The sequence below is a fragment of the Crocodylus siamensis genome, chromosome 15 (genome assembly GCF_052110815.1).
Source record: "Crocodylus siamensis isolate JL-2025a chromosome 15, ASM5211081v1, whole genome shotgun sequence".
NCBI classification, from domain to species: Eukaryota; Metazoa; Chordata; order Crocodylia; family Crocodylidae; genus Crocodylus; species Crocodylus siamensis.
Window position 1 is genome coordinate 19,849,241 of NC_143409.1, and position 118,913 is coordinate 19,968,153.

General features: G+C 41.8%; 2 protein-coding genes across 6 annotated transcripts; both read left to right on the forward strand.

Moving 5' to 3' along the window:
• The first annotated feature begins 4,216 nt into the window (after positions 1-4,216).
• On the forward strand, positions 4,217-50,041 carry SECISBP2L (SECIS binding protein 2 like). 3 transcript variants are annotated; one of them, XM_090029024.1, is made up of 19 exons: positions 4,218-4,782; positions 12,960-12,975; positions 16,722-16,900; positions 18,976-19,300; positions 21,433-21,574; positions 26,588-26,817; positions 26,905-26,929; positions 27,853-27,968; positions 30,765-30,896; positions 31,578-31,661; positions 33,197-33,364; positions 33,516-33,657; positions 35,199-35,368; positions 37,380-37,512; positions 39,493-39,655; positions 40,277-40,497; positions 41,945-42,099; positions 44,043-44,262; positions 45,485-50,041. In XM_090029024.1, the coding sequence occupies exons 3-19, from the start codon at positions 16,785-16,787 to the stop codon at positions 46,156-46,158; spliced, it is 3,216 nt and encodes a 1,071-aa protein (XP_089885150.1). In that variant the 5' UTR covers positions 4,218-4,782; positions 12,960-12,975; positions 16,722-16,784; the 3' UTR covers positions 46,159-50,041. The 3 variants fall into 3 exon arrangements, with proteins under 3 accessions (XP_089885149.1, XP_089885150.1, XP_089885148.1); XM_090029023.1 differs by lacking the exon at positions 12,960-12,975 and having other exon boundaries at positions 4,217-4,782; positions 21,436-21,574; XM_090029022.1 differs by lacking the exon at positions 12,960-12,975.
• A 1,965-nt stretch (positions 50,042-52,006) lies between these two features.
• On the forward strand, positions 52,007-117,628 carry SHC4 (SHC adaptor protein 4). Of its 3 annotated transcripts, none has more exons than XM_090029318.1 (13): positions 52,007-52,069; positions 66,222-67,289; positions 80,260-80,330; positions 92,682-92,745; positions 93,803-93,922; positions 95,383-95,436; positions 100,884-100,935; positions 103,567-103,693; positions 106,735-106,912; positions 109,975-110,035; positions 111,777-111,956; positions 113,902-114,155; positions 116,375-117,628. In XM_090029318.1, the coding sequence occupies exons 2-13, from the start codon at positions 66,702-66,704 to the stop codon at positions 116,528-116,530; spliced, it is 1,905 nt and encodes a 634-aa protein (XP_089885444.1). In that variant the 5' UTR covers positions 52,007-52,069; positions 66,222-66,701; the 3' UTR covers positions 116,531-117,628. The 3 variants fall into 3 exon arrangements, with proteins under 3 accessions (XP_089885444.1, XP_089885442.1, XP_089885443.1); XM_090029316.1 differs by lacking the exon at positions 52,007-52,069 and adding an exon at positions 65,861-66,000; XM_090029317.1 differs by lacking the exon at positions 52,007-52,069 and adding an exon at positions 65,861-66,000 and having other exon boundaries at positions 66,225-67,289.
• The last annotated feature ends 1,285 nt before the right edge of the window (positions 117,629-118,913 follow it).

A 118,913-nucleotide genomic window follows, 5' to 3' on the forward strand; every position in this document is an offset into this window, starting at 1 on the left:
GTTTTAAAAGGTGTGAAAAATAGGGTTAGTTTTACTGTTGGTCCTTACTATGCAGGTATCCAATGAAAAACAATATGATGGAGGTGATGGCCAAAGAAGCCACTTTTCAGATCTCATAGAGATGTCAGGTTTGGGGTGCAGTGGCTCAAGTTCTGGGGACAATTTCTTTGAGGAACTTGAGAGACCAGCCATCCTGTACTGTTCATTTGGAGAAAAAGCCTGGCCCCACTGATAATGGGAGTTTTGTCATTGACTTCTGTATATGATCTGACTCTAGGTTTGTTCCACCTTCCCCTGTAGCAGCCATAGTCTTGTTTGCTAGCAACCACGACGAACCAAAGTGACAACCTAGTAAGATAATGCAACTAGCCTATTAAGCTTGCCATGGTTACCTTCTTAACTGATCCTGAACTCCAGCAGATTAAAGACTGTGCTCATCAGTTATACAAATAAACCAGCACTGTTAGTGTTGCCATTACATTAACATCTGGATGTCCCAATCCAGGTCTCCTTGTACTAGTTTCAGTACGAGATATAATACAGGAACTATCCCAGACCCTATCAAGCTAATAATTTAATGAAAAGATGTAATAGGTGCTTGAAGCAAGCAAACAGGTAGAGGTAAAATGAAATGTGGCAACAGTAATGCAAGCGTACAGAATAATCCGTACTTGCCCTACAGCAACCTCTCTCTACTTACTTCTACCTGGCAGTTCTGTAGACATCAGTGTAAAAGTATGTTAGACCTTGATCATGCTGATTCCTATGCCCATGTAAAATTTTATTTGGGTCAGTGGTAATCTGCATAAAGTTCTACATCACATTTGCAAGATACGATCTTAATGTGTAATGTAATATCCATTTTCAAAATATCCATGCAGCATATATCAATGTTTAAAGGTAGTTGTGAATATGTTAAGGAATTTATGCTAGGCCTGGAAGCAGGGAATAGATACAAAATGGTTATATAGGAAAACAGGGACAATTAAACAGCTATAAAAGAAATAAAAAACAAAAGTAGCCTTATTACAACACTGACCCAACTATAGCTTTGTGAAGGCCTTTTTGTTTGTTTTTAATTTTAATCTTAACATCTATTTAAGATGGAACTTGCTCATTTTGTCTTCATTAAATCTACCTATCATTTCTCACAGGCACTTTTATCAGATTAAAGTTTTATCAGATTATCTGATTTCTTGTAAGTTGGTTTTACCTTGAAGCTTTTAGGAGCCTGTTTTAGCTTATGCTTTTTTTTTCCCTCACATGTAAGTGTTTGATGTATTATCGTTCAAAATTACTGTTCCCTTCAGCACTACTTAGTTGGGAGTTCTGACATGCTGGTAAAGCTCTATGCTGCAATTAACCAAATTATGCTTTTCTTTTTTCTAGTCTAAATGTTGTGTCTCAAGCATTTAATATTCATATTCAAGACACTGAAATTAAAATGAAGTTCTGTATTTCCCCCTCCTACGCACTCAGTACATTTATAAAATGTTAGTTCCAGTTCTTCAAAGAACTGTGTGTGTACCTCTTTATACTCTGAGTAGTCCCAGCTTGACTTGAATGGAACTGCTCACAATGCATAAAGTTAAGTATGTGCATGTGTCCTTGCAGAATCCAAGCCTTATGCTCAAAGATGGTCACTAGTGAACAGCTGTCTATTTAAAAATTCCCATTGATTGCAATAACAATGGGAATTTTAATATAGATAGATCAATGATATTGGAGCTGCTGTGACCCAGAACTTTGCTCTGGGGAGGCCTGGAGGACGAGGCAGCTCAGTGGTTCTCAATCTCTTTAGCGTCATTAAGCCCTCATCAAAGCACCACTCATTAGGTTTAAGGCACCCCCCTCAGAAAATGCCAGCTCTTAGCTTTTGCTCATTTTTGAATGCGGGACAATAATACAGCCTGTTTGAAGCAGAGGTTCCCCAAATGGGTTGGGGGATCATAGCAGGAGAGTCTGATGCTCTGTTGTGCCACTAACTGTCTTTTTTTCCTTAATGAAAGTTGTAGTAGGAAATCGCATTTGTATAGCTTTGTTGAATATCTTTGCCAAAACAGTTCACAGGAAGATTTTTTTTGAAATCCCAGATAACATGTTCAAAGGCAACCTTTGCTTGTGATAAAAGCACATAATTCCCACACTTCTTACGCATAAATTCTGGAGGGAATGGGTTGGGTCTCTCAATAAACCTATTGTCTTTACATTACCAGACAAAACTTTTTCCTTAGCACATTTTTTTCCTGAAGTCTGTTTTACAAGCACCGGTTAGAACAGTGATTTTTTTTCAACCAGGGTGCCTTGGGGTGCCACACACTGTTAGCACTGCTAGGTGTACAAATATGATTCACAAGATATGCCCAATTATTTAAAAAAAAAATCCATAGCGTAAAAAAAAAAATCTCACTTGTTGCGGTATTTCTGTGTTTTTTGCAAGAGAAAAATTGCTGTATTTTCCCATAGTCAAAACTGTGTGACTGTTAAGAGCTGGCATTTTCTGAGGGGTATCTTGAACTTGCTGAGGGGTGCCTTGGGCCTAACAAGGAATGCTTTGAGTCTAGAAAGGTTGAGAACCACTGAGGTAGGTACGGCAGAGAGAAAATACAATGCTTCTGATTGTGAGTCTGCTCCTCCTTCATAGTCTTAGCTTCTTTGTTAATCTTGGTTTTTATATGCAAGCTTTCTGTGTATTAACTACTTAAGAGTTTTAATGCTTAATTGTAGGAGTAGCACAATCCGTGGGTGCAGAAAAATGTATCTGCTGTTGCATAATATTTTATCTTAGTTTTACATTAAACTTTATTGTAGCAGAAAATCTCACAGTGTAGCTCTAGAGAAAGTCTGTGCATACCCAGCACCATCAATCATTCCTGTTTGTGCATATAGTGTGTAACTGAATAAGAGCATTGTTAATGTCCCAAATTACCTTAAATCCAACTCATTCCTATCCGCCAAATTCTATGTAGACAGACAGCATTTTAAAGATACTGGTAAATAATGAAAAGTAGATTTGTAAAGAAAGCTTTATCAAGCACAAAATGTAAATGCTTTCTGTTAAGTATATGAAGACAACAAGCAGCACCTAGATAGAAAATTCAAAGGACAAAAGAACTCTCACACTGATCAGCCACTATTTTTAATGGAACAGGAACATGTACCTCATTTTAGGACCCAACAAGCACATATAATGGCAGTGTGATCATATGCAGGTTGAGTCTTTGAAAAAAATTGAGGCTCCTTTTAGTAGAATGGAGTTTAGGAACCTGTATGTGAGAACTTGCCTTTGGTATGTGTTCTGATAAGGATTACAGAAACATCTCTGGCTTTGAACATAAAAAAGCAAGAAGAGATGGAACTAAAGTCACTTCTGTTTTCTGCTCTGTTCCCTAAGGCTTGCAGTCTTAGCTCCTTCTGCCACAGTTGTCCTCACATCTTAACACAAAGTTGATGCATTCCCAGAGTTCCCTCCCCAACTTTGCATGTATCCAAGTGAAGAATTGATGTTTCAAAAGACAAAAAACAGTTTTCCTTGGATAAGACAGAGTTCACCATGATACTTCTTCAAGCCTTGATCTTTTGGTTGACGATTTGCTTTCTGTAGTGGACCTGTACATCCAACCTAATGAACTGCTGCCATGTAACTGCTTTCCAACCTCTTCCAGCTAGTGGTTGGGAGGTGAAAACCCTCTACCTGCCTGGCAGTTTTATGCCTTATGCCACAAGGCCTTTGAACTGAAACTATTAAATTATTTTAAATTAAATTACAATGTAAAGTGTGGAAGTCCTTGCCACTTGGTAGGGTGAATGCTGACAATTTAGCCAGATTCAGAATAGGAATTGGATGTGCATGGAGGTAAGGGGCATCCTAGCCATGGAGCATAGGTGTGAGGGCACAGCCCCTGAATCACAGCAACCTAGACCTTAGAGGAACAGTGGGGGAAAAAACCCTGGGCAGACCCAGTCCCTGCTCCATTTCATCTTTCCACCACTATGACTCTGCTTGAGTCTTCCAGGAGGTGTCTGGAACAGCAGCGCGCCCGTGGCACAAGCTTGTCTACATGCTTGAGTATAGCAGGTACGGATTACCATGTGACGACTTTTACGTCAGGAAGGCAAACGCACATGATTATTACATTTTGAAAATGAAAACCCACTGGACTATTGTTTAAATCGGATTCAACATTTAATATTTATTTTAATAAATGCCCTATTATTTCTCTCCCGGCCGGGTGACTCTCAGCATCTCCTGGAGAGAGATCTCCAAGGCCTGGAGCGCCCATTGCAACCCTGGGGGTCGGCAACCCTGACTGTGACACGGGAGATGGGGCCAGGCGGAGTTGTGGCGCGACTCAGTCCACTGCAGCTCCTCTCTGTGCGGAGGCGCCTGGAAGACAAGCGGCTCCAGCCCCGCAAGGAGCAACTCGCCCTGCAGCCAGGAACGCGGCGCCCCGCGGCCCCCGCCTGCCCGCCCTGCCATTGGCTGAGCCGCCACTCGGCGAACGCGCTGCGCGAGGTTTGAGCCCGCCCGGCTTCCGTCCCAGATGATCCCGGCCCGGCCCAGCCCCGCCCCGGCCCGGTCCGGCTCGGCCTCTACCTCCGCCCTTCGCCTCCGTCAGTGGCGTCGCCGGTGCTCGGTTCCGCGTTGGCTGTGGTGGGGCCGGTGCCGCTCGGGAGCGGCCGGACGGGCCATGACGCGGGCGGCTCTAAGGCTCCGCCGCCCCTACTAGAGCGGCTGCCTTCGCCGCCGGCGCCGCGGGAGTCATGGACAAAGCCGACAAGGTGCGGGCCGGGGCCGGGCCCTAGGGTGCGGGTCACCCTGGGGGAGAGGGGGGCAGCACGGCCCCGAGCCGGGCCGGGCGGCCCGCGCTTGTTTGTCCCTCATCGAGTTGTCTGGAGCCACCGCGGCGCTTCGTCCTGCGGGGCCCGGCCCCGTCCGGGGGGGCTGGGAAAACGTGGGGGGGATATACCCGTCAGCGCGAGCGGCTTTTCAGAACTTCTTCGGCCCCTTCCCCGTCCCCATTTATTAATCGCGGTTGTCTTGATGGTTGCCCTGTCATGAATTAGTATGATGCTAGGGAGCCTTTTGAACTGGTGCCGTTTACCTGCTGAATGAAGGTGAGAGAAGGGCCCTGCTCTGCCGATGGCTGGTCCCAGAGAGACCCTGGGGGCAAAAGCTGTCCCCTCCCCAGCCAGTAAACTTATTATGAGGAGGCAGTGGTGTGTGGGAAGGGGAGCCTTGAAGGTCCCGGCTGGTGGGAGATTAAGTGCAGTCCAGTGATGGCTTCCAGGGTTTTGAAGTCAGTTATGCTCTCAGTTGCCTTGATTTGCAAGCCTCGGTAGTCGACCAGCCCTTCAGCAGCAGCTGGAACTGCTACCTTTGTACTCAGGGTTTTTTTCCAGATCAGTCAGTAAACAATATGCATCTTTTACTCCAGGCTTACTGCTGTGATGTGTGATAGGCTCTTTCATCCTTTCTCTTTACTGGACTCTTCAGAAATTGCTAAGTCTTTTGCCTGTCAAATTCAAATTGGCCTGTTCTGCCCAATTGGTAGCTGCTTATCTTTTTTATTAAACTTTTTGGGGGGTTCCTTTTTAAATAGGATACTCTTGTGAAGTGAGGTGTTGGTCCATTGTAGTTAGAGCTCTTAATTGGAAAGGATTTACATGCACATGTTCAAGCGTTCCTTTGTTTTGCTTGATTGTAGATATAGGTCACAAGAGGCCTGGAAATCTTTGTGATTATTCACCCAGTGAAGATCTTGTTGATCATTTTGACTTATTTAGGTTTAAATTTTCATCCCAGAAGTTGAATTAAGCTCTTTCTGGTTGGGAAGGTGCCTAAGCAAGTGTATTCCTTGCCCATGACTGGGGGTCCTAAGTTGTTTGGTAATTACCAAAATAAAAAGTGGTATATTTCTGATATTTTGTAAATGTTTTTCTGCCTAAGCCTTCCAAATGTCCAGCAGCAGCCTACATGAGTGTACTTCGACCAAAGAACTCTGTTTAATAATAAGTAAAAAGAATTTTGCTTTATCAATATAAACTGATCTATGATGTTGCTAAATTAGTTTAGGTATATTGGTGTTCATTTGTGTTACTTTCTGCTTTGAGGTTCGTGACAACTTGTAAATGAGTACTTAAGCCTAGAGACATGGGATAATAGTAGTTAGGTATATAGCCATAGGGAAGGAGAAGAGTTTTGTTACCAATGAGGGAGAAAAGCAGCTGACATCCCCTCATAGGGATAATAGAAAATGAGCCTATTTGAATAGCAAATGTTGTATTGCACATCACGGGCATAGCATTTGTAGGTAGAGGGTAAGGAATTGGGCACATCTGAAGAAATCGATGTGAACAAAAACTGGTATCAAAGAAAGCTAAGAATAATTACATACCTTGTATTAACATATTCTGTCCATGTTAAGAAAACAAACTGAAGTGACAGAAGATGATATCTGTGGATTTCCCTTAGTCTCTTTCTAGCTAAAATGTTTATATGGTTCTTGCCACTTAAAGGGTTTTGATTGCTAAAATAGAGAACATCTATTATTTTTGAGGGGTCTGTTGTGATTTCTTTAAAGGATGTTAAAAATTGTTTCGTTCTGTCCATAGCAGAAATTGTGTTCATTCAGACTAGTTAGTGGGAATTAGATGACATTTATTAGCAGCTGCAGATTAGGATAGACAAGTTTTTCTACTCGTGCAAGTGGTGATAAGTCATTTGACAGTTTAATTTGACAACACTGTTCCCTTATAAAAAAGTAAAGATTATGGTACGTGCATGTGTGTGTGCTTGCTTAGGCCAGTGATTAAGGTCTTTGATTTCAATAGCAGCTGGGAAATAAAGTAGACTTGCAAAATATTAATCAATAACATCCTCTGTTAGTATTCCTTAAACTCTCTATTATTCTGTTTGAATTAACTGCAAGAAAAATTGAGGCCAGCAGATTATGATATTGTGGAATTAGATGTGTTCATGTCTAAGCCTTGTAATGGTTAATAGATTTATTGTTGGCCATTAGGGAAAATCCCACTTGTGCCTTTTTTGAAAAGATCTCAAAGCACTTTTAGAAATGTTAACTACTCACAGAGGTATTGTGAGTCTTAAGTTGGGAGGTTTTTTTTTTTTTCTTTTGATGTTAAAGCACACAAATTTAGTGACTACTTCAATATCACCCACCAAGCCAGTGACAAAACTTGAAAAAGAGCTCTGTATTCTGACTTCCCATTCCTTCCTCTGCCTGCTGTGTTACATTGTCTTGCCTAGGATCTGGATTTGACTCTTACACAATCACATTTTTCTCTCTGTTTTTTTTGGATTTCCTCCATTGTTGGCAAGACCTACAAAATGAAGGGAAAATGACCTGGATAGCCTTGGCATAAAATAAACTTGAAGAAAGAGAAACATTTTCTTCCATTTTTCAGTTATAGTCATCTTAAGTGTTGAAACTTTCAAGAAGAAAACTAACACCAGAAATGTGAATTTTAAATTGTTTCCCTTTTGAAATATTTTTGCTGCATAATAGCATGACCGAATTCTGATTCTGTGAGTCTTTAGATGAAAGGAAACAGAACACACTTGCTGAATGACCTGGTATAGTCATGCTTAATAATTTTTAAATTTCCCATTTGAAGAGTTATTGCTGTATCTGGCCAAAGCAGCACTGCAGTAATGTATTTTTACAGCACTGCATGTGTATTTGATGGTTGTCATCATGCACTATGAAAATGTTCATCACAAATGAGATGTAGAGGATCATGTCACCAAAAAAAGAACCAGTCGGTCTTTCAAAGCATACCAGTTGCAAAAGTGAAATGGGTTAAACATTTTCACCTGCTCTGAGATACTGACTGCTTAACAAACTAAACAGATCCACGTTCTGTTTCCTTAGATGTTGTAGAATTTGAAATGATACGCATACATGTGATTATAGATTTCAAATATTTTAATTCTATAAATGTACATTCCTTGGATTTAGTACCTTATTGGAAGAAGGTGTAATGATTGAAGATTAATGTGAGGAGAAATCACTTAATGTAAATTGCTTAAATGTAGCCCAGAATATCTGAGTCTGATGGGACTACACTGAAAATCCTAGTTCCAGGTCTGTTGGAGTAGAACTGTATTCTTTATAGTGTTAAAATGGCTGATACTGGTGCTATCCAGTTAGGCTGCATATTTACCATTCCTTGCCTATCTGTCATATGGAAGTCAACTAATTATAGTAACAATGATTCCCATGTTTGCAGTGTTGCTCTTAAAATAGGTTAAATATGACCTGTCTGCATAGTGCAGTTACTACTGGGCATCTGAAACACATTCAGGAGCAAAATTTTAAAAGTTGCTTAAAAATAATTTGAGAGGCCAAAATCTTTTTGGGGTGAAATCTTTAATTGTACCAACTGTATAGTTGGAATAAAGTTAAGACAAACTTTTGAATGTAGACATTGTTAATGAGGTCTGAGGAGGGACCTCGAGTTTCTTCAGACCTAATGAAGAATGTCTTGAAAGCTTATCTCACCTCATCCCAATCATGCATTTTGTCAATAAAAGATTTTTGCCCCGCCAAATCCTTGCCTTGCATAATTTGTCAACCATAATGGCTACAGTATCACTCGCTCTCTACCATAACATTATAAATTTTAGAAGCTGTCGTTATCTAACTGTGTTTTGTAACCAGACTTCTTGTTTCCAGACTTACACATAGCAAAACAGCCAACTTTATTTTCTTTCTCTGAAATGTAACATATGCATCTCTTTTCTCACATTTAGAGATGTTTTTACACCATGTACAGTGTTAGTTTTGCTCTCTTAGAAGACAACAGAGATACCATTTTAACAGCAATACTGGAAGCTGCTAACTTACAATGAACAAAAACTTTTCTAAGATTAAGTGTACAGTGCTGTAACTATAGGACAGAGTTTACCAGTCTGTTCCTGCTAGTGTCATCTTCTGTCTTTGCAGCTGTTGATGACTACAGTAGCTTTTATATAGAAGACAAAGGGTCGATTCAGTATATATGCTGTCTTGGAAGAGTTGTAATTGTTTTACTGAAATATATAATGTGCTGCTGCAAAATATTTTCTCAGTTAAAACTGAGAACTTTGTTGCAAAAATGTCTCTCTAAAATTAAAAACTACAATGTTAAAAACTCTTTTTATAAGAAATGTTTCAACGAACCAGCAATTCATTTATCAATATAGTGCTGCAGTAAAACTTCTCTTATTTCTAAATTAGTTCATTTCAAAACCAACAAACAGTTTCAATAAAACTTGCTTTTGTGCAGAAGGATGTGAAAACATGAAAAAGTTAAATTTAAAAATGAGATGAGGCTTAAAGCCATGTTATACATGCACTGTTTTCTGTATCTTGCTTTATGAGAAGAAGCTATTTCTTTTAATTAGCTATTTAAGGTCTTATTGCATTTGTTGATGTTGGTGTCAAAACAGTCACTAGCTTCAGGTAAATGACAGCACCTAGAACCCTGGTGGGGGTTGGAACCCCATGGTGATAGGTTTGGCTTGTACTACTCTTTGTACAAAGAGTTGGAATGTCTTCTGCTTTCAGAAATGTAGTATTTAGTATGGATTTCTCATGGATAACAGCTATACACAACTGGACTAAAATGAGTATTTTCCTAAATTAATTATAGATGCACAAATGTTGCACAATTCTTCATAGGTGCAGGTAGTTGGTGAGAGAGACTAGATAGATACACGCATGCACTTGTACCAAAAGATAACATTGGTATTAGGACACATTGAGTTGTGTAAGGGAACTCTGACCTAAGATTAGGTTCTTAAGAACCAAATGTGACAGGCTCATAAAACGTGCAAGAAAAAGAAATGTAATTTCTTAATACACCTCCCCATCCCAAGCCAGGTCCCTTGGCATTTCAGGGCATGCTGTTTTCTTTAATATAGCCCTGTATCCTTTATGTAGTATATGTTGACAAGGGAATCTGAGTGGATCAAATACATATTAGCTAATTAACTATTGACACAATATAGCAATAACTTCTCTATTATTCAATTAACATTCTCTTTCTAGAAGTAAAATGCCATACAATGTAATGTCCATCCAGAGTTTATTTTTTAAAAAAATTATTTTTTTTTTTTTTTGGAGGCAAAATGTTGTTTGAGATGTGAAGCTAAATTTAATAGTGAAGTTCTAAAGAGTGCTTCATTGTAGTCAACTTATAATCCAATCCATCCTAGCTTTTTTTTGCCTGTTTGTTTTCTTTTTGAAGAAAGAATGGAAGCAGAAACAGAAAAATAGGAGGACCACTTTAAACCTCTTTGCTAATGACATGCTATATCCCAAATGTCTTGGATGAAATTTAAAGCCACCCTTTTCTTCACAGTTGTAACAACAAGTTGGATAAAACTTGATCTTGGAAACCTTCCTCCTAAGAAATGTCACCAAGTGTTCTTGAAATTTTAATGTAGTATAGAAAACCAGAATACCTGTACAGATATCTTAACAGAGTGAGGCATCTTTTCAGTTGTTCATGGAAATGAGAAATGTTACTTTAGTCAGTGGTCTCTCTTATCTTTAATTAAGTTATATTTGCTATAGTGGTATAGTTTTTATTTTAATTTTTTTTAATATAAAGCACAATGGGAAGTGACACTGGTGGAGGAAAAATAATAGAGAAACCATCTTAATGACAGACTGCTCAGGGACTTGGTATTAAAGAATGATCTTTATATTTCTATATTTCCCAAAACACTGTTGGGGAAGAAATGCACAGATTGGTAAGACATGCTGTACATTGGAGTAAAGGCCAAAGTGCTTGGCATTCTTAAGGTTTATCTACATTACAGCAGCTGCTTTGACATGCACGATTTAACTTTAACTTAGCTAGATCAGGCATTGATAGCTGTGTGGCTACACTAGGACAGAGTTCAGCAAGGGCTGGCTACCTGAGTTGTTCGTCCGACTTCTCAGGCAGGTTCTGCAGCCCTCAGAATTCCATGCTGTTGTGCATTCACTGCTGGTAGTGCCTGAACTAGCTCCTTGAAGTTGGCTGGACTCTGTCTGCCTGAGCTGCCGTCGTAGCAGTGACTACAGCATCAACTTATTCTAAAACAATTATTTCAGGTGCATCGCAGTGCAGAGATTCACTGAAGAACTGGCTGCTGCCTAGTTTTTCTGTTCAATACTTGAAAAATGTTCTAGGCATTATTTTGCATTGTGGAAGTTCGCTAGTTTTTAAGATTCCTAGTTTGGACGAAACAAACAAAAAACTTAGTTCTGCTTCTTTTTTTGCATTATTAACCCTTAGGTTGATTTTAGAAGAGTACCTGGTTGGTTAAACCAGGAAAGTGATAGCAAGTCAGGAGGGCAACCAGGGAACAGTGCTGACTTGAGATTGTTCCTCATCTGGATGACAAATGACTGAAAATTCCCATTTACATTTCTTGCCAGCTTTCAAGGACTTCTTGTCTGAGCCCAAAGCCATGTGGTATATTATTGAGAAAAGGTGACATTTCAGATTGGGACAGTAACTTAGAATTCTCTGGCCATGCATATGGGCCACATACTGGTTTCTCAGTGGCTTACTCTGACATTGTAACTGGCTAGCTATGTGAGAACTGAAATCCCTCCAAGCATGTAAACTGCTTTTTGTGGGAAACCCAGTAGTTGGGGCAAATTTGATGCTAAATTAGTTAATTTCAAAACCAACAGACAGTTTGAATAAAGCTTGGTTTTCATTACAGCTAAAAATGAAGATTCCTTCAGTACGGAAGGATCTTTGGGTCTGTCCGTGTTTATGATTCCTGTTAGTGTTGTATCCAAGTAATTAAAAAAACTAATCAATTTACTCTCATGATATTTGTGCAGCCTCATATTTTGCAGCTGATAAACTGAACTTTTAAGAGTTTAAATAACTTGCCCATGGTCACATAACAAATTTCCGGTCAAGCAGGGTGTTGCCTGCCATCTAGGCGAGCGGTCACCAACCAGTGGATCTTGATCTCGGAGCCTCTTGCGGTAGATCCGAGGTTTGTGTGGGGGCTGAGTGCTCGCATGCATGCACATGTGCACCCCAGCCCAGCAGGTCGGTCTGTGGGGGAGGGAAGGGATAGGGGTTAGATCGAGGCCTCTGCTGTGAAGGACAGTGCCGCAGAGGCAGGAGCAGGGGTAAGTTGAGTGTGGCCCTGGCTGGGTGGGACTTACCTGCTCAAGAGGTGCACCTCCAAATAATTTTTTCTCCCTTTGCCTCAATCTGTGTCCCATTTCCGCCCCCCCCACTTACCTGCTGGACAGGGGTGTGGGGTGGCGGTGGCACATGGTAGATCTTGGGTTGCTCTTAAGTGCCAAAAGTGATCTCCTACTTAAAGGTTGGTGACCACTGATCTAGGGTTACACCCTAACCATTCTCAGGTTTCCTCTGAGCTGTAGCAGAGCTACTGTGGCTTTCAAGGGTGCTGTGGGGTGCTGCACAATGTTAGCAAACATCATTCACAAGATAAGCCCAGAATAATAGGAACCCATGGTGTTAAAAGCATCCTGCTTTGTTGTGGTTTTGGGGTTCTGTGCAGCAGAAAAACTGCTCTATTATTTTTCTGCACTCAAAAAATGAGTAGGCATTTTCTGAAGGGAGCTTTGAATCTAAAAAGGCTGAGAACCAATTCTCTAGATGGAACATGATTGGCCGTAGTTGCATAGCGTGGAAGTGCTTGCTCATCTGTAATGCAGACCCTGCTGGACCACATGGAGTGACTTTTGGGTAGTAAAGTTCATAACGTAAGCACTTCTGAGAATGGCCGCCTTTATTTAATCATTAGGAATCCACTACGACGTTGAGTCATGTCTTCAATGTGTTGAAACATTGGTTTTCTAGTTCAATTTAATATTCTTACTATTGTCCAAGTACTCATGCACTTTTATGCTCCTCTTATGTTTTCTGCTAAAACTTATCCTGTGCTATTTTTCTTAACTCCACAGGCAGTTGATATACTTGGTAAGCTAGCTTGCCTGAGCAGAGCCAACCGTGTGGGTTTCATTTGTTTGTGTGTGCTTTGTTTTTTCCAGTGATGCATTGGTGCTTTCTTGGTGCAAGATTAAAGAAACTGGAGATAGAGACGTTTCTCAAACAATGCACTGAATGAAAGATGTTATGCTGTGTTTTGCATCCATTATTTAACTTGTTTTTAACACACTTCTGAGTTTAGTTGATTTTTTTGTGAATTGCCTGTCTGGTGCACTGCAGATTTGAAACGGTAAATATACTTGATTCTTAGTGGGAGAGTTGTGGAGACTTGGCACTCAGCTGCCCCACTGCAAATGGCCACTTTGACCTAGCGGTTGTTGCACTTCAGAAACTTCCCCCACGTCATGAAAGTAATCTTGAGTAAGCCAGCCAGATAAACATGGGCTTAATATGTAGTTGTTTTCAGAGGATAATCTTTCGAAGAAAGAAGGGGTTGAACTTTTATGGGACAAAGTTAAACTAATTAGACAGAGCCAGTTAGAAATGTGGTTACACTGGACTTGGTGGTAAACCAGGAGAAAGGAATTCTTGATTCTTGGAGCTGACAGAGAAAGAACTGAAAAAAACCCCAAACCCCCCTATTAAATACCCATAGGCATGTTTAAATTCTCTTCCTCATGTATGTCATCAGGAATAGCTGTAGCAGACTGTGTGGTTTCCCTATTAACTGGACTACTGTGACCATAGATAAGAGTAAGTTGCATAGCACTTGTATTTGCTTCGTTTAGAAATGTCCACATTGCTTTGAGTTTCAAACTCTATAATAACAGTAATAAGAGGGTCTGCCTCCAAATTACTAGCAGTTTTTAAATTTTGATTATAAAAACTAGCAGCTTGCGGTTGGCAATGGAATTAATGTTATGGCTATAGTGTATTTTAATGATTAAGATAATACCTACAGCAGCTCTAAAGCTCAGCCTAAAATCTACCACCTTCTCTCTTCAGTCACTGCTAAGAACATACATGAATGCAAAATTATTAAGGTTCCTGTGCAAATGCAATTTGCTCTGAGTGTCTCTGCCATTGTTCCTCACCCAACAATCCACGGGTCTTGGTCACGTAGGGTGCAGGCAGTAGTGAACTTTTCAAGCAGTCAGGCCCCTGACAGTGCTCTTTTTTTAAATGGCCAGTTGTGCAAAAAAAATTAAACAGGTTAAATCAGGTATTGCATTAAGGCACTCAAAAGCAGAGCACCTTAAGGAACTTGTGTTCCCTCTGGGGTTAACTTACTTTTGTGAGGGGGGCAGGGTTAGGATGGGGCTACCAGCCCAACACCCAGCCCCCATACTGTCGGGCTTGTGGGGGGAGGGAGGGAGGGAGAGGGGGAGAAGGAGCTCCTGGCTGCTGAATGGGCAGAACTGAAGGGAGGGGGCAGGGAGGGGGGGCCCTCCCTCACCTTGTAGGGCCCCCTATCCTGAACTACCCTGGCTGGGGTAGGGGCCCATGAAATGAAGGGGCTCTGTTCACCTCACCACACCACACCACACCCCACCCCACCCCACCCCTTTTGGCCATTCAGCTGCTGGGAGCTCTGTGCTGCCTGCTGAATGGCCAGAGCTGGGGTGGGGGAAGGGAGGAATGGAGCCGCCTCATCTGTTGAGCCCAACCCAGCTACCCTGGCTGGGGTATTGTGGGGAGTGGTTGGCCCTGCAAAGGGAGGGCCTCAATTTCTTACCTTCCAGCATCTCCGGCTGCTGAATGGCCAGAGCTGGGGGATGGGGGTAGAACAAAGCCCCCTTGCCTCGCAGTTCCCCCTCCCAGGTATCCCAAATGCCCTAGCTGGGGGGGGCCCTGTTCCCTGCCCCCTCCTGCTGAGCTCTGGACATTCAGCGGCCAGGAGCCCCCTCCCCCTCGCTGACAGCTCCAGAGCTGGAGGGAGGCGGGGGGGGGGGGGGGGGCGGGGGCAGGGCTGAGAAGAGAGCAGATCAGCAGCCTTCTGGGAAGCTGCTGGAGAACCTCTGCCTGCTGGCCAGGGCTAGTGCAGGCTGGCTACAGCCCCTGCTCACCCCCCAGTAGGTGAACATCCCTTGGGTTGAGGAGGAAGGGGGAGCATCTAACTTTTGGTGGTTTATGTAAAGTGTCCTGAGTTGTAATAGGGGCCTGATGTCTGTTTGTGCCCATACTGGTGGTTGTGCAGCAACCTCTTTGCTGTGTATGCTAGATTGATTCACTTCCTTGCAGAAGAGGGTCTTGATCTTGTAATAGGTTAAGGTTTAACAGCTCTTCAGCCAGTGGGCGTACTGGACAGATATTTAAGTCCTTAAAAATAAGTCCTATTCATTGTATAAAAAAAGGCTTTTTCCCTCCACTTTGGAGCTATAATTATTCAAGTCCCTTTTGGAATTGTTTTGTTTCCCTTCTCTCCCACTCCTCCCCCCACAAACACTGCTCGCATGTATTTGCCTCTTGAACACTGCTGTAAGGAGGTGGGGTGTAATCTCAGGCAGTAATATTTAAACTGCACCTGAATAAACTTGTTAGTTAATGTCAGTCAGGACGTGCTGGTCAGAGGCATGAGCAGGCAGAGCTAGCTTGGTATTTCAGCAGTCTCATAACAGTTGTTGATTCTGGTGAGTTGTGCTACAGCTAAGGCTGTAACATGTGTCCTGCACTTTACACCTGCATGCTGAGGGGCCTATTAAAAAGAACACTGCCTGTTGTGCACGATGCACTGCATCTTGGCATTATTATCCATTAACAATGGTTTGTTTCTTCAAAATAACATAGTATGACATTTTCACACATCATCTTTCATCTAATCTTTGTGGCGGAGCTTGATAATTTTTTAATGCATTAGAATGTGTGGGTAGAGAATAATTTTTCTTATAATGCCCCATTTACATTAACAACAGAACTATTGGCCTGGATCTGTTTTAAAGGCTTTTCGTTAAAGATTGTCTCATTGTGAAGTCTGCTATGTTAGACCATTTGTTTTTATATCATCTGTGTATTGGTTTCAGTCTAAGTGCAATTATAGAAGCTCCACCTATATCCATCTAGCCTGCCTCCTCTGCAGTATCTCCTCTGCAAGCATCTTCAGTGCTCTCTTAATTAGTATTTATGTGGAGATTTGAAAATGCAAAGGATGATGATAAATGACAAATGTTGTTTCATGACAGCACCTATGCTTGCTACATCCTTCCAGTCAACATCACAACTGCCTTCCAGATTCTTCAGAGCATTACAAAACTCTTTTTGTACCCTTAAGCTTATTGTCCTTGTGACTGATTGAACCCCCAGACTCCAAATTCCTCAATAGAAATCCCCTGCTAAATGAAGATGAAATCATGTATTTATAATCCTAAAATGGAAAAGGGGGTGAGGGGAACTTCTGGTTCATGGCATCCAACTTGAAGATGCTATAGTCCCAAATAAACAGCAGAGGAACAGGAGTGGAGGCAGCTCACCTTTTTCCAGCTGTCCTTTCTTCCCTTTCTGCATATGCACACACGTTACCAGTTGAGGGGTCTCCTCAAAGTTTGAGGAGTCATAATGAGACGAATGTTACTTTTAAAGCCTACACAGGTTTTAGAAGTACAACTAGTAAATGTCTGAGATACCTTACCTATTTAAAGGTCTTCATCTCAGATGACCTGAATTAAGGGGAACTCTTAATACTCTGTAAGAGCACTGGAAACATGTTAATTTATTTAAGCCTTGATAATGTCTAAAATGTTCTATGCTATGTCCTAATGCTTTTTTTTTTCTTTCTTAAGAATGTCAAACTGTCAGCTGAAGTAGAACCATTTATTCCTCAGAAGAAAGGTCCTGATACTGTAATGATCCCAATGGCGCTTCCTAATGACAGTGGAGGTATTAGTGGAATGGAACCAACTCCTATTCCCAGCTATCTGATTACTTGCTACCCATTTGTACAGGAAAATCAGTCCAACAGGTAATTTGTGGAAGTCACTCTGGCTTTTAAATATAACTTATAAGTTTTCAAACTTTTGACACAATTTCAAACAATCGAAGAAGGGACTGTAAACTTTTTACCTTAACATCCATCTATTGGTGACTTTTGGAACTTTCTTATTATAGTTGATCTTTTCTTTAATAGATGAGGAAATGAAGTCAACAGCTGAATATTTCCTCCCCATTTTTTTCCTTTAATCCACATCATTCTTAGCCTCCTTGTTCTGTTTGTCTTCTGCCCTGTTCAAAGGGCTGCCTACAGATCCTTCTTGAAACTATTTGCTCTACTCTTAAACTTGCCAGAGCAGTTAAGTGATCTGACTTTTGAATTGAATCTTGCCGCCTTTAAAGCAAGGTACTAATTTGGATCCTGATGTGGTAGACTGGTGTGCAGCTAATGGTCAGAGGCCAGCCCATAATCTTTATTTGTCCACAGTAGTATGCACATGGGATTAGGGCTACAAACTTTATTCTAGTCCCAGTTCTGCCATCTGTTGCATATGTAGCCTTAAAGTTAATTATTTTCTCTGTACCAGTGTTCCTGTCTGTAAGATGGCTTGTGCTTCTCAGGGAAAAGGCTTAATTAACAGTTGCACGGCACCGTGACGTTCTTCAGAAATGTATACGCAGTAGCATTTCAAATAAAACATTTCCTGTATGTAGAACTAGCTATTGCACATTTGCAAAATTGCCAGGAATCTTTTTCCCTTAGGTTTTCTTTTGCTGTAATGTGGACATAGGCTATAAACACATCATCCTTGCAGCAGGATCAGCTGTGCCAGGATGTGCCCATTTCATTTGGGTGATAGTGGGATCAGCTTATTTGGAGTAACAGATGTCACCCACTATCCTACACGGGTTGGTTCTGTCCTGCTCCTGGGGCTTTAGGGATCTGGGGCTTTAGGGACCCAGTCCTTCAGGGCAACTGCAAATGGGGGAATTGACTTCAGGTGTACCTCTGCAAATGGAGGAATCCTGAGGTTCCTAGGGAATCCCCTGCTAGGGGATTCCTGGGGTATACCTCTGCAAGCAGGGAACCCAGGATCCTGCATGCCCCAGGAATACCTTTGCAGGGGAGTTTCTGAGGTACATAAGATTGGGCTCTTGAAACCCCAGAAATGCCTGTCCATAGTGGATGGGGAGTATGGAAAGCTCTGGACTTCCTCTGTTCTCTTGCTATAGAGCAACAGATGTCGCTTGCTAAAAAAAATAACACAAATTCTTATTACCTGTTGTTACAGCCACAATTCCGGGCCTTTGTGGCATGACAAGAGACATGGGTGTCTCTCTGTTTGCTTGGGCTTTGTGCTGCCATAAAAGTTGTTTTTATGGCAGCACAAAGGTGATGTCCATTTTCAGTCCTAATCTTGCACTCTGAGGTCAGTGACACACCTATTTCTCTCAGATTCTGGGCAGGAATGGAGTTGAACACATACTTCCTGGGGGATGTTTTGGTGGTATGCTACAGAAGAAAATGGGGGATGGGCCACAGTACTTCCTCTCAGTGCTTCAAGGACTAGAGAATTGGGTAGAGTGGTATGTCACTGCAGTAACATATGCTTCTGAAAATCTGTGTTAAAGGACCTAGGAGCTTTGGAGCAGTGAAAGCTAGTGGGTTTCCCCCACTTATTTACCAGACAAGACTTTGTCTGCGTAAACCAGTAACTGGAATACTGCTACTCCATTTGTCTAGAAGTTTACCAGGTGTATTTCTGAGTATCTATTCATTTACTTTTTCTAGTGTGCTGAAAATATTGAAATCATGGAATTAAAAAGCATGTTGCATTATGCTTCAGTTTAGTTTCAGCTGATATAGATAGGGGATGCGATTGTAAATATATATGTTGCTACACTTGCATTCCCAATCTCATGGTGCTCTGGGAAGTTCTAACAATTGAGTTAATGCTATTCAAAACTTGTTGTATGGACTCCTAGCTTTTCTTTTTTTCATTAATTTTTCTTCAGTAATTTTTTTTCTTCTGAATTATTTGTAAACTTGCTCCAGTTGTATGTGTAACTATTTATGAACTTATTCTTTTTCTTTTGTTTTTACAGGCAATTTCCATTATATAATAATGACATCAGATGGCAACAGCCTAACCCAAATCCTGCCGGACCATACCTCGCCTATCCTATTATATCTGCTCAGCCACCTGTTTCTACAGAGTATACATACTACCAGTTGATGCCAGCACCATGTGCTCAAGTTATGGGCTTCTATCACCCTTTTCCTACACCCTTTTCTACACCATTTCAAACAGCAAGTGCTGTAAATACAGTTACTACAGAATGCGCTGATCGTCCAAGCCAGTCGGGTCAGATCTTTCCATTATCCAACCAGCGAAGCAGAAGCAGTAACAGGGGACCAATTATGCAAAAAGTAAGTGTGTTGGCACTGATTTTTCCCCCCCCTTAACAATGGAAATAAAATCATACAGAAATAACTTTGCACAAAAGCAGAAGACTTCTGTCCTGTGTATATGTATATAATACCACTTTTTTTTCTATCCTTGATTTCTCTACAAAGATAGAGACAACAGTATAATTGCTTACAGCAGGGGTTGGCAACCCCTGGCACACATGCCAAGCATGGCACGCGAGGCAATTTTACTTGGTATACCACAGCCAGCCCCAGCTCTGGGTAACTGCTGCCAGCTGGGAGCCCAGGCTGCTCCCAGCAAGGCTTGCAGTGTCCCAGCAGCCTTCTGGGAGCACTACCCGGGCTCCTGGCTGGCAGCAGCCGGGAGGCTCCAAACAGCTGTGCTGGGCTCTGGGCTCTAGCATTAGCTCCGTACCGGTGCGTGCACCCATGCATTGGAGCGGGCAGTGGGGAAGGGGCCTGAGGCAGCGCAGCCCCAGTCTCTCCCCGACTCCCAGCACAGAGGTGATAGCAGGGCTCCGGAGCCCAGCACAGCTGTTTGTAGCCAGCCTGGGCTCTGGGCAGCTGCAGCAAGCAGCAGACAGGCTGCAAACAGCTGTGCCGGGCTCTAAAGCTCTGGCCTCAGCTCCATGCTGGCGGTGACTGCATGGGTACCTCAGGGCAGGCTGCGCTGCCCCGCTGTCCACTCTAAGGTGCACACGGAGTTGCCACCAGCATGGAGCTGATGCCAGAGCTGTGGAGCCTGGGACAGCTGTTTGAAGCCTGTCTGCTGCTTGCTGCAGCTGTCCAGAGCCCAGGCTGGCTACAAACAGTTGTGCTGGGCTCCAGAGCCCTGCTCTCACCTCTGTGCCAGGAGCGGGAATGAGACCGGGGCTGTGCTGCCTCGGTGCCCTCCCCCACGGCCTGCTCTGCACTGGTACGGAGCTGATGCCGGAGCCCAGCACAGCTGTTTGGAGTCTCCCGGCAGCAGCTGGCCCCAGCTCTGGGGAGCTGCTGCCAGCCAGAAGCCTGGGCTGTGCTCCCAGCAGGCAGCTGGGATGCTGCATGCCTTGCTGGGAGCAGCCCGGACTCCTGGCTGGCAGCAGCTCCCCAGAGCCAGGGTAGCTGCTGGCAGCCACAGAGCCTGGGCTGGGGGTCAGGGGCTTTGGCTGGGAGGCAAGGGGCAGCAGGGCTAGCAGGCAGGAGATTTGGCTGGGGGGCACAGGGCAGCATGGCTGAGGGCAGGGGCTCTGGGTGGGGGCCAAGGAGCACAAGCAGGGCATCTTGCCATGTACCCCCGGCCCTCATTTTGTTTTTCTGGCATGCCAGCACTCCAGCACCTTCCAAGGTAGGCATGGTGGTGTTTTTCGGCACCCCGGCCAAAAAATGTTGCCTACCCCGGCCTACTGTAACAAACAATTAGTGTTTCAAAACATTGCACAAAGTCCTGCCATTGCAGTATAATAACACAGATATGTCACCACCTCTTGATCCTTCTTGGTTGTGGAGAGCTGGGACAAGTTGTTGACTACCATTTATCGTTTCTTTCTTTGTCCCTTTTTATATTGTGTAAGTAATTTGATATGCAACATGTGCTATGCTCCTTAATACTCTCAGAAATGCTGTTGCCTTTATTCGGAAGGAGTGTCTATTAAGATATACTTAATAATTGTTCTAAAATTTGTCAATATTTTGCTGTTAGCAAATTACTGAACAAAGTGCATTTTACCTAGAATAAAAATATTATATAAACATTTACCACAATATTGATCTTTCCCCTTCTCTATTTTACGTAATGGTTGAAATTAGTAATGGTTGCTTAGGTAATGAAGTCTTCAAAAAAGATGTCAGCTTAGACTTTTAAGGTATTTGCTCCTTAAAACACTATGCATGTCAAAAGATGTTAAACTATTAGGTACTAGAATGTATTTTTCTCAATTCAGTGGTAGAATGTGATCTAAAATAGCTGTGAACTTTTATGGGTAATATATCCCATAAATTAATCATTTGTTTTAAATTATTTTGTGTGATTTATGTATTCAAAGTTCAATTAGAACTTTTAAAAATGGCTTTTTGTTTGTTCAGTTACAACTTTATTGTATCTAATGTGGGGCAGTTATAGCTTACATGTATATTTTGCTAATCCTTTAAAGCAGCAGCAGCAGCCGTTACAGCTACATATAAAAAACAAAAGGCCTCCAGTGAAAAGCGTAGCTACACAAAAAGAGACCAGTGCATCCGGCCCTGAAAATAGATCAAAAATCGTATTGTTGGTGGATGCAGCGCAGCAAACAGGTATAGTTGTGTCTTCATATATGTACTAACTGGTCAAAACTGCCTATTGCTGTCTTCCGATCCAGTTGCTATCTCAGTTTAGACCTACAATATATTTACTAACAGATGCCTACAAGTATCAAAAAAGTGGTGCAGGAAGCATTACAGGTGGCATTTGTCAGCATGTCAATTTAGTCAGTGTTACAGAATATCAAAGCTGCTGGAGTTACTGGCTTTTGGATGAGATGTAGAACTGCTTCCAGTTGCTAAGGCTAAACTGCCTTTGTGGGGAGGGGGGAATTATAGTAAATTTATAGTCTCAAAGTTAATCCAGAAGTATAACTGGGGGGGGGAAGCAGGGCACCATCCCCAGGCAGCAACTCCAGGTTGGGTACCAGAATGGTGCAAGCACACACTTGCACCCTCAGGAGTCTGTCATGGCAGGCATAGCCCCATGCCTGTAGTACAGGGGGAGGGGAAGAGAGGCAGAGGGAATAGGGGAGTTGAGCAAACGGAATGGTCCTGTCTGCACCCCCTTCCCCTCCAGCACACCCCCTTCTGCGCCGTCTTTGCCGTGGGAGGTGCACACCTGCTGTCACATTTTACTCCAAAGTGACTGATGTCAGTGGAAGTTGTTGTGATATCTCTAGTACAACTGTGATTATCTGAGGACCTCAGAGATCACAAGGGGCACCCAAAATCTTTAGAAGATAAGAGGATGGCTTTTCAGGGTTTGAAGTGTGTATTTGTGGTATCTCAGTTTGAAGACTGCCTGTTGGCTTCTCTTGGACTCTGCTCAGTTGGCTGTATGTTGGGAAGCCAGCCAAATAGTCTTATGGGCTGAAGCCTGTAGATGTTAACATTTTTTTTTAGTTCAAAAGACTCTTGGGATCTGTGATTATGAACATATTTTTCACTGTTTAGAATAGCTCCCTGAAGTTTGAAATAGCAGTTTGCTTTCTTATGAATACAAACACTCCTTTGTTCATTCAGTTTCCACGCTGTTGTTTTAAGGCTTCTAATGAGTTCTAGGCTGCAAACATGCCTTTCTCTTCCTTTTTGTTTGTTTTGTGTTTGAACCTTTAAGGTAAGAATCATGGTTTTAGATATGTTTTGGTGTGAAAATGGTTAACCATAAAATGTGTTTTGCAAATATGTGGGAGGTAGTCTGGGTGTAGCTCAGCCTGTGTCTTTGAGGGTTGAAAGTGCTCCTCCTCAGAGGATTCTGTAATCAACGGGAGCTCGAATAGTAGCAGGACTAGTAACTGACTCCCAAACATATAGTTTCACAAAATGGTTGTGAAATTCTTAAGATGTAAATGTTCTATGGCACATAGCAGGTCGGTGGGGTAGACTTGATTTATTATCCTGGAATTTACTAAGCCTTGTACTTGATTATTTTAAAATAAAAATAAAAATCTGATTTGCAGATTTAAGATAGTGTGCCATAAAGAAATGGCTCTACATAAATTATTGCATGATATTAAGCTTAATCTTGGATTTGTAAAACATGTTTTAAACTTGAGTCTATTCTGCTTAATATTTCATGGGCTCTTAATGTTCTATAGTTTTTGTGTAAAAAGCTTTTAAAAAATGGCCTACCTTTTTAAACAGCCCTTTCTCACTGTTTGGCTCCCTGTGGGACATCATGAAATAGATCTGTTTTGTTTGGTTTCTAATGGTAATGGCTGCAACAAACCCCTCATTGGAACACTAATGCAGTTACACTGGAGCCCCCCCACTAAATGAGGGTTTAAAACAAGGGTAGAAGCAGAGACGGAACATTTCACTTGTGATTTCTTTGTTCTGCTGAGCTATTATATAGCAGTCTTTCATAGACATCAGGGCTGGAAGGGACCTTGGGAGATTGAGTCCAGCCCCCTGCCCAAAGGGCAGGAAGTCAGCTGGGGTCATAGGATCCCAGCAAGGTAAGCATCCAATTTGCTCTTGAAGGTGTTCAATGTAGGTGCTTGAACCACCTCCGCTGGCAGACTGTTCCAGACCTTGGGGGCTCGGACAGTAAAGAAATTCTTCCTTATGTCCAGCCTGAAACGGTCTTGCAGGAGTTTGTGACCGTTCAACCTCGTCATCCCTTGGGGTGCTCTGGTGAACAAACGTTCCCCCAGATCCTGGTGGTCACCCCGATAAACTTATAGGTGGCCATCAGATCACCCCTGAGCCTACGCTTTTCCACGCTAAAGAGTCCCATGTCTCTCAGCCTGTCATCGTAAGATCTGTTTTCCTGACCTCTGATCATGTGCGTGGCTCTCCTCTGGACTCTCTCAAGCTTCTCCACATCCTTTTTGAATTGTGGAGCCCAAAACTGGACGCAGTACTCCAGCTGCGGCCTCACCAAGGCCGAGTACAAGGGGAGAATGACGTCCCGGGATTTGCTCGAGAAGCATCTATGGATGCAAGCCAGCGTTTTGGTCGCTTTACTAGCCACAGCATCGCACTGCAGGCTCATGTTCATCTTGTGGTCAGTGATGACCCCCAAGTCTCTTTCTTCTGTAGTGCTATCCAATGTAGCACTGCCAAGCCTATAAGGAAGCTGCAGGTTTTTCCTCCCAAGGTGGAGAACCTTCCATTTTTCGGTGTTAAACACCATCAGGTTCTCATCTGCCCATTTGCTGAGCCTGTCCAGGTCAGCCTGGATCACCCGCCTATCTTCTGGCGTGGATGCTTTGCCCCAAAGTTTGGTGTCATTGGCGAACTTGGCCAGTCCACTCCTGACTCCAATGTCCACATCATTAATAAAGATGTTGAACAGGATGGGTCCAAGGACAGAGGCTTGAGGGACCCCACTGGTCACAGGGCACCATGATGAGTGACTGCCATCAATTACAAGCCTCTGGGTCCGACCACGGAGCCAATTTCCCAGCCAGCGGATCGTGGTGGAGCCAAGGCCACAACTGGCCAGTTTGGCCAAGAGGTGATCATGGGATACCAGATCAAAGCTTTTTTGAAGTCAAGTTATATGACATCAATCTCTTCTCCCTTGTCCAGGTGATAGGTCACCTGGTCATAGAAGGAAATGAGATTGGTCAAACAAGACCTACCCGCAACAAACCCATGCTGGCTATCCCTTAGGATGTTAGCCTGGGCCAGTCCCTTAAGGATGGCCTCCTTCATAAACTTTTCTAAGATCTTCCCCAGGATAGAAGTCAGGCTAATGGGTCTGTAGTTAGCCGGATCCACTCTCCTCCCTTTCTTGAAGATCGGCACCACATTGGCCTTCTTCCAGTCTTCGGGCACTACACCAGAGCACCAGGAGTTCTCAAACATCCGTGCCAGGGGCTGGGCTATGACGCTCGCCAGCTCCTTGAGTACCCTGGGGTGCAGATTGTCAGGGCCGGCTGACTTGAAGGTATCCAGCTTCTCAAGGTGTTCCTTCACGAGGTCAGCATTTATGGAGGGTAGGGGATCCCCCTCACCCGGATCTCCCTGTCCCATAGCAGGCATGGGCATCCCATGAGAGACTGATGAAAGACTGATGCAAAGTACCTATTTAATAGGTTGGCTTTTTCCTGGGCGTCAGTTGTCAGTTGCCCCATCTGGTTTAGCAGGGGTCCAACATTGCCCTTGCTTTTCCTCCAGCTCCCCACATATCTGAAAAAGGACTTTTTGTTGTCCTTGATGCCTGAAGCTAGTTGGAGTTCAGTTGCAACCTTGGCTTTCCTGGTTTGCTCCCTGCGGGACTGGACCAGTGCAGAATAATCCTCCTTGGAGGTGAATCCATCCTCCATCCTTTGTAGGCTTTCCTTTTTAGCCATAGGAGGTCTGCTAGGTCCTTGGAGAGCCAGGAGGGCTGCTGTGCCTTCTTGCTGCCTTTCCTCTGTGTTGGAACAGATTTAGCTTGTGCACTGAGGATCGCTTCCTTGAGAAGCAACCACTCTTCTTGAACTCCCATCTCCCTGGGGTCGTGGTCCCTAAGGGCCTGACCAACAAGCCTCTTGAGCTTGTCAAAGTCGGCTTTTCTGAAGTCAAGGACTTCTGTGTTGCTGACTGACTTGCCAGCTATCGCAGATGGTGAAGGTGATCAGCTCGTGGTCGCTGTCACCCAGCTTCCCATCGATCACTAGGTCGCCGATTAGGTCGTCCCCCATAGCCAGTACCAGGTCGAGCAGCGCTTTGCCTCTCGTTGGCCCATAGACTTCTCGAGTCAGGTAGAGGTCATCCACACACGAGAGAAAGCTTTGCAACCTCTTGGATTTAGCTGAGTGATCTTCCCACGAGGTGTCCAGGTAATTGAAGTCACCCATGACAACCAAGGTCCTGGAGCAAGCGGCCTCAGTCAGTTCCCGGGCGAACTCCTGGTCAAGCTCAGGACTTTGAGTGGGAGGTCTGTAGTAGACTCCCATCGTTGTGTCCCTTGTGCTGTATTCCCCACGAATTTTTACCCAGAGGGTCTCTAGCTGTCCATGCTGGTCACCAACATCAGCTTGCAGGGACATGTAGCTTTCCTTCACATAGACAGCTACACCCCTGCCCCTTTTGTCAACACGATCCCTCCTGTACAGGGTATAGCCCTCTACACCTGTGGTCCAGTCAGTGTATACATTTCTGAATGTTTCTGAGAATCTAATCTGAGGATCTCCGTTAGGATTTTATCCTTTTTTATTTTATTAATCCATGATCTGAAATGTTTTGCCGTGCTTGTTTGTTTCCCTTTGCCCTCTAAAGCAACAAGAATCCTGCTCCTTAATGTTAACCAAAAATGCAGCTCCACAGCAATTTTGACTTATCCAGGTGTTGTTGAATTTCCTCATTTAGAAGGTTCTTGTTATGCAATAGGCTGCATTTTGTTCAGTGCTAACCAACTCCTGCTTCAAGTAGATCTAGTAATGATCTGAAAATTAGATTTCCCCTCATTCTGTAAGATCGGTGTCTTTTGGGAGTTGGTTTTGGTTTTTTGCCTAGCTTGTAAAGTCTATCATTTACTAAGATTTCAGTAGCACTTGTTTCACTGTGAATGTTAATTTATTTTTATATTTTTTTAACAATGGCTACTCATATCTGTACTTTGTCTTACAGATTTTCCTTCAGATATAGCTAACAAGTCACTTTCTGAGAGTGCCACTACAATGCTATGGAAGTCCAAATGCAGGCGAAGACGAGCATCCCATCCTGCTGCAGAATCATCTAGTGAGCAAGGGGCTAGTGAAGCAGATATTGACAGTGATAGTGGTTACTGCAGTCCTAAACACAGCAACAATCAGGCTGTAGCCATGACTTCAAGAAATGCAGATTCTGGTGCAGTTAATGTAGGTGAACATCAATGAAGCGAGTAGGTCACTTTAGGATGGTGCAAAATAAACTTATGTTCTAAAACGTACATTTTTCCTTTTCAGGTTGTAGAACCATCAATAAATGCAGGTATGGTTTTGGTTTTTATTTGCAAAGAAAGTCTACAATATGTGTCATATTTTCAATGTCACATTGTCTTTCTACATTTTGCTAGTGCGTTTTCTTGGTCTTCGTGGCTTGTTTTTTCTGAGCTCTGTCAAATTCCTTTGGAAGAGATGTCTTTACTGGTAATTTCGATGCCTCATGATAACACTGGATAACAATAATGTATTCATATTACTGTCATGCTTTATCCTTCACAATTTTTTTTTTTTTGTTTTGTACCCCACCTATTGTATCGCATCTCTGCCAGATAACCTACTTGGCGCAACAATTGTCTTTCGTTGTATAACACAGAACAGTACAGCTTTTATCTTGATCAAGGGTTTTGAGTAGTATTGTACCCAAAAAGTAATCACTATGTAGCAGCTGCACTAAACTCAACTCTTAAAACAGTTGACAGAAAAGGTGAAGAGTGTGGCCATCACTTATAGGACTGAACTTTAGCCAAGTACAAAACCAGTCTAAGGTCACTATTACCTGGTGTGCCTACCAGCAGGGTGCAAATTAAACGAGAGCTTGGGGGAGATCTCTGATCAGATTGCTCTTTCACCTAGGTGGACTTGTTAATCAATGAACTGGTATAATTTATTTTTGCAGGCTTCCCCCCACCCCAAGAGCCAAAGTATAATTTGAACCCTGTCTACCAGAATAACGAAATTTGACATCTGGCAGTTGAAGGCCTATTGGCAGTATTCTGTTCTTAAAAACAGTTTTACCAAATTTGAGAGTTATAGGCATGGAAGTGAATTTTTCAGTTACAGGAATTGCATCAATGTTTTTTTAAAAATATTTTTCTTTTCTGTGGTATCTGGTAGTACTTGATCAGCATAGTAAGTTCTGCAATAATCACATGCTTTTTATATCTGTCTTTTTTTGTATCTTTCTTTCAGCTGGTCTAAGTTGGACTAATGTAAATTGCCAGGCAATTCAAAAAAAACCTTGGATAGAAAAAACTCAGACGTTTTCTAGAAGTGGAAGGCAAGCTGAACAGAGAGATTGTTTGCAGGTACCTATTTTTAATTAATTTTTTTTTAGTTTTTTTGTAAATTGTACCTCAGATCATTAAGAATTAACATACATTAAATAGTGACTGAAAATGGAATAAAAGGGAGCAAAACTGCATGGCTGTTTAAACACTGTTTATTGACATAATCTAGGTATTGACATAATCTCTGCCAAACATAAGTAAAGTCTATAATCTGCAATTAAGGAACGTATATTTGTAAAGTAGTTTGTGAAATTAAGATACCTCTATAGAATAATTAGCATAACAATTTATATGTACTATATGGAGTGTTTAATGAATGCCTTAAACAATCTGAGTGAAATAAAGCTCATGTTAACGTTTGTTTGATGGTTAAAGAAATCACAAATATTTTGGTACATGAAGTCCCCGTTCCTGTTGACTGACCTAAAGTTGCTGAGCTCTGTTATATTTGTGGGAGTTTTGCCCTGTTAGTATTCCTGTAAAATCTTCTTTATGGAGGTGGACTATTAGATAGTTGCGTGCTGAAAACTATGTAAGGTATTATCCTAGGAGAAAATTGTTAGAGCATTTTAATTACTTCAGTATCTTGGTGCATGTTAGGATTGCTTGAGGGGGGTGCCCTTTCAAACCATAGATTTCATGATTTCATGAATGATGGCAACTTATTTGAAAAATTGTTAGTGAGTAGCTCTTTATGGGTTAGCACTAGCCTTTCATCGGGGCTCAGTAGTACAAATCTTGATATAAGATGCAAATTCTAAAATAGCTACTGGTTTACCTTAAGACCCTTGGATATTAGAAACCAGGTGAGGGGGAAGGGTGTTGTGTGTGTGTGTGTGTGTACACATGTGCAAGATGGTATGTCAGTGGGTGTCCTTCCCCCCCCCCATCTTATGTTTTTTTCTCCTCCTGTATATGAACATTGGAATTGGAGAAACTGATTTCCCCCTAAGTCTTCTAGGAATGCAGTAATTGTGGATTATCCTTATATACTCTGGTTACTTTGCGTCAATGCTGTTTGAAAACTAATCACTCCAAGCCACCCCACTTCAAGCCTGGATCTAGGTAGTGAGGGTGCTATGGGGTCATCCCATTCTGCTGCTTTCCGGTATGCTGAGATGGACCTTGGGCACAGCATTTGAGTGCGAGAGCAACTTTGCTGCCTCAGTCTGAGGTTTGGAGCTGTGAAGGCTTTTAAGAGACAGAAGGAGCTCATAGAGGGGGCTTATTTTTTTTGAGAACAGTTTTGAGAGTGAGGCAGAGCCAGTGTTGACACTATATTCCTGGTCAGTGCCTCTGGGTGTGCCAGGTGAAGAGAAGGGGCACCACCCTTTTTTTTTTATGAAATGTCAGTTTGACTGACTTTAAGATTACAGGGAAAGTGCCAAATGAAACAGACCTGGCACAGAGCTATAAAACATACCTGATTTCAGTCCAGCTCTTTGAACCTTAAGGAGAAGTTGTCTTTGAAACACTGCAACAAAAGGGCAGCAGTTAAGAGCATAGATTTAACTTGCTTCTTTCTTAAGTGGAACCTTACCAGCAAAAACTCATTCAGAAAGCTGTAGGATATTTGGATCTCTAGCCACTTGGAACATGCCTCCTTCTCTGTCAGTGCTTCTCATGCTTGACTCTGCTGTGATGCTCATAAGTGGGCAGTCTTTTGCTTCTCTTAACTGCATTGGTTACACAAGGTAAAGTGTGCAAGCAGTTGAACTGACGGAGCTGCCAGCATGAGAATTTAAATTCTGCTCAAGGAGTGGTGGGAATCTTTACTTGTGCAATCAGGCCAAGAGATTAAAAGCTTTTTGTGCATTATTGGTGAAGGACTGAACAGAATATGAATGAGGATAGGCCAGAAAACAAAGGAAAGAGAAGAGAAAAGGATAGTGATGTTTTAGTTCCTTGGTTTTATTCCTTGCTGGGATAAAATGGATACCTTTTCAGGCTTTTTTTTTTTCTTTCAAAGACAGCTTAGCTCTTTTGGGGAGTGAGAGAGAACAAGCAATAGCGTAGCAGGTAGGTCACTCTCCTTCTGTGTGGGAGGCCTGGGTTTCAGTCTGGTCTAGTTGCTCTGGTTCTCTACTAGGCTACAATCTCTCGCTCTGGTTCTCTACTAGGCTACAATCTCTCTCTCTCTCTCGTCCAGCAAATATTGATTTAAATAAAGTACAAAAAGCTTAAGTAGGAGAGATGGAAACCTACTTTATCAAAATGGAGACTTGAACATGGATCTCCCACAGCTCAGGAGAGTGGGATGTTGTTTAAACATGGTACTTTGTATTAATATTACTGATTGTATGAGCAATGTTGTACATTATTATTGGTGGGTGAATAATATTGGAGAGAAGCTTTTCATTGAGGAAACATAGAGTTTTTTTGTAACCACCTCCTGGCTCTTGCCTTATTGCAGGAACGGGCAAAGTCCAGGCAGTGGTCTGGATTGGGCCCACGACAGACTCCATTTCCCAGCAGCTCCTACCTGTGTCACTCCTGTTCATTCCCATGAAGATCCCAGGAACAGTGGGGCTGTGGCAGCATGGGCTCAGTGTTTCTATGGAGGCTGGCCTGAGCGATGCTGTCAAGGCACGCGGCTGGGTGGGGAATCTTGGCCGCATCTGCCATTTTCTGCTAAGCGCATGGTTTAGTTTGCTCTTTGTGTGGGGTAAAAACAGCTAGACAGTTAATTCAGGGCATCTACTATATGGCAAGTCTCTGTCCCCTTTTAATTTAGCTGCATTTTGTTTGCTTGTCTATAAACTTACTAAATTAAATACATTTTAATAATATTAATTCTAACTTTCTTGCTTTTAGACTGGTTTCAGATGCAGGGGTCATAGCACGTCTTCAGAAAGACGGCAGAAGTTGCAAAAAAGGCATGAGAAGCCCTTAACAACCAACCAGTTGAGTAGAACTGAACCAAGCCCTGAATCATTATATTTTGAGGTATTTTTCTATATTTATATTGCTTTTACACTCGCAAGCAGATGCAGATAAGGTCTAATAATGTTGAATGGGTGATACTTCTGGCTGCAAGTTAACTTCAGAGTTCCATAATAACAGATAAAAAAAAACAGATTTCATAATATGCATTGTACATCTAGCTTATATGCATACTGATGGGGGATTTCTTGGGGGAGGGTTGTCTTTTAAACAACTTATATTCAATTTAGTCAAAGCGTACTTCATTTTTATTTAGTTGTTAGAATGGTAAATCATCTCAATGTCTTTCTCTAGAATTGCCATTTATTTAACATATTGTACTACTTAGTGCTTGTATTTTGAAAGCTGTTAGTATTCAGACTTTCTGCTTGAATGGGCATCTTCCTGATTGCTGCCGCAGCATAATCTAGAATCATCTGTCAAAATATTTCTGAAGCTGATCAGTTACAAGAAGACTATAAACTTGTAATTATTTCTCTTGTCAGTTTTTTTTTTTTTTTGTTTGGTTGGTTTTTTTTAGGATTTGAGTATTTGCTTTGTTACAAAGTGATATATAGTTCAGTTAGTTGAAACAGATTTGATTGGGGTTTTTTTTCCCATTCAAGTTTAATACTCTTGATTGGACATGTAAAGGTGACCTTCATTTTGAAAACTTTCATTTTAATATGCATAATCTTCATTTAGGATGAAGATGAATTTCCAGAATTAAACAGTGACAATGGAAGTGGTAAAGGTGGTGGCATTCAGCAAAAAATTACACCAAAAGTAGTGAGTAAAAGTTCTTGTGATGTTTCTGAAATAAATTTCTTTTTCTTAAAACAAGTTTGTTTAGGGTCTCGATTTGGAAATAGTGTATGAAAGTCTCTAAGCCGTCTGAAGAGGGGAAAAGGTAAAATTGTTGAAAAATGCGGAACATATAAATTCCCATAAATTTCTGTGGAAATGCCTTTCTAATATGTCTTTTATTAGCGCTTCCCTCTAACTAAAATAGCACTTGAAAAACAGCATTAAAAAGCCAAAACCTTTGATTTTTTATTTTCCAAAGCTGTTTAACAACAGTGGTGCTATATGATGTATATGGGAACACATTTTTAAAAATCACTTAAGGAAAAAACATTGAAAGGCGCTGTAAGGAAAAAGTTCATGATAATATTAGGGGAACAGTTGAAGGAAAAATGCTTCTAAGAATGAAGCTAATTAGTTTACATATTCTAGTGTGTTGTAAATTAAAATATATTTTAATATAGTTAATTAGAGGAAAAGCTAAGAGGTTTTGCAGCATCACTTATGTTCAGTGATGCATTTTATTTGAATGTTAGTTTATCGGATTAAAAAATAACCGGTCTTAAAAGTGGTTAAAGTTACACTGCCTGATTTGGGTTTTTTTCATATTTTTTTTAATTGTTTTTAAAATGACTACTGTTTGTGGAGGACCCAAACAAATGTTCAGTAAGTTTGGCTACTAATGAGTCATCACAGAGCACTGGACTCAAGAAACTGTATTAACTGTTTAATCTGTATTAGGCATTTTTTGTCCTTGATGTACAAACCAAAGCAAGGCATTCAGTTTAAGCTTCATTGGAGGAGGGGCTAGAGACTGAATATTTCATAAGAAAATTCAGCATAAAATAAAGAATTAAGAAATTGAATTTTCCCTTAGTAATGGATCTCAACAGTTTTGTTAAATCATGGCACAAAAAATACAATCTTAGACTGACATCTACAGAGCTTGCTTGATTTGTGCTTCTCATGTTTGAAAATTGTTCAGTGTGCAGTTGTTTGGTGCAAAATTTTGTATTTAAAATATATTGTGTGTTTTTTAAATGTCATTGCCAGAAAGTCAAATCCTGTTTGAGTCAATTGGACAAATATCTCATGTTGAAATAAGCCTGTAATAATTATTAGGATGTAAATGCAGTTAATATCTATTTTATTTACTTAGATTTTGTAGCCTTTAGTTTCCTCAAAAAGGGCTCAGGCACAAAATAGCCTATAAAAAAACAAAATAAAATATTCCAATAAGATAACACAAGAAGACAAACTCCTTCCAAAATACCCAAAAATGGGTATCTTTCAGAATAAAGGTAAAGTGCTATGCAGAATTAAACTTCTTTTTAATCCTTTAAACTTTCTGACTTTCTATATAGTAGCTGAATTTTAATTCTTCCCATAGGGAATATGGTACTGGAGAATGCCTAATAGTCACCTTAAGTCAATCCTTTATTATCCTATCACATAAGTAATTATTTTTCATGCTGTAACAGCCGTTAATAACGTGTGTGTGCTTTTTTTTACAACCTTAGCTGGATGACTTGCCTGAAAATTCTCCAATCAACATAGTCCAGACTCCCATTCCTATTACGACTTCTGTACCCAAACGTGCAAAAAGTCAGAAGAAGAAAGCCTTGGCAGCAGCACTTGCCACAGCTCAAGAATACTCTGAAATAAGCATGGAGCAAAAGAAACTTCAGGTCTCAAATTGTTTCATATTGTTGTGGATGGTGATGGGGTGTGATAATTCTTTAACACATTGGAGTTAGTGTTATCTTTTTTAAAACGGTTGCTCTTTTTAGCTCATTTGGTACACAGACACAGAAACGGTATACGGTGTTCATGTTACAGGAGGCTTTATCAAAAGCAGCTGGAAAGAAGAGTAAAACTCCTGTGCAGTTAGACTTGGGGGACATGTTAGCAGCTCTCGAGAAACAGCAGCAAGCAATGAAAGCCCGTCAGATCACTAACACTAGACCTCTCTCATACACCGGTATGTCTGACTAAATCTAGTTTTGCCTAGCACCTGTTTTGAGTGTCAGAATATGATCATTCTGAATTTGGTGAAGTTTCTCATATGATGGTTGCATTTCTGTAAGGTTATGGATATTTTAAACAAGGCTCACAATATTTTAAAACTTAATCAGTTTGCAATGTATTAACTATAAACTACTTCAAAAATTGCACTTTCTTAATCCCTGCACTTTTAGGTACTGCTGTGCCACTTGGGATACAATAATGAATTTCCATCTTATAAACTGACAAATGTTTACTAAAATGGCAGTTTTATCCACTACTTTCAATAATGCTAACCCTGGGGTTCTCAGCCTCCAGCCTGCAGGCCCAATGTGGGCTGCAGGGCTTCCCACAGACAAGGAAGCTCGGTGGCAGAGTAGTAGTGGCAGTAAATACAGCCACCCTTCCCCGCTGCCAAATTCCCAAACCCTGAGCCCTGTGCAGCATGTTAGAGCCAGGTCATGCCCCCTTCCCACAACCCTTTGGCTGGATGAAGCCATACCCTGCCCCTCCCGCAGGCTGGATAGGGCTGGGCCCTGCCCGCTCTCCTGCTGGGGTTGGGTTGTGGCTGGCTCAAGCTCCCTTCCACCCATGGGGCTAGGTTGGGGCTGAGCCATGGCCCCACTTTCCTGTGGGGCTTGGCCACAACCCTTCCCTCATCACTGGCCCTTGGCGGGGCCAGGTTGGAGTCAGGATGCCCCCCCTTACACAGACACACACACAGACAGACACACACACACCCTCTGCCACAACTGCCCTGTGCTGAATTGGGACCTCCAGCCTGTGGACAGCCTGGGAACTGCCCATCCGGGCTATGGACCAAAAAGGTTGAGCCACCACTCTGCTATCCTGTTCCTGAGAAGTGAACCAAATGCAACCTGATAATAGACATGGTAACTTGCTTGCTACTTTGCAGTGCTCACATTTTCAGGGTGTCTTCTAGTCATAAATTCTGATTTAGCAAGGCTGTATCCAGCAGTTCTGCAAAGCTCTTAGATATATTCTGATGTCATCTTCATTTATAAAACATGTGTTTTGTCCTGGTACCACATGGAAACATCTAATTTCTTCTTTAGAAAAATGTGAAGTTAAGAAGGAGGAAAGATTTATTCTGTTATGCCAACTAATACATGTATTTGCTGATTCAGTATCCATGTCTAGATACAGGATATTTTATGTAGTGGGAATCTTACTATTCTACATAATTGGATTACAGTAGACACTTGAAGGAGTTGCCCTCCTAATCCTCGGGGGGGGTGGTTTAATGCTCTACATGTATGTTTATTTTCCTGGAGTCAGTTATTGACTCTTTTTCCTAAAACGCGAAGCTCAATTGAATTAAAACTTAAATCATCTGGAATCAGAAGCACTTGGTGATGTGATTTTCCTGTCATTGTGCACTGCTTTTTCCAAGGAAGGAAAATGTTTTTTGAGAAGTCATTAGTGGAAATACTGAAATGTCAGTTTCCTTTCAGCAGTGTCTTTCACTGAGAATAATATGTAATTGCTTATATTTAGTTGGCAGTGCTGTTCCTTTTCATACCAAAGAATCAGCCAACAGAAAATCATTAACTAAGGGACAGCCATCTATGGGTTGCCTTAATCCTTTGGACTCAACTGCTCCAAAAGTAAAAAGAGGAAAAGAGCGAGAGATAGCAAAACTGAAACGTCCTACAGCACTTAAAAAGGTAAATGGCACAACCTCTTGAAAACTGTCGTGTTTCAGGATTTGAGAAATAAAATGACTTGGCATAATTATTTCAGTAATTTTTAGCTGTTGTCTGGTGGCATAGAGTATAGGACTGAGATGCTTGCATTCCCGAATTTAGTCCTGAGACCTGTGTCATTGTCTTGCTCTGTCATTTTACTTGTACATTTTAAAGCAGTTGCAAGGAAGTATTTAAATAACTAGATTGAACAGAGGTTCATTTGTGTAGAATAAGTAGCTACACTGTTGTGACTGATTGGTAGAAATCAATCTACATTGGTGCTTTCTAGTATGTAAAGCACTGAGGCAAAAGTCAACAACCTATGGTCCACGGGCCAGGTTCCGCCCCCAGAGGTCTAGTCTGGTAGGAGAGCTCACCAACATGGAGCTGTGGTGGTGCTACGCACCCCCTTTGCAGCGTTTCCCTCTACCATGTCTGCACTCCCCTAGCTACAGGTGTTGCAGATCTGCAGCAATTATGAATACAAGCAACTGGTCATTTGGGGAGCTTCTGGCCTGCTGCCAGGGCCAGGTTGCAAGCTCTGGCCCATGCCAGCAAAAGGCTGCTGACACCTGCATGAGGGTGTTTTTGCTGCTTTGATAACTAACTGTTTTTTCAAAAGGTTACATTAATACATTTTACCTAAATGCAAATGAACATTGTGTCTTCTCACGTTTAAGACTGACACAAGTATGGTGCAGCATGCCATGCGCCAGTGCAGTACACATCAGGTTTCAGTGACAAAGCTTTGACCTGATCTTGAAATGGCCAGGTAGAATTTTTGCAAGACCATGTTAGTTTTGTTGTGAAGCCCAGGATGAGATTGAGATGCTTTTTGATAGAAATAAGCTTTCTGTGATGATCATATCCTGAATTTATATGGTCAGATCTTCTGTCCTGGCAGCGTGGGACTCGAAGGCTGCAGAACAGGGATTAGCAAACTTTGATCTGCAGGCCAAATCCAGCCCATAAGGACATTTGAACCTGTCAGGGAATCAGCAGCATGTTCCAGCCATGGCAGCAGAGGCATCCCCAGGCTCAGCATCTGCTGATGGGTGGGCATGCAGAGGTTTGAAGCCCACAGTGGCATCACAAACAGCAGCCTCTAGTGGCAGAAGGTTGTCAATCCCTGGTTTAGAGAGCAAAGACTTGATTAAGCTCCAGTTGTGATCCCCTAATCTTTGGCAAATTTGGGGTCATCTAAAGATGTTTCATCATGCACCGCAAGGAATGGCTTTCTCGTGATCTTCCGGATTTAATGGCTGCAGTATGCTTCTGATATTCCCTGGGAACAGCCCTTCCACTAGCAATGGGGGCCAAAAGCAAGTGATGTATAGCAGGTTACTCTTTACTCTGACCTTGCTATGCATGGATTCTCCTATGCCAGGTGATGGGTTGGAAAGTTCACATGAGCATTTCTCACTGTGAAAGCAGCAAAGAAGGGACAGGAACAGGGCTGAGAATCTGTTCCATGCATTTGATTTTCTTTTTTTTTTTTCATTGCAACACTTGTTTGGCTATTTTGGTCTGTCTTGGTACTACAAAGGTCAACATCATTTCAGCACTTAATATTGTCCTTTTTCACAGGAAGGAATAGAAGATTATATTGTTGGGTTTTTTTATTATGTTCGTGCACCAGGTATATTACCAAGAGTGGGAGTGAGAAGTAGTGAGAAAAGTGAATGTTCTTTCCATACGGAAGTTGGAAAGTATTTAAAACAAAAGCTGTGAAACCTCCTCCCAGCAGCAGTGCTTATAACATAAACATGTGTTCATACATGGTGGAAACTTTTTAAAATAAATTTTCCTTGTATCGTCCATCAGTTAAGGACTTCTTAAATGGGTAGTTTAAGTTGTGCTAAGACATTTTGACGTAGTAACACTGAAAGTAAACCCAGCATTTTTGTGTAATGGAAGTATCTTGCTCCACTGTAGAAATCTATAACCTGCAGGTTTCTAATTGATTGAAAGTTTGTATCTTTGTTTCTAGATCATTTTAAAAGAGAGAGAAGAAAAGAAAGGTCGTTCAACTGTGGATCACAGTCTTCTAGGATCTGATGAACAGAAAGAGGTTCAAATAAGTTTAACTTCTGACCAGTCTCAGGAGATAGCCTCACAAGAAGGTAAGAACTCTTACATTTTTATAACCCTTTTATATTACATTTCACTGATGTTAGCTTGTTATACAGGCACCCCCCACTTAACACTATTTCACTTAGCACTATTCGGCTATAACACCTCATTTTAAATTGATACCTGATTTCACTTAGCACTCAGCGAGTTTCATTAACGCTCACAGTCACTATCTTGGGTCATTAAAAACAATTGCAGGTGCCATCTTAGGTCGTCAAATACTTATGATTTCACTTAATGCTCATTGTTTCGGGAACCAATTAGGAGCACTAAGTGGGGCTGCCTGTACACTGACTGTCTATTTCCCTTCTGAGGTGCTAGAAATTTGTCCAGAAGGCTTATATTCTAGGTCATCCAATATGTAAGATTCTTCCCAGTCTCATTGAGTCTAGTTTAAATGACTAGAATACTAAGTCTCACACTTCATTTGAGTTGCTTCTTTCTCCTGGGCCACCCTATTAAAAAGCTTTTTTTTTTTTTTTTTCTGACATCTGGTAAAAACTTCAACTTAGTCATTGCCACTTCTAACTTGAATTTCTGTGGGGCCTTCTCATAAGCTGTTCTGTAATATTTGGAGTTGGTAAATGGTTCAAACCTTGCTTCCAACTTCAATAATCTACTATTCACTTAGCACTCATTTCTCAAAGTATTTCACTTGTGAGTACATGTGTTTAATATGCACTCAAATCCAAGACTAGGTCCCTCTTCAATGTAGTGGGAATTTTTAAAAAGCCTGATCTAGGTCAACAAAATGTAGCCTAAGTCTAAAAAATGTATCAGTGCACCTCTAATATTGGATATCGGATTGGTACTGATTTTCATAAAGAAAAGTGTCTGTACAGGTTTCCCTCACTAACCATGGTTTTGAGTATCCACACTTCAGAGAAGGTGGGGAGTACAGTCTGAAAATACCCCCCCACGGTCCCCCTGGCCCTGCTTATGCCTCTCAGTTTCCTTCCTCCCCCCCCCCCCCCCCCCCCCCCCAGCCTTGCTGGTGCCCCTCACCTCCCACCCACAGCCTCTGCTCCCCTGGCCCTGCCAGTTTGCCAACAATGGGAACTTTCAGGAACCTAACCCCCATGGCTGCCGAGGGAATCAACATCACTCCCTGCCCCCAATGAGGGAGGGGGCAGGAGCAGGTGCTGCCCAGCTGGGGTGGGGCGGGGGGGTCTCCCACTGCTGCTTGTGCCCCGGAAGGGCATGGGGGGCAGGGGGGCATGTGCCCCTGGATCTCTGGGGGCAGGCAGGCTGCAGCTGTGGGCTGGAGCTGGGACTGTGCCTGGCTCTTCTTGTCAAGGGCTGGACTCAAGGCGGGGGCTACAGAGGGGGCTGCAACCACCCCAGATTTCGCCATAGCTCCCTCCGAGCACTGCCGCCACCTGCCTGCCCAGTGCGTAGAGGGAGGCGGGGGCTGAGCTGGGAAGAGCTGGGGCTGTGCCAGGCAGGCAGGTGGCAGCGCTGGGAGGGAGCTATGGTGAAATCAACTGGGCTTGCTTGATGTGGGTCCTTACTGGATCCTTGCCAGCATCTGTCAGGGTTCCCTTCAGTCTCATCATGTCTGTGTCCTCTGTCTTTTGCTTTTGGGAGACAGCCCACTCTTCTGTTTTTCAGATCCTCTCTCTTGAGGGCTCATTCTCCTTAGGAAGGAATCCAGTTGCATAAACTTGTTACTTCATGTTGTTTATATCTTGGTGGCCTCTTTTCTTTTGCTGCTTCCTCAGTGCAGATCTTGTCTTTTTGTTCAGTAGTATTTATAGCAAATGTTAAGTTCTTGAAAGTTGAAATATGTGCAAAAATCAGGTAAATGGATATGGTATGAGAATTCTGCTCAGTGCATGCAAATGATCACATTGATAGTGGTGTAGAGAGAGAGGTGATAAGTTCCATTTATTATTATAATACTGTTTTAAACTTTGGATTTTGTATGTAAAGGTATTTTATGTTTCAAAGCTATAATCCATTTATTTCAGAAACTGGACTAAGTATGCCTAGTGATACTTCGCTCTCTCCAGCAAGTCAGAACTCTCCATATTGCATGACTCCAGTATCACAAGGCTCCCCTGCTAGTTCGGGGATAGGTAGTCCCATGGCATCTTCAGCAATAACGAAAATTCACAGCAAAAGATTCAGAGAGTAAGCACTTTCTATAAGTATCTTGTACCCAGTGCAAACATGCATTTATTCCTGACATTTGGCACTTGTTCTTTCTTGCTTGTCACAGGATAGGTTATAATTTAGAGGAGCTTATTTCAAGGAGGGTGGTGTTTTCTGTGGGGCTGGGGAGCATTAACTAGGCAGAGATCACTTTTGAAGGTCTTAAAAACCAATACATTTTACTGGGAGGGAGAAGCTATTTTGAGATTTGGGAGTTGGAAACTGTAACACAGTCAAACTTCAGTGCTGTTGAATTACCTGTAACCACATACTAATGCCTCTTCTGTTGATTTTATATCAAGAAATAATCAATTGTGCCATTAATTTTATTTTCTGTTGCTTCATATTTGGGACAGGTAGTATTTTGACTGAATACAGTTGATTATTATTATATTTGAAATAAATTTGAAAAATCTTTACATCTTTCCAGGTATACACTTTATTTTCCTAAATAAAAATGCATTTATAAACTAAGTAACGCATATAAAGGAAGTAAAATGTTTTGGTAATATTTTTCTTAGAAAGAAAAGTTTTTTGTATGTCAGTGAACTAGTGTTGTGTGCACTATGTGCTAAAACGCAGTGTTTTCTGAATTGACAGATATTGCAATCAAGTCCTAAGTAAAGAAATAGATGAATGTGTAACTCTGCTATTGCAAGAGCTTGTCAGCTTCCAGGAACGAATTTACCAAAAGGATCCAATGAGAGCTAAAGCAAGGAGGAGGCTTGTTATGGGTCTGCGAGAAGTTACTAAGCATATGAAGTTAAACAAGATCAAATGTGTGATAATTTCTCCAAACTGTGAAAAAATCCAATCAAAAGGTATGTGGGCTTTCGATGAAACGATTGAATTTTTAATTGGTGTGTGTATGTTGCATTTTCCCTAGTGTCACCCTACTGGTAACTCCTTATTAAAACATTTGTTGTCCCAGGGAATGGAATGGCCTCTTACCTCTTCTTTGTAAAATGAGTTCATATTGCTCTGCCCTTTATTTCTTCTGTTATGACTACAAGAAAGTAGCCCATGTTGTATAGTTTAGATGGAAATCTAGCATGGCTGTATCTAACCTTTTAACAGCATATAGTTTACATCGGCGGTGTCAAAAATATGGGCCACATCCGGACTGTAGAGCCCCATCATCTGGCCCCTGCTGCTGGCCCTGGGTCTTGAGCTGACCCTCAAACTATATACAGTGAGTGCTGGACCGCTGGAGCATGTGCCTGCTTTAGAACCTGTGCTACATGCAGTACCCACAGAGGGCTAGTCTGGGATCACCCCATGCCCCCACTCCAGCTGGTCTGGGACACAAGCTGCACAGAGCATCCATTCCAGTCATTCAGGGCAGGTGCCACATTAGGTGCAGGTCCTAGAGTTGCGGGTGCTAGAGGTGGGATCCTGTGAGCCCACCCCCTCTTGTATGATGGATCCAGTGCCTACAATGGCCAGTCTGTGAGTGTCACCTGTGATACCTGCTCCAATCAGGAGCATGGTCCTGGACTGGCGAGAGCAAGTGCTGTGGGTGCTGGATGTGGCATGTTGAGGATGAAGGTGGGAGTCTGTGGGCTCAGTCCAGCTTGTGGGATTGTCTCTGCCCTGTTCCCACAGCCCATGGATTGGTCATGCACCATTCATTTGGCCCATGGGGCCAAAGGAGTTTGACACCCTGACTTTCCTTTTTTTTTAATGTAAGAAAGAAAAAAGTGATATTTTGATTGTAGTCCTCATCAGTCATTTTCCTATTAGTTGTCTAAAGTGTTTTCACCAGGAATTTTACTTGTCTGTGTTTACCTCTCATGTCTAGTGTATTTTGGCCGTCACCACAAAGCAACTAATTTCCTGAGAATATGGAAGAGAAGGGAAAGTTCTGCTGAATCGCAGATAGCTCCTTCTGAGAGTGCCTGCGGCTATATTGCTGTTGGCCACAGAGTTGGGTATAGAACATGCCCAGGTGTACAGATTAGTGTCCATGTACTCCAGCAGAACAAGCAGTACTTTAGTGTACAAGACTCATCTAATTTTAATTTTTTTTAACGCTGTCTTCACAGCATTACTGCTTGTACAAAGATATTTATTTGCTGACTTTTGTTTTCCCCTCTCCCTTCCCCCACCCCTCCAGCAAGTGGTTTAAATTAAACAACTTGTGGTTGTATATACAGAAGTTTTTAGCTGTTTAAGATGTGCACACATTATGGGATGCAGACTTGAATCCAAGTGTATCATTCCTGATAATTATTCTGCACTTCAGCTTTCAATGTCTTTTCTCCTAAGGTGGATTGGATGAGGCTCTGTATAATGTAATAGCCATGGCACGGGAACAGGAAATTCCTTTTGTCTTTGCCCTTGGACGCAAAGCTCTTGGTCGTTGTGTGAACAAGTTAGTTCCTGTTAGTGTGGTGGGAATCTTCAACTATTCAGGTGCTGAGGTAGGTGAACTGTGTCTGCAGAATGGCTGAAATTAGTGAATATCCTTTTCTTTTTTTTTCATATGATGCATTTGAGCAAAACTTTATTGTTCTTGAGCTTGCAAAACCTCTGTAGTAAATATGCAGGGTATTGATTAACAGGCCCCAGAGGCCAATTTCACATTGGTCAATGTTCAAAACTGTATCTCTGCAGAACTGATAGGCCAGTGCATGTTCATTTAATGTTAGATTTGCTGTCACTCCCCCCCTCCCCACAAAAAAAAGAAAAAAAGAAATATTTGGACCAGACTTGCAGACTCCTTGAGGGGATCACTGGTAATGAGGAAATCTAGTAGGGCCCTAACACTCCCTTTCCTTGCATCACAGGATTATCTCTTGCTTCATTTGGCAAGAAATTATGTTGGGGGTAGTGTGCTGACTTACTGAATGTGACCTGTGCTTGCAGCGTGTTGTCTTAGTTTGTGACATAACCAATCCTGTCCTCCAGATGGACAGTAGGTACAGTCTGCACTAAAACTTGTGTGGGTTTGATTGATTTTATTTATTTAAATTTTATTTGGGGCAAAGGGAGTGGAAAAGCTGTTTTATGTAAATAATATATATATTGCATCATCATAATACTTATTTGTCAGCACTAAGTAGTAGGGGTGTGATTCAGATTCGGCCCGGATCAGGGACAGTGATTCAATTCGTTGACTTGGATCACTGTCCCTGATTCAGTTTGGCCGAATCTGAAGATTCGATGCTGATTCGGAGCCTCAGCAACACAGACATTGTTTAAATGGTTTTTTTTCTGCATGCCTAGAGGTAGCAGTGCAGCTTTTGCTGCATTGCTGAGGTGGATGGAGCATCCCACAGGAGTGCAGGGGGACCGTCCACGTGCTCAGCAGTGAACCCAGAAGTGGACCGGAAGTACTTCTGGTCCGCTCCTGGGTCTGCCAGGGAGCTTGATGATGGGCCATGGGGGGACCCTGGGTACCACCCCCCCAGACCCAGGAGACACCATTTGCCAAGCCAGGAGGTCACGGGGTGGGGGGGCCTGCTCACTCTGTGGCAGATTGAGAAGTGTTTCTGGTCCACTTTGGGGTCTGCTGCCAAGTGCGCTGGAGAGCCCACTGCACTTCTGTGGGATGCTTTGTGCACCCCAGCATTACAGCACTCACGAGCCCCTGCTACCTAGAAGTATACAGAAAAAACATTTAAAGCTGTGTCAATGTCTGAATCTTGCCGAATTGATTCAGAGAGATTTAAAGCGTCTCCTGATTCAATTCAGAGATTTGGTCGCTGAATTGAATCAGGGACCAAAGCTTTGCACAGCTCTACTAAGTAGGTGTATGCATTGTCCAGAATGAAAGCTTGCAGTTCAAAGGGAAATGTAGCTAAGCTGCTGCCTAACTGGCTAGGGCTACCATTCTTTTGTGTGTCTCCTGAAACATATTGTTACTGAAATTGGCAACCTACTTGAACTCCTTGAACATGCAAAATAAGAACATTTCTTATTCTTGGGTACAAGATGTTCTGCAAATCCATTGTCCAGGCTGAAGGCTTGATTGTTGGCTCTCCACATCTAGATGTGTCATAATATAATGCATTCAAAAATATTTATGGAGGTCACCTTATTAGTGAAACCATATATGCAAAATATAAACTACACCAGTTTTAATATTTTTTTTAAGTGTTTTCCTATCGTTTGAAATGAATTGATGGCATTTTTCCTGTAAGCTTGTAAATAATCAGTATTCTAACTTTTGCTGCCTACTCTAGTGTCATCTAAAACTATCTCAGTGGAAAGAAAAAATTGTGAAAATGTGAGAGTAACTTCAATAGAAAAGAGAGCTTTTCATTCAGGTCTTGAATGTATGGGACTACTTGATAAAAGGAGAAATACTGTGAAAATACTGTTTGTAAAGAACTAATAAATAGAAATATGCTTTTATATGTAGGACTTATTCAATAAGTTGGTATCGCTGACTGAGGAGGCCAGAAAGGCATACAGAGATATGGTTGCAGCCATGGAACAGGAACAGGCAGAAGAGGCCCTAAGAAATGTTAAGAAGGCACCTCATCACATGGGACATTCTCGTAACCCTTCTGCAGCAAGTGCTATCTCATTCTGTAGTGTTATCTCAGAACCTATATCTGAAGTGAATGAGAAGGAGTACGGTAAGTGAAAAGGCTTACAGAAGGAACATGGTAATTTATATTTCCATGACCAAAATGTAGGACTTGCCAAATGATTCTTACATTAGCATTTAGCCGTATATAAATTAAAAAACAGATGAAATAAAATATACAAGTTCTGGAGGGTGATCCCAAATTGGTCAAGCTTCTAAGTAGCCAGGGCAAGCTTCTGGGGAATTCTTCCTGAAAGACATGAGAATAATGATTTTAGTCCTAATTCACAGCTGTGTTCTAACTTTCTAATACTACTTCAATGCAGAGCAATTCAGGAAAGCAACAGGAGGATCTGCTTCTAAGTAGGAAAATTTTCCCATAGCCTTGAGTTTATATGAGAAGACACAGCCTTGAACACGCATAAAGGGGTCATGTAACTGAGGAAGAACAACAGAGGCAGGAAAGAGCGGAGATAGACAGAAGCATTTAAAGTTGATGCTGAAGGGAAGCTAGCAAAGTGTTCTGGAGGGTGGCCCTGACCTGAGTATTAATCAGACTTGATTTATGCGTCAGCTCATTTAAGCACAATGCATAAAAGGGGGGCAGGGGTGGGATTGCACCAATCTTGCAACTCAAGCATATAATAGTTGTATGATCAAGGACAAATCGGTAGTATAAATTGCCATGTCCCTGAGCCAACCCTTCTTTTAGTTAAGTTTCTGTCTTGATTGCTGTAACACTGGTTTTTGTGTTTGGTTTTTCTACTTTAATATTTGAATTCTGAATCGGTATTTATATTTTCCAGCAAGATGGGATTTTAATACTATTTTGGCAAATTCCTTTTGGATTGTTACTGAGAAAATCTTCGTATTCTTTTGCCCGCACACCTCAGCCTTTGCCCTTTCCAGCTTTCTTGTTTGTAGGTCTGAAGCAAGTATGGCACCTCTTTTTTGGATTTCAGAATGGGTTATAGAGCCCCTCTTAAATAAGTTTCTTTAATCATTCTAACTCTCTTTTTTTCAAATTTGTTTTTCTCTGTGTAAGGTTCTGACAAGTGTACTGTCATTCGGTACCTTCCTTAATTCTTGACTTGTACTACTTACTAGTGCTCTTGTATGCAAGTGTACTTATGTGAGTTGATGCATGAACTGCCACATTACCTCACAAGTTTCTTAAACAAGTTCTCTAGGGTTTTTATGTGATTTGTTTTAAAAAGATCTCTCAAAGTAAATGTCAATTTTCTGATAAACTGTTATCTTGACATTTTCAGAAACAAACTGGAGAAGCATGGTGGAAACATCTGATGGGTTAGAAACTTCTGAAAATGAGAGGGAGTCCTCATGTAAGTCTACAGTTCCAGAAAAATCTGTTAGTGTTCCAAATGAAAAAGCCACTGTTAATAAACAGTCACCTCTAGCTACAGTAGGGACTACCTCAACTGTGAATCATGGAAAAACCATGGTAAGTGACAAAGAAGAGGTGAAGCCAGATGACAATCTGGAATGGGCCTCGCAGCAGAGCACCGAGACAGGATCTTTGGATGGGAGCTGCCGGGATCTTTTGAACTCCTCCATGACCAGCACCACGAGTACTCTTGTACCAGGAATGCTTGAAGAGGAGGAGGATGAGGAGGAGGAGGAGGATGAAGATTATACCCATGAACCTATTTCTGTAGAGGTTCAGCTTAATAGCAGAATTGAATCTTGGGTCTCAGAGACCCAAAGAACTATGGAAACCCTTCAGCTTGGGAAAACCCTTAGTGGTGCAGAGGAAGATAATACAGAACAAAGTGAAGAGGAAGAGATAGAAACTCCCGAGCAGGTAGATGCAGTAATTGATGGTGAGGAATGGACAGCAGATAAGCACACAAGTAATGTCCAACATAAACCCACCATCTGCAGTTCTCTGAATAAAGAAAACACTGATTCCAACGTTATGCCGTAAAAATAAGCACAAACTCAGGAACTTTTAAAAATTGTATTAAAACTGTTGTAAGGTTGCAGCCATTACTTTGTATGCTTCATCTCAACGTTTTGCACTGTTAAGCATTTAATATGCATATTTAATTCACAACAGATATTTTTGTAGCTGTCTTTGTTACTTGTTTCATTAAAAAAAGACAAAACTAACTTAGCTTTTAATCAGGATCTGTAGCTCCCAGAATTGAAATGATCTGTGTAAAATTTCAGTTTATAGGTATTCATTTGAGCCTTTTTTTGTAAAAGGAAAATACTTAAAAATGACCAATTTTAAACGAAATTCTTTTAAAATGTGACTCTTCAACTCATTTTGAAAACATCCACATTTTAAGACTGGCAAAAATTACCACCATTTCTAGTCATTTTAAACTTTGGCCATAATTTTCTAATAATACCAGAAAATAAAAGATGTTTTGCTTCTCTTGAAAGAAAAGCTGAAAGCCCCCACTTTCACTCAAAAGAGTAAATTTATAAGGAAATGTATGCATCACTTTTTTATGCCAAGATAGATGCAGCATTTTAGTTGGTTTGTGAGGTGATGTGTGTGTTGGAAGCTGCTGACTTTGTGCTGAGAGAACTTTTGATATCGGAATAATTCCAACCACAATGGCAAAATAATTATAGATAATGTATTTATTTGTTTGCAAATGTCAGGCTGTAAAAAGTCACTGTGTCTATGGAGCCACAGCTTAGGGAACCATTAACTGTGACCACCATCCATGTTGTTCTTAGAAATTTACTGCTTCCTTCTCTTTTTCACTTACCTCAGAATTGCTGATGTGCATAATTTAATTACAAAAAAATCCAGACAGAAATTTAAATATTTAACAGTGACTGATCTAGTGGCTCAGTGTATTGATGTGTTCACTGCATGCTGTCTTCCTGGGCACTTCTTGTCTTGTGTTCAGGATCAATCTTTGAATTAAATTTTCTCATCGAAAATGTGAACTTTGGTCCTCAGTTGTAGCAGCTTAAGCATTGACTTCCAGAGTAGTAAAGAAAGTAGTGGTTCTATGAAAGGGGAAGTGCCCTGAAGTACTGAGAAGCGTTTCAGCGGTTTGGAAATTGGGAGTTAAAATGAATTTTACTATAGACTTGTTCCATGTTTGTTCCTAGTGTTGAAATTTTAAATCTATCTGATGAATTTGCTTCTGATTTGAGGATGGAGTCAGTGTCCAAACCTTGCCTGCAATGAGTCTGAATTTTCCAACTTTAGTACTGGATCTAGAGGTCCTGAAGCTGTCAGTACCAAGGATTTTGCTGCAAGAGTAGCCGAAGAATAGCTTGCATGAATAGTGACTTTTTTGGCGGGGAGGGGGTTTGGTGGATTTCATAGGTAGGTTTTAGTGCTATGGAACTGTTCTAGACCACTTGCGTTTTAAAAAAGGAGGCAGTGGAAACTTTCAATGGCACAATACAATCTGATCTTTTTAGTTGCACATAAAGTTTGTTTAATGATTTTGGGACCAGCACTTCTAATATTTGCAATTCTGGCAATTTATTTTTGCTCTGGAAAAATCAGACTCTGGGTTTAGGGATAATATAATCCTCTCGTGCTAACAAGCATAGTAGAAATTAAAGTTTAATGTGTCTAATGTAGACATAGCAAATGCTACATGGGAAAGTGTTGAAAAGAGCTGCTGGTACAACTGGCTGTCTGTCCTGTCATGTTCTTAGTTCCTTAATATAATCTTCCTAGGTACTAGAACAAGCACTGTATAGAAATACAAAAGGGTAAAGAATGATGCCTCCTCATTGTTAACTCCCAACTACTTGTATGGCAGATTTTACTGTCTGTATATTTTTGAAAAGTTTCTTTGCCTTAGGAAATGATAGGGGTTTGAACTGCTGACAGAGTCATAATTTGCTCATGGACACAGCTCCCAGTCACACCAACTCTGATCATGGGTGCACATCAAGGACAGAATTTGACCCAAAACTTCTTTTAAAAAAAGAAAAAGAAAACACTTGTACATTTCCTTTTGCTTATTCAGTGCCAGTGATTCAAATAACTCTTAATCTTGAGGTAATATAATTATAAAGGCTTATCTTTTTTATACGTCTCTTCTGAATTTTGACTGTCATTTTAAGACTGTTGGCATTTGTATCAAACAGTAACAGCTCTTGTAATCTTCAGACCATTATATAATTGTTATTTTGCTACAGGTTTCTTAAATAATACTGAGTTCTTAAAGGTGATTGCAGCACTTCTGGTAGCCCTCAGTTGGCCAGTAGATGAGGAACCTAGTCAAGTTTGACAGATCACCTTTAGAAGGGCAAACCAAAAATGAATGAAGGAAACCACTTAACGTTTGTTTCCTTTTTTGATGGCTAGGAATGAACAATAACTGAGAGGAAGGACAGTGCCTCTGGGATGAGGTCTATTTGCACCTAAAACTAGGGAAGTATCTTGCAATGTTGAGCACTTGAGAGGAATAACTCATTGTGGTAATCTTGATTCTCTCCATATCAGAAATAGCCTAACCGTATTTCATAACTTTCTGATAGGCTGTTTTGTACAGTACCCTGGGGTTTTTTTAAGATAGCTGGATTTCTATATCAATATAAAAGTACACAGTTTGTTATACTGGTTGTTACACTCCCAAAAACTGGTGTTTCTGAAGTTATAGGTGTAAAGATGTTGGTTTTTTTCTTTGTGAAGATGATTATCCAGAAAACAAGTATTTAACTTTTTTCTTAAGATGTTCTTATAGGTCTTGATTTCACTAGATTTAATGCATCTGGCAAAACCTTAGAAATAATATGTAATGTGTGGTAGGGTGTCTGGTTCAAGTCGATGGAGTGGTTATGTATAAAATGTATTTAACATTTCCAGTATCTGTGGAAAAATAAACAAACATGGATAAAATTGGACATAAAGGGGAAAATCCTGAGGAATTTGTCCTTATTCAGAGGAAGTTTGTTTTCTTAGTTTGTCTGAATAAGGCTGTAGGCCTGGATCCGGTAAACACATGCCTACTTGACTCTTTAGGAACATTCATCCTGTTGGCTTCAATAGATTTTATTTGCATGTTTAACTAAGCACCTGCCTAAGTGCAAGCAAGCTTGGAGCTAAGCAGTGACTGAAGGTTTGGGGCCCATAGTTTTTTTAATGAAAATGACAAACTCTTCTACAATGATGCACTTGTCTGATTTCTTAAAATAAAGGTGAGATATGTTTAATACTCAATTGGGTGGAGGTTTACACAGCGTCATTCAGTCCAGTTCCTTAACACAGAGCTTAAATTTGATTAACATTACTTTAAATATGTATGCAAAAAAGTATTATCGTTTGAGAAGCTGCTGTTTGCTAAAACTGTCACTAAGTATTTTCTGTGAAGGTGTGCCAACTAATCAAAATATTCAGTTGATTTCAATATTTTAATCACAAAAATTCAGTAAGACCTGTTTACAAAAACCAAAAACCAGCACAAGAAAGCTGTAGATGGAAACTATATGGGTTTGTTACCCAGCCCTGCCACACGCCATGAAATGTAAGAAAGTCCAACTTGAAATTCTGCTCTACAGAAAGGCAACAGTGACAATGCAGTTGGCACAGCCCACCTTCTAACTATTCATAAATGGCTTATGTATTTTATTTTTAAATGAATTCTAATAAGGTAAACTTTAATCTTTAATGTCTTAAAATTTGTAGTAACAACACTTAGGTTAAAACAGTAGATTATTATTATAAAAAACAATACACAGAATTTTGTTCGGTTTTTTTGTTGTATGAAGGAGAATTGTTCTGTCTACCGTACTTTTTTGGAGTAATAACAGCTTTTTGCACTATGTAAATATTAGTGGGGAATTCTTCCATAACTAATAAAAATGATTGTAGCAATGTCTGGTCTAGTACTGCAGTGATTTATTTAATTACCAGTTACACAGCTAAATGCTTGTTTTCGTTTGAGCACCATATGCTGAACACCTGATCAAGCGTGAAGATGTGCTGCTGTTTTAATTTCCATGCCTGGGTGCCATTCTGTAGCTTGTCCACAAGGTGGAGATGCCTCCGGGCCTCCTCAGTTTGCCTCCATGGTAATAAACAACATGCCAACAAGGCATTGTTTCCAAATTCAGAGTTTGCTCCTAGGAGGGTCACTGCCCATTCTCTTTGGTTACCATCACTGAAATGTTTCCAGATGATAAGACCATGTCCCAAAGCCTGCTTTGTATCATTAGAGATGTATGTTTTTGTCACTTACAGATTTTATAAAGAATACTTGAATGAAAACTCAAGAGACTTTTGCACAAAATCATTGTTGAGTGGAGTTTTCAGCAGAGCTCTTGGCATTCATTCATGCAGCAAATAAAATATAACAGAGGGCTTGTCTACATGGGGAAACTTACTGGCACAGCCGTTCTGGTTATAATTATACCACTACAGCTATGCTGATAAATTTCCTGGTATAGACGAATCCTAGCTATGAACAGCATATTTTCAGGCTGAAGTGGTGAAGTTGGCCTTTATTAATGTGTACAAATAACTGTAAAAGAGTGTAAATGCAGCACTGTTGCATCAAATAATCCCAGAAAAATGTAGGCTTAGATATGATATGTAAAATGAGTCACTTTTGACAATCTCCCCTAATTCTATTAGTAAATGTCACCATTTTGGGACTGCAATAAAATTGAGCCTGAATGTTGTTTTCAACTTAAAAATTAAAGGGAAAAGCTTCCCTACATGTTGGGTGATTTTGGTACGACTCTGTGCTACAGGACAGGGTTTTGTATTTGCTTCTCCTAATTTCTGCTCTGGTCTCCTTGCCTGCATCACTAACTCCTACATTCATTCCTTTTGCAAAGGAGCAGGAAGATTGGATGCATCTTTCCAGCTATCGTTGTGACAGATCTTTTTACCTCTGCTATAACTGTGTCATTTACTTACTCATAGCACAACATTATAGATGCAGTTTTAGAAAACTTTACTTTTCTACCAAATTTAAAATGTTACTGGAGTCTTGTAATTATTTTATCACTTTTTGGAAGTCTTTTTGTTATTAATCAAAACTTTAGGTGCTGTTACCTCCTGCAGAATCCACTTTGCACTGAAATTTCTCATGGATGTTTTTAACCAGCGGTGAATTTTGAAAAGTCCACAGGAAAAATCTTTAGCTAGTGTTAATTAATAATGCAACTTCCACGGCTCAAAAAAAATTTTAGATTATTTATTTGAAAGCTTTTTTGTTAAAACCCCAGTTCTCATTGGCCTAGTTCTCAGGGTAAGACTACCTTATTTTTAGCACATCTTGTTTGAATGCCACATTTGCTTGCATTCAAATGTTAGGCCTGGTGTATGACTTTTCCTAATAGCTTTTTCTAGCATTGTTCTGCAATTGCAGTCCCAGGTTGGAGCAGCCAACAGAAATATGAAAATGATTTTGAAAATAGCTGTATGTGCTTTCGCACTTCTGGCTTGGGGCTTGCTAGGTAAGAATCCCAGCGCTTCAAAGAACAGCACACAAAGCATTGGCCCAGCACTCCCTGTTGGAACTCTCACTCCAAGAAAGTAGAAGTTCTTATTTTAACATATGAATATTTTAAAATGTGTGATTTCTCTGGACTTTGCACCACACAGGAATGACTGCCTTTAACTTAAGTAGGTAGGATAGAGCCACCCAAAGGGCTTATGGGTGAGCACTTTATATTTGCAAATCAGGCTTCTAGTTCCAGTTCCTTTTTAGGCAACTTGCTGCATATTTTTTTTTTTTTTTTTTTGTACGAGTCTATCTTCAGATGTTTTAAAAATAACTTCTTATGCATCCAGCATCTTGCCTTTCTGTTTGCAAAAGTGGCAGAGCTCTGTGAACAGCTAGCTCTGTGCACTTAATGATGGCTCACACATCATATTGCTTTCAGGACTGATTTCTCAGGTCAGTACTACGTTTCTTGCAGGGAGGGGTTTGGTGGTTTAGGTATTCTATTCTAAGACTGGATGCATGCAGGCACGCTGCTAAAGCAAAATAATTCAATGCTAAAAGCGAAGTACCAATACTTGGATAGTGATGTCTGGACACATCTGAATGCTGTATTCAGGGTTGCTAAGAGCCCTTTCCAGAGATTTCTACCAAAGGATTAGTTTCATCTTAACCATCAGTGGTCTAGTGACAAAGCTGGGAATTTGCAGTAAGAATTCTTGAACCTGCAGGTCCGTGATATGTGCAAAAGAGCCCAGTGATTTATATCTCACTCTAACTGCCAGTGGTTAGTTATTTGTTTTTTTTTCAAAATGATTTTCAGTCATTGTATAGGCAAATGAGGAAACTATATAAGTTCTGGTACTTCTATGGTATCTCACAACTTCCTCACAGAGTGATATAACAGGTAACTGCTTTCCTCTCAGTTTAGATTGCTGAAAAGTCAGTTAACTATAAGAAATGCAGCTGTGCACTCCAACTGCCCTAACAACAAAGGGCATTATGCGGACAAAAGAGTATTATGTCATTGATTGTTGTACTGCACCTTGTCCTTTGACACTTGATCGCTTTCCTCAATACAGAAGTCATTGATCCACTTCTTTGTTTGCAAGGCGGATGTGTGGGTGTCCATCTGGACACTATTTAAAATATTCGGCTCCTCTAACACGGTTAGTCTCCCAGGACTGTACTTTAATAAGCAGAGAGGAGTCTAATAATCATGTAACACTGAAAGCAGACTTGCTTTTATATAAAGACAAATAGAGGAAATAGGGTAACTGCATTTCCTGCCGTTATCTTTAGAAAAGTGCTGTTTGTGCTTGGGTTCCCTTGGAGACCTCCTGGAGGCCATGGTAATCCTGCCATACACACAGGCAGGGTTCTCATATTGATAGTATAAAAGCATATTAGCTTCATATGGTACAATCACTTTAATTTTTTATAATGTTTCATTATCCTCCTCTGTACTTGGCTATGTTTTTCTTGCTATCTCAATTACAGAGCACCAGTGAACTGTGCTTGTGCTAGCTTTTGGAACTGTATCAGCACAGTCATTCTAAAATGTGCTATTTTGTGTGTGCTCAAAGAAATGAGAGCCCTTCTTTTGGATGGCACCTATCCAGCAGACTATAGGAAAATGCTTAGAAGCACAAAGGTATTCAAAAATTAATTTTAAGTGTAAGTAAGGGCGAGAGAGACCGGAGGGGGGGCCCGTTTCAAAGGCATGAGTGAATTGTGTTCCCAACTCCCACCGAGTGGTTTCAACAGGAGGTGAAAATCCAGCAATTCTTTCTGCATCTATGCATTGCATGCTATTTAAAAAGCTGGAGAAGTGATGATGTAGGGGTGCAAAAGGAAAGCTGTATATGGACAGAGCTGTTTTTTAAAAAAAAAAAAAAAAAAAAAAAGCTCTTGTAAGACTGCAGAACAAGCACAATAAAAAATATTTTATACCATGCCCAATGTCTTGTTGATCTCCTAGCACCTCTAGGTACCTACAGAGCAGTAAAGCAACCTCTGACTCACTGATGAAAAGGCACAAGAACCAACCCCAGCTATATCATCCCAGCTAAAGCTTTGTCTAGCCAGGTTTTAAAAACCTCCAAGGATGAAGAGTCCACAACTGCTCTGGGTAACCTGTTCCAGTGCTTTACTACTCTCCTAGTGAGAAAATTCTTCCTAATATCTAACCTAAACTTCCCTTGCTGCAACTTGAGACCATGGCTCCTTGTTCTGTCATCTGCCACCACTGAGAACAGTCTAGCTTCATCTTCTTTCGAACCCTTCAGGTAGCTGAAGGCTGCTATTGAATCCCCTCTCTATCTGTGCTTCTCCAGACTAAATGAGCCCAGTTCCCTCAGCCTCTCCTCAGAAGGCATGTGTCCTAGCCCCCTCACCATTTTTGTTGCCCTCCACTGGCCTTTCTCCAATTTTTTGACATCTTTTCTGTAGTGGGGGTCCCAAAACTGAACATGGTACTCCAGGTACTGGTGGCCTCACCAGTGCTGAATATAGGGGAATAATCACTTCCCTTGTCCTGCTGGCAACACTCCTACCAATGAAGCCCAGGATGCCATTACCCTTCTTGGCAACAAGGCCACACTGTTGGGCTTATATTCAACTTATTGTCCAATGTAACCCACAGGTGCTTTTCTGCAGAGCTGCTGCCCAGCCGGTGAGCTCCCAGCCTGTACTGGTGCATGGGATCATTCCATCCTAAGTGCACGACTTTGCACTTGTCCTTGTTGAACCTCATGGATTCCTTTGGCCAAATTCTCCAATCTGTCTAAGTTGCTCTGAATCCTAGCCTTACCCTCCAGTGTATCTATTACTTCCCCTAGCCTAATGTCCTCAAACTTGCTGAAGGTACACTCTATGGCATCTACCAGGTTGTTGATGAAGACCTTGAACAAAACTAGCCTTAGGACTGACCCCTGGGGCACTCTGCTTGGTACTGGCTGCCAACTAGACATTGAGCCATTGATTAATACCCTCTGAGCCCAATGCTCCAGCCAGTTTTTTATCCACCTTACAATCTATTCATCCAACCCATACTTCCTCAGCTTGCCTGCAAGAAAGTTGTGGGAGACTGTATCAAAAGCCTTGCTAAAATCAAGGTGTACCACATCCACTGGTCTCCCCGTATCCACAGAGCCAGTCATCTCATCATAGAAGGCAATCAGGTTGGTCAGGTATGACTTGCCTTTGGTGAATCCATACTAACTGTTTCTAATCATCCTCTTCTCCAAGTGCTTAGAAATGGATTCCTTGAGGATCTGCTCCATGATTTTTCCAGGGACTGAGGTGAGGCTGAACACTCTGTAATCCCTGGATCCTCCTTTTTTCCCTTTCTTAAATATGCCCTTTTCCAGTCATCCAGGACCTCTCCTGATTGCCATGAATTTTCAGAGATGATGGTCAGTAGTTCTGCATTAACATCAGCTAACTCATCACTCTTGGGTGCATTGCATCCTGCCCCATGGAAATGTCTAGCTTTTCTAAATACTCCCTAACCTGTTGTTTCACCACTGTTGGTTTCTCACCTCCTCCCCAAACCGTGCTGCCCAGTACAATAGTCTGGGAGCTGGCCTTGCCTGTGAAGACTGAGGTGGAAAAGGCATTGAGCACTTCTGCATCCTGTCACAAGGTTGCCTCCCCCATTCAGTAAGGGACCCACACTTTCCCTGATTCTCCTCTTGCTACCGACATACTTGTAGAAACCCTTCTTGTTACCCTTCACATCCCTTACTAGCTGCAACTCCAGTTGCACTTTGGCCTTCCTGACTTCATCCCTGCATGCCCAAGCAATATTCTTGTACTCCTCCCTAGTTGTTCGTCTAAGTTTCCACTTCTTGTAAGCTTCCTTTTTGTAATTTTTATTACGTGCTACAACCTAGGAGGCTGATCAGACGGTGGGGGAGGCTGGCTTGTGTTTGGCTACCTGCCATATGTGGGGTTGTGCTGAATTTCGTTTAACTTGTAATCAAAGTATAATTTGTAATAGTCTATACACTAAGCAAGGGGAACATATTCCTGTGATATCACCAGTCCCAGGACTGGAGCACAGTTCTCAGTCTGAAATCATGATTGCTCCCCATTCCCTTTTGAGTTTCCCTAGGGCTGGGGTGGTCTTGCTGAGACTTGTTCCATTTTGTAGGTGGCTGTGTTTGGCAAAAGTTGTATGGTACTTTGTGGGCCCATTAGATTTGTTCCCATTGTCCAAGTTTGCATTTTTAGGTAGTCGCAGAGTTTAGATAAGCAACTTGGGACAACAACCCAGAACTGAAGCCAAAAGAAGGACACAGTTGCTGTTCATTAGTTAACGATGTTATTGGTTTAGGCAATGTTACAGTTCTGTACTGCTTCAGAGTATGCCGGGGTCTTTCACCAAGGACCACAAATGCCTCACATTCAAGGTATCTCTGAGATACAGAGGGCAGAGGAAGAGTATTATGGTGTCATACAGTACACTCAAGGATAAGCTAAAACTTAACTCTTAGCAAGTCAGTATGCTTGTTTCGCTCAGCAGGAACCCTGTGTGTTATTCAGCATCTTATGCAACATTGGCATAGGTTGGATTGACTAGGTCTCATCAATTGGGCTCCTCACTTTTTAGATTTCATAGCATAGTCTGCCTGCCTGGCTGCCTTGCAGGATGCGTTGAGCTTATGTGAGCTGCTGTAACTGTAAATCTCTAGGGCTCTTTTTTCCTGATACAAGTGGTTAGAGTGGTCTGTATGTCCTTCCTGCATGATGCAAATTCTAGTGTTTCTTTTTGGCTTGAAATAGCCCTAAGAAACCTGTTGTCTGCTACATTTGAAACTTTTACTCTTTTAAAGGAGGTTGTAGTGCTTGGTAAAGAGAACTTGATGGCACAAGTGGGTGTCTTCATGAAGGACAGGGCGCAAATGTCACACAATGCAAATGTCTCTTTGCCTTGCCCATTGGCCTCATCTTCAACCTTCAGGGTCCATTAGTATGTAAATCAGTAGTTAGTTTTCACCCTTCAAAATGTAACTTCCTTTCACATAGCTAAGGTATGGTAAGCAACCTTATTAAGTGAACATGAATTTTGCCTTTGAACTAAAGTGACTTTCATGTTGGCTAGGACTAAAGGTTCTTTCTTTTTCAGGCTGGATGGAAGTAGTGCTCAGAGGTGAAAGTCTCCACCTCCTTTCCTTCCTCCTGCATTGCAAGCAGTGTCCTGTTTTGTGCTACTTGTTTAAAATGAAACTTTACCACCAAGAGGGCTGTGGCTGAGATCCTCGTGTTCAGTGGGATGGGAGGGAAGTGTGGCAGCAAAGCTAAGAGAAAATGTAGGAGGAGGGACAAACTTTACTTAAAAAGCTCCACCTTTGCTTAGCCTAGGCAGGCAAACTGTTTTCTGTGTATGCACCTCTCCACCAAAAGGAGCAGCTTTAAAAAACAGTTTATCTTAAACAACCAGCTTCAGTCATGTTCTGTTTTTTTGGGGGATAAATAATCCCAGTTCTTGGAATCACAACCTATGATCATTTCATGGCACTCCTAACCACTGTTGTTTCCCTAGTCTAAAACTTTCTGAGTGTGTGCATGTGTGTACGGGGGTATAGGCTGTAGCCATGTTGGTCTAAGCACACAGGCAGACAAGATTTTGTGGGTAAATCTGATATGTTTTATTAGACCAACACAAAGAGTTGGCAAACTTCTTTGCAAGCTTTCAGATGCAAAGAAGTTGGCAAACTTCTCTGCAAGCTTTCGGAGGCTGACCAACTGCAGATGCTTCCTCAGTCTGATTGAAGCATATTTGTACGCATAAGCTTGCAAAGAATATTGTTTCCAAGTATCTAAGTTGGTCTAATAAAAGAGATCAGATTTACCAAAGAACTTGTCTGTGCATGTGCACACATTCAGAAGTTTTAGACTAGGGAAATAAGAATGGCTGATATATGTATAACATAGTATATAAGGCCAAGAAAACCAAAGCAAGATGCAGTGATCCAGAGGAAGTTGTCATTCATTTATAAATCATTTTATTCCATAGTGTCTAGACTTTTCAGCCTTGGTTTCTTGCAGTCATCTAGATAATGTTCAAGAAAAGCATCATGGGCCTTGTCTCTCTGCTGCTTTATTTTTGTATTTAAGGAAAAATCCTCAAAATAATTTAAATCCTATTTTGAAAAAGGCAGTTTCAAAAATATTACTTCTAAGCATCTCTGACCATCTAGTCTTTAGCCATCTTTTCAATCCTTTGTCTTTATGAAAACTGAAAGTTTTTGGTGTTAGAGTATATCTAGCTCTTTAATAAATTGTAATTACGGAGAAAATTTCATAAGGACTGGAACCAAAACGCAGGTGAAGAGTTTGACATGTGGCAAAACCACTTTCTCATTTCCTATGCTCCTAAGATTAGTTAGGTATAATTCAAATAACAGTAGTGGTTTAAACATTTCAACAACCACAATTGCTTACAGTCATAAAAAGCTCTGGCAGACCACTGAAATAAAACTCCAGTGCTAATGTGGGCATGTGTCCTCCAGTCTTTTTCAAATTAGCATCTTCATTGTCTACAAAATAAGTAAATATTCTGTGCTTGTTCTACAGCTTTCTGCTTGGTTTTTTATCTCTTAAGCCATGCATAGCAGTGAGGAACTGAGACAACTTTGGTTTTCCCCTAAATTCAGGACAATCTCTTCTGCTCATTGGCTGCATCACCTCTGTGGTTGCTGCATGGGGCCAAAATAAAGACCCCCAAAGAAATCTGGATGAAAGAATACTCTGCTTTGCCCATTCCATTCAAGAGAGTAAAATCTCACTCCCAATGAATTAGTCTCTTTCCCTCACAATCACCAGTCTTTAATATATATTTCCAAAAATGTCCTGTTAAAAGCTGTGCTCCAAAAGAAATGCAGGAGGATGTTAGACCAAATATTACATGTGCCTAGTAAATCAGTTTTCCTTTCTTCTTGACATGCTGTTTCTGGTTCCCAATTAAAAGGTTTTTGCAAGGTATAGACTTATCAGCTTTTACATTACTGAGCACATACCCTTCACTTCAGCTTTCAAGCTACTAGTAAACTAAGCTAGTGCCTGCATGTAAGTGTATCTGTATCCCCAGTCCTTTTCCTCATGCTCACAAGTTGATGAATGTGACTGTAGCAAGTGTGTGGGTGAGAGACAATTAACGGGAGGAAACGAGTGTCACAGGAAACATCCGCTGCAGTATAAGCTCTCTCTGGGAAGAGGTCAATAAGCCATTTGAGCTGAATGTTTCTGACTGCATTATTACCACTGTGCAGCCTCTGAGGCAAGGCACTTATCTATACAAGTGTTTGTGAAGCAGCTGAGGGCAGGTGCTGTATTTCCAGTACCTTCCACATGGATTCGATACGGTCTTGTGTTGAAGGCAGGCAGCAGCCACCACTACCAACCTGCTGAAACATTCCCATCTGTGCTCTGCTGGCAGCATGAGACGGGCATCCTGGATGGTGCCAGCGGCGGGCTGCTCTGCTGTAGCCTGCAGAAGGTGCGACAATATCTATATAGGGCTGCTATCAAAGGGTGGCAGGAGAGGTGCTATAATTCAGCTGGCATGAAGGAAGCCTCTGGCACCACCAAAGAGCTCTAAGTGGAGACACAGCCAACATTTTGTTGGCAGACCATTTGTGTGGCACTCCTGGAGTTACCCTCATGGTATATGCTGTTCCTGATTAGCCCCCTGCACTGTGCACAACCTCTGTGTTTCTGGCATGCTCAACCAAAAAAACCAAACAGTGAACACTTGTAAATTCAAAAGCTCTCTTATCAAAGCTAGAGGCAAGGTTCAGTTTAAAGTAGTAGGCAGCCAGCCTCTGACACACTGTGTCCTCACCATGTAATTTCCAGGGCTGCTATCCATGGTGGGTGGGCTTCTCCTTGCTGTGGTGGTAGAGACATACTCTTGAGATGGGAGCGACTGCCTGTTGCTGCCACTAACTCCTGTCCATTTTCACCAGTGGTAAAATTTGTCTTCTAAACGGTTACAGTAAATAAATTATTTGCCAGCTAACCTTTTTCCTCTCTTACAGGTGTTATTTACTTGAATGATAGCCTTAAAGGGACCAATTGAAATCTCTTTTCCCCCCTGCTCATGGGGGATGTGCGCCAATTCTAGGGTAACAAGGTTCTTTGGGTGAATCTGATATCTTTTGTTTTAAGTTGGTCTAATAAAAGATATCAGATTCACCCAAAGAACCTTGTCTGCCTGTTAGGGCTCTGTGAAGCGTCAGTCCCCGATTCAATTCGGCAGAGATTGGACCCAATTCAGTGGCCAAATCTCCAAATCCGAATTTAATTGGAACCCTTTGAATCAATTCGGAGAGATTTGGAAAGACTTAGAGATTCGGACATAGACACAGCTTTAAATGTTTTTTTCTACATACCTCTAGGTAGCAGGTGGCTCGTGAGTGCTGCGATGCTGGGGTGCATAAAGTGTCTCACAGAAGCACAGGGGGGGATCCCTAGCGCTCTTGGTGGCAGACCCAGAAGTGGACCAGAAGCATTTCTGGGTCCTCCGGAGAGTGCATGGGGGTCCCCCACCCCTTCCCAGCTCAGTGATTGGTGCCTCCTGGGTCTAGGGGTGCACCCGGGATCCCCTTGTGGCTGGTTGCTGAGCCGGGGGGGCACAGGGACCCCCCCCCAGCAAGCTCCCCAATGGACCCAGAAGTGGACCGGAAGTATTTCCTGTGCACTTCCGGATTCACCGCCAAGCACGTGGAGGGCCCCCCGCACTCCTGTGGGACACTCCACCCGCCCCAACATTGCAGCCATCACGAGTTGCGCTGGGTACCTCAAGGTACATAGAAAAAACTTTTAAATTTGTGTCTATGTCCGAATTGCTGATTCTCTGAATCAGCATCAAATCTTCAGATTCGGATTTGGCCGAATTGAATCGGGGTCAGTGATCTAAATCAACAGATCAAATCGCTGTCCCTGATTCGAGTTGAATCTGAATCCAAATCAAATAGGGCCTGCTTCATATACCCCTACTGCCTATGCCCTTAGAACAACACCCCTGTCATTCTAGGGTAATGTACTAGTCAACACATGGGGACTACTTTTCTTTTTTTTCTCTCTTTATATTCAGTCCCTCAGTGACTCCTGGCACTTACTTGCTCTTCAGTGTCCTCAAGATAAAATGGCTCTTCCTCTTGTACTCTGTGGCCAAGATTTTAGTTACTCCCCATAAACATTGTCTTCTCCCATCACTTTTCCTTGTAATCCATCTAAACTGTTCCTGCTGAAAAGTGCTCTGTCAGCCTGCACCTGTCCCTCTCTGTTTCTCTGCACTGACTTCTTGGTTTCCTCATTGAGATCAAACTTCACACCTTTTAGCAAAGCACCTTTTCCTCTGAGCTTTCTCATACCCTAGACTCTGACCTGCACTTTCTCCTAGCTGTTCCCTTGATCTCATGTGTTAGTCCCAAATTTGTGCTGCATCACGTTCAGCCTTTTTGAGCTGGAGCCTCTCCATTACAGTTTATCAAGAGCTTTCCTTGTCCTTAAGGACCTCTTATGTGAACTTCTGTAGCTGGAACGTCCCTTATCTGCTCTGCATGGTCTCCACTCACACTTGTTTTTGTCTGCAAGTTGGCTGAGGGCAGAGTCTGTCCTTTGTAGAGACTATTTTTCAGTAGTAGTGAAAGACTACAATGTGAGCGTGTGCTTAGCATAGGCTTTGATCTGGTTGCATTGCGTTACTGAGGGTAACATGGAGACTAGGGGAGTCTTTCTTACAGAACTGCAGCAGGTAATCCAAGTGGAATGCCTTGACTGAAAGGAATCCTTGTTGTTTGAGAAAACAGCATTAAAATAGAGGCCTAAGGAAAGGTGTCATTTCATTAAAGGAGAGCCCAGGCATGCAACTGGAAAATTCCATTTCCCTCTATTTCCCAGCCAGAGCTTGGCTGCCTCACCAACTTGCTAGAGGGAGTCTAGAGCAATGAGCCTATACGATCATGCTGTAACCTTGCTGTGACATGAGCACAGTAGACAAATGTGAACCAGAATGGTGTGTAAGAGACACAGCCTCCTTTTATACTTCAAACAAGGCCCTGGGCTCAATTTCTCCGACTCTAAAAGGCCCTTTGTGCTCCCTGCTGGTCAGAGGCTGGCTGCCACCAACTTTAAACTGATTCTTGCCTTTAGCCTTGAGAAGAGAGCTTTTGAATTTACAAATGTGTACTGTTTTATTTTTTTCTCCAAAAAGGGTGAATATTACTTTGGATGATGCCGGTTTTTTCTGGCTATTGCTACTGAACTTCAATTTTGTATTATTCCTGAAAACAGGGCCTTTTACAATTATGTTTATCCAGGACTCCTTGAAAATTCAGCTTCTATAGCAAAGTGTCACTCACTGGTGCCACTGGCTAGAGAATTGCTGGGTAATTCAGCTCCCTTTCTTATATCACTGGGGAAAATTAGAAAAAGACTTTAAAAAATCTCATTAAGCGAGCCATTGTTAGGAAAGTTGTATCTTCATGGAGAGAAGGTATCCTTTATGGGGTTCTATCTCAGGAAATGTCTTTTTCCTAAGATGTGGTTTTTGAGTTCTGTGGCTCATCCCGTGGAAAATGGCCCATTTCATTACAGTCCCCTTCTTCCTGAGGCTGTCATGTTTGTTAAGATTCTATAAGCACATCACGGCTCTCTATGAGGGCAAGGTATATCTGTGGAAAAAAATAAGTTTCCTTTTTTTATATTTCTGTAGCCCTGGAATCATCAGGGAGGTGCGTGCATCTGACAACAGCTTTTCATGGAGCTGTCTGCAGATGTCATGCCTTGCGCCATTGCATGTGAAACATGTCCGGCAGGCCTGAGAGACCTCTTGAGCTGTCTCTCCTAGCATCTTTCTTCCAGTCTCCCATTGTCTCTGACATTGGCTGAACTCCTTTAGTGCTAACAAAGTTCGGAGCTGTCATGTAGACAGGTCATTGGCATTTTTAATGCCTTCCCTCTATATCCATACTCCAATGACATATTTGACTGGAGCTATGGGGGGGGAGGGAAGTGACCACCCTTCATTTGGACCTCTGTTACTAAGAAAACTCATGTTAGCAGTTATGGGGAATGATTTAGGTTCTGTCCATACCATATGCAAGACTTGAGTATTGGCTGCCTCGCAACCATTCAACTCTCCTACTCACTCAAATCTTGGCTTCATTTTGGTTAGCCTGATTTTACCCTTCTTTCCTCTGACTCATTTGTCAACCTCATCCATTCCAAACCCCTCACTCACTGTTGGCTCCACTCTCTATCTTTATAGGTCCCCACCACTGCTGTATCTGAGCACCTTCCAGATAGAAACAGCTGCTCCTTTCTCTTGAGAAGCCACTACAGAGGCCTATACAAAGCCATGGCAGCATAAACAGCTCCTGCATTTTGTAGCAGTGTGAGCTATTTCAGTGTATACGACCTTACGCCTAGGTGTGTGCTGCCATAATCAAGTCTTTCTGTTAAGGGCTGGGGTGAATGAGATGCAATCCCTGGCCAGTTACAAAAGGAGCTGGCCATCTCTTGGTACTCTGGTTAAACTGCCTTTTAGTACTGCTCAGGAGACCAGCGGACCACAGGGCAGCACCTGACCTATAAATATTTTCTACTAATATTTATGTTCTGGGTGCCACACAAAGGAAGCAGCTGGGATGGGAGCCCATTTTGTTGGTTGCAGTACATGCACAGTACAAAGGCTGGCCTAGGTAAATTGTAAATAGGAGCCCTGATTTCAGTTGGGGCCTTGAGGTATAATCCCAATAAGAGGGGTTCAATAGGAGAGGGGACTTGGAGCTCCTTCCCCCAACCATCCCAGTAACACTGGAAGAGATGGAAGGAGAGTGGGCAAAGCCTCAGTACCTGTGGGTTGTGCCTTGGCTTCTTTCCAAGGGATGCATCTGCCTGTGTGAGGGGTATGAGCAGGGTGTGGGGCTGTAACATGCATATGGCCTTTTGAGGAAATGGGGATCTCTTGACAAAGCTAGAAGAGCCTCTTTCTCTCTTCCTTGTGTTTCCATGGCAGCCTTTTCATATTCAATGATAAGCCATGCAGAAATCATAGTGCCTTGAAATAACTCATTGTCTCTGTTCTGTGTACTACTGCCCAGATTCAGATGCCTGTCAAAACTGCTTGAATGTATCCTGATGTTTGTGCACTACCCATATGACTAGAGGGCTGTCCCCAAGCATCTCTGCCCTAGAGAACAAGTCTTATGGTGTTTCAGCTTCATGCACATGCTCTTTGATGGATTCTGGTAGTATCTTTCTGAGCTGTATTATATATTCATTTTGCTTACCCTGCTCAGATGCTTGTCTGTATTTGCTTTTTCACTTGGCAAAGAGGAGTTAATTTGTCAGGGCAATTGACTGATTTAGCCCCAACAGCAGTCTGTTGCTCCACTTGCCCTTCTGATATGCTATGCACTGGATTAAGGCTGAATTAAGACAGTTAAGGGGCCTGGGTACCATGTGATATAGGCCCTATCATGATGAGACACCCTCCCAGTCCATTCCTCACAAGAGCAGCTGTGTTTGTGGGGGTGGGTGGGCTGAAGCCATAGTGTTACTCTTTTTCTACAGACACAGTTCTCCCTCCTGAGGTAGCAGAGCCCCCAAAATGCAGGGTCTTGGAATTAGCCTCTCATTGAAGTATATGAGGCAGTTTCCTCTTGGCCAAGATACTGTTTCAGGCTCTCAGAAGACTCAAGCAGACATTATGGAAGCAGCTATACCCAGACTATGCTTACTGGGTTTCCTTTGCAGTCATAAAACCTAGTACATTTGAAAAAAAAATAAGGCACATGACACTTGTAACTGGGCAGTTAGACACAGATTTTCTATACCTTCTAGTGGAAAAGGAAGATCTTCAGAAGCTGATAGAAAGTGACAGGATCCACATTAGGAGCTTGTTCTGATGATGTAATTTTCCTATCATGGCACTTTATTGGCTGGGTGACTCTAATCCTGTGATGTTGTTTTGACAGTGACAGAGATGGCAAACAACTGTCCAGTAATATAGCAGCCCCCTCCCACCCCAATTCATGCTGTTTGAGCAACACAAAGCCAGTGTCTTGGGAAGGGCTTGCAAAATTAAAAAGGAGATATCATGGGAGAGATCCTCAGCTGGTTAAGTCAATGTAACTCAATTGAACTTAATGAAGATAAACTGAGTGGCAGTAAGACACTGGCTTTGGAGAGAGACGAACTGAGCTGTGTTGGCAGGCTTGTGGCGAATGTCTAGAGCACAAGTCTTACAGCGTTTCAGCTTTATGCACATGGATCTTCAATAGAGCTGGGCATCTGAAACCGATTGGACAATAGATGCTTATAAAGCCACTTGGTTTCTGTGAGGTAACTAGTAAACTAGTTCTCCATTTTCCCCCTTCTTGTCAAACACAGTCGTACTGGAGCTAGAATTGTAACACAGTGGATGCTTGCACATCACGGCGTATCACAATAGGGGAGGTTCAGTGTTAGCATCAGGAGCTGGAGTGAAAATGGAGCCCTCCCCAAGCAGAAATCTGGGTTTGAGGTGGTGGCAGAAGAGAAATGCTAATGAATGAAATATCTATACCACCCTTTTGGAAGCTGAAAACAATGCATATGGGGAAATGTTACTTACATCCACCTGCACAGAATGAAGTAAACAGTGAGCTGTTTTTCTCCATGAATATTATATTTGTTAGTTCAGCAGTTTACCTCACGTTGCATTTTACCTCAGGCCATTGCCTACTCAATTTCTGGCTTCCTGTGTGCCTCGTCTTTTGCCATCTTCATCACGTCTTTAGAGTAAATTTGATAGGCACAGGAAGTTGCATTAGGTCGGATATTGAACCGACAGTCAATAAAAAGGAACTCAATTTCTAAGGAAGATGCAGCCCATCTTCCCTCAAGAATTATACCATATATCTTAATATCAGTGGAACAATAGATTTGATTTTTAGATTTGGATGATGCCTCACAGGCATAATAGCAGCAACAACAAAAACCCGGTGCTATATTCTCAGCAAAATTGGTATCAGACTTCTGGAAATTGTAATTACTGATGCTTCCTCCCATTTCTTATCAGTACATTAAAATTGTTCCCCACTCCAATGTCATATTTCTCATGGCTACTAGTTTAGTGTATTTATGGTGTATGAGTCATCAAGCTTTCTCCTGATTGGCTGAAAATTAAACACCCCTGGGACTGTCAGTAACAGCAATCCTCAGCTTCATTCACAGATTTATAAGCTTCCACACAGAGAAATTCATTCAGAAAACTTCATTCATAAAAACTGCAACACTCTCCTAATCTGCAACAGAGAAATTCTGTGGTGACCTGGATTTTAAGGAAAAGCTAGGGATGACTCCAGGGCTATCAGAAAAGCTGCATACAGGTGAGGGGCATGAATCCGGAGATGTGAAGTAAAATTTTGCCAGACCGTAAGAATATTCAAAGTGTTTCTGGCTTGTGTTGCTGAATGACTTTCACAACCAGAATTAGCAGGACAGATATGAAGACCTGCTAGCTTCAGTCAGTGAATCATTTTGCATGGGGGATTTTTTTTATCGTTACTTTGTGGGAATAAAGAATGTGACTTCTTTTTTTTTCTTTTAGCAGGGGCCAGCTGAACATCAAACTGCGGAGGACAGGATGGGCAATGTATCTCCTGGGGTTCCTGCTCATCTCTAAATATTTTTGAGATTTTAGCTCCCTTCTGTTGCTTTGTGTGGAATATTTTTTGAGCTTTTACTGCCGCCAGTGCTACAGCATTAATGATGCAGGCTACATCAGGGAGTGCTCAAAGCTGAGAACGATTTAGAGGCTGGCTTGCTTGTGGCAGATGTGAATATAGGTATGAATAGCAGCTCTACAGCTTAATCTGCTCTAGCACTGTCATTGTCATGTGTTCATTTTCTTTATTGCTGCTTGCAGGTGACCAGATATCTACATAGATTTAAGCAGGCAGCAAAAGCATCCACTAAGTTTCTGTTTTTGGGATTGCTAAATTCTGTTTGGGATTGCTAAATTTCTATACAATTTATCTATACAAAGCCAATTTATGCAACAGTATCCAGCTACAAAACTTCCAAGGCTATGAGAGAACGCAGCCAGCACGGATTCAGTGGACACGTATTATATGTAGGACTGTTTAGACATCCAGGAATGTTGCACAGGGCTAAATACAGTAGATTTCGGAATGATTCTATAACATCATTAGATGAAGGTACACCAAGTAGCTCTTTAAATATCAAAGGCTCCTCTTCATCTGCGCATTCCTCAACACCTCACTTGCCAATTGAAGATGTCACCTTCGGGACACAGGACAGCTCCCCCACTTTGTGCACTTTGATACCCCAAATGGCGAACATTAAATTATCCAATCCATCCAATCTTCCTGGTCTAAAAAGCTTCTGTCTGGGGACAAAAGACGTGCCAAGAATTAAATTGACAGAGTGTGGGACTGTTCCAAGCAGCCCAACCTCCCCAGAAATCAGTTTAACCAGCTTCCTGCCTACGTCTCATCTGCAGCAAGATCTGGACAAGCCCGATGTAAATGCAAAAGCTCAAGATGACTGCATCCTGCATGGATTTGATAAGCCTGCTTCTCTAAGCAAACAGGAGAAGCACCTGATGCAAAGCAGTGAAGACACTGTAGAGACCGGCATGACCTACTGCGTGCGGGTAAGTAGCTTCTCACAACTATGCCATGGAATAAGAGAAATAGGCTGTGGGCTGGTGCAACACATTCTTCCTTTTTCCCCTTCTGCAAGCACATGTCCCCAGATCATTTCTCATCCTGTATGTTTTCTGTGTCTGGATGCCATGTATAAACACCAGGCTAATTATACCAGGCAGATTATACCAAGCAAAGAGCACAATATCAGTTCCCATAGAATGTCCACACAAAAACCATTCCTTAAGTAGCTTAACTGATTTGAAACCAAATAGGTAAATCAGTATTGCTCTAGTGGGAAGTGCATTTTTTAAGGGAGCTGAAGGCTTCACAAATTTGTTATCCCCTGTGCAGCAGAACTGCTGCACTAACTCTCTGATAGGTCACACATACCTCACTCATGTTTTTGCAGATGTGAAACAGTTGCTGACTGTCCTGATGCAAGCTTTATTGTCCTTGTAGTGCCTCTCCACAGAGACACAAAGTATGATCTAGCAAATGGCGTTCTCTTAAATTGGCATTTTTCAACATGTCTGGTTCTCTCATTGTAAGAGTGCATGTCTCTTTTCTGAAGATATCAGTTAATGAAGGAATTCTGTCTTCCCAGCATCTTTTATGCTCAGTGGTATGCTGGCTTTGCTACATGGCATGTCTTCTCTATTTTTCACTCACTGGTGGGTAGGGGACCTTGTTGCATGAATGATTCCCTGACATCTGTATTTTCTGCTCCCTTCCCCTTATGCAAACACACCTTCTTTCCCTTGTTATAATTGTTACACTAATTCTTGTACCCTAAAAAGACTTGCCAGTTGCTTCTCATACCCCTCTCTAAATTTTAGCCTTGATCATTTTACTTAAATTTCATCTCCCTGCAGCACTCTCCAAAATGGAAAAGTATCTGCATAGCAGGCCATGTTCTAAATTACTCCAGAAATGCTGGTCTAAGGGCTGGATAAAGCCATTGTTCTGTCAGAGAATGCCCCCATGTCTGTCTCTGGGACACAATGGGGTACAGCAGCATTCAAACACCATAGGACAAGTTATGACTGCCAGTGACAATAACCCTTGGCTTTTCCCTGCTGACCAAGCCAAACTGCATGTACTGGTAAACTGGTAGTTGATGGTGAATGACAGCCTTGAAAATCAGGAATGGCAAAGAAGTCAAGGACCATGCAAAGACTTGGCTTCAGCTCCACTGCTGGTCTTGATAAGGGGGCTGAGCCAGCAGCAGGATTAGGAGACCAAAGAGATCCCATTCCAAAAGTAGCGCAAGGGCAGCCAGTAACACACAGGAGGGAAATCCTGACGTCCTTAACAGAAGCCAAAGTTTCCAGGGCACCAGTGAAAAGTAACACCAAGCGGCTTTCCCCAAGGAGAGTTCATCTGAGGTTTCTGAGCAAATTAAATGGAAACAAGCTGACAGGCTCAGTGGCATGCTCTACCCTTCCCCAGCAGCTGAAGGTTGGGAAGTTGCTAACATTGTGCCTATCTTTAAAAATGAGCCAAGGGAGATCCCAAGAATTGGACTACTGATTGAGACTCATATCAGTTCCAGTGAACTGAATGAATGTAATTGAAGTCAGAATAGTACAGTACCTGCAGAAGTGAACCAGCATGGACAATCAGGAAGGAGAATGAGTGCCCTAATATGCTAGGACATTTTAGGGCAGCTCATAAAGCTGAGTCTTGGTGCATTTCATTCTTCTCTTCCCAGGGGCTTTGTTAGTGTTGGAGTCTTCAGTTGTAGGCCCATGCTCCCATTTTGCATGTTCAAGTCTTGCATCATATAGACGTAATGTATAAAACAACAACTGCCATTAACATTTTACTTTCTTTAAAGTCAAAAGCATGAGGAAAATCTGCATTTGTTCGGGCTCTCATTTAAAACTGAACTACTTTACCATGTTGGATCATCCTCTTATGTCTGTACTATTTTGTCTTTAACTTCCAGTACTAGTGCTAAGCATTGGATGTTTCCATAGCAGTAAGTTTTTACACACAAAAAAGGGGAAGAATTGAATTAATGAATGTTCTTCAGCTTTGGTGTTCAGGCCTTTTAAATCGGGGTGGGTAGATGCATATAGTATCTCACTCATCAATTCAGATGCAGGAGCTGTACCTTAGGCAGCCACATGTTGGAATTTTGGGCAGTGCTAAATAGAGAGAGAAAACAGGAAAGGTGAGTACAAGTTAAAAGGACTTAGCCCCTTCTGTTGCCTACCAGATTAAACATTGTTTTAAAAAGTTTTTACTAGGTCTAAGGGACACCTCATGAGGAAATCTTTTTGAAGACTCTTGGTCATTACCACAGTCAGAAACCTCTGTCCAGTCCCTGGACAAAGCTAGCATCTATTTAGAATTAATTGCCATCAGCCTCATAATAGCAGACAGTGGTTCATAGATTCGTAAGTTGATATTTGATGCCATACAAAAGAAAGAGCCTCAGAGATAAAATGACTCTGCCTATGAAAGAATATAACTTATCGCCAAAAGAGGAATGTAATTCTCTGTGCATCTAATAGCAAGCAAATTTTGAATGAAATATTTAGCTTGTTATCTAGTAACATGACCCCATGGTTCTAATGCACGTGCAGTCAGACTCTAATTGGCTTTCTCATGTGACAAATAGCTGTAGGATTATAGGCCATATTCTCATTTTCTCCTTCCTATACTTACGAAAATGAACAATGATACAGATGTTTGAAACACTGGAGCAATGGAGTTTAATTTATTTGCATTTAAAATCCAAATGCTTATAAAAGTTACCTGCTTTTAGGCCCATGAATCTCAGAATCGCAACTGGATCATCCCTTTAAGGACTCAATCTTCTGTCAGAAGTTGTTGTGAGTTTTGCCTCTATTTATTCAACAGCTAATGTGTTCAGATATGTTCACCCAAAGCCAGACATCAAAACCCGTATTTTGGTAGGCAGCTAAGGAGTCTCTGCTTTCTAAAGGTGCCAAGCCTCTAAGGGAACCACTGACAGTTCTTTTCTCATCTACCATGAAAGGTCCCCAGACTCATAGTGATGTCCAGTTAACTGATCTAACAAGTATCAATAGTGTAAAAAGGGATCATTTGTAAAGATTTTCTTTTAAAGATGGAGTTTATAGCTGCAGTTCTGATAGAAATGGGAATGCAGTACATAGGTACATAGGATAGATGCACAGAAAAGTAGAATTTATGGTTGCACATACAACCATAAATCTTACCTTTACTAATATATCACCATACCTATCTTAAGTCAAATACTTTTGTTAAAGTTTTCTTTTATAACAGGTAGTATCTTGGGCATGTAACCAAGAAACAATACATTTCTAGAGCTCCTCATATCTTTTTATTGCATCATCTACCAGGCTTTCCAGGTATTCTGCATAAATCTCCTTCTTCTAGCAAATATATAGCACTCTATATTTGTATGTGCACACTCATATGTTTCAGTGTGGCAAAATACAGGGTAACATATGCAGGAGTTTGAGCAGAACCGTACTAGCAATTATTTTTGGCGATGGTATAAAGTAAAACTATGGAAGCAACTGCCCCAAGGTAACCTTTTCTTCAACAGACTTCAAAAAGGGGCACTGATAGACCCTGAATACAGACTGAGAGCAAAACTGGTCCTATTTGATATAGCTACTCCCAGGGTTCTGTGTTCCCAAATATATTTTGTACTTGGTCTTTTCAGAATGTAAAAGGAAATGTATTTATATACTCCTTTTCACAAGCTGTTTATGTGCACAGTACAGTACCGTGTGGAGATATCCAAGCTAGCTCAAGTACCAGAAGCAGTAGAGGCATGTTAGCACTCCACCTAGACTTTACCCTGGTAAGAAGTGTAAATTAGACTGGAATACTAATTTAGCACCATGTTAGCAGGGCTTTAGTGCTTTCAGTAGCTGAGCTAGTTCTAACTACATATGGTATTGCATAGTGTACACACGCCCCAAAAGAGACTGAAATATGAACTATACACTGTTTGTTTAGAGAACCTGGGGCACTCTACATGTACTGTCAGTGTGCATTATACCTAAACTGAGCCTGAGGACTAGACAATGAACCATTGTACCATACCCACTATTTTTTATTTGATTATGACCATGAACATGGCATATGAAGAAGTGATACAATTATAAATGCCAGTCATGAAGCCAGGCTATTTAAGCCTTCTATTCACTATGGGATATAGTCAATGAGAATAATGCCTTTTGGTCTAACACTAAGGGCCCAATCCAATACCTGTTGTAGCCAAAAGAGGTTCTTTCGTTGACCTCAGTGGGCACAGGATTGGGCTTAAAGTAGCTCTATAGCTCAATCTAAATTAATAATGCAGCCAGGCTGCAAAATCTCCAGTATTTCTGTTTAGACTTTTAATCAGTTATGGTGAGCTACTCTTATTTAGAAAACAAAAGGGAAGCTATCTTCTAAAACGTAATTTGTTTCCACAGTGTAAATTGCATTGTTTTTGCACAGTACCTTCTATTCGGAAACACCAGTTACCCCAATATTGGTGCTGATCCAACTGAGAGCTGTTTGGTGGTCTTTAAGGAATCAGATGGTGGCCTCTTGAGAACAGAGTTGTAAGACTGGCCCTAAGGCAAGAACTGAGGACTCCTGTATCTAGTGTGAAGCATTTTCTGAGAGATCATATGTAGGAGCTTGGTTAAACTTTGCAGTCCTGTCTTAATTCACATAGGCCACATTCAGATGAGTGCAGACATGTGGCACTGCAGGCCACACATGCAGGCATTCTCTGGTCTGCTATCTTGCAGTTGCTGGCCCCGGCCTCTCCTACCCCACCCAGGGTAACCTGCCACATGACAGAGCATGCATGGCATGGGCATTCCCTGGGGACAAGTACCAGTGGCACAAGGTGTGCCGCTGCTACTTGTCACCAGGGGAAACAAATGTCCATGTTTGTAGGGATGCAGACGGGGCATGTCCAGATGAGCCTGCACATGCAGGGGTGTGCATTTACCATGCACAAATAGCAACAGCACATAATTGTGCTGCTGGTTTGTGCCCCAGAGAATGCCCCTGCACACGTGCTCCAGTGCATGCCAGACTGTCCCTGGTAGGGTAGGTAAGGCTTGGGCCAGCACCTGTGCTGTCCCAGCAGTTTTATCTGGGGCTCTGGGGGCATCCCAGGGCAGCAGCAGTACTGATCTATTCATACAGAGCCTGACCAGCAGCCAGAGCATGGCCCTGAATGGCCAAGCTCCATTACTGGTGGTGCAGGCAGCTGCTGTGTGCGCCACACTGGTTTTTTCCTGGTAGTTTTTTTTTTTTTTTTTTTAAACTTGGATCTCCCAGTGTCAAATTTTGGCACTGTGCTACAAAGTAGCAGCATGGTGAATGGATACACGTGTGCTTCGTGTAGTTTGAGGCACCACAAACTGCATGTGCACACTTATCTGGATGTGCCCAGATGGTTTATCCTGCTGAAATCTACCTTGAGAACATAATTAAATGATCCAGGTTGTAGGTGGTGGCTTATTTTGTAGGGGAGGTGATGTGTGGGTGGCATGGGGTGCACTTTGAGGGAATCAGAACCAACTTTTATTGGCATTCAATAAAAAAAGATTTCCTGGCATTATTTAAAAATGACTTTTCAAGTTCACTGTAAAGCAGTGAGTATGGGGGAAATAACAAATGACTCCCTCATTAAACAACATCACTGCAAAAAATGTCAAGTGAGGATATTTTGCAGGCTGCGGCCAGTGCAGAAAGTCTGAGAAAGAAGAGTGGTATCTTCCCCACTGGGCAGATGGAGATTTGAGATTAAAGAGGCATCCAGTTAATTTGCAGCACAGCCAGAAATTAAATCCAGATCAACCTGAGTTCCAGGCTAGTGGTGTCCTGCACAAGGCCACCCCTTTCTCTGGTTGGTTTGATCAGTTTTCAGCTAAAGCCCAGGGCATTTGGAATGAAAATATAAATGTAGAAAGAAGGAAAGGAATCAGGTGTGCACAGATTTAGCAGCAGCAATGTTTTTGTCCTGCAGCATCTGTGTAGTGCTAAAGCTCTAGTTTTTGGAGCACAGCTGAAAATGGCGTAGGCCCAAAAGCATGAAATCAGGTGCTCATAGGCGGATACAAAGCTTCTTTCTGGCACTTTGCCTAACCTCTCAAAAATAAATATATAAATCCCAAACTCTCCTGGGAAGTAGATTAACTTTAGTGATTCATTGTTTCTCAGCTCTTCTATGATTCACAACCCAAGATGTATTTTTAGCTGCTTTGCTGTGACAGGAACAGCACTAGGTGCAAATATTTTATTATTATAACCTGGCAGAAGGAATTAAAGCACAGGTGATAAGTTGAAATTCCCTCTGGGTCAACAGTTTGCAGAAGGATTGAGCGAATGGAGATGGTAGCAGCCTCTTTATTCACTGATTTGAGATTTCCTGTGTCATACTCCTTTGTAAATACCGGCCTGACCCGGAGACCTAGTAGTCGTGCCTGATCCTCAGTCTATCTTTGAATGAGAAAATGAGTGTTAGGAATATTGTAGAAGAAGGTAACTGAGGCCCCACTAAGGAAGGGTGTCACACAGGGCAACTAACAAAATGTTTCTGTATAAAATACAGATGACACATTAAAGAATGCTGGTTAGTGCTACCATTTAATAGGCCTGGGAACTGGATTCTTGTGTCCACAGTACAGTTTCAGCAAATTTCCTTAGTACCCTGGCAATATTTCACCCTGTTCTGGAAGAACCACCTCTAGTTATGAGTGGGAGGAGAGTAGCTTATTCTCCATGTTCATGCTGCTGAGGCTGCTAAGGTGAAAACCCATTATTCCCACCTGTGGCAAGCAACTATTCCCTAGAGCAAGACCATTTTTTTTTTGTCTTCAGAGGCATCCAAAAAGCTATCGATTTTTACCAAATTCAAGTGCTTATTGGCTGCATTTAAATTTGTCCCTCTGCTCTTTTCTTGTACAATTGTATCTTACTAAATCAATGGTGTCTTTAGTCTTTAAATGTATGCTGAAGCTGGAAGCTCAGAGGAGGGCATCATTAGCATTAAAACTATTCTATTCTATATGAGTTCTAATTCTGCCCATACCACTGAGGAGATTCCAGTTGTGCCTGAAGCACCCTGACTAACACCTGTCACCATTTAAAGTACTGAAATGGTACACCATTTAAAGCCCTTAAGCTTGAAAACAATTCTGTACATTGGGCCTCAGGACAGAATGGAGTATGTTTCAGCAACTTGGAAAGTTGAGGAAATGCACAGCCACATTCTGCAGCAACTGTAGTTTTCACAGGAGTTATACTTTTAAGATGAAAAGAAAATGCCTTGCCAAAATGCAAGTAGGAGGTGACAAAGGCACGCATGATTGATAATAGGCGATTGTCTGTGTCACGGATGACCCGCGAGCGGCCGTGTGCTTGCGAGCGCCCCTTTGCCGTGCCAATTAGGGTGGTCTGGCACCCTCTACTCGCCCGCCACGTCTTTGCTGTTGAGGTTCAGAATGGGAGGCTGCCTACTTACACCTAATGACACCTTGCTGGTATCACCTCCGTTCCAAAGTGGGGGGCACTCTCACCCCAGCCTTATAGGCAAACGCGTGCCTCCAAACCTCCCCTTCAGCACGCCCCAAGCCTCGCAGCTGTCCCGGGGGACGTTGTCTGGTCCCCTGCCCCTCGGGTGCTCTCCCTCTGGCACCCTGGGCTCGGCACCCGCCTGGCGCCCCTGGGCCGGGCCCTTACCCACTGGCCTATTACTGACGCCCTTGGGTCTCCCTAGCTCCTCTCACCCCTCCCGGGGTCTCCGCCGCGCCCTCTGCGCTTGCGGCCCCACTCGGGGTCTCTACCACGTTGTCCGCGCTTGCGGGTTTCCCGCGCTTGGGGCTCAGGTGGCCGTAGCCGTGCCTGGCCCCCTTGACCCTTTCCTGGGTCGTTTCTGTGCTCTTGACCCTTTCCTGGGTCGTTTCTGCACTGCACCCTCTCTGGGCCTCGCCCCCTCTGGGGCCCGTACCGCGCTCTCGGCGCTGCGCCCTCTCTGGGCCTCGCCCCCTCTGGGGCCCGTACCGCGCTCTCGGCGCTGCGCCCTCTCCGGGGCCGCGCCCTCTCCGGGGCCCGTACGGCGCTCTCCGGGGCCGCGCCCTCTCCGGGGCCCGTACGGCGCTCTCCGGGGCCCGTACCGCGCTCTCGGCGCTGCGCCCTCTCTGGGCCTCGCCCTCTCTGGGGCCTGTACCGCGCCCTCGGCGCTGCACGCTTCCCGCGCTTGGGGCTCAGGTGGCCGTAGCCGTGCCTGGCCCCCTTGACCCTTTCCTGGGTCTTTTGCCCCACTGGGCAAAGTGCCGCCCTTACGGGCCGGGGTCCGACCCCGTGCTCCGTGCCACTCCGGCACAAACAGTTGTGCCCCACTGGCACTGTGCCCCTACTGGGCACCCGGAGCCCCCAATCTGCTGGGGAGCCCCGCTGAGGCCTCCTCGCTCCCTTACAGCCTCACCCGGTCCTCCGGTTAACCATACCTCAAGCCAAGTCCGAACAGCTGTAACAAACCAACAAAGAGCCTACCCGCTCGTAATGCAACTCTCAGCCCCTCTCAGGCTCCCAACCCTACTTCTTATCAGGGTGTTCTCATCCCTAGCATCATCGCAGCCGGTCAGTAAGGTAAGGCTGCAACCCCCGACTCTGGCCACTCAGCTCAGCCACAGAGCTCCTTCTCCTGTGGCATCCAGAAAGGTACTGCTAGCTAGGCTTTGGCCTAGCTGTTTATAAGGGCCTGGCCCTGCCCCCTCCTGGCCACATGACCTGCCTGGTTGCCCTAGCAACCCCCATCTGTGTTGCTCCAGGGTGCTTCAGCAGCCCTATTCCTCCTGCTAGTAGCAGGCACCCTGGTGCCCTGCTACAGTCTGTAATATAATCTTACAAGGCTGTAAAGGAGTCTCTTGACCAGTTGGAAAAGGTGGATATTCTCTCATGGATGTTGTTATATTCAGTCTCTTTCTCAGAGAGGTCCAGAACATCTTCTAAAGTGCATGTTGTCTTGTGGACACATATCTGTGACCTAGGGAATTTGTGGACCTTATCATGACAACAAATGCATCTGTAAGCCGGAGTTTTTGCTAGTGTTTAGTACTGGGTTCTTCAGCTGCAGGGTGATCTTGGCCAGAGGCAGACAGATTTGAGGAAGAGTATGTCAAGGATTTATTGTGAATTTGTGCTGTAGCACGAAGACCGTAAATCACTATTTCAAACTGTGCTTGTGGCTATTGTTTAAATGAATGTCCTTTTTTCTAGCCAACTTGGAGCATTTTGCCTATTTGTTCATGAGTCTCATATGAAAGGGCATATTATAACATGGGGAAGAATAAACCTAACACTGCTATTTGTATTACTTTTATCACACTAATGTAATAATGTTGTGGTTAGGATGCCATACTCTCAAGGGCTTGATAAAACTCTTTTTGACTCCAAAAAATAAAAGTCCAGGACATTACTTATCTCAGCTGCTGTGAGGACTTCTCTCCCCTATGCCCTATTTTAAAACAAAAATATGAGCCTGAATAAACCTTCTGCCAGCCCAAATACTTCCATTCTGATACTTCATCAAGCTAGTGCTTCCACCTCCCAATTTGAGTCACTGCAAAAATATCCAACTGCACTATAAAGCCACATCCTAGTTAATCTTTCTCCACCGGTGCTTTATTTTCCCTGTGCTAGGACTTCTGAGGGCATGTCCCCTGCTCTATGGTTTTGTAAGAAGGCATTGAAGGACTGCCCCTTGAAGGGCTGCCAGCATTCAGATTGAGTGCAAAGCAAATGGGTTACCACATGGAACTGAAGTGGAGTCCAGACTCCAGCCCACACCAGTTAGGCACTGCTTTACTTAGCAAATGGCATGGTGTGCATGTAAGGTGAAAATCAGGGGCTACACTTGAGTAAAAACCCAGGCTATCTCTTCAGTGAAAACATGTGCATAAAGGTTTGACTTTCTTTTAAGCTGTGTTGCTTTGATCTCTTAACTCCTTCACCCATGAACAAAACAGGCCACCAGTTTTTACATCTACAGCAGAGAACAAGTCAGTACTTGCTCTAGGCTTTGTTTAATGGGGCTGCTGATCTCCCATTAGTGCTTTTTGATGGTTCAGCTGAGTTTCAGGGACAGCTTTTGAATACCACAGCACAAACATTTACTACCCTCACTTCCACTCTACATTGCTTTCCCTGTCTACTATCTCCTCCTGCTCCTCTTCTCTTGAGATTCTGAGATTCAGCCTTTACTAATCATGTGGTTTTGGATCACAGTAAACAAATCAGGAGACTGGAGAAGTTGACATATTAATACTTAGGCTTTTAAGTAAAAAATGAACTTTTGTGAATCACAGATAAGATCAGCTTCTCTCTGAGAATTTTATGCAACACTCCCCCCCCCCCAACCTGTATTGATTTTTTGTCTTGGCTAAGAAGCGCTTCCCACACGGATGTTCAGGATGCAAGGGTGAACTTACTCATCATCATATGATATCAGCATATGACTCACCTCTTTTGAATCCTTCATTGATTTTATCAAAGAGAGCAGAATATAGCCAGCCAGCTCACAAAATGTTTGACCTTACTGTGGGATCAGAGGTCTGCCAGGTTCTGAACTGAGGCTCTGTATGTATTTTCCATACTTGCTTAATATACCTTGGTTCCCAGTGAGCAGAAATATCTTTAACAAGTAGCTATCAATGTCCTTTAAAACTCATAAAATGTTCATTAAGAAAGTAGATCTGCCAAACTGAAGAGTATTACTGGTGTCTTTCCAGAATACTTACCAAATTTTGGAACACACCCAAGGCTTACCATTGCTATTTGGAAAAGAAACTAAACAATGATAGTAATAATCGCTAAAGAATTCCTACAGGACCATGAAGTTAGAGGCACATATTCTTTTCTTCCCGTGTTTTTAGATGTTTTTGAGCTTAACTAAATCTGAACAGAAACTACTTTGAACACTTCAATACTCACAACATCCCGGTTCACAAACATAGAAGAATAAATACAATGCATTCAGATTTATAAATCAGTGCTCCACTGTCAGTGCAGAACAAGAAACAAGAGCACATATTACACTAGCAGGGACATGAATGGCAATAGAAGCACCAAGTAAACAAGGTGTGTTTGGGGTAAAGGTAATACAAGTAAGTAGCTTTTACATAGATATTGTAGTGAGCTAGAAATGTGCCTGGGTATGTACAGAGACACCAGAGTAAACTCTGAGCCAACACGTCCTAGGATTCCAGCTAAACTGTGATCATTGCTGTTCTTTGTTTCACCTCTTTCACCTGTACAAAACCAAGGTGAATGTGCTTATGTGTAGAGTCAAATGTACCCTGTCAACTGGAGGTAAGGCTTTCATTATCTAATGAAAGAGCAGGCTGTTGGTCAAGGCTAGGGACAGACACTACACATAAACCAGTTTAAGTGATCAGAAACTGGTTTAAACCTGTAACAGAACAGACATTCAGTGTACATGAATCAGTTAGAAAGTGGCTAAAACCAGTTTGAGATAAACCTGGCTGAATGTAGTATCAGACTTAACTGATTTGTGTCAAACCAGTTTATGCAATGTCTGTCCCAGACCCCTTGCTGATTTAAGTTAAACCAGAGTCCCCCAGCATCCTGGCATGCTATCTACTCCTGCCCAGCAGGGCCAGCCCCTCCCCTCTGCTTCCTGGCTGGAGCTCTGGCACAAACTTGCCAGCACAGCAGGGGTTGCCTGGCTTTCCTCTGCCCCACCCCCACTCACCACCCACTGATCAAGTAGCAATTGCTCCCTCCTCTCTCCTTCAGCACAGACCATAGCTAATGCTGAGAGGTGTCTGTGTAAGGCAGACAGGACAAAGACAGACAGCACAGTGTTGGCTTGGGGCTTTTTGGAGATAATCAACAGGTAGCTGGTAATGTCCCTCTGTTTCTTCCTTGGAAAAAGTTGTTTAAGAAGAGCTTGAACTAATGAGAACGGCTTTTGTTTTCTGGATGGGCTGATAAATGACATCACCTCCCTGTGTAACTCCCTGCCATGTAACTAAATGCTTTGTAACTCCCTGTTGGCTCCCTCGCTAGGTGGGGGTGGGGGTGGGGGAAGGGAAGGAATCCCTCCCTAATCAGAATGTCCTGTCAGGGTTTGGCCATGCCCCCCACTCCCCGCTCAGCATTGTGGAAGGGAAGGGAGGACTGCTCTAGTGCCCCTTCCTTCCCGGTTCTAGCCTGAGCCACTGCAGGCATATGTCTGCATTTCTTCAGTCCAGAGGGGATGTCTGCATGGTTATAAACTGGTTCAGCCTAGCCAGGTTAGACTGACCTGCAAAGATTGAATCAATTCAGGCTCAGGCTTTTTGAACGTCTGTCCCTAGCCCAAGAGTACAGTAACTTTACAGCTGCTGTGGCCTGAAACAGCAGCCTTTGCTCACCATGTACAGAGCAACCGTACATGTACAGAGCAAACCATGTACATGTTCAACCATTGAATCTTACCTAGTTATGGATCCAGTGGATCCTCCTCTTGCCCAAAGCCATGCTTCTTCCATTCTGGCCTATTTGGAGTGAAGTACGTTGCTGCACGTGGGTGTAACACAAGACTTCTGCAGAATGTACCTTCTGCTAAGAGGTGGATTTTTTCCCCCACGCTCAAATGCCCTGCTGGAACGGTGGTCAACCTAGTGCCTATCACAAACACAATAGGATGGCCAACAAGGATCAGCTGTGGTGTGGACAGGGTGGAATTTCAATTTTGTCTGTGTTTAAACTGCTTTGTTTCTTTTTAATGTTATGTTGTTCACAGTTTTCTTTGTTATAATTCTATGCAGTTTTCAATTAAATAAAGAACATTTGATACACAGATTATAAACCTGGGTCTGCAGAGATTTATGGTAATATATTTCAAAAGTCTAAATTACATTTGCATCCTGAGCTGAACTTCTCTTTCTCTCAGGTTTTCTAATGAGCTGTGGATTCTTTCTCAATCTTTTACTCTAGTACATGGGTTGTATTGAAGTTCTGCAGTCAATGAGGTCTCTGGATTTTGGCACGCGGACTCAAGTCACCAGGTAAGCATGTTAAACTACACCATAAAAAGTTTGAATGCTAATTTTTGTGTGAATCCCCACATGCGGGCTAATCTCTTCAGATTCTTCTATATTTCTCAGGCAGAATTCTGAAATACATGCTCATTACCTTAAGTTGTACCTATTCTAGAAAATGTGTTGTGTTCAAGTGTAGCCTGTGGACCCTGGTGCTTCTTCTCCTCTTTGTTTTGGGTGTAGAAGAGATCATTACGGGTAGGTCTGTGCTGAAGTCACACTGCAATAGAGACCGATGGAGCTGACTTTGAGCTTGCTAGTTTAAATACGGAGAGAATGTTGCAATGGCAGCATGGAGCTTAGTGCAAGCTGCAAAACCCACCTGAGAAGATTAGCAAATTAGCCCTCACTGAGCTCCTTCAGCTAAATGATTCCTGGCAAGCTAACTAGTATGAAGTTAGCTGAGGTATATCTACTCTCCAATGTAGTCCTAGTGTTCAACCCCCTATTCTGAAACTGTGATTGGTTCTGCTTTTGTTGAGGCGTCTACCTTGAATTCCTTATCAGATATGCAACACTGGTTTCCGCTAGCAGCAGTCAAGCATGGTTCGGAGAAGAGTCTGAGGGGAACTGTACCTGCTACTTGATACGAAACACAACTCATTTCTAGTGGACTTGCGTCTTTAGTCCCTAAGCTTTAGATATGCAAATGATGAGTATTTTGTTTCCAATTACTAAACCTCTGGGCTTGGCCATTGTCAGTAATAGAAAAGTGCCATATTGACAGGGTTGAGTAGAGATAGGTCATGGTTCCCCCAGGCTGTTAACTCTGAAATGCTGTGTTATCTCTGGAGGTTTTTAACTCCCTCTGCAGATTCAGTGAATGGATGGTGCTAGTCAGTCCTTTTTAGTATGAATTTTCTATGTATTTGCTCAAGAAGACACTGCACCAGAAAAGCCCAGTGCTTTTTTCTTATGTCTGTTGGCAGTGGCCACATAACTCTTATTTGTGTATGTGTCTGTGCATGTGTGTTGTGATGCATTTCATTATTTATGAGCACCTCTTTAACAGTTGGGGCCCAATTCCAACCTGTGCCAGTTAGGAAATACAGCAGAATACAGGTTAGGGCAGGGGTGGGCAAAATGTGGCCTGGGGGCCGGATGCGGCCTGCCAGGCCATTCTATCTGGCCCACAGGGCCCCTAAATCTGGCCTGTGGAGCTGCCTGTCATGTGGCCCTTGATGGCTTGCCAAAACTCAGTAAGTGGCCCTCCCCGCAAAATAATTGCCCACCCCTGGGTTAGGGGTATATAAGAAGGTAGTTATCTTCTTGTCCTAAACATCTGAGATCCTGGGCTACTCTATGGTGCCAGTCAAACTGGTGAGGTACTCTGCAATGAAGTATAGCCATGATATAGACTATTCTGGCCAAGCCCCGGACATGTTCCTAGGACACTTACATTGGAGATGCAAACACAAGATGTGGGTCTGCTGTGCATAATATTTATGCCAGAGAAGATTTTTAAGGGTGCTTTGTTGCCCCCATAATGAGCTTGTGTCTGAATTCTGGAGAGAGAGGAAGGGAACTGCAAGGAGAGAGCGAGACTGTAATCTTTGATAGAATTGATATGAGAAAAAGTAAAGGAAAGTCACTCAAAAATTTACAAAAAAAAACAAAACTCCAGCCCCTTTACAACGGGCTAATATATCTGGTAAAATGAAGTTACTAATCTTGCTAGGGATTCTCCTGATAAGATGCTGCATAGTTTTGAAATGAGGCTTTAAATTAAGCTGAGTGCTGAAGATGAGCCAATGCCTTTGAAAAATAAATTGTTAATAGCTTAAATCATTCAAGCTCCTGGGTAGCATGCTTTAATGCACCCTTAATTGATTCTTTTGAACTCAAAATCAGAAGTAGTTTGCATTTATTATCAGCTTAGGCACACAGTTGTGCCATTTCCTGTTTTTGTATATAAAAACAACTACCGCAATATTTATACAGTTCCTTATCACTATATATTCACAGATCAAAAAAAGGAAGTGTAGCACAGTTGGTCCAAAGAATTCAGTATGCAGCATTCAGATCAAAACACTGAATTCTTCAATAGCCTTAGAAGCCAAAAAGTGAGGTTATCTCCCAACTGTATACCTTGGAGTATGCCATTACTCTTAGAAAACATATATCTTGATGGTCTGTCTGGAAAGTAATGAATATGAATAATTGTTTAAAGGCACCTTGCCAAATAAAATTTGGACCAAACCAAAGGTGCTGTAAATGGAGCTCTGTTGAAACCTAGCAATAGAAATGTTTTCATTACTTTTAAAAATTCCAGTGGGAACTTTTGAAAGTTCCCTTGCAGCCTGTGGGAAAGAGAAATTCAAAAATTAAAAATATCTGCAATCCAAATGTAGCACTGGACTAGTGCACAAAAACTTGAAAGATCAATCAGCTGCAAAGTGACTAGAAGCAAATCATACAAAGTGACTAGAAGTAAAATCATACAACTCTGTTATTTTTCTCTCAGTTGAGAAGAAAAATGTTAGTGATGTGGGAAAACCTGGGCTATTTGTAATGTTTTCAATATTAATAATCAAAGATATTTGTAACACGAGTAAAGGAATTTGATTTTTACTTTAAGAGTATTCTATTAAACAAAGAACTATTTCTCACAATTGCGCACATGCAACTGCAGAATGTGGCCCCAGCTGCTTCTGCTTCTCTCCTTGCCTGATGCATGTTCTGTGTCCTTAGCCTCCTGATCTCAAAAACTGGAGAAATTAATGAGTCACCAAACTCACACAAACATTATGAAGATCAGCTAGGTAATATTTGCAAAGCACATTGAGGATAATGAGTGTAGGGTACTAAGCATTTTTTCAAGTTTAATCCCAAGCCTCATGTTTTTGGAGATACTTACTGTACATGAGAGAGATTTAGCTCACATTGTACAAATTCATACTTTTCGTGTGGCATCTTTTTGCATGCAGAAATTCCAGAACACCTCCTGTCAACTACAGGTTGCACTGTTGATCAGCTCCCAGGGCCCAGTGCAGTATAAAACATCTATGAAATCAATCTGTACCCTTTGTGCCTGCACCTGTAACCCACAGGCTTTGGATGGACCATGTTAAAGTCCAAAGAAGGAGAAAACAGGAGGTTGCACAAATTTTAGCTCAATCTTCTCTGTCCTGTAGACCAGAGCAACTCAATTAGAAAGCCCAGAAATAATCAGGAGGGTGTTCACATTCTCAGTACGCTTCTCAGAAGTAAGTTGTCTTGAACTGCAGGTTCTGGTACAGGTTCCCTTTCTTTGGATTTTATCATGGTCCATCCAAAACCTGTGGCTTACAGGTGCAGGCACAAAAGGGCACAGATTGATTTTATACATGTTTTATATATCGCAGTAGCTGATGTGAGCTGATCAACAAGTGCACCCTGTATATACCAGGAGGTGTTCTGGAGTTTGTGCATGGGTGTGCTCTGTAAACTCCTGTTTATGACTACCAGAAGATTCTCCTATTGCCAGAAGTATGAGGAGGGCTGTTGCAAAGTTGCTCGCTAAAGACCTGAGTAAGGGAGATGGTGGGATAGATGGCAACAGAGGCATGTCTGGGAGGCACAGTAGTGCTGTGGTTCCTATGTGACATCCCTGGAAGGCTGCTGCCACTTAGACAGGTCTCCAGGGCTGACTAAATTATGCAAGGACCTCTCCAGCTCCAAGAAGAGCTAAGGGTGAAGAGGTGGCCTAAAGTATTTTTGTGCACTAGTCCAGTGCTACTTTAACCCTCCTTCCCCTGGATTGAGAGTTCTGGGCAAGGTCCATTTGCACAGACTGTCACCTTGGTCTGTGGAAAAAGGAGAACTAAGCTGGGAAGCTGAGTCTGGGGACCTTCACATTTGGATGGGACCTGGTCCTATTTAGGGTTTTTTTTGTACCTGAACTGGCTCATATTTGGGCCTTGTCCCCAAGCAGATCTGCACTAGTTTAGCTGAAGTAAGTAGAGAATTTAAGTGGAACAGAATCCTGTGCCAACAATACTCTGAGTAGTCAATTTAGCTTAAATCTCTTTTTAATTGATTTAGGTCATATAAATCTGGTGATATGACTTTCTAAATAGTAATACAGATGTATTAATTATAAATAATGCAAGTAATCTTGTAAATGTAATCCAGCTTTATAGCAATTTAATAATATCCAGGTTCCGTGTTGCACCAGTGGAATACAGTTGATTTTAAATTTCCTAAACCAGAGAAATTTGTATTCAGATAAGCTCTTGCTGTTCTCTGCTATGTGAAGATGCACATGCCATAGGACTAGACCTTCAAGTTTAACTCCTATTTATATTTCTGCATGGTCTACCATGCATCAAGGGCATAGCATAGCTCCGAGGTCTGAATCTGGAGAAACTGAGGGAATCTACTGCATCTTTGTATACAACCAGGCTAACATTCCACATAGCATGCTCCAAGACATTGCAATGTGTTTTGGATGTCTGACTGAGTTCCCCTGAAATGAACAGGGCAAGTCACACGCCTTATGCCCTAAAGGCCAGGATATGGGGTATATGTCACCAGTTTCCTGGAACATTCTGAATAGGATCATCTATTGTATTATTGATTTACACACCAGAGGATAAACTTCTGTTTAAAAACTGGAAGGGAGGCAGGGGCAGCCTCATTGAGTCAAATGCTCTTGTTATGTTCCTTAAATTTCGGTCTGTGCTCAATAATTCCAACTGGATTGCGTGCTTAAACTCACCAAGTAATGCTGAAATGCAGCATTTGAAATACTGACTTTTATAAATCCATACTTCCCCTATAAGGTGTTAGTGCATATTGTTCTCAGCAAAAAATGTTTTTACCAGTCAGTATTAGAGTTGGGCTCCAATCACATAATGTGGATCAGCCCCCCACCAAAAGTATGAAGAGGACTGTTGCCAAGTTGCTTTGGAAGGATTTTAGTAGGGGAGATGTAAGGCTGATGGCCGGAGGCAGCAGCGTTTACCTATGGCTTGTTTGTTCTGCTGATGGCACGTACCCCTTCTGTTTACAGAGTACATCAGGATCTATTTCTGGATTTAATTTGCCTCAAAAGTCCAAAGTGTTCAGGTTCAGGTTCAGGGTTTTGGTATGAAGTTTCACTCTGCAGAAAGTCAATATTTTTTGTTATTTACTCTCATGAACCAGTTGCCCTCTCCTTGCTGTACTGTGAACATGAACTTTCATCCTTCTGTTGAACCCTTTGGCTCATCTGCTCCAGTCTCCCAACTCTTATTGATAAATCAAGGTCATTATTAGCAATTGTTTTTGCACATTTCTGGGAACAGGGGAAGGGATTTTGCATTTTACATTGTAATATTCATTCGCAAGCTTAAAAATGGTTAGGCAGCATTGACAGGGTGAAGGGCATCTGAAAAGTGGCTGTGTGGATGGTTAGCCAAATAAGGCCCACTTTGTTTAGCTGATTAGTTTGTACTTTGTTGAGATGTACAATCCCTTTCTGTTAGATGGTGTAGGCAGAGCCTCCAATGCTTAAAAAGCAAATCTTCAACAGCATTCTTATTCACTTACATCAGCCCACATCTCTTCTTTTACTCTCATTTGAAGAAACAATAAACAAAGTGGCCCTCTGTTATTGTGAGGTCTCCTCTTTAAATTTGAAAAAAGAATAAGAATCCACAATGATTTTGCAACTAGAGAGTAACCCTAGAGAGCAAGACTCTTGCATTTGGCAGGTTCCCTGCCACCCCATAATCTTTGAGCAGTCAGTACAAACTTTTTATTGTTAAGTTCCCAAGAAATTAAGGCTTCAATCCAGGAGGCAGCAGAGCTGCCAAAACTCTAACAGCTTGTAAAACAGTATTTCTCTACCTTGGCTGATGGGTGAGCCCTTATTTGTAGTAAAAAACTTAAACAAATCCCTTACATTTAATACAAATGAGTAACAAATAAAAAGGTGTCAATGCCAATGATCAGCCTTTATGATTGTGTTTTGAGAGGCTGGCAAAGAATGATTTGACCTTGAATGGTAAGAGTGTATAGGAACCGACATTTATTTGCTTTAGATTGCAATTATTTTTTTAGTCCTCTGCACCTCCCATCCTCCGCCTACCCTCCCTTCTTGCTTTTTTATTATTTCCAGGGTTGAGGAAAAGACCTCCTGTTGGATACAAGGGATTTGTTGCTTCATTCCGTTTTGACTGTGAATTTTTAAAAATATTTTTTGCTTTGGGGTAAGTGAGAGAGAGGAGTGAAAGGTCAGGTATGGCATGAATAACGATCACATTTTCAGTGATTGGCTAAGATTCTGAGAGTGTAAAAATGTATGTGGGAGTGTCTATGCCCATAAAATTGTACATTCATCGACATTGTGCATGGGAACAGGATTGTCAGCAGGCTTACCGCCAAATATGTGTTCAGGGGTATGAGATTTGGCAGGTATGAAAGTGGAGGCTGATTTTAATCTGACAGAAAATATATTCCTAAAAGAACACCTTAAAATCAGGCTTCTCAAAACAAGCTAGCGATTCAAAGGGTGTTTGGATAGGTCCATAATTTTTTCTTTCCTCTGAGTTGCAGTGCAGTTGCCTTGGTTGCATCTCTTCTTTTGAATTGTACTGTATTTTTTAATTATTTTACAATATAAAAGTAGTATTCTCACACCATTATTTCTCAGAGCAAAGTGCAGGTACAATTTACTGTAAATCTTGTGGCAGTTAAGTCATATTTCTTAACTTTTACGTATGTCATTAATCTATTAACAAATATATTAGGTGTGCTTAAAATAAACTGTTATGTGATTGTGCTGTTAAATAAATCAGTACCTCAGTTAAAACAAGACAGGTCAGGGCCAGCTCGATGAAACTATTTTATGTGTGGGAAAGGTTGTTAGATCATCTAAAACACCATCCTTAGATGTATAGCAGCCAATCCATGAGACAAAGGAGTGGGCATTCTGTGTTGAACAGCAGAGGTAGTGGAAACTGCTGAGTAATTATCCTATTTCTCTGTTTCCCTTTGCTGGAAAATTGCTTAGTTCTCCCCGAGTTCTCATCATCTTCTTGTATAAGAATGGGATCCATTGTTACTAGTTTTGCTTTAGGCTCATTCGTTAATCTCTTCTAAATTCAATAATTTAGTTGTTGCCAAACTGCAAGATTTCCCCCATGTTTTTGATTTTGGTTAGTATTTCTGTCTTTTTTGCACAGCCAATCTTAGATTGCTGATTGCTCCCTTTGGTTAGATTACATAAATGGACCTATTTGGTTCCTTTTCACGTTGACTTGAGACATGTTACCATTTTCAAGGTTGACTATATATATATTTTTAGGGTCTATCAACTTATCATCCTGGAATCCATTTTTTCATATAAATTATTTTTTGGCCTTCCTAACTCTATTTATTTCTTGCTATGGTTTAGATAGTTTTGGTGCTTAGCTGATTGTTTTAGCAGTTTTTATTTCAGTGGATTGGTTCTTTACACTCCTTCCCTTCTTTGTTAATTCTGAGATTTGGCCTAGGGAGCTACGGGCGATGGTCTTTGGCACAACCTGTTCTCTCTAACTTGACTTTGTTTCCTCAGGAAATAGCTGATTTCCAAGATTTTGTGTGCATGGAGTGGGATTGAGAGGGTGGGAGATACTTCAAGGTGGTGCGGTATGGAGTGGGTAGACATGCCCTTGGACCTAGTGGCTGTGGTAATTTTTTTGCCATGTCTCTTGATTTTGTTTCCTTTTGAAACTATTTTTTTTTTCAGAGAATAAGGCCCTGTTGCATGTCTTCCCCCCCAGAGGGGAATTCACAGGTAGCTAAACTTTCCTAACTCATTTTTCTCCCTGAATAAGCAGTAAGAAGTAAAACATCAGAGTCCAATTTTGAATTTACTTCATGATCTTTCCTTCGTAAGACAAATGCTGTACTCTCAGTTAAACAATCTAAGAACATTACCAAAGGCAGGCAGAGACTTTCATACAAATATGTGTAGTCAGACACATGTAATGGCTGGCTAGTGGCTGTGGTTGCAAATGGGTTTCCATGCTGTAGGTTCCCAAACTGGAGTAAAAGTTTATGCTCCATGCTAAGCATTCCAGACCAGGCTTAAAAGATGCAGGGTCAAACTAAAGAGAATGAGAAAGGGGTTCAGCAGGCTTTTAGGAATACATTTTCTTTTGGTGGAAAGTTATTGGGGGAAAAAAAGCACAATTCAATTTCCTTGTGGACAGCCCTTCACTTCCTAACTCTCATGGTCTAGGTGGGGGTTCTTTCCTCTAAATATTTTTATATGACCTGAATGCATTAAAGCATAGTCCTAAAAGTAATCTGTTTTTTTTTTTTTAATTTTATTTATTAATTCAACCAATTTATCAAATAACATTTGAAATTTGAAGATACATCCAATCCCAATATATCTAGGTAGGAGCAATCTTAATGGAGAAGTGACAGTGGTCACACTTCATGTCATTTGCTCTAGAGAAGGTTTATTACTTTTAATAGCATGCTGATCTGCTTAAGTAGAAGTTTATAAAAAAGCCAACACAAGAGGTGTAGTTGTCCTAAATCTGAAATACGCCTACCACCTACAGCGGTTCCTGCTGTACGCATTAACGGATTTATTATAATTACTTTATATCACAAAAATTTGCAGATGGTACTTAAGGTTGAACTGAAAAAATTGCTGGTGGTACTTAAGGTTGTATCTTTCTAAATTGGTAGTGCATAATCTGTCAGAGTTTGGGAACTGCTGAACTAAATCCCTGGGAAAAAGAAAACTTCAACATATTGTAAATAATTGCAACCAAGGAATCTGGAAGAAGGTGAAGAATCTTGTTCTGTTGGTACCTATGAGGAACATGGTGACAGATATGTACAAGGCAAACTCTCCCTTGTGAAATAGGAAGTTCTAATAAAAAAAACAAAACTTAGCACTTCCCTAAGGCTTTTTTTTTTATCAATATCAGTTCATCTTTCAAGTTTTTGTGAATGGTTAAATATTTTTATCTATATTTCTTATATAGACAAGCTAAGGCAGAGTTGTGTTCAAGGAGGGTATGCAGCAATGTTGAGAATGGCCTTTGTCTTTTGAGATGTAGACTTATATCCCATCCTTTGGATCAGCAAAGCTTGTATTACTAATGCCATACATCTCTTGCAATGAAACATATGTGTAGTATAATTGTTTTATTAAAAAGGTGGCCTTTTATAAAAACAGTAAACTGTAAAGCTAGGGACAGACATTCAAAAGCCTGAGCCTGAACTGATTCAGTCTTTGCAGGTTAGTTTAACCTAGCTAGGCTAAATCAGTTTGTAACTGTACAGACATCCCCTCTGGACTGAAAAAATGCAGGCACATGCCTGCAGTGGCTCAGGGTAGAAGCTGTGGGGCACTAGAGCAGCCTTCCCTTCCCTTCCCTTCCCTTCCCTTCTGTAGTGCTGAGCTGAGGGGGCGTGGCCAGGCCTAGCAGGACATTCTGATTAGGGAGGATTCTCCCCTGCCACCCCAACCAGCCAGGCAGGGAATTGATAACACAGTGTTTATCACCCCTAACTCAGTGTTTATCACTCCATTAAGAAAACAAGAGAGGGGCATTGCCAGGTACCCATTGATTCTGCCTTTGTCCTGGCTACCACAGCATGGACTGTAGCAAGCACATGGTCTGCTAGCTAATACTGAGAGGTGTCTGTGTAAGACAGAGGGAGCAGGGCAATCCCTGCTTAGAGGGAAGTGGGGGAGTAGAAGCCAGTCAGACACCTATAGTCTCTGCCGGAGCTGCAGCCAGGGAGGAGAGGGGAGAGGGAAGCCCTGCTGTGGAGCAGAGAGCCCTGCCCAGACCAGAGTGCGTGCAGGGATGCTGGGGGAGTCTGATTTAACTTAAACCAGCAAGGGCTCTGGGACAGACATTGCATAAACTGTTTTGATTCAAATCAGTTAAATCTGATACTACTTCAACCAGGTTTATCTCAAACTGGTTTCAGCCATTTTCAATCTCATTTATGTGCACTAAACATCTGTTCTGTTACAAGTTTAAACTAGTTTCTGATCACTTAAACTGGTTTATGTGTAATGTCTGTCCCTAGCCTAAGTGACTTCCATAGGTCTGCTGATCTTAAACCATGAAAACTAGAAGGCTGGAGTTTAGCTTATTCCTAGACTGTTTCAGAAGTTATGGATGGACACGATCAGCTAAATCCGTGAATCTCTATGCTTGTTTCTGCCAGATGGAAGACAGAGGTAGGACGGGGGAAAATCTGCTTTTATTGCTCTAACTAAGAAACTTTGTGTGAAATTGGACCGTTTAATCATAGTTGGTAATATACAGGAGAAAGTGATGGAAGGAAATTTGCTATTGATTTGCTTTTCTTGTGCAAAATGACATGCTGTTTCAATGGTTTGCAATGACACATTTGTCAATAAGACCTCATCTGTGGCCACCTTGTGAATTTGTCATCACAACTCATCTTAAATTCCTTTTTCACTTAAGCTTAAGTCATCCTGTTTTCACTGAATTCCTTTTCTAGGGCTATGCCTTTAAAATGAACCTGGTGTTAAAGCCATATCAGGCAAACCGTAAGATGGGTCACACCATCACACTAGAACCAGCAGAGAGTATTATCTGGAGGGTGGCTTAGAGTATGTGGGGTCAGCAATGAGCCTGTGAACTGACTTTTATCCTGTATCCATTTAGCAAGACCAAGATTTTGAAATGTGGCTGTGAACACAGTAATAAGTAATACATTTTCAGGAGTTTTTGGGCATGGACCACTCCTTGGAATAGGTCAGATACACTGGATTTATTTTTAAACCCCCAAAGACAGAGGATGCAAACATCTGGGCTGATTTGGCAGAAATGAGAATTAGCAACACAAGGGGTTTGTGATGAGGTCCATCATTCTGGACAGGCAGTGCTGAACTTTGGAATCTGCTGCTGATACACCCACACTTCTTCAGATTATAACAGAGATGAGAGTTTCTCTGCAACACTGCTCCCTCCCCCTTTCCAGTGGCAAAGCATTTCCATGAAGACAATGAAAACTGAGGATGCTCAGAACCTTACAGCATCAGGCCTTTACATGTGCTATTATTTGAGTTACCAATATGAGGACATTGCATTTTAGTTTGGAATGTGTATTTGTTTGAAACTGAGTTAACATTGTGCATCTTCATGTTGTCTAAAAGCAATCTGCAAATAGAAGGTTAGAGAAGGAAGATGTGCTTTTGCTGAATAGGTTTCAAAAGTTTTTTTTTTTTTCCTATTGGCCTCAGTGGAACAGTGTAAGGGAAAAGTCAGTGACCTTCACCAAGATAAATGATTTTACTCAGCTGCTGTGCCATCCTTGATCAGAAAAATTAAGTAGCATGTTTCATGTTAACACTGATAATCTGACTGATCTTAAATCAGAAACTTTTTTGTTGAAGTGTGGAAAATAAATGCAGCATGCCACCTTGCTAAATTAAGTGTGTAATTTATCTGCCTTTGATGTGGCCCAGTAAGTACTGTAAGTGCATTATTAGATATATCCTTCCCTCCTGCTTTCATAAATGGGAAGTACTTAGAAAGACCATTTTGAGAGAGAGACAGAAAAGGACTTTTACTTTGGGGAATTCCTATCTGAGTAAGAAATCTGAACTGGAGCCCAACATCTGACAAGCCTTGAAAAGTAGAAGCGGAATCCACCTCTGAATTTCCCTTCCAAGTCTTATCTCTATAATGCACCACATCAAAAATCCCCACATTTTAAGAAGAGGTTTTTAAATCCCCATCCCAGTGGTGCAAACTGTACTCATTGCTTTTAAACAGAGGAACTTGTTTGAGATTGATAGAAAGCACTTCAACCACTCTGACAAAATGTAGTATGGTGGCATAACTGTGAAGCTTTGATACCCTTCCTCCTGACTATACAACATCTCATTTGAGATAAAGGAGAATGCAGCAAACACCCAAACTGCTCAGTCTAGACATCAGATGGGGCATTCTACCTTGCTGATGTATAGTCAGATGCAACTACTCTGCCAGTAATATATAAATCAATCCTGCTCTAGATCAGGCTGAGCCAGAATTTGAACCTGGGGCAGCCACATACAAGGCTACTGGCTGTTCTATGGTGAAAAGGTTGAAGTATTCCCACTTTCTCCACACTTTTAACAAGGCATTCAGTCCATTAGGTGAAACTGCTGAAAAGTTTCCCATGAAAAGTTTCAGGTTTACTGTATTGGCAGGTTTCTTTTGAAAATTCCCTTCCAGCTGGGCAATAACAACAACATTCTAGCAGCCTTAAGCATTTGAGGGTAGGATTTTAACTATAAAACATGTATCTGCTCATGTTGTTGTGGTTTATGCTTGTTAAATGATCAATAGTTTATACTGTGTTTTCTATTTGTAGGGAGGCAATAAGCCGACTGTGCGAAGCTGTACCAGGGACAAATGGAGCTCTAAAAAAGCGGAAGGTAAATATTACATTGCTGGGTCACACTGATATTTACCTTTCTGTGTCTGCATTTTATGGGCTAGATGACTCCCAAGGAGGATTCAGCCCATGAGGGAATTTAAGCAAGTTAGCTGAATTGCACTACTTCTTACACGTTTCTGCTTAGAACTACCAGTTATTTGATGTGCAATCAATTCAGTATCATAGCATCCTGCAAGGTTAATATCCTCTCTGGTAGTTTTTGTTCACACTCAGATGTTTCAGACCCCACCCAGTGTGGGTGGTGGATGAAAAACAAAAGGTTTTTTTTTATTTCTAGGGAGAATATATTAATTGACGGTTCTCCCCAATTATTGTCCTTAGGTTAAATGATTTAACACTAAATTTACAGCAGTCACCATTGTTCATTTAATATCCATTGCTCAGAGCAACACTAACACCATAGCACACTGGAAACAGATCTGCAGAGCAGTAGCAATGGGGCTGTCACGGTGGCGTTGTTTCTGGGTTTCACATGTGGAGTGGGAGCTGGAAGGAGTGGAAGACATGGTGCAGCTCTTAGAAAGGCCACAGAAGCAGCCTAATGCAGCACAACACAGCATATCTAAGTTAACTGGAAGGTGGTGATTTCCATCAGTAACCATGGAGTGCAGTAGGGGTGGCTCTCGTTAAACGTATCCCTGTTATTCTTGGGAAATGAATAAATTGGAGAACTTCCTTATTTACTTACAAATATGTTATCCACAAGAAAAGAAGCAGAATTCAATGAAGAAAGGACTTGTTATAAATTATTCGCCCAGCTCTACTACTTACAAACACAGCTCACTGGTATTTTTTTTTTTTTTTTACTTTTTAATGTATCATTATTAACATGCATGTTGTTTGCACATAAGTATTAACAGATAGTATTTCTAGCCTGCCTTTGCTACTGTTAAATGGCCCAGTTAGGCATGGGTCTACCTCTTATTTATTCCCATAAGTTATAAAATCTATGCGACTCTAGGATAAAGCTGTTTGTGGAACATGAAGCTTACGATGTGTTTTTGTTTGTTTGTTTGTTTGTTTTTGATTTAAAGCCTCCAGTTAAGTTTCTGTCTTCTGTGCTTGGCAAAAGTAACCTTCAGTTTTCTGGGGTGAACATAAAGCTGACCATCTCAACAAGCAGCCTTACTTTGATGAATGTTGACACCCAGCAGGTAGGATCCTCATAGATCAGTTCCTGAAGTATCTGTTCATCTATGTTCACACATATTCCTCCTTCCTGAGATGCCTGTGACTGTGTTTTATGAATGAATAAGGAAGGCAAAGCCATCATGCTGAACAACTGGTGAAGATTAGCCAGAGCTTCCAAAGCTAAAAACCTTTGGGGAATTTGACACTGATGTACATGCTTTGTGTTTATAAAGAGTATTTTTTCATAAGGAAGGCAGCCTAAGCACTAAACAAACTGTCCCTGCCTGTTCGCACAGTGCCTAATAAACAGGCTCCTCTTCTGACTGGAGTTCCACATTACTGCCAATGACTGACTATTTAATAAAAATAATGGATCAGACCTGAGCCTCCACTGGGGCAGTTTGCACTGCTCCGTGGAACAAAGCCCTCTGCTTACCTGGGTCCAAGGGGATCTCCCCTGGCATCCAGTTTTGGAAGCTGGTAAAGAGGCTCTGGTCAGTGCATCCAAGACTGACTCTTTGGGACCATAGTCACCCACCAGAAAAAACTTAAAGAAGTCTGGAGATGATGAGCAAGTCTCATGGCCCAAAGCTAGGTAAAGGCTAGGTAAATATATCTCTTTTGTGAAGCTCCCTCACCTTTTGTCTCCACTGTTGAGAAAATTCAGAGCTTCCTTCTGACAGGGATGGTTTAGTAAATAGTTCTTCTACAGCTGGGGCATCTGCAGGGGGATTATGGGTCCTTTGCACCACTCAGGTTTGCAGAGGCACCAAAACTCATCTAGAGAATCTGGCTCCAGTGCTTTTATTTTTTTCTCCATGCTGGTAAGTTGTTGGTAACTTGCTTTGCTGTTCTTGCTAGCCTTTTCTTACCAGACCTTGGTAAATTGAAAAAACAATTTATTGTTCTTGCAGTACCACTGCATTTTATTCTCTTCCTGTATGCTTCATCAGTGACAGCTGATAATACATGAACTCCAAAAGTGGATGCTCGGTCATGCTGAAGAGATCTATGGTGAATAAAAGTACTGCAGCAAGAGAACAGCTTCAGAATTCAAATACAGAGACCTCTGTTGATCAATATAGTCTTCCTCATCAACCCGACAGCTGTCAATACAGTTAATTTAATTCAGTTTTTCTTCACTTGAATCATGGTTCTGTAACTCTCTGCTCAAATGGCCCCAATTATCCAAATATTCAAGGACCCAAATTAGCTGCTGCTTAATAATTTTAAAGATCAACAATTAAACTCATTTTGAAAAATCCATAAAGGTTACCCTAAGTCAATTAAGACATTAGCACTCTTGCTGTACTCTACACAAATCTGTCATATGTATGTTTGTTTATGCCCATTTATGAGTTCTTGCACTGCACGTATTATTACATCAGTTTTTCAAGTACTAAAACTCTTGGTCAATAGAGATATTATCTGGTATCTTCAAAATGTGTGCCACAAACTCACTTTAATTTGTTATATTTTTCAGATAATTGCCAATCACCACATGCAGTCCATCTCGTTTGCCTCTGGAGGTGACCCAGTAAGTACTAATTTATAAGAGCTATTTCTGTAAGCATAAAAGATTTGTTATAAAGCTACAAGTACCTGTAATTACCCTACTTTATCCCTTCCTGTCTCCAAGTTAAATTGCACTTATATGGTACTTAACATTTCCAATTCATTACAAGTAGTACAAGGGAAGTAGTTGGACTTGTAGCGTTTCTCCCCAGCCCTGTCACCAACTCACTGCTTGTGCAAGTCACTTTGTATGTCTCTGTCTTTTGAGCTCAGACACTTTGATTTTCCCCCAACCCCCAAATGTAGGGGACATAGAAATAGGAACATTTGAACATAGAAACTATCACACAGGATCAAATCTATGTACCATGCAGTTCCATATCCTAGTGCCAACAGTGGGTACCACATGATACTTCAGAGGAATTTGCAAAAATGCTCACAGCAGGTATGAGGGACGGTCCTTTCATTAGTAGTTCTGGAGGTCATCTTCTATGTCGTGATAAATTGGCTTCAGAAGTTTAGCAAAAGGCATTGTATCTTTTCTCCAATACTTTTAAGAGTTTAATATTCTAACTAGATTACTTGTTATCCATAGAAATATTCCCCACTTTGAATCTTAGATTTTTTTTCCTGGGCATTGTACAACAGGGAGTTTCATAGTCTTAATTTAGACATACAGAAAACTAGATCTCTTGGTTCCAAAATATGATACCTTTTATTAGACCAACTGGGAAATTACAAGAAAATTGTCCTTTTGTGCAAGTGTTCAGGATCAAAGTCCCTTCATCAGGCTCTAGGGAAAGTATAGATGGTACAAGATGGTAAAAAGTCCCCATAGGTACTTAAGTATGATTACAAGATTTTTACAAGATGGTATAAAGTCCCCATAGTCTTAACTATGCATTACTGCAGAGAGAGGTAGTTAACCAGGTTAGTCTGAAGGCAGGGCAAAGTGGCACCCTTAGTTTAACTTGTTCAGCGAGGCATGAGCTTTCACAAACAACAGCCTAACTCTTCTGCCAGGCACTAAACTGGAGTAATAATAGCCAAATTCAAGGCAAAGATTTTTGTGCAATTTTTCTATCTTGGCTTGAAGCTGCATCCAGGAAACTAGGAAAATAAATACTATTTGGGCAGCTATTCATAGCATCCAATGAAGAAGTGGGCTATAGCCTACAAAATTCATGCTTCTTTGAATGAGTTTGCCTACAAGGCATCAGCTGCCTGCCTTATGCATTGTAGGGAAAGATATTTTCTTTTATGCAGTTTGAATTTGTTGCCTGTCAGTTTCCTTGACCATCCCTTTGTTCTTGTGTTAAGAAACGGAAAATACAAGACCCTGGCCTGTCTCCTTAATGCCATGCAAGTGTAAACTGGAATTTCAGGTGTCACTGAACTCTGACTGCTCTGTCTTTTTTGCCTCTCTTAGCAGAGCAGAGGAGACAGGAAGCTGCCTCAAGTGGTCAGCTTGTCTCTCTTGTATAGGAGTCCTTGAGTTGTGTAAAGCCAACATAACTAGCTTTGTGATCTGTCCTTGATCCCATTCATGTAAGTGTCTGTCTGTGGTTGGAGGGAATGTGGCCAGGGTGAATTGTGCTTTGGCGATCCTGGCCCTTGGGGCTACATAATCGCTGAGTCAGATGGAAGCACCCATGGAATAATATGAAGCTATTCCAATATTCCTGATTGGGGTTCTGATTCTCAATTTGTGATTTATTTATATTATTAATATTATTGATTTACATGAAGGTGCATTCAGTTTTCTTATCTCTTAAAAAAGTAACTTTATCTCATCTCTTACTTCTCACAGGGGTTAAACTGTTATCAGTTTTGAATTTCTAAATACAGTTTCCCCTTTCAGTTTTGAAAATACAAGGATGCCTTTTCTGTGCTCGTCCATGGCCTTATTGCCTTTATTTTTCAACATGCAGCTGTCTTATTAGTATATTCCCATCTGTTCTCTCAGGCTAAGCAGAGATGGGCTTGGTTACTACTTGGACCTACAAGGAACACCAACAGTATGTGCTGTAGGAAGTGGTAGGGATGGTTTGGTACGTGACACTCTTACCTCTTAGTCACAACAGAAGAAATGTCTCACTATGCTTGACAGGCATTGTGCCATTTGGATGAGATTTGAAAAAAAAAAAAAAAAAAAAAAAAAAAAAGGAGTTCTTGACCACCCCTGGTCAGTAAAGATCAAATTATACTTTATATAACAATGTGTGATGGGAATTTTGATGGACAAGTTTCCATTTGAGTGATTACAATCTAAATTCTTCTTACAACTTCAATTCAATATAGTAATCTTTACTTCCCAACCCAAAGCCCAGTTTTACAAAGTGCTTAGTTAGCACTGAGCTCAACAGTTTGCAAGATGAGATTTTCTAAACACTACATAGTTTTGTTTAGCTGTGTTAAATAATTGCTGTATTCTACCCCAAAGGTGACCTCATTTTAGTGGTGAGTGGTGTCTTTTATGTATATATGTAAACATTGCAAAGCTACAACGGAAACATCAGCTGTTTTTCTACTTGTTTTTTTTTTGCTACTTAAATTTCAAGAAAACAAGCAAAGAAAATTGAGTTCATAATGTGTATAAGAAAATGTTGGCTCCTTTGCTTCAACATTAATTTTAGGTGCTTTTATTAAAAAAAGAAAAAATCTAGGAGAAATGTTGCTGACCCTAAGCTGTACTTCTTGCATGATTCATTGTGGATTATTAAATGATTGCTCTTGCGGGCATTGCAGATGGGGGCTTTCATTTCCTGCCAGTTGATTGCATCTTACCTCTAGAGAGCCATGCCTCTAGGCTGCAGATTGCCTTTTCCCCACCCCATCTTACAGATCCAAGATAACAAAATGCATCATTAATTATTAAAATAATGTTATTCATTACATCACCATTCTTACTGTAACACAAAATTATCAAGTGGCTCTTTAGCATTGGCAAAGTCACTACATATTTTATTTTTGCTATTTGAGTTCCCATTCTAGATTTAGTGGCAAAAATTATTATTTCAGTGTTATTCATGACTTAATCTGAAGCAGTTTAACCTGTGGGCTGCAGTTTGATCAGGATGACATCAGCGTGAAACAAGAATAAATGCACTTAATTTCAGTGGAGTCATCCAGAACGTACCTTGTGGTATAGGGCTGAGATCAGAGTTCACCCCTTTGAATATCATATTTTGTTGCTCCTTAAAAATATTTCAACAATTGCCAATTGGGCAAAACTCTGATCTGCCTGCTGCAGCATTTTGGAGTGCTATTTTGAATTCTGCTCTTGAATTCTATTGACATTGATATAGGGGGTGAGCTAACTAACTCCCATTACAGTGGAGCAGGCCTAAGACTAGTTCTTTGGCTGGTGAATTTTTGCCCTTGAGCAGGAAAGCAAGACCCGTTAGACAGGAACCTCTGGGTTTTCTTAACTACCAGGGGGAGCATCACTGCTTCACTGTCAGAAACCCTGAGCCTTAATTGTAGCCAACATCCAAATGCTTCAGAAAAAGACATAGAAAACCCAGGATGCCAGTAGCTTCCCTGGTCTGAGCCAGTAACCTGCAAAAGCCTTGAAGCATGGCATTACCAGAGACCTTACACACTACAGAGAATTACTTTTATATTCCATGGGATTTAAATACATAGTTCCACATATCTTATACGCTGATTATTAAGCCAGAACATATCATACCATTCTTTTCAGAAACATGTCTAATTCAATCTTAAAGTAATTCAAGTTCCTTCCAACTTTGCTTGGAAAACTATTCCAAAACTTCACATAGTTAAAAGTCTTTTAATTTCCAAAGTAAATTTATCCATAGCAGGTTTTGCAGCTATTTGATCTTGCACCAATTTTGTTCTTCTCCTTTCTTTTCTTCATGTGTGTCCCATGAATGTGCTTGTAAATGTTAATCATGTCTTCCCAGTCTCTAGCTTTTTTATTTATTTTTTTAGTCTACTAATTATAGAAATGAAACTTCAACCCAGGAAGAATATACAAGAATTGCATGAGGTTGAAGTTATTACTGCTTTAGAAAGCAAATAATATACAACTATAAATTGTTACGTCTACTATAAATATTGTGGCAGAAGGCAGGGGAGAGATATACCTTGTAGATCAGTGGTTCTCAACCTCTTTTAGAGTCAGGGCATGTCTCCACCACTTCTTAAATGTGGGGGTAGTCCTGGTTGAGAACCACTGTTGGTACTGCCTTGGTTTACCTTAGTGTTTCTCAACTTGGTGATGGTGCCTCCAGGTAAAACTGCCCCATGTGCCTGCTGCACAGCCAGCCTGGGAAAGACTGTGGCATATACACATGCTTCTCCTATATTAGAGCTCTCCGATAACCCAAAAGCAGACAGCTGAAGCCCTTCCTACTCTGGCCTCTCCTGGTCCTGCCATCTCCTCCAGGAAAAAGAGGTGCATTGGTGAAACTGTCCCATGTGCCTCTGTTTCCAAGAGGAGCGTGAGGGGAGGTGGACCATGATGGGCTATAGTCTGAGCCAGATCTGCCTGCTTTAGGCTTATGAGAAAGCCCTAAAGCAGCAGGAATGTGCAGATGCCACAGCCCCGCACACAAGGCAGTTTTACCTTGTCACTGGAGCATTGCAGCATCCTTAAGGGTGGAGAAGAGTAGCTGAGAACCAGTATACCCGTTATAGACTAACTGAATCAGAGATTCATAAGCTTCTGTGAGCAAGAAGTGTCTTACAAAAGCTTATGCATGTCTGATTTGGTTATTCTATAATGTGCATCTCTACCCTGCCTTCTTCCTGACTTCAGAATAACAGGGTTAACTACCTCTCTCTGCTTATCAATATAATGATTGTAGATGTAAATTTACATTCAGCAATATTCATTAATATTCTAAAAATCTAGCTAGAGACTCTGGTTCCTTAGCTGGTGAATTTTTATCCTCTGCAGAAGTCAGGAAATGCCAGTACCTATCATCCTTTTATCTCTTTTCTAGTAATCTAACCTTATGAAACAGCTTTTCCTTCACCAGGATGTTCTATATTTTAACATGCCACAGTTTCAGTTGGCAGGGGATGAGGGGAAGGGATGTGAGTCCTTTGACATGTGAGCAACACATAATCTAGCAGCTAAACACAAGAATATTAGCTTTTGATTCTGATCAAAGTAACCATCTTTTCCCTGGGCACTCAAGAGAAAATCAATAGATCCAGAGTGATATTACTGCCCACCACAATAGTTATTATTCTAGTCACTTTCTGCAGAATATTTGTACCTCTGCTTCATCTCTGTTTTGTTAAACTAAAGGCAGGAAAGCTCCCTTAATCTTCTTTCATAAGGAAAGTCTCTTTCCTTATCCATTTTAGTTATCCTTCTTTGAAACTGTAAAGCTGGTGAGATTGCCTGAGTATATCTTTCTATGTTCAGTTACAGTATTATGTTAATAATTTTCATTATCCTGCTCATTTAAAAAATCTTTGGCTTTCTTTTAGGACACCACAGACTATGTTGCATATGTAGCTAAAGATCCTGTTAATCAGAGAGGTATGGAAAACAATTTCCAGATTAAATTTTATATTTTTGTATCATAATTTTACCTGTACTAAGAAATCACAGTTTAATATGTATTATGATTTTGGACACAGTGATCTTTTGTTTATTTCAGTGCTGTATAATTCCACAGTAGGGCAGTTGGTGTGGTGATAACACCTAAATTGCAGCCTTAACCACTCTGTTTTTTATGCACCAACATGAGAATCCTTAGGTATGATTTGACTTCTGCTAAATCTCAGACCCTATCCAGGAGAAGACACCCACATCTAAGCACTTCCCAAGTCCCCAGCTAGACTGATAGCTCCAGTTGCAGTTTCAAGGATAAGAAAAAATTCTGATGAATGCGTCTTGCAATATATAATATTTCCAAGACACAACAATGGAATTCAGGATATGGACATGTGTATGTGAAGCTGTTTTGAAAGGGCAGCAGCTGTTACATACTTACTAATTGTTTACAGGTGGATTATAAACCAGGAATGACAATAAAAACCAGGAATGATAAAAATGTAGCAGAATTGTTCCAACTTTAATCATCCAGTGTTAAAACAGAAACAGTTTTGCTATGTTTGTATCACTCCCCTCTTCTCCACATGTAACAATTAGAACGTAACAGTTGCTGCTCTTTTGAAACATTCTCCTTTTGAAACAGTTCCAAATGGGCATGTGTGTATGCGTGTGCCCATACTTTCAGCAGAATTCCCTTTCATTCCATCAACCTGTTTAAATGTCAGTTTCCTCAGCTCCGGAGACCATGGTTGTAACCTCTCCAAATTCTTTATTTAAGAAACACCATACACAGTAGGTATATCTACACATGTATTTACATGGCTTAAATTTACTGTTCAGTAAGTTACTGCGCAGTAAGCAAGAATAAGCCAGTGTCTACACATGTAGGCATTAAAATGCATTAACTGTGTGTCCCAAGTCAGTCCATACACACAGTGTTACTGCGCAGTAAGACGTCTACATGTGAATAACTGCACAGTAACTAATCGGATGTAAATTTGATACCTGCATGATGATCAAACTTATGCTTAAGTTGGCATAAGTCGCCATATTTACTATGTAGTACGGGTGTGCACGTGTAGACACGCGCCCATACTGTGCAGTAATGTTGGTTATTGTGCAGTAAATTCGTACTTGTAGACACGCCCAGTAAATATCAAGTCACATATGGTAAATTTGGGAACCTAGCCAGGAACTAATGACTAGTGCCAATGGTAAAATACTGTGATTTAGAAAGACACCCCCATTTTAATGGTACAACAAGCTAAAAACTAACTCAAACATGCACCAATAGCTCACGGCTTTACAGTAGCAGAAAGTGATACAAGACATGATGTTTGTTATTTCTGCAAATCAGGGAGCATTTCAGTTGCTCCTTAGTCCTTTAGCAGACAGAATGTGAGACTTTGGTGTGTGAGATCATGGCCCCCTTGGGGAGCTGGCATTCCATTGATAAAACCCCTGTACCTAGGGCAAGGATCTGTGATTCTAGCAGTGCAGAAAGTTCTACGTCTTATCGCTGCTTATTGCCCTGAAGTTGATGTGATCAGCCCACAGACTCGCTCACTGCTGAGATGTCTTGTATAAGTAAAGAATTGGTATAGTTTCTGGTAAAGACTAGCTGATATCTTTGATATCCCTGCAACCATCCTTTTGCAGAGAGACCATTTATAAAAGATTTGTTGGGGATGGTTTGGACAGGGATCTTCCAGCCTCGAGTAGGGCATTGGACTAGATGACTTTCTGAAGTCCCTTCTAGCCCTATTTATCCATCATTCTGTATTTTGATAGATGATCTCACTAAGTAATTTCAAATTTGTATTAACTGACGGTTTTGGTAGCATTCAGTATTAACCTAGAAATTCTGTAACTTTAGCATTGCCTGCCAATTAATTTATATGTTACCCATGTTTTTATTGCACTGGTCAAATTATCCTACCATTTGGAAAAGTAGTCTCTAGATTGAGACTTGCCTTCTGGGCCTGAGGGTGTTAGCAGATGGTGTAATCATGTTTCTACAGTTCTTGGTATCATACTAAACTAGCCAGCATGATCTCAAAGTGCCACCTAATGGCTAATCTGTGAAAGAGTAGCTGGTTGCTTAGTCTGATGTTTTAACAGATTTTTTTAAAGAGTCCAAGGCCAGACTTTAAGTGCATGGCACTGCTAAATGGGGCCTGTTTGCCTAAGCTTTTAGATCCTATTTATGGACCTCCTTCCTGAGATCCAGATTCTCCAAAGGATGGGCTGAGATCTTTAGTAAATCTGATCACCTATTTTGGTGCTTAAATGGAAACTGAGCAATTTTGAACAGCTCACTCTTTATATACAGAGGAAAAGAGAGATGAGAACAGATAGAAAAAGATGAAGCAGAAAATATTAAGACAGTTTGAGATTTATCTTTAAATAATAAATATTATATTGCATTTAGAATGCAATCAAGGTGGTTTCTTACTGTCTAAAATCTACATTGATACAGGGTCATCAGGTTACTTCAGTATATTCCCCCACGTTTCATCTCCAGCTGTGTAGATATAAAGCGCATTCTCACAGCATTTTAGTATATAAACACCTTCCTTTGTTTTAAAAAAACATTGTTACTTGTCCTTGTAGCTTGTCACATATTGGAATGTCCCAATGGAATGGCACAGGATGTGATAAACACCATAGGACAGGCTTTTGAGCTCCGGTTCAAGCAATACTTGAAGAATCCTTCTAGTTTGGTTACTTCCAATGAAAGGTCAGTAGTGTTTTCTAATAATTCAGGTCTGACTTTGCTATTGTTTGTAATGTTTGGGATAACTCTGTGGTATGTGCACTGATCTCTAAATAAGATGCATTGTGCCTGCCATTTTTTGGCAGGCACATGCTGACTTTATTTTTAAAAGGTATGGACCAACCTCTGTTTATTCTAGTGCAGGGGTGTCAAACTCACCTTGCACCATAGGCTGGATCTGGACCATGTGGCTCCTTGCAGGCTGGATTCATCCCACGTGTGGTAGTGCATGTGGTAGTGGCAGCTCTGACTCTGACCCAGAACATGCGCACTGGCAGCTCCTGCCATGTGCCCTGTGCTAGAGCAGAAGCTGCTGCTGCTGCAACTACATGCCCCTTGTTGCAGTGGCATCTCTAGCTCTGGCACAGGGCACATGGTGGTGGAGGCTTCAGCATGAGGTGGCAGTGGGGCTGGTGACTGAGGAGATGGAGCCATGGCAGTGGAGATGGTTGAAGTAACTGGAGGGTAACTGGGGCTGTGTCCGCCCCTTTTCACCCTGCTGTTGCCAATCACCATGTCCAGCGGGGCTCAAGGACACCAGATTCTGTGGCAGGCCTCCCCCCTTACGTGCACCCCCCCCCCCCCAACTTCCAGCGGCCTGCCAGTAGCCCAGCAAGGCCAATAGAATGATTCCACCAGCCAGATCTGGCCCAGGGGCCATACATTTGACAACCTGTTCTAGTGCATTTCCCATTGATTTCCTATTGTGTATGCCATATACTTGCATCCTTAAAATTCCCTTAGATTATGCATGTTAATTGAGTGAATGTTATCAAATGAGGGCAAAGGAAGCAAAATGAGCAATTTCTGCTGTATAGATTTGTTTGTATGCACTAAGCCATGTCCTCAGCCATGCCAAGTTTGTTTGGTACAGGTGCAGAAGGCAGATAGGGGGAAGAAAAGCAATTCTTCGTCTCCACTGATCCTGCCTGACAGGGGCCCAAAATTCCAAGATCAGCCTCACATATTGCAATAAATACACCTGAAACACATCTGCCACTCCACATGCTAATGTGCAAAGCATGTACACAGAGATCTGCAGCTGTTGCTTTGCAACAGTCCCTGCCTCTCTGGCTCTGTAACCTTGCCCCATCCAGGGTGTTAAAATGCAGCTGTGAAGATGATCTTCTTGACTCCTTGCTCTGAGTATATTGCCCCCACATGGACATCCTTCCATTGACTCCCTCTCCATCACTGGTTCAAGCACCACATTCTTCTCCATGGTTCAGCCCCTGCTTACTGCCATCTTTACTGCCTTGATTCAAGGTTCATCTGTATTTTTGGTCTGCCAGCCTCCATCACCCACACAGCTCTTCACAACTGAGGAAAACTAACAGTTTAAATCCATGAAACCAAGTAACTTTTCTTCCTTCATGTCCTTCTTCAATGCTTACATCTGCAAGATTGTGGGCATTAGACAGGTGGTGAGTGGTGGTGACTGTTACTGAATGGTGGAGAATTGCCTGCATGCTAGTATTTTTCTTAACTTGCCTCCCTTGTTCCCAACCCAGCCCATCAAGGACAGGGATTGTCTTTGCATATATGTTTATACTACATTTAGCACAAAGCAACCTTAACCTTGTCACGGCCTTTAAGCATCTTAACAACATACATATTAAATAACCACCTCAGCACTTTAATTACATTTTTGTTTCCTGTATAAAGTGTTTTTCACCCTCCAAATTCTAATACTAACCAGGAAATAATAACTATAGAGAGGCCTGTTCCTGTGGAATTGTGCTACATTAGAGGTATATCACAGAAATTAGAAGTGGGAAAGCCTTATTAAATTAGCTAGCCAGGCTCAAAGAAGAGTCCCCAGACAGGAGACTTAGATATTGCTGTGTGAATGAGTCACCCGTTGTGAAGCACATAATCAAATCCTTGAGCTGTGTATCACATAATCAAGTACTTGAACTTTATGTCTTTCCTGCTTGTGGCCTTTTATCTAATTATGTTCTTGTTAAATAGAGAAGTGAGATTTGAGATGAGGTTATATTTCAGGAGTGGAGACAGTACAGGAGACACCTTCTGCTCTGGCCAAGTACCAGTGGAATATTTCAACTGCTGTAATTTTATTGTAGATCAAGACATTCAGAAGCATATTGTGCACTGTCAGTGGTACTGAGGACATTTCTACACTGCCCCCATTCTGATCGTGGCTGAGAGGCATGCTCTGCCCCTGGCTCCCTCTCTACACACCAAAGCCCAGAAGTGAAGCAATGCAGCTGGTTAGAGTGGTACTGAGCACATGCCAGTACACATACCCAAGACAGAGAACTTGTAAGCAGTTTTGGGTACATACTCAGCATCTCTCTATAGTGCTTTCTTCACTCCAGTTCTGGGACTTAGGGTGCAGGGAGTTGGAGCAGGCAGGTGGGATGTTCTTCTTAGCAGTGATCTGGGCTCACCACAGAGGCAGTGTAGACAAGTCCCTAGTGTTTGTTCAAGCTGAAAAAGAACAGATACAGTGATTTGATTATAATAAACTGAATTCCACTGTAGAAAACTGCATTTTTGTAGCTATATTTGATTTTCTAAAGCAATTCCAGGCCTGTCTAACTGCCACCCAAATGCTGTGTGATGTCCCTTTTAAGTCCCACACAGTACTCTCTCCTCTGGATTTATACAGACAAGATAAGAAGCAAAAAGAAATGAGCTCAGATTCTACACTGAATGCATGAAATCATGGTGCTGATGTTCTCCTCTTAGTGTAACACATTTCTGGTGTCAAGGAGAGGTCTCTACATTCCTGCTAACTGGATTGTGGTGATTCCACATTTTAAAGGAGGATATAATAACTGGAAAAATAACAAAGGAGCTCCAGGAAGATATGGTCAGACTGCTTTTAAAATTGTTTACAGTGGCATATGTATGTCTAGTATGGACTAGACATACATATGCCTTTCATTTGCCTTTCATTATATATAAACAGTTGGGGCTTGTGCTTGTCCCGAGAATGATTTTATTATATGGTTCACTTAATTTGTTGGTTAATTTTTCAGCGGGGTAATGAATCTCAGTGGATCAGCTGGGAATATGCAGGAGAGGGAGGATCATGAATATTACAATGAAATTCCAGGGAAGGAGCCTCCTACAGGTGGAGTATCAGACATGCGAATGAAAGTGCAAACAGACCAAAGGGCTAACTGTCCCATACAATGTGAAAAGCAATATTGTTTGGTAAGTAAGTCTATTTCTGGTATAACTAATCCCTCTCTGTTCTGGGGAAGAGAGTATACTGCGGTAAAGTCTCTGTATGTACATTCATACAACCAGAGCTGAGTCTTTCCTGTCCTGAGAAAGGGGTTTTAGGCTAGGTAGAATATATTTGCATCACAAAGTACTTTATAAACATTAATGGATACATCGCGTCAGTGCCCTTGAACCCTTCGTCAGAAGAAAGGAAGAGACCTGGATTGAAATGACTTATCCAAGATCACCCACCTACAAAACCTCAGAGCTGGCTGGCTGTCAGTCTTGTATTCAGACCAGCCCACCAAAATGTCATTATGTGTGCAGCTTCTGTGTACCAGGTGCAATTAATCACTTAGTTAATTGCCAGTGTGTTTCAAGCTCTACAGGGCACTCAGGAGCTCTTAGGAGTTTCACCTCAGAACAGTCGGGGTTTAGAAGATCAGGGAATGAAGCCAGGGGAGTTCAGACCTGCTACACAAGCTTCAAAGCATGCTGGGTCTAGTGCTCCTGTTTATCTGAGTGTGAAGACTTACATTCCCAAGGCCAGGGAAATGGATACTACCTTTGCAAGACTCTGGGAGGTCTACACTGCCTCGTTGCCAAGCTCACAAATGCTGCTGAAAAGCAGGCAAAAGGCAGGACAGATTTGAACTGTATAGATTAACAAAATTTGAGATGCATACATTTTCATAAGCAGCAGCTTACTTTAGATGCAAGAATGGACTGCAAGAAGCAGAGCTTCTAAAAAAAACAGTGATTAGAATACAAAGATTGTATTAGAATACAAAATACGAATCTGAAATAGTTGTGTGTGAGGACAAAGTGGGAGAGTGTGAAGAAAATAGAAGCAGTGTCTTCATCAAAGATAATGTTCTTTACCCCTTGTGATGCAGCTTCATGAGAGATGTTGATATACAGAGGTGTGACATCCTTTGTAGCTAGTATGATGGTAGCTGGAAGCTTGTCAGTAGAAGATGATTTCTTTAGGAAATCTGTAGTGTCTTTCAAATAGCTGGTAGCTCTCATGGCAAATTGGAATAAAATAGAGTTAACAGAGCCAGAAACTCCCTCTGTGGTCGAGCCAATACCAGAGACAATGGGGTGTCCTGAGTTGCTGGGCTTGTGGATCTTGGGTAATAAGTAAAATGTCCACACATGTCTAGACATGCCCTAGGAGCTGTCCTCCTTGTGCTGTGTATAGGTCAGGTGTGTCATGCGTTGATCATTGTATGTGGCTCCCTGTAATAGGAACATTCCCTTAGTTTTAGGTGACGGAAAAATAGTCTGGAAGTTTCCTTACAGCTGCATGTTATTGAATTGCATAGTGGGGTACAATAAAAGACCATGGGATAATACAGGCACCTCGGCTGGTCTGAGCAGTGGTGTGTGGGCTCCAGGCTGTTCGGGGGAGAGGAGGGGAGGGTGCTGACCAGCCCACAGCAGCTCCCCAGAACTGCCTATGAGGCCCATAGACAAAAATAATTGCCTACCCTGGTCTAAACTGAGCCTATGGATTCTTATCCCATTACCTGGAATATCCACTTTGCCTCTCCCAGGAGTGCTCCCTCCCTTTTTCTCCCCCTTCCCTATCCTTTGTAGTCTAATCACTGCTTTCTGTTTAGAAGCTCTGATTCCTGCAGCCCCTTCATAGCATCTGATGAAGTAAGGTGCTGCTTAGGAAAGCTTATGAATCTCAGATTTAGTTAGTCCGTATGGTGTAAATCTACCCTGTCTTCTGACTAGCTTTGGACGAACGTGACTAACTACCTCTCCTAGCTGAGAAGCAGGCCTTGCTAACTCGTTCCCACTCCACCAGATTCCAGAAAACAGGTTGCTTTAGAGCAACTCTGGATGCACCTGTAAGCTCATCCCAGATAAGGACCCTAAGAGCAGCACTTGGCTCACACTTAGCGCCACTCCGAAGCAGCTACGTAACATTACCTCATTTCCAGGATTTGGCGCTTGTGGAATAGGAGTGGATGAGTGGGGTGTGCTTCTTGGTCACTCTTGTATAAAGGTAGTGCAGACTTGCCTTGAGTGTGTTTGGGGACGTCTAGAACTGGTGCAGGAAGGGAATTTACAGCAATTGTGGCTTTGAGGAAGAGGTTTGTTGAGGAGGCAGTGTGCAATCCCAGCAGATTTAACTATTTAACTGATGTCTGCTTCACTGGGCATTGTGTAACTGAGACTGCCTTCCCCTCAGAAGTTAATTTCTCAGTACTTCCTTTCAACACTGACGATCCTTTAATGCCACACAGACCACACTCCTTTTATCCCATGTTGCCTATAGCCCTGCCCCGTTTTTATTTCAAAAAACATCAGTGTGAAAACAGGAACTTTGCAGCCTAGAAGTTAATCTGATCCTAGTGCATTTTCCTCCATGGACACCATCAGAGATTTATATGTTACATCACAGCCATCTCCCTAGCAACTAATTGTGATATTTCAAACAGAAGGTTGTGACTTCAAGGGAGGAATTGGTCCCAGAAGCAGAACTGCTTTTTGGCAACAAAATACTATTTTCATTAAAATATCCTTTGTAATAAAGTAAAAAACAAAGGGTTACTCGTTAGGGAAAGCAGAGCTTGTCTTCCCAGTCCTGTTGAGCATTAACACTTTGCTAGACAACAGATATGAAATGAGGTTAAATTGGTTTCTGATCATTTTTACAAAGTGCTGCAACTATTGTGTACGCTGCAAACATAGAGCCAAGCTTCCCTCTCTCATTCAGATGCAGTAAGACTTCCCACTTATCAGACACTGGCAACATAGCATGGTTTTTAAGCCTTGCATTGACAGCCATGGATTTTAGAGTCATGATGGGGATTAGGGCCTGTATAACTGGCACAGCCAGTGGGGAGTACAGCATCACTGTACCGAATCTTATGTGAGGTGGTGGGAAAATTGTTCCCCTGGAGACCAAGTATGTACGGTGGATTTCTCAGTTATCTGGAACCTGATGAACTGGTAAGAGTATATTATGAAGATAGCTGAAGTTCATTAACAGCTGGCATCCTGTGCAATTAGTTTGTGTGATTCTTTCACAGACAGGCAGCCCCAGATGCATCAATATATATGAAAATTATCTAGAAGAAAATAAAACAATGGGTATGTACTCTGTTTTCTTACTCATGCATATCTAGATTTAAATTGCGCCAAAATGTCTGGAAGTGTTGCCCATTCACTTATGCTATCATAGTGAAAAGTGTTGTGCTGATTTGGTCATTACTAGTTCCCCAGCTGAGGGGTGGACAAAAAAGCCTTACAGCTTTTTCCAAAGGGTACTAATCTATTTTAATGTCTGCTGGCAGACTTGCCAGTTTTACTTGTCATGACACCGTACAGTAGCCTTTTGTTATTGTATTCCCTTTCAGAGTCTATGAGAAAAAAAGATGCTCCTCTGCTTTACTAATTCTGAAACTACCCCCACAGGCTGTACAAATTCCTCCTGGGATCCAAACTGTCAGCAAGCCTGTGACATTCCTGTGGGGAGCAGGTCTGTCAGCTCAATCCCAGCATTACAGACTTAGTTTCAAATCAATCCTGAACTTTGTTCCTTCACTTGAGATTCCATCTGTTTCCTTCCCTATGGCTGTGGTGCAGTTACTGGGAACAGTTACCTCCACATTGGAGGAACTTGTTTGCTCATTTCCCAAAAGATCAAAAAGTTCCCCATCCATTTTTAGCTTTCACTTGGCACTGTGGATGTCATGGGACACATTTCTTTGGCTCTAGCCCTTTCAGTACACAATGAGGGTCTTTAAAAAGCTCCATCTGCACTCTCTTAAGAGCTGTTTTACACTTTTTCCAGGGTGTAGTTTGATTTCTTTGTCTGTGGTGTTTCTGTATTTGCATGTTTAAAGAAGAATCAGCTAGTGTCTACGTATAAAGGGTAAATGGATCAAATAATAAATCTGCAGAATAGCATAAGTGCATGTTGTGTAGCTGATTAACATGAATTTATTGTTGTATCCAGCTGAGGAATACTTTGTCAGCCCTCCTGTATGTTAGGACTATTCTGATTCTCCAGGCAGAGTCACAAAGCACCAATCCACTCCATCCTCCCAGCCCACAGGACTAATGATGGAAAGATGTCTCTCATTTTCCCAAGATGCTCCTAAATGGGGTGGGGCATTTTACCACAAATGGCTGAGAATGTGTAGCATGTCCCTCCTTGAACAAAAAAACGCACTCTCTCTCATTCTGGGAGCAGGGACCCTGTTAGAGCAAATGGATATTTTACAGAGGAATCAAGATAGAAGCATTATGAAAAATTAATTTATTTGGGATTATCCAGGGCAGAATAAACAAATCATCCCCAGACAAGAGTTACTCAGTGACAGCGCACTTGAAACTTTGACACCAGGCTGAGAAATCTAAGTAAAAGCTAGGAGGACCCCTTGCTTTTACCTCTTTTCACCAAGCTTTCTATAGATACATAAAAATAATGCTCCTGCCCCTATCATTTTAGTTTAGTGGGTATATTGAGGCACACCCAGCAGTCACTAAACTCTGCTGCCACCATGAAGGCCAGTGGCCCAGTATTGGCCTATTGTTTGTTTTAACGTTTACCACTGATTTCAATAGGAACAGAATACAGTCAATGCTAACCATTTTTCAGACTCTCACCCTGACTCCTTTGGGTTTCTTTACAGAGCTGTTAGTATGCTGAATGCAGTACCTTTCAAAAATTAAGCAAAGATGTATAGTTTGGCACATTTTTCTTCTTTCTAGTGAAGGCATGAAGTGGAAAATATCAAAACTACATCGTTTGAGACCCAGCTGTGGAGGATTAAAAAAAAATCTCCTTTAAAAATATAGTACAGTGTATATGGCCAATTTATTTCAGGTAACTGCGGTGAGCGAATGCAGAAGGCGAAAAAAGATACAGCATTGTCAAAACCTTCCTGCAAAGTGGATCTCTTTGATGATCCCAGTTACATCAACACTCAGACGCTGCAAACTACAGTCTCTACTACTAGAGGCCTTGCATCGACGCAGAGCTATGGAAGCCCGCTGCATCATGGGAGTAAGTTCATATTTCAATGACGCATATTATCTTAGCCTCAACAGACGGGGATTTGTCCACTGAATGCATTGGGAAAGATTCTGTTTTCTCCATAATAATTCAAAAGAGAGAAGAAACTTGAAATTTTGCTGTGCTTTTCTTCAAGCCCCCTCTGGATTTGGGAAACGCACTCTGAAGGGAGCCATTGGCCTAGGAATTATTTGCAGCCTGACTGGCCAGATCCCAACCCAACCATTTTGGTTACCAGAGGCAGACATTTCTCCATTTTGCACAGAGCTGATGTAATACTTCCCTTTTGGCTGCATCAGTCAGATTGTCTTGTATTCCTATACAGGCCTGGAATCACTCAGCGTGACTCCCACAATTAGGTGCGACATGCTTTTTACTGTCAGCCAAAGGAAAATGAAAAATGAGGTCCACAGATAGTGTGGCTAAAATCCAAATTTGTTTTGCAGGGAAGACCTGAGTGTTTTAAAATGGAGGTGCCAAAAATATGGCCTGTGGAGCCATTTTCTCCAATCTATGGGTATCCCAGAGGGGCTGAGAATTCAGGGATGGGACAAGTAGGCATGGGCCTGCCACTGCGGGTAGCCCTTCTTGGCAGGAGGAGTGGGGGGTGAGTGATGGCTGTGCTGACACAACACCACTTGCATTGTTGTTGCTGTTTGCCCCGCCAGTGTCAGGCCCAGGGCACAGAGGAAGTTTGACACCCTGACTTCAACAGGCTGTTTAATTATAAATAATCAGTTTGTGTTCAGTATGCCCCTTCTTGGTGAGGTAGTAATTCAATAAATGAAAGCAAGCATGCAAACAGATAACTACTGCGTTTTGCCTGTGGGTTTTGCAAGGTAGAATGCTTTCTAATTTATATGACTCTAAAGATATTTTTGCCACTTGTAAATTTATGTATATTAACGAATTAGAAAAAATAAAGAGGTAGTGCAGTGTTCTCCATTTAAAGTGCATAGGTTTGGAATGGAAAATCTCTGTTTTACCCAGAATGTGCACTTACCCAAATGTATTTGCAGTATTGCTCCTGAATGACAGGAACAATGTATGCTTAGCCTTTGCACCTTATGAAGGTTCTTGATCTTGTTACTTGAGCCTCTTTTGCCTCTAGTACCAGCCTAGAAATTAATGAGATCTGATCTGTTTAGGGCTGCTATTAGAAGTCTTGGGATTAACAGCTACTAATCGATTTTGCCAGTTATACATGTTGAACCATGCACAGTTCCATTACAAAGTGGATCAGGAGGCTGAAATGTTCTGTGTACTTAAGTGGTTTATACACTTAATGTGCAGATAACTAATGTTTGTTATAATGTAGACAATAGGCAGAAATTGAGACTGGCGTCACATTATGAAGATAAGCAAATTATGCACTTATCTGACATTCATGTAAGTGGAGTACCCTCTACATCAGGGGTGGGCAAAATGCAGCCTGGAGGCCAGATGTGGTCCACCAGGCCATTCTATCCAGCCTGTGGGGCCCCTAAAATTTTAGAAAATTAATATTAATCTGCCCTGGGCTGGCTGTCACGCGGCCCTTGATGGCTTGCTGAAACTCAGTAAGCAGCCCTCCGCCCAAAATAATTGCCTGCCCCTGCTCTACATTGTTATGTTTTCTGTTACCAAGTAACACATGGCAATTGATTAGCTATTTGATGGGTCTCACACCTTTCTTTCTTAGTTCCTACATTTTTTAAATAATAGTGATAATTTTACCTAACTCACTGGGATGTGAGGATTTATCTGTGTATAATTCTTTGAAAATATTTAATATTATTACTGTCTAGAAGACTGGTTTAATCACAGCTTCAAACTGAAATTATTCCAATCTCTAATGCATGTTCCATTGCTATAAAAATATGCAAGCTCTTTCTTTTAGGGATTAAATTTTAGGTGAAGGATCCGCTTTATCTCCTTTCCTTTCATTTAACTTTAGAATTACCAGAAGCTGGTCAGCAGAGTACCACAAGCAATATGGCTAGTCTCTGTGTTCCACCACAAATAAAGCAACAGCTAAGGAGTGAAGATTGTTACCATGGCAAATTAAACAGGAAAGCAGCAGAAAGTCTTTTAATCAACGATGGGGATTTTTTGGTGCGAGAGAGCGCAACATCACCTGGTCAATATGTATTAAGTGGATTGCAAGGGCGGCAGGCAAAGCACCTGCTGTTGGTGGATCCTGGAGGCAAGGTATGAGTAGTCCTTTCATTAAAATGTCACATCAAAAGGTACTAGTTTTCTCAAATATTTTTAAATCAAAATGCATATTTAAATGGCACTCTATTGAAGCTAATGGCAGTTTTGCCACTGACTTCAGTGGTAACAAAATGTCATCCCGATGTAAGAGTTTGAGGCCAGAGCTACACAGGCCAGTAGGTTGTCCTATGTGGATGTCATTGGTTGCCCTATGTGGATGTATAATCAACATATTCCTTGATGAATATGGAATGTTACTAGTTTTATTGTGTTAAAAGCTAAATATGCTAATAGCATCAAACAACAAAGTAATATATTTTCAGACACTGAAAAGGTGAATGGGAAGAGTCAGTTTTATGTCATCTGAAATCAGCCCTTTTATGGCTTTTCTTCCTCATATGACTAGAGTGAGTAAACTATGAAAGGTTTTGCTAAGGGGACTGAGAGGAAACACTTCTGGAGAAAAAAGTGTGGCTTTGCTCCTCTCTGCTTTTTTCTTCCCCGCTCATTTCTACATACATTCATTCCCTCAACTTTCACATGAGACCCCTGCTTCCCCTTCTTCCTCCACGGTGCTCCCCTACCTGTTCAGTGTGTAGAATGGCATCATAGCTGCCTGTATATCAAACAGTAGGTCAGCTTTTATTTTTATTTCAGATTTTATTTCTGGCTGACACAAAGCTGTAAGGAAAATCAATTGGCAGAGCTAGAGATAGCAATACAGCATTTTAACTACTCTTTCTGTAAAGCCAGAGGTCTGTGTTAACACCACACTGCCAATCAGTCCTGCACCCATTGAATTAAAATGCTTAAATTTATGTTGACTTCCATGGAATGGCTTCAGATCTGTGATTTTTTTTTAAAAAGTAAACAGTTTCGTAGTAGCTAGGGCCAGGAGGGACCTGAACAGATCATTTAGCCTGACCCCCCTGCCACAGGCAGGAATGAATGCTGGGTTCACAAGACCCCAGACAGGTGATCATCCAAATTCCTCTTGAATTTGCCCAAGGTAGGGGCGAGGACCACTTCCCTGGGAATTTGGTTCCAGATTTTGGCCACCCTAACTGTAAAATATTGCCTTCTGATCTCTGACCTGAACCTGTTCTCCATGAGCTTATTACCATTGTTCTTCATCACCCCAGGTGGTGCTGGGGAGAAAAGGGCTCTACTTATTTGCTGTTGATCTCCCCTGATTAGTTTGTAGGCAGTCACCAGGTCCCCCTCAGTCTCCTCTTGCTGAGGCTGAACCAGGTTCAGGTCCCTCAGTCTCTCCTCATAGAGCCTGTCCTGCTGCCCTCTCACCAAGCGGGTGGCCCTCCTCTGAACCCTCTCCAGGCTAGCCACATCCTTTTTAAAGTGTGGCGCCCAGTACTGGACGCAGTACTCCAATTGTGGCCTGACCAAAGTCTCATAGAGGGGGAGTATCACCTCTCTGGACTGGCTTGAGATGCATCTTTGGATGCATGACAAGGTATGGCTGGCCTTGCTGGCTGCAGTCTGGCATTAGCGGCTCATGTTCATCTTGGAGTCAATAATGACTCCAAGATCTCTTTCGGCCTCTGTGCTTTCAAGAGGGGAATTCCCCAGCCTGTATGTATGCTGTGGATTCCTTCTCCCAAGGTGCAGCACCCTGCATTTATTTACGTTGAACCCCATCCTATTCTCATCTGCCTACTTTTGTAGTCTGTCTAAATCTATTTGCAGCCTCTCTGTCCCTTCAGGTGTGTCAACCTCACCCCACATCTTAGTGTCATCAGCAAACTTAGACAGTGTGCTTTCTACCTCCTTGTCCAAGTCGCTGATGAAAATGTTAAACAGTGCAGGACCAAGCCCTGGGGTACCCCACTGCTCACATCTCGCCAGGTTATGTACAACCTGTCCAACACTACTCTTTGGGTGCGCCTCATCAGCTAATTTTTTACCCATCCAACTGTGTAGGCATCAATGCCACAGTTGCTTAATTTATTGATGAGGATGGGGTGAGAGGCCTTCTTAAAATTTAGAAAGACTACGTCCACAGCAACACCATCATCCAAGGATTTAGTTACTTGGTCATAAAAAGCAATCAGGTTGGTCAGGCAGGACCTGCCTTTGATGAACCCATGCTGATTGCCCCTGAGCATGATCTCCCCTGCTGGCCCCCCACAGATGTGCTCCTTGATGCTTCTTTCAATGTATTCTCAAAATGTTTTCTTTTTTTTTGTCTTTCCCAGGTAAGAACCAAAGACCGTGTATTTGATAGTGTGGGTCACCTTATTCACTATCACATGGAAAATAATTTGCCAATCATCTCTTCGGGAAGCGAAGTCTGCTTGAAACAGCCAGTAAGAAAAGAGAATAACACAGGACACATGCAATATAACAAATGACCTTATTGGATCTCCTGATTCTCAAGACAGTTTGTTTATGAACACTGCATTGACTATTACAAAACTTCATTACACAAAGCCAATTCAAAAAGTATAAACTGCACTTTTCAGTTGCTGTTCCAGAAGAATTTTTTTGTGTTTGTACATATGAATATATGTATATGTGTATATCTATGTAGATCTGTAGAGATCAATATGCATAGCTATATAGATATATATAGTCTTAATCTTAACAGAATGAAACCTAGACAGTGAGAGAACCATTTGTGGAAAGGTACTATAGACATGTACAAATGTCACCTGTAAGGTCATACTGAATCAGGAACTATTGAAAAGCACAATTAAACCTTTACATGCAAATGCTCACTTGAACAAACTGCTGGGACATTAGTATGTGCCTTTTAGTCGTGGAATTATTGGAAACAAATATTATTTATATTGGATTAGTTTTGAGTGTTTAGATGAAGATGGTAGGCATAGAACTATTTTCCAAAATAAATATAATTTGAATATGACAAAATGACAATTGATTATTATAGACACTAACTATATTTCATTTTGCTTATAACAGCACTTTAATAGCAAATAATGTTTAAGGTGATTTGCCTACACAATACAGAAAGGTTGACTGATTTCTTAGTAAAAACAGTTTTTTATCACTATCAGATTGCTTGAAGATTTGAGATTATGCAACATTTACAAAATTGAAATAAAAATAGGTAAAATAATTTTGGAATATAACTTGTTACAGAACAAGCATGCTAGATCCTAATATTTTTGTGTCTTGCATCTGGTTTTACTATTATTGCTGATTAATGCCAGAAATGTCTCTTTTAAAAGAAGTAGCTGAATATATTTTTCATTGATTCCATAGATGTTTACAACATAAGAAGCTGAAAGAAACAGATGATACATTTTGAGTGAAAAAACTATTTAAAAAAACTGTTTGCATGTGCTGTAGTTTATTATACACTTCCCCAATGACATAATATCTTCCTTTTTCACTTAGATTCCAGTTGTTCATAAATGTGGGGAAAAGTCTTTTAAACAAAGCATACAGAATGCATTTTGTCACAATAAATACTGTAAATCTGAATGAACATATATTCAGTGTGTCTGAGTGAGGCAGTAATTTCTTGGGGATTCTGATCAAGGATCAATATTTAATCAGTAAACGGGTGGGAAGGGATAACGTGGGAGTGGAGTCAATGGTCTGGTAGACACTGGCCAAAGGATCCTTCCTTGGTCTTAAGAGAAGTGATGGTTTTTAGTACAATCACAAAACCTTTCTTCCCCATCCCAACTAAGTCAGTTCTATCAGTCTATGGAAGTCAGACGTTGCATGGATGGTACAGCAGCAGCTGGAGGAAAACGTTTCTCTGCAAAAAGGAAATTCTGTGTCCTCATTCAGTATTAACATTACATAGGAAAAAAGGTTCATAAAATAAAAAAGTGAAAGTTTGGTAACTAAAGGCAGTGACCTCCACTGAAAAGAAACTTTGGTTTAAAGAACAAAGTTGATCCCTTTTGTATCACTAGGCCCGAAGAAGCTATACTCCTTCATTCTAGTGTAATAGTATTATTAGCTTACTCAACTTGCCTGTGCCCACTGAAACAGAGAAAAACGTTAAAGTATTACTTCGGTTCATAGCTGGGTATTTGGCTTGGTTCAAATCCTGGGCTTTCAGTACAGAAGCCCAGCCTTATTTTTCTCTCCTCACAACAAAGGCTCTGATCTGTGCAGAGTGGCTGCCAAGAGCTGCTAGTTGAATTGGGTGGATTTGCAAAACGACTTGGCACAGAATTTGTGCTGGGTTTGAGTCCCTGATACTGCCTGACCTCTCAGTCTGGGTTTGACCCCCAAGTGTGAATCAGAAAAGACGCCATCTTTTCTGGCATGTCTGGGAGAGAGAGAACAGCGCGCAGCTGTTTGAATTTCCCATTGAACCTGGTGTTTGTGGTGTGAAGAGTGGTGTTCTCCCCCCGGAAGGGTGACAGACAATGAGCTGGTAGAACAACCCTTCTGCTGGGTTTGATTGAGAGCTTCCCACACCTCCCTGAAAGACAAAACTTTTCCAACACTCATAGACATCTTATTCAGAACAGGTGCAGGTGCAGCTCAGAGAAACGGACTGAGCCCCTCCCGTGAAATCCGAGTAGCTGGATTCAGATCAGGGTTTGTGGCTTAGGTCTCTCTGGGGTACCACTGAGTGAGCCTTGGGAGAAACCGAGACAAGAGAAACAGTCTACCTGCACGCTGCTCCAATCCCCACACAACGCCTCCGCGTGGGCAACTGGCATCAGATTGCCAATGGGATGGGAGGGGGGGTCCCCCAGCAGCCGATCGCCAGCCAGGTGCAGGTCCCCCAGTGACCAATTGCTG

Excerpts from the sequence above, each read along its gene's own strand:
- SECISBP2L (XM_090029022.1), top strand. Across the intron at positions 33,658-35,198 it reads TAGACCTCTCTCATACACCG|TTGGCAGTGCTGTTCCTTTT; the intron begins GTATGTCTGACT and ends GCTTATATTTAG. Across the intron at positions 44,263-45,484 it reads AGTGAATGAGAAGGAGTACG|AAACAAACTGGAGAAGCATG; the intron begins GTAAGTGAAAAG and ends TGACATTTTCAG.
- SHC4 (XM_090029318.1), top strand. The coding sequence starts at position 66,702 with ATGAGAGAACGCAGCCAGCACGGATTCAGTGGACACGTATTATATGTA. Across the intron at positions 110,036-111,776 it reads AGAAGAAAATAAAACAATGG|GTAACTGCGGTGAGCGAATG; the intron begins GTATGTACTCTG and ends AATTTATTTCAG. Across the intron at positions 111,957-113,901 it reads AAGCCCGCTGCATCATGGGA|AATTACCAGAAGCTGGTCAG; the intron begins GTAAGTTCATAT and ends ATTTAACTTTAG.